Source organism: Homalodisca vitripennis, chromosome 5 (assembly GCF_021130785.1).
Source record: "Homalodisca vitripennis isolate AUS2020 chromosome 5, UT_GWSS_2.1, whole genome shotgun sequence".
Classification (NCBI taxonomy): domain Eukaryota; kingdom Metazoa; phylum Arthropoda; class Insecta; order Hemiptera; family Cicadellidae; genus Homalodisca; species Homalodisca vitripennis.
Genome location: NC_060211.1, coordinates 72,770,755 through 72,914,933, shown reverse-complemented (window position 1 = coordinate 72,914,933; position 144,179 = coordinate 72,770,755). Strand labels below are relative to the sequence as shown.

Here is a 144,179-nt window from a genome sequence, read left to right as displayed (position 1 = left end):
CAATAAGGGCGTGCCACTCCCTGCCTGCTTTGACTGGAGAGGCTGGTTCAGAGCTGGCCTCCCCTTCTTCTGGAGGGCATGACTGAGATTAGAGCCCTAATTCTTCCTCATGGATCTCGACCCCCTAACCCTTACCCTTTCTAAATATACTGTCACTCCGGAAGTAGCCTTAAGGTTCTTATAGGACTAAGAGCAATGTATAAGCTTCTTTTCCTAAGAAATAAAAGGTTTTGCAAGTGACTTTTTGACCACTTCCACAATCTAGCTGACTTGTCCAATTTAATTTAAAATACTTTGCTTAGCTTCTACAATTAATTTATCTTGGAGTTATTACATAAATTTGAGGAGTCAATAATTTGGAGACCGAACTAAGGGAGCAAATATTAATTCTAATTTTGAAATGTGCTCAAGAAAATTGAACCTCGTTGTCAAAAATTCTAAACACTTCTCATCAATATTCCAGGTATTATCACGGTAGGGAACGACATCAGCCAGCTGTTTGTGTCAGTGGCTCTTAGCTACTATGCTGGGAAAGGACATCGGCCCCGCTGGATCGCTCTGGGAGTGTACACAGTCGTGGCATTCTGCCTCATGAACGCCTTGCCTCATTTTCTGTATGGTCCTGGGGTCGATGCCCTCTCACTCACTGTGGAGTATGGTGGTCACTTCGATGGCAACGTCACAGCATCTCTAATAGGTAAGGTGATCTTTAAGATATCCCTGCAAGATTAATACAGTTTTATTTCGAGAATAATACACTATATAAGGACCTTTTTTAGAAATGCTGTGAATTCGATTAAAACCTTCTTTTCATTGACTAACTGTTAATGCGCTTTTTTAATTTCTAGAGAAACAAAACCGTAAGATTCTGTGCCAGACTGCCGGATCTGCCGGATGCGAAGCAGCAGATGCCAATATGGCACCTCAAATCATATTGTTTTTCGCCCAGCTGATATCGGGAGTAGGTGGATCTCTTTATTACACTCTTGGAGTCTCGTATATGGATGATAACATCAAGAAATCCAAGACTCCAGCTCTAGTCAGTAAGTTACATGAGTTATAAGTTGATCACAATAACAATCCATGTTTCATCTGCTACTACCATTCAGTATCGCTGGAAAATATTATGTTTGGAATATACCTTAGAATGTCAAATACAGATAACATTTCTTTTTTCCAGGTTTTTCCTACTTCCTGAGAATGTTGGGTCCTGCCATAGGATACGCTTTAGCATCATTTTGCCTCAAACTCTACATCTCTCCTTCATTGACACCAACTATTGGGATGGGAGATCCAAGGTGGCTGGGAGCTTGGTGGCTTGGTAATGTTCAAATTTCTTTTGCCTAAAAATATTTTATTCTTATAATTTGTGTGAACTTACAAATTAAAAGGAATGTCATAAAATAACGATGGTTTGTGTATATAAAACAATACTTATTTATGGGGTTACAATATTATTTAATGTCTTATTAGCAGATAATTATGAAGTTAACAATTTATTAAACATTCTATTTTTTAACCAATGGTGGTGATTCTAGGATGGTTAGTGCTGGCTGCCCTACTCTTTATGTTCGCATCTCTGTTGGCATTGTTCCCAAAGACACTGCCGCGCGCAGCCGCCAGGAAGAAGTTAGCCACTGAAAAGAAAAATTGCGAAGATTTTGAGATTAAACCAGCTGATCCTGAAATGCCAGCATCTTTCCAAGGTAATAACTTAAGAATATTGGTAAACATAAGATTTTAGAAATGTTAAAATAGAGCTTTATCAGAAATTATACTAGAATTAGAGATGTCTTGAGGAAAAACAAATAGCATATCTCAAATTTGTCGACGGTATTTTAAGAAAGATTGATTACATATAATAATAAATAACGTATCCGTTAGTATTTGCACAAATTCTACATTTACATTTTTTATATTCATTAATATTTCTGAAGGAAAGCGTAAGATATGATATATTTTAATCTCTGATGATTAATAAGATCTGTTATGATCTTCATCCAAAGAGAAGTAACAAAGAAGATTAAACTGAGAATAAGGTATTTTTTCCAAGTTCAATATTACATTTGATTGTTACATCAACCAATATGTGCATAAAAATAAAGCATCTTTTTCTCATCAATAGTGAACTGAAAATGCATATCTTTGAATCAGATATGATGAAAACCTTCAAGAGGCTGATGACCAACCCCACTCTGATGTGCAACAACTTTGCTGCTATTTTCTACTTCATGGGCTACATGCCATATTGGATATTCATGCCAAAGTATATAGAAACTATGTACAAACAATCAGCCTCGGCGTCGAGCTTCATTACAGGTGAGTCATATCGATATGGGGTTACATACGTGTTTGTTAAATAACCCCTCTTTGCTTCTTCACAATAGCTTTTGCACTGAAAAAAGAAAGGACTTATACCCATATAGACATTTATAAATACCTATTTATTTACAAACCTTATTAGATTTACAAACCTATTCCGAGTATCTTTGGGTGAATTGCCTGAACACATCTCTAAACCGAAGTTTTATGGAATTCTCAACCTCATGTTTTCGTAACAAGTCTTGAAGACCTATGGTAACCCAAATTTGATTTTTGAGTATTCTGCAATTTATCGACAATGCTTTCGGGTAAAGCTGGCGAACGGACATTTCGGAACATAATTTTCTTACAATTTATTGGGAAGAGTTATTTAATTCGTTCAAACATTAATTAATCAGATGTAATGTTAGATGTTTACACAGAATATTTTTCATGAGATTGTTGGATGTGCTACATAGCCTGCCCAGCCTCATTAGTTAAAATGATCAATCGTTCATTCACTTATGGACTTTCTCAAAGAATCTGCTAGAGATGAACAAAATCAGTCAACATGAACCGGTTTATAAAATCTCACTTTCACTTAAGTTAAATAACACATTACTTTTAGATTACGTTAGGATTACCGTTCAATGTTACTGCACACTTATAAATCGGTCTAATAGCCGATATTTTATGCTTATAATTGTTTTTGTATGTCTTTGATATATTTACATCATCATAACATGTATACAGTCAATCTTTATATAGCTCTAATACCTATTCCAAATAGCAAGTTCGAACGTTTTAAGACTTTTCTAGATAAGTTCTGAAAGTATTATTTAAGACAGTACTTATTATACTCATTGATACTTATTTCAGGTACGGTCGGGCTGGTGTTCTCTGCCTTCGGCATCCTACTCTCTGGACTCGTGATCTCCAAATACAAGCCCCGAGCCCGGTACCTGGCCGCTTGGAACGTGGTGGTTGGTGCCATCTCCGTTATCGGCATGATCTCCTATGCCTTCCTCGGTTGTCCCGTCAACGACACCCAGGGTGCCATCCTTGCAACTGGAGAGTAAGTGCGTATCTTATCTTCGGCTTTCTCATCATGTATCTGTAGAATCAATATATACTCGTTTGGTTCTATACAAAAAGACTATTTGATTCACTGTCCACATGATTAACCCTTCACACTCCATAGCCTACTTGTCTGCATCACATTGGGACTGTAAGGGTTAAGTAGACTTTTGTTGTAATTGACAAGATTTGTATTTAAGGTATTTGTTCTTGTGAATTATAAAACCCTCCGGTCCAAGTGACCCACCAACAACACTCATGAGACCTTAAAGGTCACACAGCTATGGCTCTTTCTAAGTTTTAAGTCTGCGGTAACAAGGACTGTGTGTCCTCTAATAGGTCTTCAATATGTAAGACCTTTTATTTACTTTGTGTATTAGATTGGGGTTCATGTCCTGAAAATATGCCACTCTGTATTAACAGCTGGGTCATAAAATAGTAATGCCATTTGTTCTAAGTCGATAAGATGCCTAATATAGTTTTATGGAAAATTAGGCCTTGTGTAATGTAAACAGTTTTGGCTAAAAGGCTCAGCTCCCTTGACTCAAAAGGTAGTCGAGAACTTTTTCTCTATATATTATATCAAGTAAATAGCGTCTTTGCAAACTTTTTAAAATTCTTGTAGCACTCAATTTTCTAAAATAGTTTGCCATATCCCCTTTTTGTGTGATTAGACTCAAAAATTAATTTAAATTTCTTATTAGTTTTATAGCCTACATACATGTTCACTTTAATTAGGATTTCTTAATAATAGCGAACTTAAACGAGTACAGTATTGATAACACATCTCTATTTCATGTTGGTACATAGATCAGATTTTTTTAGACAAACATGGCATTACTAGAAATCCACCTAAAAGTAGACGCTTCCAGGTTGGCTTAGAATTTTGGTCAAGTTTCACTAGGATAGCCAGAGATTTTAATCTTTTCTTCAGAACATAAACTATTTCACTGAATTTAAGACAGTTTAAAACATGACGAACCAATCTCGCCATTTCAATCTTTCCAGTACACGCTATGTTTCTGAGTCAAGAACTTAAACTTTTTTAAAAAGGCTAGCATTTTAGTGGGTGTGGGGTGGGCCCCCTAGGTTAAGTGTTAGAGAGGGCTTCTTAGCCCTAACTTCGCCTGGTAAAATAAGGCATCTTTACTTTACTTTACTTACTTTATTATTCGTCTAGACAGGCGTTAAACATTTATTGATACAAATATTAATATTTATTCTATATTATTATTTTTATTAATACGTACAAAACCAAAACAGAGTAATCTAAAGAAATTGCTTCTTGATTTGTTTTTAAAGTTATTTTGAAGATCCATATCCTAAACCTTTGCCACAGCAACTTAAATATTCATACCACTGATGATACACTTTTGCCTTACATAACACTTGGCACACGGTGGACTGCTATTTATCATCAAAAATACTTGAAAAAATACTTGAACTGTTCAAGATTTTATATTCTAACTTAATCCATGGTTTCTGCATGTTACAGGCTGCAGACCACGGCCCCCTGTAACGTGGACTGCTACTGCGACTACGTCAAGTACTCCCCGGTCTGCACCCCTGACGGCCGCACCTTCATCTCCCCTTGCCACGCCGCCTGCAGGAATTACTTGGCTCTGACCAACGGGTCCAAGGTACCAACTGAAAATTCTCGTCACTATAGTATTAGCGAATAGTGAATACAGCTGATTCTAGGTAGATTCAAACACACACGCAGACCCCATACTCACCAGTGCAGGGGATTCGGACATGGCCACATTTCCACCCTGTTATTCACCTAGTGCACCCTCTTCAAACCTAGCCTTTTATTATTTGTAATATTATCGTAAATTAATTAGTATATATAGAAAGAAAACATCACAACAAGAAAATTGTACCAAACTACGTATAATACATAAAAATTCTCACATATTAACGCTTACTCATAGGTCTAAGATGTTACTAAATAACTCGGGATGGCAACCCACAGCTGTTCGGCTGATCCTAAACCGCTGTGATTGTGAGTGTGGGGATGCGTGTGTGTGGGAAGTACCTGGCTGAATAGCCGTAATCCTTATCTGATAATACTATAGTTTTCCTGAATAATTAACGTGGTCGGGTGTTAGTTTTAACGTACTTTTCTTTGAAGGAGAGGCGAAAAATGCTTTATCCACACAGGTGGCCAGTCTTTAGTGTGAAACTCCTCTGAACGGTGAAACAAAACCTTACAGGTTACCTACTGAGACCCTTCTCTACTCTCTAGGGTCTAACCTGGGGTTGTTTTTCACATTACTTCAGGCTAGTTCTACACCCATAGAACTCCCTGAATTTTAACATGTGTGATAATTTTGTCTAGTCACTTTTCTGTCTGTATCAGTCCTCTTTAATCGGAAGACACCCTGAACAAATTTTGTAAAACAATCCCAGTTGCTCTTCACCATCTTTTCGCACACCGTGTCCATCGAGAATGTACGGAGTGAACAAGTGGCCTCAATGTAGAGCCTTTCCCAAAGCGGACAGCGGAAAAAGTGTGTTCCGCGTCATAAAGAATGCCCAGTAAATATATAAAGTCCGAGAAACCAACTTCGCGTAACCAATGCAACTACGACCTGAAGTACCAGCGACCTGCGAGGAACTGGGTAGAGTTTCCACCTCACCGTGCCACGTGTCCACCCATGATTGGCCTTGTCTGATAATTCTCACAGTCCAAAGTCCCTACATCTCTCTATCTACAGCTATATTGCTACTGGTGGTAAGTTCGCGAATGCTCTTCTGATCTAGCAGCGCTCTTGCCGATATCGCCTTGTCTCAGATAAATTACCACCTCTCCCCCGCCAAGAGCTTGACAGGGATGGGAGCTGTGACGTCATTGGCATACCCAACAAGGACAGTCTCCTCAGACATTCTGGATCGCAGGTGATTGTCATAAGTGACATTCCAGAGTACTGGGCCGAGTATTGAGCACTGCACTGCATCGGAGATTATATTAAACGGCCACATTCCGTTTTTTGTTTCGTATACCAACCGTCTAGAACTCAAAACATTTCTGACGATCCACACAAGATACAGTGGTATGCATAAGGTGTTTTGCAGCTCATCCAACAAATCAATCCATCTTACCGAGTTAAAAGAATTCTTTACATCAAGTGTAAAAAGAAGTATCACTCGACGGGAGAAGTGGTTGTTTGCTCTCAGCTCTTACTACGGCTTGTTGCACTACAGTGATAACGTCGATTGTTGACCACCCCGTTTTGAATCTGTACTGATGAGGGCACAAGTCCCCAGCAGCTTCCAAGGCAGTAATCAGGTGGATACCGATGAACTTCTCGAAATGTTTACCCTTAGTATCCAACATTTAGAGAGAATTGGAGAGTCACGGCAGATCAGGATCGCATTTTCCTTTGCTGATGAGCATAAGCCTATGCCATCAGATGTTGGGTTGAGAGGGTACTAGCCATAATTTAGATACACTAATTCCCCAAAATAATATATACGAGTAAGTCACATAGATACTCCGATAGATAGTTTGATTTAAAGTTATCACAAGACTTAAAAAGATCTGTTCCGAAAAGTGCATAGCTGGAATAAAAGGAATAGGTGTGTTTTTAAGGGATGATGTATGGTATTAAAAATCATAGGCTATGGTGATTTTTTCTGATGAACGAGTGTTATATTCTCTGGATTCTCTAAAATAAAAGATCTATTTTGTTTGATGAAAGAGTTTTATGTATGTTATACGTGTAATTTAAAGAATAAAAAATTGTGTAATTTGACAAAGTTGAATTTTACGAGCAGGTAATATGTATGATTATTATAAGATAATATATTATTCTTAAAATAAGAAGCTCGGATACCCGTACGGGAATAGAGGCGTACAAGAAATTGAAAAAATCGTTACTTAATTTGAAAGATTAATCCCACTCTACAAATTCAAACAACGAAATATTATGAAGACAAGACAAGACAGACAAAATTATCTTTATTGACATGGACATAAAGTACAGTCATATGGCGTCAAGAGTTTTTTAGCTTGAGGTACATGGTCATTCAATGAGAAGGTCTCCCCATCTGCAGGCATTCTTCAACAGAGTAGAACTCCCTCTCCATTAGCCACTCAAGAAGAGCTCCTTTAAAATTCTTGTTGCTTCTTTGTGATTTCAGCTTTGATGGAAGGATGTTGAATAGCCTTGCCCCGATATAGGAAGGCTTTTTTTCATAGGCAGTCAGGTGGTGTGCAGGGAGTCTATAGTTAACTCTGTTCCTGGTATTATAGGAATGGGTCTCCAAGAATTGGTCAAGTCCTTTGTGAACTGCATATATTATTACTTCGCTGATATACAGGTTGGCCGCTGTCTGCAGCTTCAGTCTCTTAAACACCCCTCTGCAGGAATCTCGAAAGCCCAATTCAGCTATTATTCTGATGGCCTTTTTTTGCAAGAGCAGTACCCTTTGTAGATTTCTTTGAGATGAAAACCCCCATATAGTCAGTCCATAGCGCATTAACGACTCAAATAGCGCAAAGTAAGCTGTTCTTGAGGTTTCTGTGTCGCTGATGTGTTTGAGTCGCTTAATGATGTATAGGGCAGTGCTAAGTTTTTTGCACAATTGGTCTACATGAGCTTTCCAATTGAGATCACTGTCTAGGGTTATTCCAAGGTATTTGGCCTCATTAGATGTTGAGACATTGGGTAGCTCGAGAGCACTCCTTCTTTGTGGGCCAAAAAAAAGCTGTTGCGTTTTTTCTTCATTCAGTACAAGATCATTTTCCTGACTGTACTGTTTTACTATACTTGCAGCAATGTAGGCATTAATTTCCAGATCTTTAACATTCTTGTGTGAAACCATGAGGGCAGTGTCATCAGCATAGAGGAATACTTCACAGTGGTCCTGTAGCGTCGAAATGATGTCATTTGTGTATAAAATAAATAGTACAGGGCCAAGCACAGACCCCTGCGGAACTCCTCTCATTATCTGTGTTTGTGTGGATCTAAATTTATGAGATGTCTTGTTGAACACTTGAGTTATTTCAGTCATTTGTGTCCTTCCGCTGAGATAGCTCTGGAGCCACTGATGCGCTGCATCTCTTATTCCTAGTGTGTGTAGTTTATCTAGAAGGTGTTTGTGGCTCAGGCTATCAAAAGCTTTACTAAAATCAAGTAAGATTCCTGTTGTTGTGGCCCCCTCTTCAGCTGCATCAATGATAGTCTCGACTAGTTCAGTTATGGCTGTGGTGGTGGACTTGCCTTTTCTAAACCCATGTTGCCGGCTGGTTAAAAGATTGTTGTTTTCTAGATGAGTAAGTAATCTTGTGAGTACTATTTTCTCAAAAATTTTTGATAGAGTGCAGATGAGAGATATAGGTCTGTAGTTGCTGGCCAGGGAAGTGGGTCCTTTCTTGTACTTTGGATAAATTAACGAGTTTTTTAGGAGAGAGGGGAAGACGCCTTGTTGGAAAAATTTGTTTATTACATCAGCTATAGGAGTTAGCACTTCATTTTTGCAATGTTTTAAGACTGTTGATGGGAGCTCATCTGTTCCAGAAGACAGTTTTGATTTCAAGTATGTTATTGTTTTGTGTACTTCTATTCTACTTGTTGGTCTAAAGCCCTCTTCAAAAGACCTGAATTCACTCTCATGGATTGTTGGCAGTTTTTTTAAAAGTGCCTGCTGGGAGTTTGACAGAGCTTGTTCTGCAGTATTAGCAAAGAAGTGATTCAGGTATTCAGCTATTTGTTGAGGGTCTGTTATTGTTAAGTCTTCTGTGTTAATGGATGTTATATAATTTTTTTGAGATTTGTTGCTGAAACGGTTATTATTTATTACTTGCCAGACAGACTGCTCTGGTCTGGTTCTCTGCATTTGCAATGTAGTGTATTGCTGCTTCCTTTTTAAAATATTTCAGTCGGAGATCATATTCTTTTTTTCTTTCATTGGCTTGTTTTTTATTTTCCTCAGTGCTCATCAAGATTGATTTATTAAGAGCTGCAGTATATGCTCCTTTCAGTCTCATCAGTTCACGTTCCTGTTCTTGGTTTGTGTTGACTTTTTTTTTTAGATCTTGACTGTACGGTGGGACATGCTATGTCCAATGCTTCTCTCATAATCTTGTTGAATTCTGTGTATGCCTGGTCTGCATCTCGTGTATTTAAGACAGTTTCCCAAGTTTCACGCACTAGAATATTTTTGAGGTTTTCCAGGTTACGTGCATTGAAAAACCTTCGAGATGTTCTTGTCATTACAGCCTTATCAAGTTCCAGGTTTATTTTGCATATCTGACCGGTGTGGTCTGATAGGCTTGTGTGAAGCACTGTAGTTTCAACTTCTGATAGCATCAGGTTTGTTGCAATTATGTCTATTGATGTTGCTGAATAAGCAGTGATCCTTGTTGGTGGTAGAGGGATCCTGATGATACCATGACTCATAAGAACTTCATTCAGAAGTTTATTGTAATCTCCGTCAGCCAGGCAGTCCACATTTATGTCTCCAGTTATGATAATTGGATTTTTCCAGGTAGGGATGTCGTCAAGTATGTTATACAAGTTATCAAGGGCCTTTTCGAGATAATGGTGAGCGGGAGGCCTATATATACCCAGGATGTATAGTTCAGAGTTTTTTATTTTGATTTTTATTAGCTGCGTTTCACAGACAAGTTCTATTTGTTTCCCTGTGATGTCAATACAGGAAATTTCGTTGCCTAAGTTTTTTTTGGCATAAATTGCAACTCCACCTTTCCTATGTTCAAGTCTTGAGAACCCCCCTACATACTCGTAATTATCAAGCCGGGTGTTTATTAGTTTGTCCTTAGAAAGACCATGCTCTGTGAGTACAACCATGGTTGGGTTGGCGAGTTTGAGTTCGTGGTTTAGTCTGTCAATTTTACTCCCGAGGCCATTAATATTTTGGTGGAAAATTGTGAACTTGGCTGGTTGCGGCAAGGGCATTTTCTTAGGTTTGGCTATGTTGTTGCTAGTCGCTTGGTTGTTGGCACTAAAAAAGAAGTTTGGCTGGCATTTGTAATTTTTTCAGTTGAGAGTTTCATATCCCTTTGATAAACCTCTTTTAAGGGTTTATTTGGGTGAAGTCTGGTTCTAGGGATATTTAGATTTTTAGATAGGGATGATTCACTTAGTACTTGTTTAATGCTTCTGTCATAGAACGTTTGTAATGATTCAGAGGGGTCTCGCCTGACTGCTGTGATTGGGGGAGATATTGTGACTTTAAACTTATTTTTATGTAGTGTAGGTCTGGTTTCAAGCAGGAGTGATTGCTCTCTCTGTTGCTGTGGTTGACTATCTGTTATTTCGCATTCCTCTCTGTATTTTCGTGCCTGCAATGAGATGCTGAAGTAGTTTTTCCCATGTTTAACCTGTCTGTGTTTGTTTTCAGGTGTTAAAGAGGAGGCAGTATAGGGTTTTAAGACAGATTTATTAAGCTTTTTCATTTTTGGTTTGGGGGTATCAGAGGAATGAGCTTGATCTTTCATGTCTTTAATCAAGCTTTCTATTTGACCTTGCCTTATTTTTATTTGGGCTATGTCCCAAATTACAGTGGAGTTTGATAGCTGTATGATATTTTCTATATTGTCTTGTCCTGATTTCAGTTTGGCTAGTTCTGTCAGTAAGAATTTATTTGAGGCCAATTGCAGTGCATTTTGGGCCGAGTCAGCCGGTGACTCTGAGTTATAAGTTTGCGTTTCTGTGTTCTTGACATTTTTTTGGCTGTCTAATTTATCTGTTACCATATACTTGTTTGTCTTAAGTTGTGTCATTTCCTCTTGCAGATGCTTTATTTTTTTCTTCATATTTATGAATTATTTCTCCATTTTTCTTGTCATGATCTTCAAAAGTCCTTGTTAGTTCTTCTCGCAGTTTAAACTCTTTTTCCAGTTGTCGGTCAGTTTCGTTCACGGTTTCAAGAAGACTCAGGTTTCGTTGCAGTATAGTTTCCTTCTCGGAACTTGGAGCATCGGAAATGTTTTCCATTAATACCACTAGTGAATTATAAAACAGCTGTCAATATTAATTTAATTTGTGTCGGAAAAATAAATTAATATTGGAAAATGTGTTGTAATTCACAATGGTATTAAATTAAATGTTAGCCGTACAATTAACATTAATCTAAGAAAAATAATAAACCGTCCTTGATAAATAAAAGTACAAAGATGTGAACAGAAAGATGCCTATTGCTTAAGATGGTAACTTCAATTTGTTTCTACAAAATATATCAATTATTGAAGGCCAAGAATATTCGTTCTCGATCAGGTGATTGTATTTTAAGAAATACGTATGTATTTTAAACTAAAAACTAATTTAGAAAAAGTGATTTCTACGTATTTTAAATATTTCTTTAACTTTCAAATGTTAGGTGTATACGGACTGCGCATGCGCCCCCCGACCTGCCTCCCCACCACCACCCACAGCAGAAATGCCACCTCTGGCCGAAGAAGGGTTGTTGGCAGGTGACACTGATGACTTCCCCTGGTACATCACAGCTGGACCTTGCCCAGTCGACTGCACCACCAAGTTCTACATGTTCCTTGCTGTCGTTTGTATGCTTAAGTTCAGTGGCGCCACCGGTAGAGCCTCCAACTTCCTCGTGTCTGTAAGGTTAGTCAGAATGGAAATTATCTCAATTTTTAAATCATTATTTGGAAAAATACATGATGAAACAAATCAACTCAAAATGTTTGATAAAAATAATTCCCTAACAATGTTTTATGTACTGCACTTTCGTATTTAGGCATACATCATAAGTTATGGACTAATATATCCCTATAATATGGGTTTATGTTCCCATTATTGTTATTAATATACATACATTGATTGCGAAATGTTATCAGATCTGGTTCAGATCAAAATCTTAAGAGTTATTAGGTTATTTCAATTCCAAATGTACTGAATCTAGTACAAACTCCTGTTTCTTGGAATTTCTTACGTCTATATGTGAGGAGAGAGGCTTGAAATATTTGTATCTGGCTCAACTGATCCAAAATCAACTGTTCTCTATATAGATGCATAATTAAAAATAAATGTATGGATGGAAGTATTACAACAGGTGCATTATAGATTATTAAATGTTTACAAGCATTTGACAATTAGACTTGCATCTAGACACGTAAAACGCTATTAAATTAGCTCTCGTATTTTGTCTTAAAGAACTTCCGGCCTCTGGAAACTATCAGCCTTAGTTAAGGCTGGATTCATTGTTCCTGAAAGGCACTGAATTCTGGAAGCTTATAGCTTGTATGAACTGTCGTCCTACGCTATTCTTCATATATTCCATTTCCTTCATTATTAATATACTAATTCTTTATTATTCCGAGTTACTAAAGGCTTCCGCCCTGGGAGCTTCGGGTCTTCTCCGAAAAAATCTCATCCTACGGCACCTCACAATTTCTTAAGACTATCAATATCTAAGTTTTCAATCTCTTGCAGCTTTAAACTTATGTGAACTTCCGGTTTTTTAAAATCACCAGCCTTTGGATGATCACGGCTTCTGGAAGCTTCTTATTGCTAACAGTCTCTAGCGATTATAATCTTTGAACTTAATGAATTTCCCAGCCTCTAAAAATTCCTGGCCACAAAATGCCCACGATCGCTGAGTTTCCGGATACAGGGAACTTCCAGTCTCCGAAAATCTCAACTCGTTCGGCTCCTGGGAACTCACGGTCTTTTGAAGAACCCCGTCTCTCTCAGCATCAAGAAACCTTTGGCCTACGGTAACTTTCAGACTAGAAGAACATCATGGATATAAATATATATATATATATATATATATATATATATATATATATATATAGCCTCCCAAAGATGCTTTTTGCCAATAAAAAGACTTTTTAGCATCTAAAAGTTCTTGATGTGTATAACTTCCAACCTCGAATTATATAGCAATTGAAATCTTTCGATCTTCGAACATTTAGGTCTTCAAGTCCTCTCGGTCCCTGGTAGGTCACGATATCTGGATCTTCAGGCCTAAGGGGCTATAAAAACTCCCACACTCTGGAAGCTCCTCTTCATGCTTTCGGTTTCAGAAACCTCCCAGCCTAGTTAACTTCCTGACCTATAGAAACGTTTCGTCTATAGAAGGTTCTGGTCTCTAATGCAAAAAATATATTATTTATTGTAAATAGAAAACCCAAATGAACCTATTTAAAAAAAAACTTAAATAAAACTATTCCTATTCATACAAATAAGTAGTTTAAGGAGATTTTTAGCGACCGAAGTTAATAAATTGTAGCACTTTATTTAATTTACTACAGTTATTATTATTATTTTACGACATCCAACTTGTCTTAAATAGTACGATTTGTTATAATTTCAATGATGGTTTAAAAATATTTATATTCAACAACTTAAACACAACAACTCTATTCTAAGGCAGAACGGCTTCTATCTCTTAGGCTGATAGTTCTGGGTTAAATACATTAAGTTGTTCAAAATGATAAATTTATTTATTGATTCTCCACAGGTGTGTCGAAGAGAAAGATAAGCCAATCGCTATGGGATTTGGGCTCATGCTGATGAGCATGTTTGCTTTCATACCCTCGCCTATTCTCTTTGGCTATTTCATTGGTAAGTACAATCATATGCAGTACAGATACTTTGGGTAGATCTGAAAAAGTTCAAGATTACATAATGTAACTGTGATTCACAGACAAGACGTGCCTGGTGTGGGGCAAGACGTGTTCAGGGACTGGGAACTGTTGGCTTTACAACGCCGAGTCCCTGAGGTTCCTGCTTAACTTCACAGCCACAGGTATTTATGTCATATTCCTCATTTTTATAAACACCAAACAGTCCTCAAACGTTTAAATCTTGTCTTTTTCTCTTTCGAGAAGCTTTATAGATATAAATATATATTAACGTCCAATGTAAGGTATAAATTGAGAATCTTTTCTTCTGAAATTCCCACAAACTACCTGCTTCTTAGATTATATAAGTATATCTTTGAGTCTTTTAACGTCATATTTCTGCTTTCATCTTCTCAAATTCCTATGCCCTTTATTTTTTTTATAATTTTTCAAACATTTATACTCTACCTCTTCTTATTCTATCATGTTGCGATCATTTTAGCTTTAATTTACTCATTCCATATTCTCTTACTCACCTCGACTATAAATTCTAGTTCTCAGGAATCCATTAGCACCTACCTGTATTTTACCCTTTTCGCCAACTTCTTTAATCTTTGTATCTACTTAATTTATTACACTTAATAACTACTATTTATGGTTACTACTGTTAAGGGTAGTATAACGGTTTTTGCAGGATGTTGCTAATGTTTTAAACCACTATAATAGGTTTTTAATCGATCCAAGCCTAAAAGTGATAATTTACTACAGCAAAAAGCGGCTAAAATAATGTTTGTGTTTGTGCGGCATAATTAACACTTTATGTCCTCAAAGTCAAGTTTCACAATAATATAAAACTCTTGATGAGTTGAGGAAGTTTCTGGGAGTTTAATATAAATTTAATTCACTCCTTTCATCCTGACTAAGTCAAAACTGACTAAAATGGATTATGGATTGTAGAGGTTTCAAATATATGTGTAATTACCATAAAACATAAGTTGCACAGCTTTTAGGAATAACGAAATTAAATATTTCTTTATTTAAGGCGAAATTAGGGCCTCATGGCCCTTTCTTACATTTAACCTAATAGGAATAAGTAGATATAAGAATCTTTAAGAGTTAAATTGAAAAATACGTAATGGTTGGCGTTTTTAATATCCGAGCTCTGTGAAACCTGCAAAATTGTGATGGCTGCTGAGGAACTAGGCAAGAAGACGTCGCGTGATCTCTTTCCTCAAACATACGCAAAAATGTCATTAATTTAGTTTCTGAAAACGTGTTGTCTGTTGCTACCAGTTCTTCATGGTAGGTACTAGAGCTATGGGTTCAGTAGCTGGATGAGTTCCCTCATAAACCCACTTCTTTTTTAAGAGAGCAAATCGATAGTATTACCACTAAAACCTTTGAGTAAGATTAGTTCAAAGAGCTTCCGAAAAACATTCCACCCGGAGAGCATCTTTTATCTAGACTATCGAAATCCACAGCATTTCCTTATTACATTAGAATTCATAAAAGCACTAAACAACCAATAGGCTTTTTCTCAAACAGCCACATATCGGTGAGTTTTAACTCTGTCACTTTAAGCCATTCCTTAGGACACCGTCACGACATGTTCATTGCGGAACTCACTAGCACTGCAGAAAGAAAGACCTCAAAATCTATGAACATTTATAAATACCTTGCTTGTGTTTCCTGCTTTTTAGATCGATAGCAAGGAATTCGTTCTTCTATTTATGGGAGAGGAATTTTTTTTTGCCCAGCTAATGACAATAACTGAGCTTGGAAACTCCTAGAGCTGTTATTGATATCCTCCGCTAACATCTCTCATTTGAAATACTCGTTACAGTCTTGCCTCACGGCCAAAACTCTGTCACAGTCCCAGAGATGATGTTTACCTCAACCGGCCATGGAGCATACCACTACTGAGAATAAGTACCTGATCCCTAATGCAGTAGACTGATTTTCTCCGAGCACCAAACGGACTGGAGGACTATTGTACCTCGAAAATTCTGTTTATGGAATAACACATTTTTTTGTAAATATTGTCCATATCACACTAAATCCACATTTTTGTTGGACTCATAAATTTCATTTTCACTATATAATATGGTCTCGTCACATCAAAACTTGCTGTAGCACATCAATATATCATGCAACTCTCGTTCGTAGTATTCGAGTTTCTCTGGATGAAAAGTTGCATCATATACGTATGGTTATGCTATTGGTTTATACAAACTTAAAAATTGTAATTAAAACAATAAATAAATGTTAAGCCTTTAAAATGTTTCTCATTACATGCATGAAAATGTAATGATATACTAAATTACAAAATTCAAAAAACTTCAAAAATGTGTAATGATTCAATTAATTGCAACAAATTACAATGTAATATTAAATAATTTTACAATACACAGTAATTTGAATTTAATCAAATCCTATTGAATTAAATGAGAATGGTTGAAATTGAAAATAAAATGAAAGTCACATAACATGAATTTATATATTTATTTATTATGTCCAGACATTTTATAATTCAAAGAATAGTTTAAACACGTTTTACACTTCACCTTATAATGAAAATAAAATGCACTCACACACAAGAAACTAAATAAAGAATCATAAAAAATTAACATTTCATTTTGTAATAAATTCTAATAAAAGTTATTTAACAAAGAATTCTCAATCTTCTTTACAAATCTTGTACAAAAACTGTACAAATATCTAATTCTACTTTTAAAAGGTTGAATATTAAATTTAAAATTTCTTGAAATTAAAATTAAATACTTAATAAAACTAAAAAATATTGAAAATATCAAAAATATGATATTTTTCCAAAATACCCAAATTTTAAAACGTAAAAAATTCAAAAAGTTGAAAATTAAGTTATAAAGTCCAAACGAGTCCCACTTCTTATGATCTGTGTATATTCCATATTCCTTCACTGGTCTATCGTACAGTGAGGTAGTTCAAAGTTTGGGCCAGGAGCGATGATGTGGCGGGGGGTAGGAAGGGAAGGTAAAGTAAAGATTATGTAACACAGAAACATCAGGTCCGCAAGGATGGGCCGCGATTCAGACCCAGCCAAAAGCTGCTCACATACATGATACAAGACGTTTCCTGAATCCAATAAAGAATTTAGTCATGGGTAAATTGTTGCTAAAATTCTTACTCTAAGGTAGAACATTTCAAAGCAACATTAAATACTATTCTTAAAATTATAGTTTTTGTTTTATTAAAATATTAATTATAGGCTTTATGGAGTTTCTAACAAACACACTAAGTAGTATTTTACACTTTACTTATTCAGATATCAGAACTTTAGAGCACTTTACTCTCAGAACTCTTGCTCAGAGTATTTACAAAATAATATTTATTCTTTGCCTGCTACTATTTCTACAGTCAAAGATGTCGATAAAACCTATATTATATAACCTAAGACAACTGAAGGTAGGCATAATTTATCATGCTTAGTTTGTGATGGCAGTGATAATATTATTTCTGTCTATGTTTTTTAATACAGCCATTTGTGGTTTTCAGGTTTCGTCACAATAGGAACAGTTTTCGACGCTGGGGTTTGGTATTATGTCAAAGATTTGAAAATCTTTGACGAAGAGGTCGAAATGGAAGTAATACCACAAAGGACGAAGATCCCAAGAAAATAGTGAATTCTGTGTTAAAGCAACAGTTCCTTCAAAAAAAGTACTTAAAAGACCTCTTGGAAAATGTCAAAATACATAAAAATTATCTCATATGTACATACCATAAGCAGTGTATAAAGTGACTTAGTTGTATATTATTCATTATTTAAACGATTCGGTACCCATCGACAACAGGTAATTATGTAAAAGAGTGATCATATTTTCTATAAATCAGTTAAACAAGAAATATTACATCTACACAATGACATTATCTCTTTAGATAAAGTTAATATTATTTACCTTATGCATCTTTTCATATTTATTAGGCAAATAATTATTTTTAAGTGTAATAAATAGCATTTTTACCATTTGTACATTGTGTAATAAATATTTATTAATTAAATAATAGTATTTTAGAATAGAACTAAATCTATTTTATGTGGAATACAATTTTCATTAACTCATGTGTGATTACCATTTCATTCATGTTTGTGACTAAATAATTATCACCCCTAGCATTTGTACAAGTGATAAATTTTGAGCTAATTAAATTTTTGACACGTAAATACGAAGTTTTTTATTCCAGCTTAAATAGAGCTAAGTATTTGAAAAATCACCATTCAAGGCTCTACCAGCCGGACTTTGTATATAACTAAAGAAAAATATTTGTGCAGAGTTAGGGAAATATACGGGATTAGATTATAATATGAGATTACTACGACAATTTCGGAACCAGTCAAAATTCAAGTGTAAATACTGTCTAAAATACCATAAACAGATCTACAATATCGTATAGAAAATGCTCTTACGACTTTTTTGGTATCATAAAAAAATGAATGAAATATATATAATCAAAAATGAATCTTAAAAAAACAACAGCAAAAGTTTCAGAACCATTAAAAAAATGTATAAAATTTATTGTTAAAATACAAAAAATAAATCTTAAAACATTAACTAAAATTTTAAACTTCTTTAGATATTTTGAAGAAAAATTATAACCTACATTGCAACTCTAAGAAACAACAATTAATTTAATTATGTTCGAAATTGGACAAAACCTTTTTATCATGAAAAACAAGTCCAAAAAAATTTATTTATAAAACTTTTTAAATTTAAATTTATTTATTTATTAGAAAATTTATTTAAAGAATTATTTTAAAGAAAATAAGAAGATCTAAGACTTTGAAATATTGAAAATTACAAGATAAGCTAAAAAGTGATTTATTATAAATATGTATGGTTTATCGCGGGAAACTTTGATAGAACATATTAAAAAGTTCAAAAACACCCACAGCGTCATAGTTTAAGAAATGCCAGAGTTAAGATTTGGCATTTGAGAATGGTTTAACGATGTATACAAATTTGGAACAGAATCGATTAATAAATTATTTTAAATTAGATCTCTGCCGTTGTTTGAAATTGATGGCAAGAACATTTTTCAAGCTACACAAGAATTAATACTAAACTTCTGGATCAATAATAATAATTTCCTTATTAAAAATATAACTTGCTTTTTACAAAATCAACAGGTAAATAAATTGTTTCATTGTTACCTGGTCTTTAATAATACTAAGTTCATAAAAAATAATACTTACCACACGTTAGCTTGAATACAAATAAATTATTAAATGTTTGCGATGCGTAACAAAGGCTGTATATTGGATTTTAAAAATAAGGGTACTTTTTCACTGTCGATGTAAGTGTAATTTCTTATTTCATCATTCAAAAATTGGATATAACATTTATTAACGGACAATACAACCACCGCAAAATTAAAATCATTATAAAACTTGTTATTAGGGTGACTATCATTATAGTCAGACCACTGATTTTTTTAAGCATGTCGTATCATTTGAGTGATGCATGATAAAAACAATAACATTAATGAGCAACATTAACAAAGCGAATGAGCAGTTTGATATAATTGCTTGTAATTATGGTGCCAAAAAATATAAAAATAGTGAGTTTTTATCATCTTGTTGAATTTAATAAAGATAATCTTTGTTTCTACAAGCCTGATATGGTTCTATACTAACTATCAGCTAAAGTTAAAATTCAACAACTTATTATAATTGGACTAGAATAAAGCCTTATATTTATAAAGATTAGATATTCACCAATTTGTTTGATAAATTTAGTGGCAGAACTTAATAAAAATAGTTCCAGAAGAACTATATGATATATGGTAAAAGTTCCTGTATCCATGAGTTTAGTATTCTATCAGCTATCAATATTTTTAATTCAGTCCTCCTATTTTCTTCATAGTGATACAATCTTGGGAGCTTAACATTTTTAAATTTGTTTGAACACAAAGTTTTCTTCCCCCAAGCATTATAATAAAACTCTTTCCTAGCAAACTAATCAAAATCTTTATTTGACAAAATCAAACAACTTATTAACACAATAATAGCTTCCAACGCTCTTTAATCACAACTTGCTTTAAGCAAACATTTCAAGTATTTATCAGATATACAAAAAAATACATAATCTAACCAATATATTTCTTGGCAATTGCCAACTTTCAGATTAGAAAGAGACATTTATTTAACAAAGGTAACTTAATGCTTATACTATATACTAACTTCTTGCAACACTGAAACTCTTATCAGTCTTTTAATGAATAGGAAACTAATTCCAATACAGTACTAGTGTACTGTGTTAATAAAATAGGAAACAAGAAGAGATAAATACAAGACATGGCCTGTATTTTTTCATAAATTAAGTGTTTTTCACAACATATCTAAGTAGAGTTTGTTTAAACTGACAGTATGTCAAAATTCGCAAACTGTGATGATAAGATAAGAGACATATCTTTTTGCAGCCCATGTTTCTTTAACACGCCGAAATACTAAGGTAAACATCAATGATAGTGCGACAACAAGGATTTTAGCTTTTGAGCATTTGAGCCAGTTGTGGGTAGAAAGTTGGTAACGTCATTGAACTAATAGCTCAAAAAGCAAAACAAAATCCTTGTGTGACCGATTTATTTCGTCCTTGAAAATGTCAACACAAGATGGAAGGGCGGAAGACACACAAAATCAATCATGTAAAGTTCCTGAAGAAGAGAATCTGCTATCAAAAACCTCAGAGCTGTTCCCCAAAGCATATGCTGACACCCCAAAACTCCAGGATCTTACAGAAGACACGACTTGCGGAATTTGGTGCATCAAAGGAGAGTTCTTGCAGAGGTTTGCCAACAGAAACGCTTTCACGTTCTTTTACGGAATCCTGGGATGTGTCGCCGCTTCGAGCTACTCGTATTTGAATGGAATAATCACAACTTTGGAGAAGAGGTTCAAAATACCCTCCACCAACACGGGTAAGTGCTCCAACAACATTTTTCACTTTAGTAGTAATTAGTAGCAGAAATATTACACCAATTAAGAATATCGAGTGTGGTACAATTGTAATTATCGACCAATTTCCCAGAGATAATACAAATATAAAAGATAAATAAAAATATAATAATCTTTTAAAAAAAGTAGGGGTCGTTCTTCACGTTGGGTTTCCTGAAGTTAAGCTACTCACGCCAGGCGAATTTCAGAAAATATATCAGTGTTTCCATGTGTTGATGAAGGTCTGCTTCAAATTAATTATATGCACGGAGCCATCATAGTTGAGTTTTCTTTTGCCTTCATAAAAAATTATACACCTGTCTGAGATACATACTTCGTCTAAAAAGCGTCTACTTTCGGCCCTTTTAATCTACCTTCGGTGCAATCAATAGAGTGAAAAATCCAAATCGGAGTGCGCTTATTATACAATAAAGGAAGTTTAGCAATCAATTTCTCCACTTTATGTCATTCCAATCTTGAGACACGTAGGAAGAAACCCACTCTTGCACTTACCATTCCCATATTTTCATACCAGACCAACCCAGTTTTTTTGTCAATTAGTGATATTATATTACTTAAATGTGTGTTTAATAGGTTGAATTCAATTTTTTTTTAATGTGTGGTGAACGTATAGACAAAGCTAGAACTATATAATCATAAGATAAAAAAAACGTTATGCTACGAGAAAAAGAAGAATGAATGAATGCCCCTGATTAAATATTAATTTTATCACTTACCATATTTGTACAATTTTATTTGATTTGTCGAGACACTTTTGATAGGGAGAGTGAAACAGTTCATCTTGAGTTATAATATACTGTTGCTACGGTCTTGAACCTTGGTTCTAGGTATTATCATGACCGGCAGTGACGTCACCATCCTCACCGTGGGCGTGCTACTGAATTACTACGGAGGCAGAGGACACAGGCCTCGGTGGATAGCCTTCGGCATTTTCACCTCTGTGGGTTTCTGCCTCATGAACGCTCTGTGCCACTTTCTGTACGGCCCGGGCGAGGATGCTCTCCTTCTCACTAAGGAGTTTGGTGGAGATTACAATTCTAACAATACAGATTTACTGATTGGTATGCATTGTTTTAATTATGTTTTCCGTAAATAGTCAAATAACGTGCATGAAACTGGATATTTTCCATCGTTTCGTTATACAAAAAATCAGTAGTAACATTACGTTTCGAGATCTACAATGTGATCTCTTCTTCAGGTGAATAACTTACCTAACACAACCAACAATCTAGTTGAAAACAAACAAATCATACCTGAGCAATGTGACACGCATGAGTCAGGAATCACGACAACATGTTATATGTCAGTTCCATGCACACTAACTCTAACACACGCACTTGATGAAATCAAAGCACTAATTTTTGAAACTGAACTACTGAATACAGGTCACAATATTTCTACACTCACCAGACAATCACATAGGAATGACCAGAGATCAATAGCAAACACCCAATAGCCAATAGTAGTATAGGTTTTGTGTATTACTGAAATAAATCCATTCACATAGCTAATAATGGTGAGTATCGTATGCAATGATAACTTATATCAATTCATTTTATAAATGACAGAATAATTAATTAACAGTAATAATGCAATATTTCTAACTTATGTGCCAGTTTTGATAAATATAAAAAATAAAACACACTGTTTTTTAATTACTGCTTTTCTCCTCCATACTGCTCAAGATTCAAAATTCTAATCCTAAAATTGCAACTCGAGCCTACGCACATGCCATTAAGGCCCATGTAGGCTCTTTTCCCACGTTATTTTTACTTATACAGAAATAAGGTAGGAAATTAACTGAATCATAAATGCTGTTTTCACTAGTTACACACACTCACACACACACACACACACACACACACACACACACACACACACACACACACACACACACACACACACACACACACACACACACACACACACACACACACACACACACACACACACACACACACACACACATGTATTCAAAAAAATTCAAATTTATTACTAGAAATTAAAATTAATATATATTAATTTTAATTTCTCTCTTTATTTCAATATGTGGATTTATTTCTTAGTCATATATGACTTTTAAATATAATTAGAGTTTGAATTGTAGTTCTTGAATATTATTGTATATTTTATTACCATTACATATCCAAATGCTAATGCTACATTTGTTTTCTTATTCAATATAAAATATTTACTTCTGTTTTTTTATTATTTTTTGGAAATAAATGTGATTTGATTTGGCATTTAAACATGTATTAATACAAAATATGTTTGTATTATTACACATTTCTAGATGCCGAGAACCGCAAGCTGTTGTGCCAGAGGGACAGGATCAACGAGGACTGTGAAGCCGGTGTTGGTAATCTCGCCCCCCAGATCATTCTGTTCATGGCCCATTTTATTAGTGGTATCGGCGGCTCTCTGTACTACACTCTTGGTGTCTCTTACATGGACGATAACACTTCCAGGAGCAAATCACCCATTCTAGTCAGTAAGTTACGTGTTGCCTGTGCGGATGTCCCAAAAAAGCTCTTAATACAAACTGTCTGCTATTGTAATCTATTGAACATGATTGAATATTAGGTAGCAATAATATGCGAAATTTCTCATCAATTACTCTCCATGGAGATACTAGGATCTTGAATGTAAGATGAAGAATTCATGAAGTATTTAAAATAGCAAGAGATAAAACATACTATGTGTAGGTTTTCTTCAAAAATGATTTTGAACCCATTGTCACAAAAATCATATATTTCAAAAAGGATCTCAAAATCTAATTTGTTTTCTTTTTTTGTTGTTGTTGGTATTAAGTTCCTTTTGATAAACAGCAATGAAGTAATATTCTTTAATGGCTGAGCTTATCAATACCTGTCACTCGTGAGGCTAGAAAAACTCCATTTCTGTCTGTTTTTCTGTCTGCAAGAAGTGAAGTATAGATTTTAAATTGTACTTGGTCAGAAATATAGAAATTTGGACTTCATTTTTACATGAGGAACACTGAGTTCGATTACAGCGCATGTCACTCCATTGGATTTGGCTGAGAGTTAAAGAATATTGTTACTTTGGTTCATGGGTAACACTTATGGCAACGGAAAATAGAGGAATAGATAAATTTGAAAACAAACTCAATACATCCATAAGAAAATAAAACGTGAGATGTATTAACACATGTAACCTAACTGTCATAACCCATACATCATCGCCTTATAGTGACTTGGTGTGTAGACTTCTTTCATTTAAACACCTATACGAACACGAATTTAATGAAAAAATGTGACTGTATTCTGCAGGAAGATATGTCGAGCAATATTTTATATGTTTCCTAAAACAATGATTTATGGTGTAAAACATACTAAAAATGGCGCGTCGTTTTTGTGTCCAGTTCTTTTCTGTATTAATTGACTGCTTATCTATCTGTCTGCAGGACATCTCAAAAATGAAATGAGAATGAATTTGTTAGTGGAGTATGAGTCAGGATTACCAACATTCCGAATAATGGAATACAAATTTCCCTTAAAAAAACTAGATAAAAGACGGGTTTTTACGAATTAGTTAACCAAACCAACAAGTTATTTTTGAAAGTACAATGTAATCTCTTTTAATTTTGAAAAGACAGGGTTATTGCATCTATAAACTTTGATTCGCAACCTACACCTGATGTCTGAAATCTTGAAAATTTGTCATTATAATATTTTATAAACTAGAATAAATTATATGCAGATTGCATGTTAATAAGAGAGCTGCGGCAGCTTGAAAATATTGATCAAATAAGCGCAGTGAATTAACCAATTGACTTGCTGGTCTACTTATTAAGCACAACCTTGTCAGTTTAATATTTCCTGTGTTTATAAGTATCATGTGTCTAATTTCCATGATCCATTCACTGTTCATAAACTTTGGAACATCCGGTATATGGAAACCAGCTCAAACGAGGCCAGCTAGTTTTGACACTGAAGTGACATTTGAGTTAAAATTGTGTTATGCTTATTTTACAGGTATTTCGTATTTTATGCGCATGCTGGGACCTGTGATTGGATACGCTATGGCCTCGGTGTGTCTCAACATGTTCATCTCTCCCACCTTAACGCCAACCATAAACAAACGAGATCCCCGATGGTTGGGTGCATGGTGGATTGGTTAGTAGATAGCATAAATATTATTACTATCTTATCATAAACCACCTACTTACTCTACGATCTATTTTTTGTTCACTATTTCGATGTTTCATGTAATGAAGATTTTTAGAGTAAAGGTTACATTTGTCTTTACAGGATGGTTGGTGTTAGCTGCGGTTTTGTCAATTTTCGCATGTATAATAGCTCTCTTCCCCAAGTCGCTGCCACAGCCTCCTACACAACGAATGGTTACCGAGGAGAACGTAGAGGCTGTTAAAAAAATACCAGACGTGAAAAAAGCAGAAATGCCAACATCAATTAAAGGTACATTGTGTAATCGTCTAAAGAACTGGTGACTTTTATAATGATCATTCATGATGGTGAAATCATTCATCACACATTTTTCAGACATGTTGACGGCATTCAGACGGCTGTTAAAGAATCGAATTCTTATGTGCAACAACGCAGCGTCTATATTCTTCCTGATGGGTTTCATGCCTTTCTGGATCTTCATGCCGAAATACTTCGAAGTGGTCTTTAGGCAGTCTGCCTCTCGTTCTAGTTTTATTACTGGTAAGTAATGAATAAATTATACCTTAAGGTCAAAGCAATATTCGTAATTGTTTCGCTAAACAATTACTAACTATAATCTTTAAAATCAAACTGCAATTTGAACATTTCTAACTCTGAGTCAATACTTTGGACATGTAATTTCATAAGCCACCATTCAAATGTTTAATTTTTACAAAGCGCAAACCACCTAGGCTGCTTAGGAAAGTTTTCTTCGGCAGTATGGCAGCTTACGCGTTCAAACGAGCAGGTGCCAACCATGGTAAATTGACAGAATCTTCTCAATTAAATTGGTGTTAAACTTTAGGAGCTAAATAACGACACAAACGCCGACTTTTTTAAACCACCCGGTCAAGAATAAAAGTGAAGATGGTAATTTGATAACAATTTTTTACACAATTCTAAAATGTTATAATAAAACCCCGGAACACTTGTAACTTATCTTGTACTAAAATGTAGTCTTAATTGGATCACAATGTTTCAGGGTGATGATTTTTCAATGTTGTTTAATTTTAATGTACAATACATTATTGGAAAACACATTTATGAGTTTCTCTCGACATCTGTTTTATTAACATGCCTTTCCTTTCAGTATAAAGTTATTTATATGACTGTCAGAAATTTGTTACATTGCCATATTGGGATTTGCCTCTTTTTACGTAAAAATTGAAACTCGATAATACATTTTGATTTAAATGTATTCCACACCTCTGTGCTAAGAGGAAAGGGCTTATTTTGAAATCAATAAAAAACACTTTCTGATGATTGCTAAACCCCCCTCAAAAAGTTTTTATTCAGACCCCACCAACTTTTGAATTGTCAATTTATTTTTGGCCATTTGCGCCTCTGTGATAATATTAATCATTGTTGTATATATTTATCTTGTCTAAAACCACTGATCATGTGTGTCCTATAGGTGTGATAACCCTGGCTTGTGGTGGTGTCGGCATTCTTGGCTCAGGATTTCTAATCTCCAAGATCAAACCCAGCGCAAGAGCCTTGGCGGCCTGGAACATAGTCATTGGTCTCATCTCCGTAGGGAGCATCACCACATACGCTTTCTTGGGGTGTTCTCTGAGCGATAACCAGGCAGCTATGATCAATTCTAGACAGTAAGCAAGTTAGAGATATACAGAAGGATGCTATTAACTAATAATCTCAATCGTCAGTCGTTAATCCCGAATGTACAGTAAAAATTGACTAGAAGTCCAAATTGACTTTAAATCACAGACCATGAAGTTTTTAACCGATTAAAGTTAAACTTATTATGAAAATACTAATAATAGTTACTAATAAGTTCACCCAGCCTCGTTCAATAAACAATTCCCAGCTACAGTTAGCTTTTGGGTAACGATCCTATTCTGGTTGTTACACAAACAGATAAAAAATAGACTTGTTTTAAATTCCACGATTTAACATTAGAGCCTTTCAAAGTATTCTGACCGATTATTATTTGTCAACTATAACACATCGTGAAACAAACATAAAGATCTGAATTCACAAATAATTCAAAACACACTTACAAAAGTGCGTTTTGAATTTATTATTTATTTATTTTTCACTTCCACCGGCAAATCCATTATACAATTTCAATATCTTAATATAAATAACTTAAACATACAAATAATAAATATACAAACTTACCAGGCTACAATTTACAATAAAAAAATAAATACATTGATATTAATATACATTGATTTGACACTCTATGCGCAAAAATGATCGCTGCTTCAATAGACAACTCCGGTTCTGACAAAATGCTCAAGCATATAATTAACTGGTCATAATAGACCAATAATATATTCAATAACATATAAGTTTTGTCTCAACCAATCAGTTAATATACAATTTATTTAAATAAATAAAATATTTATTTAATATTTATTTATTTATTTATAAATAGAATATAGAATAGATATAAATAGAAACAATTCTATTTATATCTCACGCGGTTTCAAGATAGCGCGCGCACAAAGGTTCAATAAAATGTGCATTTACATTATAGCAATAGGATTGAATAATTTCATCAATATAATTTAACATATTTATACTAAGCCAGGTATGATGGATTAGAGGGGAATTCTACCCACTCAACTGAAAGTTTTAGAATATGTGCTGTAGGCCTATATATTTAATTTACGTTAGTCTTAAATATATATTATTATTTTTAAATGCCTACTGTGCTAAACTTTTAATGTAGACAACAGTTTTACCTATGTGTTTCTCATATAGGGCAAATGTTAATTATTACAAAATATAAAACTTGTATACTTATAAATATTTAAATCTTAAGGTACTACGACGGTAAAGATTCTAAATTTGTAAAAACGGTATATTGATAGGCAAAATTTTAAAGACTATACATTCTTAAGGTATTGAGAAACTTAATATTTAGTTTTATATTAACAGCCTCACACATGTAACCAATCTGTAACCACCAATGCCGGAAAGAATATGTAGAAATGCTGTTTGTAGGTTTTCAAATATTTGAAAGTATTATACCGTCGTGACATAGGTGGTAATTGAAAATAAATTAAAGTTCAAAAAGGTTTATTCAGCTTCAATTATTTCATTGTCTAACCACAACACTCTCTCTAACATTGTCTTTGTAAAATAAAATTTAATTACAATGAAAATAGTCCTAGTAAATATCAAATTAAAATGCTGGGCATGACTTACCCTTATACTCAGTAAACGTGTGCATTTAAACATATTAAAAAGTCCTTACTTACAGTTCTACTGATTCCTAGTGACTCTTTCGGGGGTATATTGCATAATTAAAATTTACACATAAGCTCTTTCCTCCTTCGTCTTCACGCCGGAAGTAACACTTGCCACCAACCAAGAATTTGGTTTTCGTCCAATTTAATCGTCTCTGTAAATCTCCAAAAGGACTAAACCGAGTTCAAACAATATACGTGACTCCGACATGAGCCGACATAAAAGTCAACAAACATCCAAAATCAACACTTGTACTACTACTATACTTAAACACGCCAATGATTCGCACCATCAGATGTCTAAGGTGAGTAATAAATAAATAAGTAAATAGATATAATTACTCGAAGTGTCCTTTATTCTTTGTTTATATTTTGTTATTGGCGATTGAAGGTTTAAAAGGATAACAGAATTTCGGACATTTGCAATCGTTATACAGGGTGTCAATTAAGTCTGGAACCTCTTTTTTAATTTTTAAACCACAATTTAAAAAAATACCAAAGTTGACACGTGCTTACTGGTGATAGTAATGCACATATCTGCCAATTACCGACCAGATAATCCCTTTGGGGGACGGTCTACAAGGAGTCAGACAAAATTCTTAAATAGCAGCATAGGTCAAGTTTGGTATCAAATTAAAGGTCTCACTTAGCAGAGTACAATGCCGCAAACCGGACTTCAAAAGGTGGATTCATTCAATAGTTATAGCTATTTGAATTTTAAAACAATTGAACAATGTAAATTATCAAGTATTACAAGTAAACACCAATTTTTAAGTACCTGTGATCAAAGTAAGTGTTCAAAATGTTCCCCTACCATCGTCTGGCAATGTCCTAGGCGGTTGTAAAAGCCATCCACTGCATTTTGAAGGTAGTCACGAGGAATATCTTGAGCTTCTTGGACTATGAGATTTTTTAGGTGCGCCAAATCTCGAGGCTTAGTACGATAAACTTTATCTTTCAGGTATCCCCAAAGAAAAAATCCAGCGGAGATAAATCAGGGGAACGAGCAGGCCACTCTACTGCACCACGTCTTCCAATCCATCTGTGAGTGAATATTGTACCCCAGTAGTCTCTAACATGAGAGCAAAGTGTGGTGGCGCGTTATCTTGTTGGAAATAAATTCTTTGAAATTGTCGACCACGAGCAGCTTGTAGTGCAGGAATTATCTCATTTTGGAGCATTGCTAGATACGAGTCACCATTTAAATTACCATTGATAAATAATGGGCCCATAATTTGATTTCCTATAATACCTGCGAAACGTTAAGTTTCTGTGGATGCTGTGTATGACTCTATCTGCCACTTTCACATTCTAACAGTAGTTGTGTTATTGGTAGTAATTATTGATTCCTGGCTTCGATTACTACATTGTCAGATGATGGGAGGGGAACATTTTGAACACTTACTTTGATCACAGGTACTTAAAAATTGGTGTTTACTTGTAATACTTAATAATTTACATTGTTCAATTGTTTAAAATTCAAATAGCTATAACTACTGAATGAATCCACCTTTTGAAGTCCGGTTTGCGGCATTGTACTTTGCTAAGTGAGACCTTTAATTTGATACCAAACTTGACCTATGCTGCTATTTAAGAATTTTGTCTGACTCCTTGTGGACCGTCCCCCAAAGGGATTTTCCGGTCGGTAATTGGGCAGATGTGTGCGTTACTATCACCAGTAAGCACGTGTGAACTTTGGTATTTCTTTCTATTATGGTTCAAAAATTAAAAAAGAGGTTCCAGACTTAATTGACACCCTGTATGTTACTAAAGGTATAACACAGCGTTTCGAGGATTAGAATATATCCTCTTTTTCAACAGTTCTTTATTTTTGTATGTATTAATACCTCCCTCACATTACTAAGATGACAAATTCCAATCCTCGAAACGTTGTGTTATACCTTTTGTAACCTATAACAATGGCAAATATCCGAACTCCTGTTGTCCTTTATTATTAAGCATATTACTGTAGGTGAGTCATAAGACGACCTCTAGCCCAGTACACGGTGCAGCTGTGTATTGTAGTGGTATCACCTTATTTTGCAGGCACTTAATTCAGTAATTACGTTTGCAACATCAGTGCACACGATTATAGTTAAGAGTCTCAAGATAGGTGATTAGCGCCTTAATTTTTTGTTATATGCAAAGAAACCAGGGATCTTCTCGTGACTCATCAACAGTAGTCGTGGTTGCGCAACCGGGCCTAGTTGCGACTTCACTGCCAGGTTGCGCCACCATTAAAGTAACCTTTACCATTTATAAGATTTTCCCCTTTATTCAAAATTATTCTTAATTTAAGGTATATAATATCCACAGAACCAATTGACTTCCTCGACTTTGTTCCTTATTACAGGATGGAGACCACGCCCTGTAATCAGGACTGCCACTGCAATTTTGTCAAGTACTCCCCCGTCTGCTCCCCGGACGGCCGCACCTTCATCTCACCCTGTCATGCTGGATGCAACGATTATCGGACACTTACCAACGGCAGTAAAGTACATAGACTACACTCATCTTAAACGATATCTTCTTAACATTTATTTCTGTTCATAATAATTTTATCCTCTATAAAAAGGTGAAAGAAAATGAAAAAATATATCTGTCACTTAGGTGTACAGCGATTGCTCCTGTGTACCCAGGCCGTTATTCAACCTTACTCACGAGGATGTGCCAGACCTGCAGGACCCCGACGACTCCTGGGTCATCAGAGAAGGACTCTGTCCTGTGGACTGCGGAAACCAATTGTTAATTTTCTTGACAGTTATGAGTTTCAGTCATCTGGCCGGATCTACCGGCCGAACTTCTAACTTCCTCCTCACTCTTAGGTGTGTCATCTGGAAAATTGTCATTTTATTATTAAATTAACAAAACTCTCAGCATACAAAGCGAGGCAATCATCACGAAGTTATTACAGAAATTAGCAATGATTTCTTTGTGTTGATTGAATTATGGATTGTTTAAATCTGTGGTCACCACATGAAGTGGAGAACTAGAGCTTATACGTAAGTCAGTAATCGAAATGAATGTAGTGTTTAGCTAATAATTCCTCTTTCATATTTTCCAAGAAAGTTTTAAAACAAGTAGTAAAAGAAACTCAACCAGGAGGACTACATATTTTGAAATTTCCTAAATTTACACATGCTGTACCATTTTGGTATGTTTAAAAATTAAACGTAGTTTTGTATTTAATATTGTGCATAAAGATCATAAATACCTATTTACTACAAATGTTGTCTTTCAGTCACTACGGTATTTTCAGGTTCAAGTATCTTTACAATCCTAAAATAACTTTACAATCATTACAGTTTTCTTATTCACGGATAATCTAAACATGTTAAAATGAAACTGGCTGAGCCATACGCTTAGAAAGGTGAATGGAGGGATTAGTTTAACGCTATTGGCTTGAACTCAGACAATCAGCTATCAATATTGCAGGCTGCCAGGTATTTTATTATTTGATAATGTCTTACTATTCAAGGTTTTCTTTTTGTTATTATTTCTAAGATTTATCTCATTATTTTAGAACGATAGAATGGTTTTTTTGCAAGTTCTTTGGTTTCCTAACTGCTGTGCGGAAAATTTTAATGGCCAAATGTATGTCAACAGATGTGTGGACGACTCGGACAAAACCATAGCCATGGCTCTGGGTCTGATGCTTGTCACTGTGTTCGCATTCATACCATCTCCGATTCTCTTTGGTCACATAATCGGTGGGTAATAATGCTATTTTAATCCACATTGAATATTTTTTTTAAATGGTATTCATCCTTTTTCCTTTTTAACCTTAATTTGCTTAAACCTTGGGCAAGAAACTTGAGGAACCTAGTAATGGTAAAATTAAATCAGGATAACCCAATTACTGGAAGTTTTCTGCTTGGAACAATTAGAGACAAGACCTTCTGCAAATTAGAGCCAAACTTTATTAGAGGAGTATTTCCTTAAAACCCCATTTTCTCTCCTCGTACCTCTTTGAACATGCATTTTGCCATTTTTTGGAGCAACTGTCTAATTCCACAACTATCAGACTTATTATTACTTCATGTGTAATTTTGCGTGTAATTTCATATGTAATTCAATTTATCCATTGCGTTATTAAAGGTCCAGTAGCACCGGTTGGTTCAGACGCTCTTTTCGTTAGTTCTGTGACCAAAGTACAGCATCCACATTAAACATGTATGGAAAACTAAAAAAAACTATAAACTAAATTTTATTGGAGGTTTTGGTCGAACTTTTACAAAACAGTTTTTGAAAACTCAGTGAAATAATAATACAAATTTGACGTGTTGTTATAGTAATACTAAACTATAACATATAGCGAAAGACACTACTATATTTTTTGTGGCACATGCATTATGAAACTAATTCTCATAATATGAAAGCATATATGTATTCTATTGAATTGACCCTGATTAGCAGTAATAAATTATAAAAATTTTATGAAATCTGACATCATTCGATTACATAATGCAATCATTTCCACCATAATGTTCATGTACTTTTCCATGGCGTCTACTTGATCTATTTTCTGCACTTTTAGAAATTTTCTTTAAATCTGAGATTTTAAATTGAAAAATGCTAATTAAAAACTTATTGCCCACCTGGAATATTAACCGTTGTCTTTATCTAATTACAGAATATACACATGTTTCATATAAGGGACATTTTGTATGAATCCAGTTTGATTTATTACTTCACTAATATTACTTTTTTTTGCATGTACCGCAACGTATTTTATTAGATGGTATTGGTTCTTTTAGTGTTTTATATTATTTTCTACTTTAATAAGGTTTTAAGGTTTTTCTAGTATTGATATAAAAATATTTATATCATGTGAGCTAAAACATTGAACTATGTTATATTATATTTTATACTATTAGTTAAATGTAAATCTGGAAAAAACTTTGGAATATATTTATGTTAACCAATATATATTAACCGTTAAGATCTTTCCACAGACACGACTTGCCTAGTATGGGGAAAGACTTGCACTGGAACTGGGAACTGCTGGATCTATGACGCGGAAAAATTCAGATATTATGTGAACTTCACAGCACTCGGTCAGTAGTCAAACTGAACTGGTTTATCCAGTAAAGCAAACTTTAGTTGTTTAGTTCTAACCATCAACAATCCTTTATCTCTGGCAGAAAACACTTGCCACTAATGTAAATTTAGTATAGTTCAAAGTGTGTACTGCCAAGATAGTCAGGCGTTAGGACGTTACATAATAGTGAGTAGGCAAGAAACATGACTTATCTGCTATCTAAATGTATACTTGTATTTGACTTTTTTTTTATCCGCCAACTTTTCTTTTTCAGGTTTTATCTCTATGGGTTGCGTTTTCGACGTGGGACTTTGGTATTACGTGAAGGGCTTAAAGATTTTTGAAGATGAAGACGAATCTGAAAAGCCAACTAAGGAAATAACATCTTGATGGAAATTTGTAATAAAAAGCAGTAATATAAATTTGTTGTGCGTATTTTTCTTCAAATTATCGCTTTTATTAGAAGTTGTATTTACCTTTATGAGTTTTACTTACGTAATTACATACTTGGTATTTTCATATGAAACGATGGAAAAGTATAAATCGTGTATGATGTAGACATATAGTGAATGACATTATCTTTAGTAATACAAAAATAAGATTTGGTGTATAAAAATCACGAATAATGAAATTTAAAATTTAAATAGCAGTTATGAAAACAGTGAATGTGATAAAACATTGTGAATTTAAGAAATTTAACACTCTTAATTTGTAAATACCAAAAGTAATCCACAATTTTAAAATAAACAAGCTTTAAAATAAATTGAGTCATCCATAATTTGTATACAGTGTTTATTGAATGTCGTAATAGATTTAATTGATTTGCTCCACAAATTGGACTATCTAAAGCTCAAAATTAGACAACAAAGTCTATTTTGTAGAGTACATATCGATAAATTTATCTCAGTGCAACGTCCAACACTTGGTTGTCCACACTTGACAGGGAGAACCAGCTGGAGTACGCGTTCATTTCATGTGGAACATGATTGAATTCCCCGTTCTTTTTTATTCTCAAAAGTGACTAAACGTATTTTATAGCGGTCCGAAAAGTGTTATACTTTTTATATACTATGAAAACTTAGTAGCAAATAAGATTGATTTTGTGTTTGTGTAGTCTAACAAGTGTTTCTTGTGTTTTGAACTGTTCAGTGCTTAATGTGTCTTGTGTAGGATTTTATTCAACCGTGTGGTTGTTCAAATCGTTTATACATACTTTATAAGTTATATTGAAATCATTACATGGACAAATAGTTGTTCTATTTTATTGTTATATAACTTACAATAGTATTTAGGAAGGTCAAAATCAGACTTAATATCTGATAAGTATATACACATTTGTCTGGAATAAAGCTCTGCATCCTGTCAGTTTTCTGCTGCAGACCGGGACTTCGTAGGTAATGCCTATATAACTACCGCAGATTGTTATTCAACACCGAAAATTTGTTTTTATAGTCTTGTTATTAAAATAGAGATGGGTATCATAACTATTTTAAATATCTACAAAACTGTAAGAATGCCCAAAATTTGGATTTCTTTAAAATCCTATAAATTGCTTAAATATTTTAAAATTTATTTTTCTAACTTATTTTTTACTTTGACATTTAACAATATTTACAATTTAACCTCGGATAACAAATCAAAGTATTCTCGTTTTTAAGTACAATTGTAACACAAAATAAATAACAGCTATTATTTTAGTTACAATCAAATTACTATGATTTCGTTTTCAATTAACTGATGTGAAATAGAACATGATATTGTGAAGTTTAGTGTTGACTCTCCAATTATTTTTAATCATTACATGGGTACTATACGTCCACGGATTACTAATTTCAAGTAATTGATTGTTAGTGTTTTGACCATTAACCTCGTGCCAGCTGATATAGCTTCCAAGTACTGGCAACTCAGAATAAGAATAAGACTACATTGTCATTGTTTAATGAGCTTAATGAGTTTTCTTATATGTCATTCAAACATTACCCATTATTCGTCTAATTGACACTGATTGGCAGTAATGAATCAAAACAAGTTTATAAATCTGATATCATTCGTTTACATAATGGAATCATTCCCACCATAATGTTCGTTTACTTTTCCTCCTGTAACTATATATATATATATATATATATATATATATATATATATATATATATATATATACATTATTTTCATTTATATATAATACGGCTTTTGGAAATTACAACTATTCAAAAATCCAAAACTAGTTTAAATTTGGTTTAAAATCTTACAAATGTCTCGGCTAAGTTCGTTTCCCATCTTCGTACGCCATTTCGTTTAATGATAGCGGCTGTCCAAGCTTAAAAAATAAACAATTCCGTTATTTATGTACCTAGAGAGAAATAAGTGTTCTGGAAAGATTATAAAATTTCCTAAACTTTTTTAATTGGCACATTTTTCCACTCGAGCAGTGTTCGAGAAATTGAGTATATGTAAATTCCATGAGAATAAGCTTATAGTATTTCAGTTGTCACAAAATCTACTTATACATTTACATCTTGGCTTAAATTTAAAAGTTTACTCAAGCAGATTTTCGTGGAAAGTATATCTGAGGGATGACTACGCTGAAAATGCTGGCGCAAGTACCAAGTTAGTAGTACTATAATAGTAACGAGTTGAATGGTTATTCACTTATCGTAATTACTCAGTAATCAGTAGCAGAGTTCAAATATGAGCAATTTATAGAACTGTGTACCAACTAAACATCTGCTGAAACAAGCAAAATAATTACGAGTATATATTTTTATGATTTTATTTATATACACATTGCTAACATATAATTGAGGTTCAACTTTTGTATAGTTTTTATAGTAAACATTAACGATTGAGTTTTGTAACGTGAAACGGTGATTTAGTTAAGGAAGTCCATGTATTGCGATAGGCAGATTCTCTGGAAAGGCAATATAGGAAGCATATGTAAATAATTGACACAACCAGTGAGTGAAACTATAATGAAAAATTATAATTCACAAATAACGTGTTTGTTATTATTAACGAATAATACATTTAAATTACATATTTCATGAGGTTTCAAAAACTTGTTCTATTACAATTAATATGTTTAATATATTTCAAGATTCTAAGACACATGTATTGTACTATATTCAAACTTACATCAAGCATGCAATTAAACTAAAATAAAATATAGAACTAAATTTATTTTTTAATATATCGGATTTTCATAAATTTAATGAAACACCTGATATCTTCAAATAAATTAAATATATTTTCCTATTTTAGTTTTGACCAAAATCATACACAAAGTTTTACAAACGGATTGCTTGGTTTTTGTTTCAAAATTAAATTCAATTATTCAAGAAGCTAAAAATAAAACTTATCTGGTTCTATAAAACTGTTAATAATTTGAATATGAAACTAAATATCTAAAATTGTCCGAAAAATCTGAAAACTGTGCGCACCTTTGAATAAAATAAATGGAATTCATTTTACGTATTTTGTTTATAAATACAATCGTTACTCACCCATCGAACTCACATTACCACTAAAACCTTGTTATATTTGTATGGTCTTATAGTACATATTTTACCGTACGATTAATATTACGAACTATTAAAATCACTTTCATGAAACTTCTTTAGAATGATACTGAAGGCATTCAAAATTGAATACCCCTGTATATTATATTAACTCCGTTTGTATGAAATAATAAAATATATTTTACATTTACTCAAAGTCATGTATTAAAATTATCAATTAAAAATCCAATGGGCAGGCATGCTGTTGTAATGTAAGCGTATATATTCCAAAAATATTTGTCCTGCTGTTTTTATAATTCTTATTCTTTTTTACAAAGCGACGTTCCTTTTTTATAAATACCAATTTTTAGATATGATTGAATGACCTATGTTTTTTACGCACTACACACTCGTTCTGCTGCTTGCATCACTGGTAATAATGCCAGCTCCATACTTGTATTGTTGACGCATCTTCACAGTTTTCACGTTCAATTCCCCTATATAAAACTGGCACTATTTTCTTCAAGAAACGTGAAAATATTCTTCATGGTTTGATCATATTTTGAGTAATTGTTAAGCAAAAATGTGTAACTTCAAGAGAGAATCTAGACGATCTGTTTGTTTCACGGTTATTTGATATTTTCGAACACTTATTTTTTTTGTAATTGTATTCAAATGGAAATATTCTACCTTTGCGTTCAGGCCATTTTTGCTCACGTGCAGGCACATTTTAAAATTTCTAATACATTTCTCGGGTTTCAGCGTTTACTAAAACTACAACTGTGTAAGAATTCTTTAACAATAAAACACGTTCTTCCATTTTCTATCTCCAATCGTCCCCTCGTTCCCTAAAAATCGTATCTGTTTGCCCTGGTAGTGTACCATTTAATTAGTTCTTCCAAAATTTAGCTTTAATTTAAAAGTTAAAATTTTAAGTTTTTGTATGACTTTGATTTTGACTTTGACTTTTTTGATTTAATAACTTGTTTATCATTTATGAAACATGTATTTTTTTAATAAAATTATAACTCACCTGATCAGGTTACTCTGGGGACAGCAGAAGCAGTTTTCTCATCACGACGTAAAGAAGCCAAAATTAAATTATCATCTTGTAAGGTTTTTCATCGGATGTGTTCATTGTAATTTCTTCAAATGGTAAATAACAGCCATAATGTAAGCAACTGTAATATTGAGGCCTATTTCATTTGGCAGTAGACACAAAAAGAGTTGAAATCCCTCTCTTTTTTTTAACAACTGAATTTTATTTTCTTCAGTCAAACGCTTTTCGCAAACGAAACACCTCTGAGAGTCACGCTAAGCCGACTCACAGAAACACAGATAATTTGAAAACACATTAAATTCCAGTACGTATATTCAGGAAGGAACAAAACAAAGCTGAATTTCGTACTACCTTTCGGTCGCTGGGGATTCATTTAATTTGGTACGGGGGAGAGGAGGCCTACAGGGTCGGAGTGGAGTAAAAAGTAAGGTATATACAAGATATACACAGATATGTCAAAAAAATAGGATGTTAGGGGCCAAAAATCCCATTTTATTGAACTTTTACATTTTTAAAAATTTTAGTAGCTTAATAAGTTTGCACTATGGTACATAATAGGCTAAAAAAATATGTTAGACAAGTGGATTTGAAAGAAATTTAATATTTTTTACTTTTGCCAGATACATTTTTCCACAAGGATACTTAAGTGAGCACCTCGTATACTCCTTATATATCCCCAAACTACACCCCAAATTTAATTTACTTTTGATATTGTGTTCAGACCCCCCTGTCCATTTTACCTGACTGCTGGACTAAATGTGACAAATAGTGTTTCAACAATGTGCCGACATCTGAATCAAATGTATAAATAGTTGTAATTTCTCTTTATATATATATCGTATGGGGGACAAAGGCAGCTATCCATAAATAAATAAATTGAAAGGAGAGCAAAAACCTCTACAGCCTTTATAGACCTTACTGCAGCTTACGACACTGTCTGGAGAAAAGGCCTTTTAGTAAAGCTCTATAATCTAATTCCTTGCCCTTTCCTTCTGCGGCTTCTTAATTCAATGATTAGCGACAGGCTTATAAAAGTATGCCTTGGCCGTGAGGAAAGTTCTTTCAGGCAACTTAAAAACGGCCTTCCACAGGGCTCAGTACTTGCTCCTTTGTTGTTCAACGTGTACTCTGCCGACATCCCAACAACGTTATCCAGAAAGTTTATTTATGCGGATGATATTGCCTTAGCATACCAACATAATGACATAAAGAAAACAGAACAGGCACTCACTGATGATCTTTCAGTCCTCGCAGATTATTTTAGAGCCTGGAAGCTAAATCCAAATCCTAATAAAACTGAAGTAATTTCTCTTTTACACGAATTAACGGAACCGAACATCCATAGCATCACTTTAAAGTCATAAAATGTCAACCGCCATATATGATCTCAAGTTACCTACGATCATAACACTCTATTAATTTTTACACAATTTTTTCTCGGTTTTGGGAGAATATTTTAGAAAAAACTTTATAATAACTTTGAATTCTCATAACTTCATATAAATCAATCAAACTGTGTCCCAAAAACTGCTATTATGATAACCGCCAACATGTATTTTCCCGAGGATTTTGTAGGACTTCGGTTACATAATGTTTGCGAGATATACATATTCTTAAGAACTTAAAAGTATCTTAATGAATGGTTTAAAACCAATTTTAATGCATTTTAGAATACAGGCTAAATACATATTATAATTAAGTTAAAATTTACACCTTTTTGTATATATGTTTTTCTGTCTGCATGACATCTTAAGAACAAACAAAGCATGCATATAGACATGACATTTTGCACAGACTCGTTTATACATAGTCAACATCGAGTGATATAAGTATAAATAATCTGTATAAAATATTTTATAGCAAACGGTCTATTACTTAAATATGCGAATGCATGCTTTCTTAATGAAGTTCACTGAATTTCTACAGTTGGTGGAGGCTCCCCTGGGATGTCGGATGTTTTTTTTTTCTTGGATTGAAAACCATATCACATATTGTAATTGCGATCAATACCGACTTTATTTATTAGTTTCGAAAAAGATATAGACTGCTTATTTTAAACGGAGATAATTGTTTAGTGTGGATTAATGTTTACATCCCATTTTACCAACACACTAATGTACTATTTGTTTGAAGCTGATTTAAATGAGCAATCCTTATATACATGTTATCTATAGCTATAAATTAAATAGTAATTATTCTTAGCGGGACCTAAATTATTGTGCAATGTATGGAAATAAAACAATTCATTCAATTACATGTCATGAGGCTTAGCTAAGCGTGAGTGATCATTTTTCTTCATGACTGTTATGACAATTATGGCAACGAAAGGCGCAGAATAAATCCATATGTTTAAACAAACTGAGAACAATTATTTGGCATGTTACATGTAGTAAAACATGTATTATAAACTTGAAATGTGCATGCAACTTCAGAGAGGCCTGTTACGCAATACCTGGTGCCGCCTTCTCCTATCTTGTGTAGCTATGCATGTATTTTATATTTTACATTTACATTGCAAAATATACGTGACTATGGTTTTAATTTTGTAACGTTATATACTCATGCAAAAAGACGAACATAGCGTCTATTCGTGTTATCCCAAAACTTCAGAATAATATATATATATATATATATATATATATATATATATATATATATATATATATATATATATATATATATATATGCCTTATTTAATTTCAATAAACATTGAATCGCAAAAAGTACATTACATAATACTTTTTGCGATTCAATGTTTATTGAAATTAAATAAGGCAATTGCCATTTATACAATTTAATGTAAATAAAAGTCGTTTGACAGGTATTTGGTCTTCCGAGCATATGTTAGTTTGCTTATTTAAACGCATATGTGACAGATACGGCCAAATACAAAGTAATTGAATCGGAAAAAGTAAGCGCTCTGTGGTGTAATGGTAGCACATTCACCCGGCAAGTGAGAGATCCGGGTTCGACTCCCGGCGGAGCAAGTACTTTTTGCGATTCAATGTTTATTGAAATTAAATAAGGCAATTGCCATTTATACAATTTAATGTAAATCAAAAGTCGTTTGACAGGTATTTGGTCTTCCGAGCATATGTTAGTTTGCTTATTTAAACGCATATGAGACAGATACGGCCAAATAAAAAGTAATTGAATCGGAAAAAGTAAGCGCTCTGTGGTGTAATGGTAGCACATTCACCCGGCAAGTGAGAGATCCGGGTTCGACTTCCGGCGGAGCAAGTACTTTTTGCGATTCAATGTTTATTGAAATTAAATAAGGCAATTGCCATTTATACAATTTAATGTATATATATACAGTAACATATATATATATATATAATATATATATATATATATATAATATATATATATATATATATATATATATATATATATATTACTTATGAATGAGTAGAAGTTCATTGATACTCTCTACTTATGAATGAGTAGAGAGTATCAATGAACTTCCATTTCATCTAGGAAGATAAGAAATTCTACACTAAGAATCGAACTCTACAATAACTATTTGATTTTATAAATAAAATAATGAAAAAGGTAAATAAATATATTCATATATGAGTATTAATATGAAATCAAATCCAGTATTGTTTTAATATTAAACTTTTGGATTTTACTTGATGAAGCATTCCAAATATATATAAAACGTCAGCAAAGGTTTACGCAACAGACTTGCCCTCAGAAATCAGGAAATAATAAAACGGCCATGGAATAGATAACCTTACGACGCGATACCGATTATCATTGTGCGTTCTGTGTGGAATGTAGAGTGTAACCGTAATTTTCTTTAGACGTCAGTAAGGTTTTCTAATTCTTGTTTAGCATAGTATTCTGGTTTACCTAAAATTATGCCATGTAATTATTTCTGTCCACTTATAGTGCTTATAGCATTTAAATTGTGTTATATAAAGGCCCAGTATAAGTACATGACATTTGCAACTGTCTTGATAAGATAAAGAAGATGAATCCTCAAGCATCTTTCATCTCAGGGAGATCCTAGAGCAAACATTTACGATAAGCGACAGTAAAACTAAGGATTATAAATTTTTGCATCATTGTGTGAAAAATTAATAGGTTTTGTGACACTCTTCCGCAACCATAGCTGAACTGGTCCAATTTACAAAGTCTCCTCATTGAATCAAAATTTAAACCGTCGAGAATGGTTCATCAACTTGAGAACCCTGAGAAGGTTGCGGATGATGGATACATCAAGGGTCCAGAGGAAGAAACTCTCCTTCCGGACACGAAAGATGGTTTGAGTGATTTACCAGATGACGCGAATTCAGACACAGAATCTTCCAAGAAGATCTCGAAAGTTCTGTCAAAAGACGTTGCTCTCCAATTGCCTTCAGAGGATACAACTTGCGGCATAGGATTCATCAGAGGCAAATTCCTCCAGAAGTTGGCGACCAAGAATTCCTACGCCGTCGTATACGGTATCCTGGGCTTTGTGTTCGCTTCAACCTACTCTTACATGAATGGCATCATAACAACTCTGGAAAAGAGGTTCAAGATCCCGTCAACTAATACAGGTAAAATTAGTATTGAAAAGCTTTCTCCTATCCGTATTTTTGTTAGGTTTTAAATTTACATTATTCTCAAACGTATAATAAAATTAGCTGCATAACAACCAATGTTAATGTTTTTAGTATATTTGTGCCATTATTATGTCATTTTCCATATCTTAAAACAAACATTTTTTATAGTTTATGTATATAACCCAATTTAAAAAAGAAGCCACCCTATTTTTAGCTTAATTCTACCCGTCCTCGCGAACAACTAGTCTGTACGAGGATCTTATCAATCAGAATAAGAAAGATTATTGGTAAGTAAAAGTTTGACAGTGCTTCAGCCATAGACAGGATTTGAACCTGCGATCCTCTAACTCAAATTTAAAGTTCGACGTCTTAGGCCGTGTGGAAATTTTTATGACATTGAAGACACAACTAGCATGTAGTTACAAAACATCCACCGAGCATTGCATTCACAAGATTACTGCGAAAATTTGAAATAATATTATTAAAACTCGTTATTCCAAAAACCCTTTTATAGTCAGTTCTTATATTGCAATTCTTCGTTCTTGTCACCTTATGTGAAATTTAAAAAGTATTACGTAGCTTTTATTTTTAAAGTTCTGCCTATTGCAGTACAATTAAAGTAATACGTACTGCAACAACTAAATCAAAGCAAGTTTAAAAATAAATGTTGTCATCTTTAACTCTTTTGTTGTTTAGTATTTTCGACACTGTGAATTAACTAGTTATAAAAATTATATAATCTACGTTAGAGAAATATTTGTTTTTTCGAAAAGAATTTATTTAATGAAGATTTTAAAAAAAGATTTAAAAAAAACACAATTTTATATAAAATGCTAACGTTATATGGAAACACATACATGTGCCCTCTATGCCTAATCTAATCTAACTTATTCACATAGTTTCTTTAATGGTTTATATTGAATTTTTATCTAAATTTATTTCTTGAGCTGAAGAGTTTAGTGTTCGAGTGATACAGTTTTAGCTAGTTTTTAAACTTTATAAAGGATTAAACATTTTTAAGTGTAAATTTTTTACCGACTAAAAACCATATGGTGGAAATAAAAATAGTGACTTCAGTATTTGGAGGGGCATAGGTCATAAATAGTTATACATTTCTTTCTTATCACTCACGTCCTTTATAACTTTCAGGAATCATCATGGTAGGTTCGGACATCACCACGCTCGCGGCGGGACTGCTTCTCAATTATTACGGAGGAAGAGGACACCGGCCACGGTGGATAGGCTTCGGTACCCTCACCGTGGTAGTCTACTGCCTCATGAACGCTCTCTGTCACTTCATTTACGGCCCGGGGGAGGATGCTTTAGACCTGACCAAGGAGTTTGGTGGCCACTTCAACGCCAGTGTCACTGCTATTCTTATAGGTGAGACAACACAATGGATTTTGAAAATGTTAATCACAATTTTATTTCTGCATTCTTTAGTAATGATTTTCATGTTTCAACTTCCAGACGATGCCATTCGTGAACAATGTGAGAAAAGTATGGAGGGAAAATAGAGTACAAACCTTACTACTACCAATTCATTCCACTTAAAGGTCATATTTTTACAACAGATAATCCTAGTCACTTTATACATTATGTTTTTACATAGGTAAACATAACTAAAGTAAACATATAATCAATTTACAATATTTTTATTTAAAATTGATTAATTTGGTTTGCTGAGTTATTTTTAACGTTTCTTTTGCCTTTGCCACACATGCAAGAGAAGAAATAGTGAGGATATACGTAGAGATTCGTTACAAAATTGTTGTCAACGTTTGTTAGTGGCACACCTAAACAAACTTACACCATATGTTTCACTAATTATAGCTTTCTTTGTTAAATGGCCATTTTGGTTAAGCTAGCGGCACCCATTGTGTGTTCCCCATTTATGCCAAAGTGTATGAAGGCTTCCCCTGTGATTTAAAATGCTTTGGAAGCCTTACAAAAGCCTTTAAAAAGATAAAACTAAATTAAAAGGTGCAATCAAGTATAAAGAATACATAAAGATTGTTGTATCACTGTACAGCGATTTAGTGTTGCCATTTATAGATTTTTGAAAATAGACATAGCGTTTTTATTTTTTCTGTAAAACTGACGTATCCGAGAACCGTATGAGAGCAAAAAGCATTTCCTTATCATTAAGATTCGATAAGGTGTTTTTTTAATCGTGATCGTTGTCAGTCTTTCCGTTTGCGCGATAGCTCTCGATGAAACGACCCTAGAGACTTGACTAAAAGTGATAAGGGTCAAAGGACAGTTCGTGACACCAAAGCACAGTGTCTGGCTTTCTGTGCTATTAACCTTTACACAGACTTAAAATTTGGTATATGAGTTTACCGTCCACTAGGAAATAGGAAATCTATTGATTTTGAGGTCAAAAGACAAATGTATGTCCGTCTGTCTGTCCGTACCATAACCCTTTGAAACACCATTGTATCGGTTAATTTATTTATTCAAATTCGACCGAACCAAAAAAGTAGAGACTATCGGATTTTGGCTCTACATAATTCCAATCTATTAAATGTTATAGTTGCAATACCACTCTAACTACATTAACTACCCTTCATAATACTATCAGTATGTCTATCTGAATACAACTAAAACTTTTTCAGATGCAGAAAACCGGAAGTCCCTGTGCCAGAGGGAGGAAGTGACGGAAGACTGCAGTACAGAAGTAGGAAACTTTGCTCCGCAAGTGATCCTATTCTGTGCTAACCTTATCGCGGGTATAGGTGGCTCTCTTTACTATACTTTGGGGGTATCGTACATGGACGACAACATTCCAAGATCCAAGTCTCCTTTATTTGTCAGTAAGTATTAGTTTTTATATTCCCTCATCAAATACAGTCTACGTTGCTTCATGTCTGAAGAATACAGTTTTACATTGAAGTAAATGTTGTAACTTGTACCTACTGAAATAGGGTTTCTCTTATTTTAATATGGAACACTCAAATGATTTCAATTAACACTAGGAATGTTCTAAAAAAACTTAACATTCAAACCATATGATTTTCAATAAAGTTATTATAACATCAAATATCAGCAAGAAAATGTTATAATTAACTAGCAGTTACCCGCAACTTTCCACGAGATTTCCTATTGAATAACAGCTGTTATACGAATATCCTTTATAATCGCATTAAAAACACTCCTGAAAATAATAATTGTCACTAGAAGATGTTCCAATCTCCTGATAATTAATCTTTTTGTTTTATGACGCTTTCAAGCTGTAGATCGAAACAATGTCTATGAATACCAATGGAATACATGAATTTCTCTGCAAAATTTCAGAATATCTTATTGAATAGCTCCACAAATTTCAGTAACACTTGAAATATTTAAGGCCAGAGTGGAGGAATCCTCAGTAGTATTAATTATAATAGAAGTGCATATGATTGAGACCTATAATAGTTTTGAATCGGAAATAGACATTTATCGGTACGTATTATTTCAGGATTCATTGGTAAGAAGTTCTAACTCAGATTACCACAGGTCCTTTATTTCGGGGGAGCAAAATGCCCATCTCCGTAATGTTAACTCATTGTAATTTTTCTAGCTAGTATTACACCTACTGACCTAATTTTGTAGGGTATATTTAATTAAAATCTGCCTGTTTATTACTAAACAACTTTTAAATCATTAAACAGGGATATAATATTATTTTTACTTGATGGTTTTTGTATGTGTTAAAACTATGACAAATTAATATTTAGATATTTTAAGAAAGTTAAATATTTAGAAAATAGTTAAACAGTATTCTATATGTTATCATAAAAACACAATAACAATTTGCTAGGGTAGCTGTTATAGGAGCTGACAAATATAACATCAAAGTTTAAAAAAACACAACTTACGGGAAATCATGATTGAAAAAAGGTTGTAGTCTGCAAGTGAATATAGTGCAGCATCAGTAATTCCCTGCACTGTATGCTGGGTTGTCTGCTTCCTGATGTTCAAAGTGCCATTCATTATTTTTTCAAGATCACTTGCAGCTTACTCTGCTTTCCCCAATCACAATTTTACGTTATTTTTCATTGCGGTAACCAGATGCTTTCCAAGTGATAGCCCTATTTCCTCCAGTTACTTTGACTCTGACAATCAGACCATTATTACATGTGCAAATTACCAAATAACCCCATTTATGAGTATAAATGACCAAATTTCATATTTTTTATATAATAGTCAAAATTACAATATTGAGTAACCCATTAAGGTTTTTAGTTTTCCCTTACACACTTTTTCAGAAGCTGTATGTCCACCTAAATATTGACTTTATTTCAAGGATCATTTTCTTGAGCAAATGAAAATGTTGGTTGTGAATATACAATTTCTTGTAACAAACCTTGGTTGTAATTACTCCAAGTTTCGTCTTCTTTTGAACAAAACTTAGACGCAATGCTCATAAGTTATATTCAGATTTATTTTTGTAATGTAATATGTAATAAATTAACCTAATATAATAACAATTACACCATTCAGTAGTTAAAATGATAGCAGGGCTATTCGGGCTAGGAGCTTGCTTGAGTGACCTTTTCGATGGGTAAGGATTAGTAATCCTGCAGGGGTTATTGTCTCTTTAACAGTAACCTTTTGATTCTAATAAGGTACATATCAAAGCTATCACACATAATATGAATATATATGATAGTTTTAACTTGTTCTCGTATCAAACCTCGATTTTTCGTTAACTATTCTATAAAGTCTCGCCAAAATGTATGATGGTGTCTTAAATCACTAGAGCTAAAAATTATGGCATTTATTTTTTTCTTAACCAATAATTGGAATATTTCAGGTATCTCGTTCTTTTTACGCATGATCGGTCCCGTGATTGGGTACACCTTAGCGTCAGTGTGTCTCACCATATTCATCTCCCCCACCCTTACGCCGACAATCACCAAGAAGGACCCTCGATGGATCGGTGCTTGGTGGATGGGTAAGTAATTCTTGTAATGCGGATATACTCTTGGCATATCACAAAACGTAAAACTAACTCATCTTTAGTTTTATAACAGAGCTTTGAACACATACATTTTGGACCGTCATTAACAGAAAGTTGTCTCAAACTAACTAACTTGTGTCTTTGGTGTTATGTTAACAAATCAGACTGTCACTATTTACTTTCCTCACTTAATTAATAGAAACTGATAATCTATTTATGTGTTAGGTTGGCTGTTTATTGCTGCTTTATTGGCAATCTTCGGGCTTATGTTATCGCTGTTTCCAAAGACCCTACCAAAGGCTGCATTAAGGCAAGCTGTTGCAGAAGAGAATCGCAAGGCTGCTGGAAAGGACGTCAAAGAAAAGAAAGAAGAGATTCCTACATCATTGAAAGGTAATCCAACTCTTTCTCTAGATAACATTCCTTAACTGTGCCTTTTAATGAACAAAGTGAAAATAACTTGAGCTAATTTAATATTATATTGCCATAGATATGATGATAACTATGAAAAGGCTGATGAAGAATAAGGCACTAACATGCAACAACTTCGCATCTGTCTTCTTCATAATGGGTTACATGCCTTACTGGATCTTCATGCCAAAATACATAGAGGTTATCTTCAGACAGTCCGCATCCTTCTCTAGCTTTATCACAGGTATATCTTTCCTCTATAAATTGGACCTGTTATCGTTTTTTACATGAAAATGTTCATCCTATTAAGCTATCTGAATATTTTAATATTGTAATATATTACATAATAATATCGTTGTTTCGTCTCTATGAAAATAATAACGACTTATATTTATGTATATCAAACGCCTAAATAATGATAATATTAGTTTAGGAATTGTTGTTTGGTAATAAAAACAAATGTTTTAACGTTATAAAACCTTACACTTAGCTCGATAGACTTAATAGCCGACTTTGTAATTCGTCGTAGGTGTGGTGTCGTTGGTGTGCGCCGGAATCGGTATTCTAAGCTCAGGAGTGTACATCTCCAAGGCCAAGCCCAGTGCGCGGTCCTTAGCTGCTTGGAACGTGTTTATCGGCCTCACCAACGCTCTGGGAATCTTCTCTTACACCTTAATCGGGTGTCCAATAAACGATAGTCAGGCAGCTATGATCACATCTGGACAGTGAGTGCACCAAGAATACTAGTAGTATGCTTTACTTTAAAAACACTTCCAAACATCTGTTTTACTATTATTAAATACCGTGACTTGCAGGATGGAGACCACTCTTTGTAATCAAAACTGTCATTGTGATTTCGTCAAGTACTCCCCCGTCTGCTCACCGGACGGACGCACCTTCATCTCTCCCTGTCACGCTGGCTGTAGTGATTACAGTGAACTCGCCAACGGCACAAAAGTATGTCAAATATTTGTATTTATTTGTTATTATTCAGTGCCTTCTGGAATCTTGTTTTTCCATTAGAGCTTCGATTTATTCTATATCCAAGAATCTGAATGCAGATTGGGTTGATCCATTCTGGTTAGAAATATGACAATGCAGATTCTATGGCATGCTTCATATTTAAACAAGTTGAAACCCTCCATTGTAGTCCAACTACCAACCATTTGATGAGGAAAAACTAAATTGGTACATTGGTATTATCCGTGGGCAACTATTTTTGGAACAGTTTCTCTTACCACGGACATAAAAAACTACATTATTAGAAATTACTGAATTTATTTGTCATATTATGTCATTATAACGATCATTCTTGTTTTCTGCCTCTCGAAAGGAAGCAATGTCGGCGAGATGTAGGCCACAAGTAGATAGCTACTTCTTGTTATTACGTGATATAAGTAGGTTCAGATTAGGTTATCGTAAATATGTTACTATTAGTGCCAAAGTTAAAGATAACCTTTACGATTGCTCACGTGATCTGAGATTGAATTTGGGTAATATATCGAGTGAAGTTTTTTTCGCCAGAAATGCGGAATAGCGCTGAAAGCCCCATATATTAGTGACACTAACTCGCACTTCAAGCGATAAAGTTAACGTCTACATCTGTTGACGTTAACTTTTTCCATTTATAATACGTACATATGGTTTAATAACAAATAGTAGATATGGACAGAGTGGCATATCTACTTCTCGCCGACATCGCTTCCATTCGGGAGGCAGAAAACAAGGACGATAATTATAATGACATGTTATTTAAACAGTAAATCAGATAAAGTCTGTTCTTTTTAATAATGTAGTATTTTATTTTCGCGATAAGAGAAATTGTTCCAAAACTAGCACCACTAATTCTTTTTATTGTACTTGCAAAACAATATTTTTAATGTTTTTGTAGATAAAAGTTGTGAAATCATATTACTTGTCTAAATCCTATTGATTCAACAAATTCCTAACAATGTTTCATGATGCTTGTTTAACTAATGCGTAGGACATTTATATTAGTCCTTTTTGCCTTATCTATCTTGTTTCCTGGTCACAGCTTCTCCTTAGTCTTTTCCCTTTTCTCCTACTTTTTGGTTTTCATTTAAAAATGTCTGCATTAAATCCTTATTTTCACCATATTTTAATTGAAGGGCATAAACTGCCTGTTGCTAATTTCTATTTCTGGAGGTGTAGCGAGCTGTTTTAAAGGCAAGAAATATTTCTCAAAAGTGTTTTTGTTCGTTTTTTTCACAACCACCGTCCTGTTTCAAACTTAGGTGTACTCCAACTGCTCCTGTGTGCCCCAACTACCATCCAACCTTTCCGAGGTCGATACACAAGACTTGCTGAAGGATCCTGATAACGCCTGGGTCCTCACAGAGGGAATTTGTCCTGTGGATTGCAGTAACAAACTGATCATATTTATGGCAGTTTTTAGCATTGTCAAACTCGCAGCGTCCTCTGGAAGAACCACAAACTTCCTTCTCTCATTAAGGTAAGATTTGCATGGCTGCCTCTTACTTGCACTTGCAATTAAGGTAAGATTTGAAATGGATGTCTCTTTCTTGCACTTGCAATTACGGTAAGATTTGCAATGGATACCTCTTACTTTCACTTGTAATTACGGTAAGATTTGCAATGGATGTCTCTTACTTGCACTTGCAATTACGGTAAGATTTGCAATGGATGTCTCTTACTTGCACTTGCAATTACGGTAAGATTTGCAATGGCTCCCTCTTACTTGCACTTGAACTTAGGAAACCTTTGATAAAAAGACCATGCATAAAATATTGTTATCGGTATTAACCAACGTAACAATTTCAATGTACAGACATGAAACTCATTTTAGAGTGCTTAAAATTAATTTGTTATGGTACCTTCGACTAATGTCGTCAAGAGGACGTGCGAAGTTACTGGAAATTAAAATTACAAGCTTAAGATATATGTTACACATATTTTTATCAAATTACTATAAAATAAATTACATAAAAATAAAAAAACTAACATGTTTAATAAAATTAAGTTACAGTAAAAGGAGAAATAACTTTTTACAAGCAGGTCTTTCAATTTTTTTAAATATTACATCCAAATACATATAAAAACGTTTTTCGGACCTACACGTGGGATAATCGTTAACTAGTAAGAATAATATAACAGGCTACTATTGAAACTTTTAAATTAATTTTTAATTTGTAGCATGCAGATTTCGATCTCAAAGGGACTACCATCAGGTACAGAGGTTAGACCCTATCTGATGATGGCCAGTCATTGAACCTGATGATTGCCATCTTCGGCAACTGATAGTAGACTCTTAAATGTGCACAGTACATATTGAAATTAATTTTTTAAAGTTTTAATGGTATTATACTAGCTTTATTGGTTTCATTTAGATTTAATATTACTAATATATGTCTACTCTCATATTAAAAATTAAAATATAAACCCGTGTAGAATTATATTAAAAAGTTGTTAAATGAAATTATCATCTTTACTTTTATTCTTGACTGGGATGTTCCAAAATTCTACACTGGATCGTATGGAGCTTTTAAGTCTTTATATTAAGAGCGTAATTTTGTTAACCTCTATTTAAAATGTTAAATTTTTATAGATATAACATTGGTTGCATTTAGTTTTAGCTCCTCTTGGTCTATTGTACAATATCGCAAAGTCTGTGTAAAGATTTCTGTTGCACGTAGTATATCTTGTTGTTTATGTACGCAGGTGTGTGGACGACGCGGACAAGACCATCGGCATGGCGATAGGTGTCGTGCTTATGAGTATCTTCGCTTTCGTACCGTCACCAATTCTCTTCGGCCATATAATCGGTGAGTTTGTTCTCATTAATTTAATAATGAGTGATATTTTTAACGAACATTTATTACTGTCACGGCTTTGATGTCTACGCTATTTGTTATTTATTTATATACGCTTCATCACGGTTATAACGTTTTAGGCTTTATTTTATATCTGGATAAGTTTCTAAATGTAGATTTCCGGTCTTTGTAACATATGAGAATGTATATTTTCCAAAATCCTACTATCCTGTTTCATATAGTTGTAAAGCCTACATCGCCGATTCATCTCGTCCACCTCTCGTAAAGTTATGGTTTCTTAGGACCAAAAAGTCAACTTCATGCTATACATTTAACCGGATATCGCTCGGTGCATCTATTTCTAACAATATGAGTGGTCATGGAATTAGAGAATTCAGGTAGTCCAGCATGTCGTCCACCGAAAATACTTCTTAATTTACTTAAATATAATTATGAACAATTAACGAATAATACGAACAACATATGTTATGTCATTCTGAATTTTACAGTTATGAGTGTCACCCTCGGAATGACCTCAAACCTTCCCAGGGGTATCATATTTTGCACTTATCTTTACCAGATTACGAATAGTGGCAACAATAAAAGGTTTTATTATTTCTGGGTAGCGTTGTAGTTATCCATACTTAACAATATCCATTCTTTCTGTTGGTTCCTCTCTTCTTGAATGGATTGTGGCAGACTCTGTTGAGTTGCTGTGTTATTAGTGAAGATTCCCTGTTGGCTCGGGACATTGACAATGGATGGCTCGTTACACCTTGTAGTTTTTACAACCTGACGATATTTGGATTTATTATGTTACGGAATGTCCTTAGTCTGTCAAAACAGTCCTTTAATTAACCCAACTAGATGTGGACCCCAACAGGCTGTCATAGCTTTGGATAATAACTCCTGACTGCTGATGATAAAATCTGTTTGCAAGTACGTTTGGTGATAAGGGACCTCTCTAATCCCACTTTTGCATACTAAACCATACTATTTCCATCTGCCTTACATTTTAGCCTTAAATGTTAAAAAATGCTACTGATTGTTGACAAGTTGGATATTTAATTTTCTATCCGATGGCTACATAGAACCAGAATATATAAATTCCAAAATTGGTGCTGTCCGTATCAAGATTCTATGCATTATAAAGTTCATATGCATAACACCCAACTCACAAAAGAACAGGTCATGTTTGGACGTTACGGAGTCACTGATGGTAATAATATTCAACAGAAGAAGAAGACACAACGGTAGTCAGCTGATTTTACTCATAGCAGTGTTTATTCTTAAATACATCAATGTCGGTTGATTATTTAATTAATCAACAAAGACTCACTTGAATTAAAATGTTCAAAAATTAAATATCAATTAACTAATTTGGAAAGTTTACGTACTACAAATTTTAGTGGTTTTTATTTACTTCTCTTATTTATTTTTGTCTTTATAACCCGTTTAAGACTATAGATACTGTTATTAGAGCGATAAATAGTTTATGTTTCTATAACCGGTCGAGTTTAGGAGAGCTGATAGTATCACATTCTAAGATGTGATAATTGACTTGATGTGATGATTAACTTTGGATCTAAGTTTTGACATAGCGCAGGTTCAAATCTTTGTTCTTTATCAACTCTTCTCATTATTATGTTTGATACGATCTTCGCACAGGCCAGTGGCCCACGAGCATGGGCAGAATTACGCGCATGGGCGCCCACTGCGACCGGACCAGTTCGGCCTTTTTGTGAAGTACACGCAATCCGCTAGGGAATTTGCCCTGCAAAAATTAAAAGAGTAATAATGCAGATCAGCTTCAGTTTATCACCGAAGGTTATTATACGCATTATTTATATTACTTCTGCCTGTCCACAGACACGACTTGCCTGGTTTGGGGAAAAACTTGTTCCGGATCCGGTAACTGTTGGCTGTATGATGCAGACAAGCTAAGGCATCGATTTAATCTCACAGCTTCTGGTAAATAATTGCAACTTTCATTACATGGTAATGTTTATAAAGTGTAGCCCCAACAAATTGTTGGGTTTTGAAATTGTAGAATTATTTTAATGCGTCTGTGTTGTTTTGAATCAATTCATTTTTATTCGTTAAAACAATATAGAAAGTTATGAACGCGTCATGTTTAAGTCACGTTTATCTCATATAGAAGAAGATAAATTGTTTCCCCAATTTTTTAGAAATTTGATTTTCTATAGTATACCTAAGGTAGTGAATTAAAATTTTAATTTATTCCAACAATGAGTAGTTGATTTAAAAAATATACAATATTTTGGATAATTTACTCCTTTGCAAGCTTCTTATACTATATTACTCTTTCAGTTCCTGCTACAAGACTATTACACCTTATTTCTTTCAGTTTTAGAGTTATAAAACTGATCCATTGATTACATATGTTTTAATAAGTTATTAATATTTTATTGATTATCACATAGTGTGTTCATTATATTACGTTTTTACATTTAATTTGTGATGATGCAGAGGTATGCATTTGGAGCAAAATTTGGGAGCATCTTATATTGAGATCCAAAGTAAAACATTTAAAAATAAAAAATATATTTATTATATACGTGTGTGAAAAATAACGAACAAAGTAATATACTTTTATGTTTTAATATTTAATTTAATTCAGAAAAACGTCATTATAATGTGTAATTTATTTTAATAATATTTAATTAATAACTAGGTACATAATTTCTCTATGTTATAATTGAATTATAATGATGCCACTCCTGGATGGCATATCTCATGTACACGTTCTGATTGCAAATTTGCCTAAATTTTCTGTAAAACGTCTGTAATTTCTCACGAGCCAATCAAAAAAATACTTTTCCACTTTTCTGTCCTCAGGGAAATTATCTTTAAGTATTATCATTTTAAAACTAAACTTCGACTACACCACATTACATTAGTCCATCTTCAAGAAATGTTTTTGAATTAGCATTGTTTGTCCTCTCAATTTTATATTCCAGGATGCTTCCATGGAATCAAATTTCGACTAAGTTTGAAGAGATATACTCTACTAATTATTTAACACTTAATCACATAATAATAGCTCACAAAAACTGAAGTCATACTTGTTACCTAACAATTTTGGTTTTCAGTATTCATCTGTATTGGCTGTATGTTTGATATTGCACTTTGGTACTTCGTAAAAGGTCTGAAGATTTTTGAAGAAGAAGAAGACATGGAATTCAATGTACCCCCGCATAGGACAAAAACAGAAAGGAGATAAATTCTGTTTTAAATTAAATAAAATATTTGTTACAAATTTGTGTTTATTGTTATTTTTAACCCGATTGCGTTTATTGATTATAAATCACACATATTAGACAAAGTTACAAGGATAGGAATTCTTACTAATAGTAGGAATTTATTGTATTTTATTATTAATCTATTATTTTACAGTGTAAGTATCCATTCATCTTTATTATTTAACTCACTGTTGTTACTAATAAGACAAAACGACTAATTGTGAATCAAAACTTATACGAGTAAATTAAGTGAATTATTCCAAATTTATTAATTTATTATTGGACTGTACCGTTTGTTTTTTGTTATATTTTACTATAAGGTCAGTTATTTAATGTAATTCTAAAGCCCACAACTGTGTAAAGCTCAGACACATAATAGTACAAAAATTTAAACAAAACTAAAAATTATAGTAAGAAATATTTTGTATTATAATAGTAAACATTTACGTTTCTCAGAATATTTAATAATTCTGGAATATAACTATAATATTTACGACTCGTAATCCAAAGTTAACTCACCCTAAACAGCTGTGAACACTTGCAGCTGAAATTCACCAAAAAGGCAGAAACATTAGTTTACACTTAACCCTCCAACTGGCGGTCATTTTTTTCCTGTAGTGGCGGCATGTTTTCGAGCCTCGTGCAAGGGTTTTTTAAAAAATTTATTAAAAATATAAATTAAAAGTAATATATATAGAAGTATATATTTTTGTGTTCAGAATTAAACATATAATAATATTAGTATTTAAATTTGGCCTTAAAAAAATGTTTACTAAAATTTTGTTTCCATGAAATACAAAATTTACATTTTCTTTTTTTTTTAATTTGGGGGGGACCATACCTAGCAAACCAAGTTATAGTAAGAAAACTATAAAAGTGAGATTACCATTTTGTGTCAAATTTATTCTAGTTTCAGAAACACATAAGCATTATACAAATTTATGAAACTATAATAACACTATGTAACAAAAAGCAGCGATGCGCATAAATTGTGAAAATAGGGTGTATATGTAAGAGTTTGCTAATAAAAGTTTTATTAATACAGTTTTAATTCAATACATGTTATATTGCATATTTAAAACTATAGTATTCCTTAGGCTTTTTTTTCCCCGAATCCAATGGTGCATGAATCGAATCGATACGTTGCCGGAATATACTGTAATGAGTGATTATGCAAAGGAATGTTTGTTTATCAAAACTTTGACGAACAACAATCCACATTGGGTTATGTTTATCAAAATTTTGATGAACAACAGTTGGAGGGTTAAATTTTTAAAAATGTTGAATAATGTGATTTTTTTTTTTTTTTTTTTTTTGCCAAGTATGGGGAATTTGCACTCAGATACCCTGGAGGTTAATCTTCTTGCCTTCACTCCAGGTTATGCGGGGTTGACTACGTTATAAAGATCGCCGACCCGCTAAACTCCACCCTTTTCCTTCCTGCCCACCTAGCTGGAACCGCTTCATAGCATTTCTTCAGCTGAGTGCCTTGTGCTACCACCTTACTGCCTCATTGTTTCGTCTTCCATTTTTCGACGAATTATGGAAAAGGCCATCCTGCTGATTTCAGCCCACTTGACTTCAGACTCCAACATACAGACGATTAGGGTCTCAGGTATCAGGTGTCCTGTAGTACCAAAGCAGTTTCTTCGTGCCTCTGTCCAATTCTCACAGTGGAAGAAGGTGTGTTCTGCGGTGTCTTCCTCCTTGCAGTAACGACAAGTGCTTGATTCGCTTTTTCCAATCTTTTCAAGGTAGTACCGGAAGCATCCATGACCAGACAGAATCTGTGTCAAATGGAAATGTACCTCTCCGTGCCTTCGTTCTGCCCATCTTCTTACGTCTGGGATGAGCCTTCTTGTCCAGGCGCCTTTAGCTGAAACCTCCCATTCCCGCTGCCAGCTGTCATACAGTCTTTCCTGTAACATCGTCCTGTCCCTCTTTTGATCAGAAGTGTTATGCAGATTGCAAAAACAAAGTTACTGTCTAATTTTTATATTAGATTGCACAGTGGTGAATAAACCATTTATTGCATTGAAAATATTTAAACGGTGTTCTAAAATCCCATCTTAATGAATAAAGCTGTGAATACTTAGCACTTAAGGTTAAAAAAAGCATAGGGATGGCAGGCACACTGTTTCCCTTATATATTAGTAGCAGAATAAAAGCGACAGGAGTATATGCGTTTGAATCAAAGTATTTTTTTTTTTTTTTTTTAAGCTTACGTCTACACACATTTTCTAGATCGGGGTAAAGTATTACTTATAGCACTAGAAACATCTCAGACCTCAAATAAACTATTTTAAATTTAAGTTGGGTTCTAACAACCACATATCTGTTTATTTTCTTGGCCAGTGCATCAAAATTAACTCAACAGTGGAACCGTACGAGTATATAAATGAGAGTGGAAATTAATTTAATCGGTTGTATCTCACTCTTTTTGACCGCAGTAACGTTTCAGATGTACGTACGTTATATATTTTCTTTATCGGGAAAAAGCAAACTATCACTATGGCACTTAAAAAACGTTTGGCACAAAGCAAATTGAAAGAGTCGAAAGTAAACTCTTCTTAATAGAAATTGGCTTTTTGATGGTACATATTTTTTTGATCGGGGCATAAGTCAAACTCAGCGATAGCAATTGAAATACATTATAAAAAAATAATTTAAGACAGAAGTTTACTCTTTTTGGTCAAATTAAGTTTTTGAGACTTATATGTTTATAATTATTCATACAATAAAACTAATAATAGATTAATTTAATATTTTGTTTACGTTTGAATCTCTCGACCACGGATACTGATATGATAATACCTGATATGTCTACTTATGTTCAAGAAAATTTTAGAGCTCCGTCATAATACATCATAAATGTTTTCACTAAGAAACCTGTGGCCTTAGGTTTTTAAAATAGCATGTAAAGTCACGGGTAATTGCTTGTTTGTACATAATTTTTCAAGACGTCTTGAAATCTAAATTTGTCCAATAAAATTGTATACCTTGGCTGACAGATAGAACCATGAGATTCCTTTAAGTTTGCATAGTTACATTTTGTTCATTTTGAACCCGTTAAAATTTCGAAATAGCCGTCACGACAGTTTGTACCTTTGATAAGGAAATGTTTAAACAGCAGTTTTGGGATTTTTACAGCTAAAATTAAATGTTATATAAAGAGTCGGATATATATATATATATATATATATATATATATATATATATATAAAGAGTTGAATACACATGAAATCTACATTTTTTGTCGGGGCGAATATTAATTTAAAATTTGTAATGGCTTCATAATAGGCATAGAGTAAAAATTATAGACAACTTGTCTATGTGTTAACGGAAATCGTGGATTGACTACGTTGCGGTTGGTTAGGATGTGAGAATGCTCATTGTTTGTAGCAGTTGGCGGAGGAAACTGGTGCAATCCAAACTGTAACAAACAGCTCGTACTTGACTACATGTGTGACTACACCCATCATTTGTGGCAGCTGCACGTTTGTTTGGTTAGTGCGTGTTTTGAAATACCGAGCAGATATTACGATGAGGTCATGGTAAGTGTGCTTCTGTACCTACTAACTCTCACTCATGTCTTAGTCGAACTCGTAAGAGATTTGAAGGGTTGTGCAGATATTCACGCATTCACTACGATTGTAGTAATGGGCACATCTTTTAGACAATAACTGTGTAACTTTAAAACTAATCAGTCAATAAAATGTCATAATAAGACTTTTTTTAACATAAGAACACAAAAATTCGTTGATCGACCAAAATACGATTTTTTAGCGATCATACTAAAAACGTCTCTAACAAACACGACCGACCACCAACACGAAGTCATCAGGTCACGTGACTTACAGCGAAAAGATCTAGTAATAATAGTTATTATTATTATTTTATTGCTTTCGAACATGTACTTGTTATAGCAATTGTCAAGCAAAAAAATAGGCTAAAATTTTGGATTCATACATGACATCTATGTTACTGTCATACACACAATTTGTTCCACCTATCCTACTGCTGATTCATTCGGATTTCCCACTCTAGCACCAGCGTCAGTCAGCCAATCATGTGGTCACCCAAACATGTGCCATGAACTCGTCTGTACTGTAAAAGGCTTCACAGGACAAGTCTTTTTACATTTATTAGATGTATAATAACATTTATCTATCAATTCAAAAAACAAATCCAAATATTTACGTACAAGTTTTACTTGAACGCAATCAGGTTATATGTAAAAATTTAGTAGGTAGGATATACAAAATTGTTTACGCGCATTCCTTGAAAATATCATTAATACCCGGATCATAAACAATGTTGACACGATTACTAATTATAAACAGTATGTTAAACTGGATAATTTCAATGCGATTGAAGCAAAATAGTTGAAGTTCTTTATAACAAAACATCGAGTGGCTGACATGATGGTTCAAACGAAGGCCGCACGATTTTTGGTTACAGCAAAGAAGAAATGCCTCATAGCCAACAACTCAGGTCTAAATTTTATATAATGTATGTTAATATTGTACACAATTTATCAACTTTCTAACGTGTGAACTTAATATTCTAACGTTGAATAAGACAAAAGTCTTATTTTTCAAACCCTCTCTGGTTTACGGCGTTTACATAGAGGTTGTAGCTGCTCTACTTGTATAGTAAAGGGTCTTAATTCTTCATAGTTATAAGGACTCTTGACCCTTATATATACTATTGACCCCTAGAATTATTAAGCCTCCTTACACTTCAATTTAGCAAGCTCTATCTTATCCAATTCTTAAATGGAAATCCATCGATTTCCTTAGCATTTATTGCACATTCTTACTATTGGAACTTATTCCACAGGCAATTAAGGTTTATAGGAATTTTATGTCCTTGTAGACTCCAAAGGGCTTTAGAGCTTCTGAATCTCAAGTACTACAGTTTTGTTTTTAATCATGAACGTCTGCTTTCTGAACGTCAAGATCTTTCCTCTTATCTTATTTTCTCAGTAGTTTACTTCAAAATTTCCCTATTTTGAGGATTCAGTAAACATGGGCATGATTCCTGAAAATCTTTTTAGGCTTGATTCACCCTACTCACGTCTCTAAAAATCCATAATTTGGTTTACACTTTTAAATATTGTTAGAGACACTCTCCTTGCTCTTTGGTTAAATAAATTATTATCCTTGGTTAGTATAGAAACCGTAAGATGGCTTCCTAATGGGAAATATTTATGTGGAGCGTTGGAACAAAAGTACGGTAATTATATAAGACAACTGAAAAACAAAACCATCTCTTCAAGACTTCCACTATTCACGTTAGACATTATAAATAGTTTTCATTTGATGTAAGAAAATGTTGTCACAGTACAATACAACAGTGACGGCATTAAAAGTTGTACTGCCCCGTGCAATTGTTAAAACTCTATTGGTCAACGTTGAGACTTCATTGGTCACTGTGGCATTTGTTTGCGCGTAATTAGAACAATAATTGCATGCGTTCATTTTAATTACATCCGTATAATTGTGTCATTCATAGTTATAGACCAACCATTCAGTTTGTGTTCTTGCACACGGCGTTTCTTTCTTACATATTTTGGTGAGTATTTTTCCCTATTATCGATATTTAATAACACTACAACCCTACTAAAGGACTAATTAATGTATTTTTCCCGTTTATCTAGCTATTTAATTTCACCAAAACAAATGTCAAATGAATGTGAAGTGTAAGTCAGCTAGATAATTATTTATTGCTAAGAGTTGGAATAAAACGTTCGATTAAAACAATTTAACATATTTTATATTCATATAAGTTTAAATATAACGAAACCTCGCAATGCCAAATTTAATGTGATATAATTTCTTACAGAAAAGATGTTGAAGAATACAAACATCTTGTAATTAAACGATAATGAAATATTATTCGATCTCCGTTAAAATATTGGTAGCTAAATATTTATTTTGGAAGGATGGAAATTCTTATATGCATACAAATGTCGAATAGTTTTCTAAATTGTCCGCTACATTGATAAAAATCTTTTCAAAATTGATACATGTATAAAGATTATTTAAATCACACACTTATCATTTATTGTTTCATATACTTCATATACGTGTTTGAAAAGTAGACCTATATAGATTATATGTTTTAGAAGGGTTTTATATTTTATTTAAAATCATTCCTTTTAGGGGTTTTTTCATTTTAAACCAAATATTATTAAGAACAGTTTAAAACAACCGAATTTCACAGCATGAACATCATTTCTTACCCTTCGAAATTTGTACTGACCTTTTCTGGAATCTTTAACAATGAATAAAGTTGATTACAAAATAATGGGGTTGTGTACCAGTACGAAGTATGGACAGAGTAAATTAGAATTTTGAAAGTATAACATATAAATACAACAATTCTATGATCAATTTGGATATAGAAAACATACAATCTGACACTTTATTGATCTTTTTACGTTCAGAAAGACATAAATGATACACCATTAGAATTAAACAAATGTTGTTTTGATTACATTATGAAATAATAAAAATACCATTTCAAAGAGAAAACTCGCTATACATTATTTATAGATAAATGATTATATATAGATATAGACTAGTTATAGATTATTTAATCTTTATAGATTAAAATTGCTATTCTCGCGTATTTAATCATTACATGAAATCAAATTGAAAAACACTCTCAGAAGGTGCTCCGTAATATCAGAGTAGTTATGAGTACCGTAAAGACAAAGAGGACAAGGAGGGTTTACTGCTGACCGGTCTCTGCCTGCTAGTTGAACCTACACATATAAGTAACACTGTTGTGTCACTTGAATTTTATCGTCCCAATGGATGTCCAGAAATGAAAATCACTAACCACAAAATGCCAAGAGATTGGTGTGAAAATGGTACTATTTTACTTCGGAGTATGGAATTGGAGTGGGAATTACCTTAATGCTAAAGACTTTTAAAAGCCTTAGGTAGCAATAGGTAGCATGAGTGAGTATGTCTTCCTTTGTCGCTCTTTCTGGAAAAGGCTGGAACACAGGTAGCATCCCCATCTTCTGAGGTGATATTAAAGAAGATGAGATGTGTTAATTATACCTTGTGTTAATTATATATGTGTTAAACAGGAGAAGAACACTACCCTAATCTTAGCCATCCACAGCACCTCGATATCCTGTCCCTACAGAAACATCGCAGAGGTCCTTTTAGGACTAAAAGGGGCTTCCTCATCTTCTTGCTCTAAGGAAAAAAAGCAATGTATTAGGCTTAAGAACACGACTCTACATTTTCTATTCTTAGGATAAAATTCATCATGGAATCTTTAAAAATACATCCAACACATTTCAATTTTGATATCATATTTATCTTGCCTTAATATTTCAATATGCATTCTGCACCATATCACTTTTACATTTGAAACGTATTAATTATTATAAAATCTTAAATAATGAAGTGTGTAGTTTTGTAAACGATTTTATAGAAACATTACAGACTTTACTTGAAATCCTTATATATTTTCAAATTTGCTTTTTAAAACTACTTATTCCAAGGTATTATTAATATCTTTCCTTCAAACAATCACGTTGCTGCTATATTCAAACATTTTCAAGAAAATAGCTTCTTATCACTGTAAGAGTAAACAAACAAAACTGCTAAACCAATAGTAATAAACCTAGGGTAAGGCTGATTTCGGGGCGAGAGATAAGATAAAATACGCATCCATTATGTTGCCAGTCTTAACTTCAGTTTCCTCTATAACATCATGATACTATTGGTAGATTTTCTCGTGATTCAGTTATATTGCTTTTGAGTATAATGAAACCGAATTAACTAATCCATATTGATGCTTTAATCCAACTTTCTTTACGTTATTACTCTTACGTGTATTGTCAAAAATGGCTAACAATCCAGAAACTACCGTTAAGATTCCAGAGGAGGAGAAACTAATGACGGAACATTCCGAGGAACCTCCAAGAGTTCTCAGTGGACACCAGACTTCTGAAGACGAGAAGGGAGAGCCTGAGGAAGCAGGGATGAAGATGAGGAGGTTGACGGACATCGCCTTGCAACTACAGAACTCGCCTGGAGAGACGAGTTGCGGCCTTGGGTGTGTTCAAGGGAAGCTACTGCAGAAGTTCGCCAACAAGAAGGCCTTTGTCATTATGTACGGAGTCCTGGGAATTGTGACAGGCTCTACCAATGCGTACTTCAACGGCACCATAACAACGCTGGAGAAGAGGTTCAAAATTCCGAGCACTAATACGGGTAAGGGAGTTTCGTACTTTTATCGCAGATTTTTTTTCTGTTTCAGTCCAACAGTTGGGAGACAGATAAGTGTGTGACCTTTCCAAATCATCCACTTCAAGAATAGTCTTCTAACATCAGTTGGGCCATTTTATAGAACCCTTACAGTAACACACCATTTTCGGAGTACTGTGCAAGTTAAAAATGCCTAGGGGACTTTTAGAGGTGCTATCCAAAAATGCTGAACCATTTTTAACAGTTCACGTACAGTAATAAAAACATCATAACTTTTTTACTTATTGGAAAATTTTATAAATAGTTTTTTTATTCTGCAAGAATTTGTATAGTAAGTAACACTTTATATATTCAAAACTTTATTAACATACAAGGAAAATAAAAAATGCAACCTAAATCTTACTTTTTTTAATTTACACGGTCAACGTTCACAGAAGTAGTAAAGAATTCCTACATTCAGTGAAACAAGCCACACTAAGAGAACACTTAATTTTTATTTTATCTAAAAATATCCTTAAAAAATAAAATATAGGAACGTTTTTTGTTTAAAAAAAGTGACGTCCTGCCATATTAACTACAGACTGCCGGCACTTTTACTGATCGATTTACCAACTGTGCTTATGTAGTATATCACGTGCTTAAAAACGTTTTTTTAATCTGAATTAATTTAAAATATTTATTGAAATATACAATTTAACATTTTTAGAATAATTTTTCGAAACGTCCGGTTACCCAAACTTAGGTACTCAAAGGTTTGTGATGAGTCATGTAAAACTAATAATTTAATGCTATTATAAAAACAAATATTTTGATCAGATTATATTGAGCACATATTAGGCTGTTTATAGTTTTCTCTTAATATACTATGTAGGTGAATGAGACGCAACCACGTTTCTGAAAGAGTCAATATATTTAAAATAATTCACACAGTATTTCAACACTAGCAGCTCTTGTTATATTGACTTTTTCACGTTCCTCTGCATTTTCAGGTATAATCATTGTTGGAGGAGAGATAAGTCAGCTGTTCCTGGGCCTGCTACTCAACTACTACGGCGGCAAGGGGCACCGCCCCCGCTGGATAGCCTTCGGGGTCTACACTGTTGTGGCCTACTGCCTGATGAACGCCCTCTGTCATCTCCTGTACGGCCCGGGCCAGGACGCGCTCTTCCTCACCGAGGAGTTCGGCGGTCACCTGGACCTGAACACCACTGCCAGGCTAATAGGTAGCTCTGGAAATTATATCATGTATAACAATATCTTGTGAGTTATATAAATATTTCATCATGGCTGACATTTGTTATGAATAAATGAAGTTTATTCCACAGTAATTCAAATTTACGACACATGGCAATAATGGAATATTACTGACCACTGTTACTAGTAATTGTGGCTAGTTAACAAATTTACAATAAATATTAAATATAATAGATTTGAGTTCAGTTCAGTATATCGTTAAGGTTGACGTGCCTATTATAGGCAGTAAATTGCATGTGAAGCTGTGACAAAGCGCCAGTATGAGATACTGTTCAACTTTGTTAAATAAAGAATTCAAGATTATTTAGTTAACCCAATTAGCATTTAAATTTACCCTTAACTGTCTGGAAAAAACAATTGTTAACAAGCTCAAAACGGTCTTAATCACAAACAGATTTAACTTATTTTATTATTTAGATTTTCTATAAATATCTGGACTTTTTCCTCCTAGATGCGCAGAATCGAAAGGGCCTTTGCCAGAAGGATGGGGTGGTCAGTGAGGATTGCAGTATGGACAGCGGAAGTCTCGCCCCTCAAGTGATCCTGTTCCTGGCACATGTGATGAGTGGGATCGGGGGTTCCCTCTACTACACCTTGGGGGTCTGCTATATGGATGACAACATACAGAAGTCCAAGTCTCCAGCTCTGGTTGGTCAGTTCAGTTCTAGGGTTTTGTGGTTGGTTTATGTGAAACGCCTGCAATAAAAGTGATGCATTTCTCCAACACTGCAATGTACGGAGTTAGTTTCAAGTAATTGAAGGAGCCCGTTATGACTTTTCATTATCCTTGTAATATACCCGTCCTTATTTTCTTGAAATATATAGTTAATATTATCTCATAGGGATTAGATTTTCATTTTCTCAAATTATATGTGATCATAATCATAATCCGATGTACTGTATAAAATACACAGTATTTTTAATTCAATACATAGTTGAATTATATATTATATGAAGATAGTACTAATAACAGTCTAGTTCAATAAAAAGTTATAACAAATACCCCTGAAATATGCCGATGTATGTTTTTATTTATGGCTAATTTATATAATGTATATTTGCAAATATTCTTTAGTGAAATAAAAGTTTTTTTTAGAAATAGTTCTAATGAGTATTTTTAGTTTTGAATAAATCCTGTTCAAAATATATGTGTAGATTAATGTAACAGTTATCAAAATTGTATTATAAATAATTTTGTTTTACTAATTTGTAAAGTCAATTTCATGAGTTTTCTTAAAAGTATAATTTCTTCAAACTTGAAACTAATTATATTACTTTCAAATAATTAAAATGTTTGTTAGAAGTACCAGGGTTACCAACATATGCTTTGGAAATAAGAGATTTGTTTAAGTATTTTTTGCCACATCTTTATGTTTATAATTTAATCACAATTATGTCATTTAGTTTCCGAATGTCAGACATTCTTGTAATAAAAAAATCTGTCGATCTCTCTTAAAGAAAATCCACTCAAAACTGGTTAGGGTAATAATTTTTAATTTTAGGGCGCAGAAATAGTTTTTTTTGTGCTATTTGCTATCATTACGCTTCAAACAAGAAATATTTTGTATAGAGTTTACCTGGTTGTCATTCTGTAACATGTTTGTATTAACTCAGGATTATCCTTCTTCATGAGGATGCTAGGTCCTGCCTTCGGCTACACTATGGCCTCCCTCTGCCTCTCCATATTTATCTCGCCCTCGCTCACTCCCACCATCACCAAGCAGGATCCGCGATGGCTCGGGGCCTGGTGGATCGGTAAGTTTATTAAAGAACGTTTTATTCAATATACTATTCAAAAATCTTTCATTGTTTTGTCATCAGTTGAAACGAATAGCAACACTGAATCTTCCGTTATGAAGAATTTGAGAGCTTGACGGTTTCTGTGGTACTCCCAAAGCAATTTTGTATAGGCTGGCTGGTGATAGCAGTCTTCCAAGCGGCCTTCGGAGCATTGATAGGATTGTTTCCCAAGACACTCCCAAGAGCCGCTGCTCGTCAAATTCTGGCCAACGAACGTCGGAAAGCTGCAGAGGTCAAGACGGGGTTAACAGAAGAAATGGTCAATGAAATGCCGGCATCGTTGAGAGGTAAAATATTCAATACTTTTCGCTGTTGTAAAGTTAATCACGTCTCATCTTTTTAGACTATTATAAAAGGTCAAGCATGTGTATCTTCTTAATAAAGTATGGTCAAATGGTGCAGTTCTACTTTTACTGTACTCCCAGATTACTTATAACATTCTAAATGTTCCTATTTTTGTGAAGGCCTACTGCACTAGTACTTTTGACTGTATTAGTTAAAATAGAAGATAAATCATTCATATGGACGAGGTGTGCTGAGGTCTACGAGTTTTTTCAGTTAGTCCTGAGGTATGACGCTAGGGCAGCGCCACATAACTTTGATTGTTTCCGTTACAATATTTACTACCTGAGCCTCCTACTCCACAGAGAGCAGTCCTAGCGCTCACTTTTCCTTCCCTCAATTCATAACAGTGTAGGGGGGCATTGTTTGAGGAGTCTACCTTAATGGAGTGAGGTTCTGAGGTTTTTACGAAGATATAACATTTAAAAAGTAATGCAACTCCGTCAAACCTAGTCGTTCATAAACCAAAGACTTCAATAAACGTAATTATCAACATTTATTCTATACAGCTTCGAAACACAACACACATTCCAAAAGATTGCAAACGCAAGAACTGCCAACATACGCTCAGCTGTCCAACAATGATCATCTGTTTTTAAATATATTTCGATTCTGCCAACATTCGCTCAGCTGACTAACAATGATCAGCTGTTGTATATATATATATATATATATATATATATATATATATATATATATATATACAATCATACGATTACACATTAAACGTCTAAGTTTGGGATTTTATCCAAATAGTAACATACCTACATCTACCTTTACAAAGAGATATTTTGTCCTTCTAAAAACATATTTATCATTCCAGATATGGCGACAACATGCAAAAAGCTGATGAGAAACAAAATACTGATGTACAACATATTCGCCTCTGTATTCTATATAGCGGGTTTTTTGCCGTTTTGGACGTTCATGCCTAAATACATAGAGACCATCTACAGACAATCAGCTGCCTTCGCCAGTTTTATCACAGGTATGTTCAGATGAAGCATAGCTTAATTTGTTATATTAGCTTAAATAGCTTATATTAATTACTTTAGTTGTAATTTTAATTTAAATATGATTTTTAAGTTGTTTGATTTATTCCTTTAAGTAAATCATCAATACGATGCTGATATATATTGCCAGATTTGATCTTCCAGGTACTGTGGGTCTAATATTCTCCGGGATCGGAATCCTCGGCTCCAGTCTGCTCATATCCAAAATAAAACCCCGAGCACGGTCACTCGCAGCTTGGAATGTGGCAGTGGGAATTTTTGGAACCTTGGGGTTCATCAGTTACGTCTTCCTCGGGTGTCCACTAAATGAACGTCTGTCTGTTTCTCTTGCTACTGGAGTGTAAGTCTGAATCTAAAACTATTCGTTTTCCTCTTCTCAAAACCCCAAATCAATATCAATAAATCACTAGAAAATTTAAAAATATGTTATAATGATGCACTGTTGTTTGCTCCGCGTTTAGTTGTTGGTATAGGTAGAGAAATAAATATAACCTTTTTACTTTTAAAAGTCGAAATTTATCAGCATCACAGTCATGTAATTTCATGTTGAAACCCATGAAACGAATTTTCGAAACACATTTTCGAACATAAAGCAAATTGTACGCTCCTTGTATTGTACAAATGGTATGTTTGGTCAGATATAAAAGTATACGATATCCAATAATAATAATGACCTATTCTCCAAGATCGAATTGCTAGCTACACACAAACAGTACTAAATAGAAAGGAATGTGACAGAACATTGTTAATAATTAAGATGCAGATATCCACATTAGACACCCCTTTATCAATTCAACAACTAGGGCTGGTGGATTATTTGCCTATCTGAAATTTGGTAATCATATTTCTTGTCAATTTGAGTAAATACCATACGAGTTCATTCCATGTACTTAAGGAATGTAAGTTTTGGTTGACCAAATAAAACTGAGATGCGAGAATTGGTTTCACTAAAGCTCTGCCTTCAGAGAAAACAATGTTTTACTTAAAGTGTTGTCCACAAAAATACGACATCGTACGAATTAAATGTACCTTTTATTTGTTAACTTTTTCCTCCAACTTGCCGATGTTTCAGATCCGAGGCCACGATCTGTAATCAGGACTGTCAATGTAGTTTCGTCAAGTACTCCCCCGTCTGCTCTCCTGAAGGTCGCACCTTCGTCTCGGCCTGTCACGCTGGCTGCAGCGACTATCGCACACTCGCCAACGGTAGTAAAGTAAGTGAACACACTACCGTGTCTTAAGCATCATTCACACTAGTAGGCTGTCTGCTGACTGCCGGCACAGTTTTTGGAATAAGGATACTACTTGTTTTGCGTGCAAATTAATCAATCAGTGTATACCGAAATGGTGACTAAAGAAGATGTGGCTTTAACGTTATCAAAATGTATTGAATAAATTACGTACTATTGTCGAAATTCCTCAAATATATCTGAGCTCAGATATATCCGAATTCAAAGGTATCCGACCTCAGATATATCCGACTTCAGATATATTCGACCTCAGGTCGATCCGATCTCAAATATATTGTACAGATTTCAGAAGAATTACCCGTACATACAAACTTTAAAAATGTACTAAGTTTTGTTGGGTCAAAAATAACAAATAAATTTATACGATACAGAGCTTCCATTTCAACCACAATTAGAATTGTTACTTTCATGTACTGGGCAAGATGTATTTATTATACCTGTTAGCAATACACACTCAACATTTCCCGACTGAGTCCCGACTTCTAATTGCCAGGAAAATTAAGGGTTGCATTCAAACATCATGGGTGCAGGTATTAAAAAATGTTTTCGGATAAAGTCTTTATTTGTGGAGGATGCTGTAAATCCATGTGCACACCTTCTGTTATTTTCTTACGTAACCCACTTTTGTTTTCACCCTGTAGGTTTACACTGATTGTTCTTGTGTGCCCAAAACACAACCGGCCGCTACAAACCTGTCCCTGGAAAGTGTCCTGCACACAACCGCCCCTGAAGACTCTTGGTTTCTCACTGAGGGCGCTTGTCGTGTTGACTGTGGCAGCCGATTTTACATCTACCTGGCAATCGTGTGTTTTGTAAAGTTCATCGGGGCGTCTGGGAGAACGTCCAACTTCCTCGTTTCTCTCAGGTTTACATTTTTATATATTTTGCACTCCCACAACAATATTTAGATTGCATTCCGATAAAAATTTTAATGGTCTCATAGTATATTTCCTTAAGAAAATAACTCGCTTTCATATTTTAAGGAACAAAAGTACGTAAAAGAAAATGTTTTACCTATTTTAGGTAAATAGATTAGCTCTGAAGGAAATTGCTGCTGTTATTCGATTATTGATTTCGTAGTCTAAGATGACGAATTTTGAGTTAATGCTAGTATACGTTCAAATCTTATCTTCATACTCATCTTTTATCAGTAATATAAAGTTAAATCTGTATCGAATATTTCCATTGTACTACTTCATAAGATCCTAGCTTAGGCAAGTGAGCCGATGAGGATGGGCTTAGTACAGCTATAAAGAAGACCGAAAATCGCTTTAAATTTTTAGTTTAAGTTTAAGGAGCTAAATAAAATATGTTCGTCAGTTTAAGTAATTCATTTATTGAAGTTGGTACAGCTTTATATTAGAAAATGTTCGATAAAACCGAGAAAGTAATATATAATTTTTTATCAAAATTACTATTGGTTTTGGTTTATTCAGAATTCATTTTAAATGATTTTCTTAATGCTACGTGTATTTACTTTTTAAATTGTACTTTGATAACATATTAATTTTACTTGTCCCAATATAATTTGTTATAAACACAATTAACCACTTACATCTTCACTATTTCAATACAAATTTCCTTGTTTTGTTTTTTCCCTTCCGCAATTTGGATTATAAAATCATTAAATATTATTTTTCTTATAATGTTTTTTAATCAGATAATTCATATTCCCTTTATGGATATCAAAGAACATATTTTTCAATTATTGCTTACTTAATACTTATTTTTAGATTCCTAAAAATCTTGTCATATACAGAGAATTTTCCATGAATCATTTTTAGTTTTTTTTTTTTATTTTGGACTATAACCAAACTACTGATATTTCCATGTGCATTAGAAGTGGTGCACTTTCTGTTTTAAACAATTTTGTTACATCGCATAAAGAGAAGTCATTTTGAAGGAAGTAACTTCTTTTTAGACAGAATAAGCTTCTATACAGGAACACTGATAATTTAACTCTACAAAGCAAACGATAATTAAACCTTTATTATACCAGAACATCTTTGGTTTATCTAGGTGTGTTGATCAAAAGGACAAAACTGTATCGATGGCGCTGAACGTGTTGCTGATGACATTATTCGCCTTCATCCCAGCTCCCATCCTTTTTGGCCATTTCATAGGTACGTCAGTGTATTTTAGATTTTAATGAGTCATTGTCAAAATTGTAGTGTTTGCAAGATGTTTATTCAAAGTACTAGTATATACCGTATAGTATTCCTTTATGTTCTGTTTCTATCATTCCAGCTGATGACGTCTCATTCAGCTTTAATAATTATCATGTTTCCTTTATTAATTTTCTACACAAATAGATAAAAATAGTTCTAGTTTGTATATAAATATATAATATAATAAAATATAGTAAATTATCTAAGGAATAAAACTCAAATATTTCTTTTTAAAGCCAAAATTAAATACTAAAAGTGTTAATACATTTACGCACTCTAATACCTTCCATATTCTAAGTGATCTATTTTCTGATAGAGCGATTACTAAACAAAAACTAGTACTATACAAAATGGCGGCTGTTAAAAGGTTCAATATTGATTTTCTTTGAACAGCCACCTGTTCATAATGAATGAAGCTTATGCAGCGCGGATTGCGCCAACATGTTCTGAAAATAAATACCTTTAAAATGATTTGCATATTGATCTTGACTTGTATTTAATATTTGCAAGGCACTCCTACGGACCGTACGTCCAATGCAAACGTGTGATACTTCTTGCATAATACGGTAGGTAAGGTATCTGTACATCTTTGTGCGAGTTTGTACATTTTATCGGCTATGGTTTAGAAAAAATTAAGGTGCTGCTATAAATTTTACACACCCTGTATATACAAATGTAAACAATAAAATATTATATAATTTTAAGAATAAGTTCTAATGCTTTACGTTGTTTGGGGGAATACGATTATTCTACTAAATGCCTATGTTTTAATTTTTATGTATATTCTCGAGCCCATATTATATATATATATATATATATATAATATGGGCTCGAGAATATACATAAAAATTAAATATATATTAGGATTTGGAATTTATATAATTCTTAGACCTACTTGTGAGTAAAAGTCGTAAAAATATCAACTTTGTTGTTTTGGAACATTGTTAAACTACATTAATATCATGCATCATCATCATCATCATTAGTGGTGTAGCTCCAATGCACCCACCCGCCAGAAAATTCTATGATGTGTCATGTTTGTTACACTTCCCTTGTATACCTTAATTGGATAACGAACATAAACGATCCTCCTAAGTTTCACTTTCATACAAGATTTTGTAGTAAAATAGAGACATTGTGATTTGAAGATAACAGACAGCATTGGAACTTTAATTCTCGCGCATTTGTAGCTCTATAGAGTCGGCTTCTGCAATAAACATAACTGAATAAAACTGAAGCTCTTAATCTTTAACCCACATGTAACTAGAAATTATAAAATCCAGCTGACAGGTTTAATTTCCATTTTCACGGTATAGACAGTTGGAAGTTATTTATTGACCTTCCATTTACTGGCTGGGCATTAGCGAAACCTATAACTCGAGGGGATTTAAAAACGTAATTTCTGTCTATCTGTTCGCATTATATCTCAACAATGAACTGGTCTATAGACATTACACTTTGCGTTAACCTTCATGTATAAATAGGCAACCTAATGGTTTCATGCTGAAGCATGCCACTCCTTAGGATTTGGCTTAGCGTTAGCAAACATTTTAAAATTTGTCTTGGTAACTACTATGACAACAAAAAGTTTCAGAATAAATAAAATTATAAACAAATTGAGTCTAATCATATGATATTTTAATGCGTAACCTAACTATAAGAACTCAATGAGGTATCGACTTGAAATGTTGCATACAAGCTCAGTGAAGTGTGTTACGCGACACGTGGCGTGGCGTACTTAAATCTCCTTTGTAAAGCGATAAATTAGTCAGATGACACCCCAATAAGGTAAAGAACTGTCTGAAAAATGTGTTTCTTTTCTTTTAATTCTGGCGTATGATCCGGGATACAAAAACAACACTTATTTGTTAACAATAATGTATGCATTTTACAATTTACGATTACAGTCTTTTTAAATCTTTTTCATTCAATTAAATACAAATCAACAAAGTTTTTTATCCTTTATCTACATGTTTGCTGTCTTCTTCTGTATTATATTTTATTTATACATTTATTTCACTGGTATATCAATGCTACATAATTAAGAAAAATGCAAATAACTAGAAAATCTTATTAAGAGAAAACTAAAACATAAAAGCTAGAAGAATAAATAAAATGTTCTATTAGAAATATAATTATATAAAAGTTAATATTTAAAGAAGCATTATTAAAAAAATCTTTGGAGAATACAGGAACTGCATTACTAGCACTAGACTCAACATAAGTAAACTATGTAAAACTATCAAGAGAACAATACCCAGTTCTGGAATAGATACAACATATTCTATTGCATGAAGTAAACTGGGGGGATAAGGTTGTAACTGACATGGTAATACAGGTATTATAGTATACCTTTCTTCTGCTATAGCTATTCATCTTCTTTGCGTTGTTCTTTATCATAATATTTTTTTCTCTTACCTCCCTCCTTATGAATCTGTTTCTTACACCTGTGTATCCTTATTTTTATAGCAATTTCCTTCATCGCCCCTTTAGTTTTCTTTATGTTCATCTCGACCTGCACTTTTACGATTATACTAATTGTTATTGTAGACTTACTTTTCTGTTTCTAATCTGATTCTTGTCCTGCTTGCAGACTCGACCTGCTTGATCTGGGGAAAGACGTGCACAAGGAGAGGTAACTGTTGGCTGTACGACGCAGACAAGCTCAAATACCTCACCAACCTCACCTCCGCTGGTAAACTACGAGTAAACACCCATATGTTAGCGCTCATAAGCAGGCTAACTTTTTATAATAGAAGTGTATAGCTAGCTATTAACCGGTGTAAAATACTTCGTCAGTAGGTTAGGATTTTTATCCAAAAGAAAACTAGGTCTACAAGAACATATATCTTATCTATTCACAAAGATGTATGCATTTTACCAAAACTTACAATTATAGTTTATAAAAGTATTTTTCATTCATTTTACTTACATTCAACAAAGTTTTCTATCCTTATCTACACGTTTGCTGTCTTCTTCTTTATTACATATTACTTATAAATGTATTTTATACTAAATTACTGTTCTAGGTATATATAATTAATTTGTATTGTATTTTATTCTTTTTAAGAATTATGGTATTTAAACCAAAGTGGATTAACCCGTCTCTAAATTATTTTACTTTAAAAAAGAAGTACCGCAAGCATTTTATGCCAATAAACTGCCACTAATGCCCGCGCATATTTCTACGTCAGTTTTGTAATTTGAGAATACCAGCACACTACTGAATTAGAACCAGAGTTAAATTAATCTTTATCCAATAATTATATATTACAAATAGTACGAGTAGTTCGTCGTTTCCACTCATAACCAGTGAGTCCTGTAATTTCCAGGTACTAACGTTGTTTGGAACCAATTGTGTTAACAAGTTAAAATTTTATAAAAATTGTTTGTACTTTACTAATATTTTTAACCACATAATGAGTTAAGACATTTTTAAGTTTAATAAAAATATTAGGATTATTTACATGTGATAAGGCCATCTGAGATGGAAGAAAATAAATCGAGTTTGATATTATAACCCAGGTCTCAGCAACCTCCAACAAAACAGTTCAGGCTAGAGTCCTCTTAATATGGGTTCCAGGTTGGTGACAACAACTCTGATTGTCTTATGTGTTTTTGACTAAAACAATCTTTCTTAAAAGTGTAGTATGAAACTCTGTTTTAGCATAGACTTCCACATAACTTTGCAATGCTGAAGATAGGAACGAGCATGGTTACCCAGAACTGATTCTTGTAGCCAGCTCGAACAAAAAATATTGATAGTATAACTCAAATAAATATACGATAGTATTATTGATTTTCTAGGAAGTTTTAATCAGAACTTTAATTTTTTAGCATTCATCGGCATTGGTACTTTATTCGACGTCGGAGTATGGTACTCTGTGAAGGACATGAAGGTATTTGACGAGGAAGTGGAAGGTGAAGGAGCTTCTGACAATGACAAGACTCAAGAGAGGAAAACATAGTCCATCAAACAGTAGTATTCATTGTAAATAATGTATATAAATTTAAAAAGAAGAAAATACTCAACAGTTCACAGCTTGTTATGAGACTTTTTTAACCATGGTGTTATAATGTCAATCTGTCTAAAATAATTAGTAAATGGTTAGGTAATTTTAAATGCAGTATGTACGCTTAAGATTAGGACTGAGAGTAAACTATTCAGTTTTTCAACCTCCTTTTCAATCGTGCTGTGCCATGGCAAAACATATTATGTAAAAAATTATCTTTTCGTATTGTTTCCGTTAAAGATGTGTGTTTTAGAGATAAGTTCTATTTTTTTATTACTCTTTTACAACCTAATCGTAATGAAATGAGTCTTCAATCAATAAATCTCAATTGTTTTAAATATTATTCTTTAAAAATTAATGATTTCTTAAAAGTACACTGCATTTATGGATATAGTTGTCATATATTGAGTGGTTTGAAATTATAATGTATAAGAGATGCATATTTAAGAGTATAAAAAATGTCTAAGTGTACAACTCTCTCTCAAATGCTATAAAATTTTAGAAACAAAATGTTCCATTACATACAAAACTCTATAAAGATTTTGTAAAGGTTTCTCAGATGCTGATGATCTCTTAAAGGATGTATGAACGAACCTATAACATTTATATTAACCGTTTTTCACTCAAATTGTGTGACATTCATTCCAAGTTATAAATAACAATAGTAATTATTTTTCAAAAAACATTGTATTATTTCTCAAAGAAAATGACATTGCGCTTGGTTGTCTAAAGATGATGTTGTTTCCTGTTCTCACCTCTTACAGGAAAACATTAAAATGTTTGTCTGTCCAACAATTATTCTAATAGTAATTAGTGGCACATAAAACATAATTATGCTGAAAAATATAATTTCTCTCGTAAAAAAATAAACTTCGTTATATAATAATGATTGATATATTATTATGAAATCAATTCACTTTTATTCAAGAAGGCGAAGAATATGTTTTAACTACTGCATTAAAATTATGATTCCAAACAACAAAAATACATTAAGAATATTCTTTTCTAAAAAATATAAAACATTAGGGCTGAATAACCTTTTATAATTTAATTTCTGTATAATCCAGTTACAATTACAAAATGCTACGTAATTTAGATAAAAATACAATATGTTTATTGTTTTAATTACATAGTTACGTAAGTTACTAAGAATCTGACGAGGAAGGTTTTTGAACAATCGAATAACATTTGCTAATCAATCAGAACATTTAAAAGGAACATTATTTGAAACATTCTCCACAACGAGGTGAAATGTCAAGCATTTTTTAAAGTCCAAATACAAAATAAGTTCACCAATGCAAACATAAAATTTTTATAACAAGTTACTGATAAAACTTGCAAATTAATGAACGTTGCGTAAATTTTAATGTGATGTTTGAAGTATGTGGAATTGTGATGAGGTTATAAGGAAATCGTCGTGTTTGTGTTGGGAAAGAGCACAATGCGCACAGAGTAATAAGCACTTTGTAATAATTACTCTATGGCATTGAGGATTGTGAAACGTGATTTTCAGCGATGTCGTTTAAAATTGCCTGCATGTAAAATAGAAATAATATTTTATTAGGTTAATATCCTATGTCTTTGTATATGATATTATTTATGCGTATAATTTGTGCAGACATTGAAAAAACATTTGATAATGTTTATATTATGAGGGGAAAAGTACAGTCCATCATCCTACAGAAATGACATTCAGAATACATGTATGTAGTAAGTGCAGTTATAAGCTTATACGAGCGTATGGACGTTACCATAGACAACGCTAATAGAACAAATAATATCGTTACAACAAACAAAAGTATACGCCATGTACACTGTGTCTCGCCAACCCTATAAATATATACAATGATGAAATGGGCCAAAAATAGAAAACAACGTATAGCAGCGATAAATATCACTTTTAATTCTATATTGTGAACTGGCAACCTTACTCTCGTAGGGGAAAGTTTTAAGACGATCTCCAGACTAGGTATATATAAAGGAAACAAAAGTAATGACTTTTAAAGTGAAAGAAAGGATAAGAACTAAAATAATAATAAACCAGACAACATTATAACAAATAAAATCTTTTCAATTTCTAGGAAGTGACAGGAGAATACAGCAGAGATAATAAATATAAATTGAATATATTTAATTGAATATTTACCAAAATATGTGGTACAATCAGCAACAATATAAAAACAAAAAGAAGAAACTAAATTAAAACTTTATAACTCACCAAGGCTTAAATATGGAAGTTAATTTTTGACAAAAACGTAAAAATAATAAAGCAGAATACAAGCACGAGAAATTCAATTTGAAAGAGGAGCGAAGGGCTGCACAATACAAGATACACTTGGAAATGAAGATATCAGAGAAGAGTTGTAAATCATAATAGGAGGAAAGGGAAGGAACATCTAAACTTAATGAACAATGAAAGATTACCTCTTAAGTCATAACGCTAGAAGTGCATAGGAAGGCAGTATAAGTTGTCCGAGGAGGAGATGGGGGTACTACGACTGACAGATGATACTAAATACTTAAAACACAAAATAAAGCTCCAGCTTAACTAGGATTTACGTATTTTCCCCCTAGCAAAATAACTAAATGCTCGTAAGCACCGATCAGCGTTTTCAATATACAACGACTAACTTTTGCAACAATTCGTATCGCGTGGTCGGAATAAAGAAAAACATTATATAATAAAGAGAAAATTAAAAAAAATTCTTGTTTGTTTTTAATACAAATGACATAATAAAAATCACTTTTTATGATAAAATCTGAGAATATTCTGAATAGTCCAGGAATTCCCCAAACTTTTAAATTGCTCTTTTAATTTTCTATACGGATGAGGCAATACAATTCTGTGGCAGCAGTTTTTGTCTTCACCACACCACTTCCATCAAGTATACAACGCAGAATATGAAAGGCAAAACCGTATAGAGCTTTTTACGCTGTACGCGCTTTTTGCGCGATTGAACTTTTATTCCCAAACAACAACGATTCTTTTTGGAGGAACCTGTTAAATACTCGATGCTTTCTTTGTTAAATCTTTTTATTTTTTTTTTGGGTTTGATTCAGGATTACATTGTGAAATAACGGTGTTTTTGCTAAGCTATCGGAGATACAGCGTCTGAAACACAAATTTAAACGCTACCGGTGTTCAATGACGTCAATAACAGTACTCGGTGTGGCAGTTATCGCAAAGCTGGTGAACTGGACGAAGCAGAATGAACTGAGGACAACGTGTCACTAATGGGTGTACGGGTTGGTGTAGTCTAACACTGATATTGAAGTCACCGTACATTACAAAAGTGAATTATGTAAGATTTGAAAAGATTAAACATTTTTTCTTGGACTTACGCTACATCTATTTGAAAATATTTATGAACGTAAATATAACCATTTTTCTGCAGAAGTGACTTTTAATCCTTCCTCCTTCCATTACAAAGTCAAATCACAATTTATTGTAGTCCACTTATAAAGGGTAGGATACGAGTCTCTTCTTGATCAAATAAACTGTTCCTTTCTACGCGGTAGGCCCTTGAGGAACGGTTTCGTATGTGCACTCTATTTTCTGTTTAGTGATGGTTAAAACCTTTAGTTGAAGATTTTCCTCTGTTTGAGCATCAGTGTTTGTGCATAGTAGAACATTTTTAAGTGCTTTTTGAAGTTAAATATTTTGGTTTTTGGATTTTCAAGGCGTTCTGGGAGGTGAAATAATGTTTTTTTTTTCGACGGCGAAATCCATCATTAAATCAAATTGACGTAATGGTTATGGGATTTACATATAAAAAGCCTACTTCACCGAATAATGGTGCATTCATGAAATAACCACGAGGACAGGAAGACAATTCACAATGATAGAGGACATGCCAACATGCCATCCTGTGTTATTACACTTGGAACACATAACTACAGTGTCCTCGAGGCTTCCTGTCAACTCAGAGCCACAGTGGGTTGTGCGACTGCACAGTTCTTCACTCTGATACCAGTAATTTGAAACATGGCGTAGGCCTACACTTTTCAGTTTTAAGCTGGTCGTTCAAAGCAGAACAATTAATATTACACTTTCAACCAGTCTAAAAACAAGATTGTCTGGAATTTGATAATAAGAGTACAGTAACGTCGACTTTAAATAGTTCACATTCTTAAGGAACAACATAATTTAAATGTATCCTTAAAATGCATTTCACATTTAATGCCTATATTTTTGGTATTTTGGATGGTGAGATCCTAGAATTATTTGAACTAGGATACCAAACAAGAATTTAATTGTTTAATAATTTCTTACGGAACGTAAACATTTACACGTGGTCTATGTTTGTGTGAAATTCTTTCGTAAGTCACCTTGGATTCTTTTGTTAGGATGCTTTATTGGATTCTTTTATTTTCTTAACTTAGGGATCTCGTATTCATTCTTAGGGTACAGAGCTCTTTAGGAAACTTGTTTTTTATATATTTCTAAAGATTGTATATACCACAGGAAGATCCACTAGGTGAGTAGGATCCTCCTTAAATAAATTTGTGTCAATCGTTGAAAATGTTCACCATCCTTTGCCATATCTTATGCTGGATTAGGAAATAAATATGCTGTGGAAAACAATTATTAATCTTTTGGTTTGCTTAGTACCCCATACAACACTGTGTTAGTGTTAGCTGTTATCTTGCAACAGTATAAATTCGAAGTGATTGAAGGATTCAAGGCCATTTCTTAGCACATTTACGTTAATTTTAATAACATTTATTTATCTTGAGCTTCAGATACTTGTTTTATATTAATGACTATCCGTTACCCGTGACTTCGCACGCAATTATCTATTGAATAATGACGTCATAGGTATATTCTTTACAAATGGCATTACAAGCACTCTTGAGTTAATGGAAGATATTCCAACCCAGACCGGATTAATGACTTCTTCTCTACCCTCAGTTAGTGATCCTTGGCACTCACATAATCAATATTGCAACTCCGTCAGTATAAAACTCCTCTTTGAAGATTTTTTAAGCCCTATAAAAATTACACTTTGTGTTTAGTACATTGTTTTCTGATACTATTTGCAATAGTCATGGGTTGGCTGCGTAACCTGTTCCTCAATTTCAGTCACGGAGCAAATAGCTCATTGAGTCTTGTTAGAACCTCGTTCCTCTGATTTCCTCCAACTACTGTAAAAAATTTTCGCCTCAAGCGACGCAAACTCCGAGTATCTGACACATCCACAAATGTGTCCATTAAATTATATAGTAAATGTGTATTATCAATTGTATAGTATTTTGGAGACACTAAATTATGTAAATTCGAAACTGCCGCCATCTATACTAAACTTTAAATTTGGAGTACACTACTACCTCACAAAACGCGTGGAATTTCTCGTTTTCGGAGTCTTTTTCGAAAATCTATATATTTTCAAATTTAAAAAATTTCTCTTTTCATGTGAAACCACCGTGAATTATTGAACACTTTTTTTTAATATCCAGCCGTTTCCAAGTGATATGATTGTCAACAAACAGCGCTTCACGAAACCAATATTTCGAGAGGCTGAAATTTTTCATTTCTGTCTATCTGTCTGTCCGCATGATATCTCGTAAATTAAATCATACATTAAAATTATTGCATGGCACTTCATTTCTATATAGTTAACATGGGTTCGATGATAATGAATGTGACTCAATAAAATTTGGGCAATTTTTACATTGGTCTTATACTTATGGCAACAAGAAAATAGGAGGATAAGTTAATTTGTAACCAAACTGAGAACAATCATATGAGGCAATCATTTGTGTAGACTTTTACTTATAGAGTAAAAAGAAAAACAATATAGAAGAATATCAATGTTACATGTCGATGAAATGATTAGATTTCAGCGCACTCTTGCGTTGTAATATCCTCCTTACCTCACTGAAACTTTTATTTGTAAAAAACTGCTATAAAACTTAACTTGATAAACAAAGAGATGAGGTATTTTATGGCAAGATGGAGACTTTAAATTGTGCATTAATTTCCATTTCTACACGGATAATAATAATTGCTATAATGGTGCATGTCCTACCATGGAATTGATATCAACGTTAATGAACCTATCACTTTGGGTGATGCAATTTCTTTTTTGTGTGCCTGGGAGATGTAATAATTTATTTTTCTGTATAATTGTCTACGTTTTTATCTGTCCGGTGTACAAAAAAACGGGTCGCTAAAAAAATCCGATTACAATTTTTTTTATTTTGATCTTAATTTGTTTTTCATATTTTTAACTTTTATTAGATACCAAAAATATAGAATTTTCGTTAACTATTTACAGAGTTATTAAACATTTTATAAAAGTATGTCAAGTTACCTTCTTACATTAGTCATGTTACATATTATATATATTTTCCTATGTCTGTCCGTATTTTATTTTGTCTGTTGGTAAACCCAACTCACTAAAGTTTGACGACAAAAAACAATAGGGAGAAATCTTTTTTGTGCTATTAGAAAATACGAAGAAGGCAGTACTGGTCACATTTTCACCTCTGTGCAAGAAATGAAAACCTTTGTCATCAACGCTCCTGTCCAAAAGGCTCCGGAGAGTTGGCGCAAGTTGCAAAAGTCATTCGTTATTAAAGATCCTTATGATAACGCCAAACACACACACACACACCGTGGTTGATACGGATAAGATAAAACCAACATTTCACTAATTATCAAATCCACAACAATTTATTAGGTGTCTTCACAAAGGATCACAGAACTCTCAACAAAATAATATGGTGTCGGTTGCTAAAATCTTCCTTTGTTATGAGGGAAACTTGAAATAGAAGTTTATGACACAGTGGCTACTTACAACAAGTATAATATGGCAAGATTGGAAATATTAGAACAATTTATTAGGCATGACACCTAATCAACAATGTATTACTGCTATTAAGAAATTTAATGAAATCTGAGTCCAAAAAGCCGAGAAAAACCAGTTCAAGAATGAGAAGAAATGTAGAAAACAACTTTCAATAGCAAAGAAGAAACTAGATCATTATGGTGAGTTAGAAGATCCATACATAAGCTTATGAAGCAGGAATGTACTAAGGTAACATTTCTCATACATATTTTTAGTATTTTAAATTAAAACCCGTTCCTTAAAACCTGGAAGCCTAATTTTCATCTACTTAGGTAGTTCTTGAAGAACCAAAAGAGATATCTATATAATTTTTATTTTATTTTATAGTTGATTTAATTCTTAATAAAATTAATAGAAAAATGTTCTTTATCGTTTAAATATAAAATTAAATTATGCTTTTAATTTTATAACATATTATAATAATAAATATTTTTACATGACTTGCAAAATAGATTCTTATAATAAATGAATCCCACTCATTCGATAGACAAGGCCATCTACTTTAAGAAGAAAAAAACCATTAACCTATGTCTTTTAGCTTCTGAGAAACGTGTAACAGAACTATGAAAATACTACCGCAGAGATAGGGCGTTAGACCCCTCTTGTGAGTTATAGCTTTCAAATTTTGAATGCAACCTCAATGAAGCCTTTTATGCGACACGTGGTATGGTGTACTACACTGTATTAATATTATTCATAATAACTATCTTGTATTAATATGAAAAAGTTAAAGCGGTTTCTACAAGTAAAAAAGTAAATTATAGAGAAATTCTTTCGTATTTATTGAGCTTCTAACCCAGATTTTTTTATGAACTTTTTTTCCCGACATTGCAAAATATTGAGTAAGATTTATAGTAACCAAGACATAACTTTAGCTATTGATTATAATGTGGCGCAATAGATTTTTTTGAGTTTCATTGTTTAAAACAAAGTCACTACCTTTTAGGATAACTTCTTTACACAAATAAAATTAAAAAGGCGTGTTGACCGCTCCGCATTAGCATGTAATTTTGGGCAATTTTGTAGACAGTCGCACAAAAAAGACGCCAAAGAAAAATATGCATTTTTACTGTAGATATTTGGCATATTATATAACTTATCGGTAATTAATAGTTACCGAATTAAAATATTTCAATATTCTTTAAAATAGTTGTAAATGGACTTAAAATTGATAATTGTATTGTATATTACATTAATTATTTTAACAATAACCAAACCAACTTTTACAAACGCGCAAATATGAAAATTAAGTTTGATATTCCATAGTAAAACAAATTACACCAATAACTACGTGTTTCGCAATAAGTATTTTAATATAAAAAATAACACTAGCTATCAATATAACTAGATCACAAACATTCCAAACGCCTCAGTCACTGTTTTCAATGCGGCCATCTCTGACCACTTCGCTCAGGAGACCACTATCAGTAACTTTCAGCCAGAAATGGAACACCCGTCATCCAAAATCAAAAGAGACACTAGCTCGGAAAACATTGCCCTTTTGAATACGTTTTTAAAAAATGAGTCCTGGTCGTTTTTAGACAATCTTGAAAGCGTAGATGAAGCTTACACCGCGTTTCATAATATTTTTGTTTATTACTTAAATGTAACTTGTCCTTTCAAAACTTTTAAAGAGCGCAAACAAGCAAAACAAAATTCTTGGGTGACGAAGGAAATTTTAGAATTACGTGAACGGCTCAAATTTTATCATTCGATTTACATTAGCACCGAAAATGAACAATTTTAAAACTTTTTTTAGAAATTTCAAGAGCAAATATCGGAAAACAATAAAATCTGCAAAAGCACGTGAAATTGAAACAAAATTGAAAAATTGCGAAAACTTTTCCAAAAACTGCTTGGGGCATTATTAAAAATGTAACAACAAAGCCAAATTGCCCAAAAACCTTCCAAATTCCAAAGCTTAAAATCCAGGACGAAATTATTTCAGATCCCTCTAAAGTGGCAAGTGAATTCAACTCATTTTTTTCATCTGTTGCATCACTTGACCCATCATTCAAAGGCCTCAGTTGCAGCGAAGTGTCATCGATGGGACCGGTCTCATCCATGGCACTGTCTCCAGTGAGTGAGGAAGAGGTGGCCCGCGTGATACAGGGATTGAAACCAAAAAAAATCATGTGACATCAACGGCATGTCTGAGTGGCTGCTCAAACGTTGCTCTAAGCATATTTTGGCTCCACTCACAAATTTGATCAACTTGTCTTTCGCCCAAGGCATTTTCCCCTCCCTTTTGAAATCTGCGAAAAGTCACACCCATTTTCAAAAAAGACGATCCTTGCCTTGCAAGCAACTATCGTCCAATTTCAATCCTCCCAGTTATGAGCAAAGTTTTTGAAAAGATTTTTCTTGTCAGATTTGAAAATTTTCTTGATCGTTTTTGAAATCCTCTGTTCCGAACAATTTGGTTTCAGAAAAAACAAATCAACAATCGATGCGGTCACAGACCTAATCGATACAGTTGTCGATGGCCTGGAGAGAAGAGAACATGTGTTAAGCATATTTCTAGACCTCTCTAAAGCATTCGACTGTGTACATCACGAAACACTGTTGTACCAGTTGACGACATGTGGTGTTCGAGGTCTGCCGCACAAATGGATCTCGTCTTACCTCAGGGATAGAAGCCAGTGTGTGCAGATTGCGAATACCCTGTCAGGAAAGGTTTAAAATGACTTATGGTGTCCCACAGGGATCTATCCTTGGACCTGTCCTTTTCCTTGTGTACGTCAACAGATTGAACTCATCGATCCTTACGGGGAGGATGGTTTCAGTATGCTGACGACGATACAACTCTCTGCATCAGAGCAAAAACAAAAGATGAATTAGAAATCAACTCATTTTTAGAACTGAATTCATGTATTCAGTATTTTTCAACACTAAATCTGAGGGCCAACAGTTCAAAATCAAGCGTCGTCAATTTTTTTTCTCCGGCAGCAAGAACCTGACAAACTTCGCTGCCGTGATGGCGGATGATGTTCTAATAGAAGAAACTGATTCCACCAAGTTCCTCGGAATGCACCTAGATCGAGGGGCTGACTTGGGACGATCACATTGACGGCATTTGTTCAAAGGTTTCCTCAGGCATTTATGCCTTACGGAACCTTGCAAAATTCTGCTCTTTGGATATTACTAAGAACGGCCTACTTTGGCTTGGTATATCCACATCTGACATACGGTTTGAGACTGTGGGGCAGCTGTTTCTAAATACAAATTCGAAACGTGTATTTAGAAGTCAAAAGAAAGCTGTCCGAATCATTTCAAAATTGAACTTCAGAGATTCATGCAAAAACACCTTCGGGGAGCTTGGATTGCTGACTTTGCCCTGTCTCTATATCCTGGAGGTTGTCCTGTACTGCCGTTCTAAGTGTAACTTGGTTTCAAGGCGGGGACGTTCACCAGTACGGGACTAGAGGCAGGGACAACTTCCGCGTTCAACAACCCAGAACTGCAGCATTCGAACGTTTGCCGTCTGAGGTTGGTGTCAAGCTAATCAATAAGCTCCCTGAAGAGATCAAACAATTGAATGACCAAAAAAAATTTAAAACTCGACTAAGACATCTTTTGCTGTCGGGGGTGTTTTTACTCGGTTGACGAGTTTATGGAGAGCCGCTGGGACGAAATTCAAAACTAACACCATCAATCCTCTGGTTCTGGTGTGGCAGTGGCAGGATTGTCTGGTGAGAATGAAGATGAGAGTGAATGAGAGAACCATGTGACTGTGTGCGTGAGTGAATGAAGTTTAGGCCTACCTTTTTACTATTTAAATATTTATTTATGACGTTTGTATGCAATTTTATAATTGTTACCGCAATAAAAATATTATTATTATTATAAGATTGTAATACGAGTCGATACAGTGTCTATATACAAAATACAAAACAGTGTTTTAACTATACTCCATATCAGGGCAGTACTAGAGAGTACATTTAATTATCATTTATAACTATAATAATTCACATAACAATGGCAGTTAATAGCAAGAAAAAATTAAGAATTCGTTAAATCTTTTAAATGCAATCCATAATTTGCATCAAATACGAGGGCCACTCTGAAAGTTCTCATATGCCGGCAGGCAGTGAGTGCTTACTGCAATAATCTTGTCATTCTTATCTGATTGTCCAAGGGCCTATCAGTACCTGAGAGCGAGTTGTGTCAATCAGTGTACTTGTGTCATCTGACAGAAAATATAAATTTCGTCATAGTGTTTTTAGAGTATTTTCGAGCTATGTTTTTATATTATCTTGTCTCAAGAGTAATGCGTAGAGGGTCTCAAAATTGTATTTGGTTTTGAAGCACCACCCCGCGCTACTGTTTTAGGTGGTATCCGAAATTTCGAAAGGGCTGTAATTCGCTTCAAGACGACGAACGCTCATGAAGGTCGCTCAAGAAAATCATGTGCACGCTATGATCTCAGAGGACAGATAATACGCTTATGTAGTGACTAAAGCTTCCCTGGGGATTCGATCCGTAGCATTGAGAATAATATTGCACGATTTTTTTAGGTCAGAAAAACGTTTTTTTATGGTTACCTCTCGACTTGACATATGAGCAAAAAACTGAGCGTAAGAGAATCAGCCAGCAGAAGAACCTCACACTTCTTAGGGATGGTAATCATCACACTATTTCCAAAACATTCTATAATTTACAAATTTAATAAGGTGTACTTACTCGTATATTACTTTTTAAAGTAAAAACCTCCAAGTATTGCTCAGCCCTTTGAGCACTCAATGAAATATTTACAGTATTCATCAGTTAAAGCATTATTAATTTTAACAAAAAAATGTATTACATTTCACCCTAATAATGTACAGTGGATTATGTTATAGTATTCCTAATTTAATAAGTATAGCATAGTATAAAATATATCTATAATATGAAAATGTTAAGGATTATGATAAGCTCAGAAACATAAAGAAGATAACAACGAATAGTTGCCAAAATGCAACGATATGCAGTGTTCAACAATAAACTAGATCAAAAAATAATTATATATAAGCATTCTCAATAATTCAATAATTTTCATGGGATTATTACAAAATTTTATACCATGATAATTTGTTTATGTTTATTTTGAAACAATGATAATATTTAGAAATCTTTTTATAAGTGACCGTATTGAAAATAATGGATGACGAATACATTTATTTATTGTTAAGATGGAATATTATTAAAAGTTTTTTTGTACTTTAAATTTTTTGTAAAATTCCAATCAAAATATTACAACAACGGCACTTCCGTAAATATTTCCACCGGTGATGATGACCTCTAGACCCCTATATCACCCTCTGCTGGATGGTACTTACCAGATCGTGCCAAACAGTACCACTGTAAACAAAATTATCTCCAAGGTCATTAACCTGATCGAGCCAAACGTTGGGTAGACTAATGTTTGTTCTCGTTTACGTCTTCGTTTATTAGTAGCACAATTAACATTGTTACATGAGGCGGCCGTTTTCATCGATAAAAACTTCACATAATGATCTCAAGTAATTTAATTGGTGATTATACTCCTGTTGTATTTTATTGCCATCTCGGCTAAGCCACCGTGTCTTATCTGCATCTCTAATGACATAACAACAAGTATTAAAGGCATGAATCATTGTACCTGGTACAATTAAAACTGTCATGCAATAATAGGTCACTACTTGGTACACGAGAGGAAGGAGAATTCTTTAAATACACAAATATAATAGTACTTCAAATTGTTTTTAATCGTTTTGTTTTTTAAAACTGTTTGAAAATCATATTCCAAGCAAGTATGATTTGCGTCAGCTATCTATGAAGATATGAAGCCAACGTATCTATCTTCAACGTATTATTTTCAAAATAAAATAATATTTTACGAGATTTCTTACGACTAGATAAAAGTTTCGAAATGGTGGTCAATAAAATCAAAAACGTTTAGTGCTCGTATTATAATTCTGGATACACTTGAAAGTATCTTTAAACTCCATTGTTAAATACAAATATTTACTGCTGGAAAACTAAATATCATACAAAGATGCATTAAGTGGAAAAGACACATAAAGTTTGTATAGTTTCAATGTTTAGGTTGTCATATCTCCGCAACTAATTACTGATTCGGGTGGCTGAGTGGTTAAAGTGTCAGATTATTAGCCCTTTGACCCGGGTTCGAATCCCGGTTCGGGCATAGTATTTTTGTCTGAAAACAAATCATTATTAGGTACTAGACTGATGATAATTTCAGGTGTACCATTAATTAGACAACGATAATACCACTTCACCTAGACTGTACTACTTTTTGTAGTCTGGGTGTCTCTGATGTCGAAACAATGCAGGGATTTCGTTTTGAGCTTCTTCGTTCTTCGTCACCGACTATTCTTTGGATCCCTTCAGACGAACATGACTCCAGATTTCAGGAGTGAAGTCTTCAACTACATCGGATTTCCCTCTATAGTTGCCTCAAATGCCACGTTTAATTACAGTAAGCAAATATGAGTAAACTACTACCCCTGTGCACCAATTTAAGATTTAACTTCAAATTCCCCGATCTATTTAAGCTAGACGGATGCTTGTTTCTGAATTTGAGGGAAATTTCAAACCTTTAGCTCATATAGTCTAAACAATCCCAAAAACGGTAGGTTTATTATAAGCAAATATGATAAAAACTCTCTTCTTATCGTTGGATTCAGTGAGTATAGAACTCATCAGAGATAAGACTATTCACACAGAAAGGAAATTTTTTGGAGAAAATATTTTCCTCAGTGAATAACGAGAACAATTTTTTTAAATAAAAAACTGGGGTCAAAAGTAATTTTCTTCTTATTTTACTTGTATATTACAATGCGATTTCTGTTTTCTTTTGGGGGATTCACTAGTATTAACAGAAATAAACATGTCTCTGCTAGAAAATTCCAATGTCCTGCAATGCAATTTCAGTTTAGTGGTCCTTACTATAACTCATTACAAACCTTAACTTAATTCGTGGAAAATTTCAATCCTAAACCCTGATATTTCTAAATAACGGAATTATTGTATTGTGTTTAGGATGCCCACGTGTCAATGACTTGATATTTGTATTGTACTACGTCATTTTACGAGAAGTAATTCACTCTATCTTAGTTATACGAGTATAATCTTACGTGTTTGTTTTGTAGATTATACACAACATAATGTTCTTTCCCTGAATAATTACGTTCTTAATATAATACGTGCTACCCTATTGTTCTGCAATTGGAGCATTGAAGGTACTTCTAAATCTTTGTTTTAAAAAATCGCAAGTAAAGAAGAAGCATTTCATCGTTATTTTAGTAACATACACATATGTCCAAAATATTACTCCTGGTATGCGATAACTCGTTTGATAAAATTGAATACAATAAAATATCATGTTTTTGCTGTTTAAATAAAGACAAATTATATTTTCCAAAATTCCTTAAATCTATTTCCCATTAATTTGTTATCCAACTTTTATAAATAATGTACCAAATGTTACATCTTACACTTGATATGTATTTGTGATTTTGTATTTTTCGTTTCTAGAGAAGTTTAATATGTCAGTTTTAAAATAGACTAGAAGAAAATATATTTTATAATTTTTTTTATAAGACAAAATAGATAGTGGGGTCAACTAAAAATACTGTGGTCATCAGATAAAGGACGAACTCAGCTTACTTAATCTTTTATGTGAATCTGTTTTTTAATTATTCTTCAACAGGAAAAGTCGTCTTTATATTCCAAAAAATAAGCAGGAAAATTACATTGAAAATTATAAACCCATTGTCTTTTATCATAAACTCCATGAAAGCGATATCAGTCAATTTTCTACAGTGAAATGTTTAACTACACAAAGAACATTATCTCGACTTACGATGAAAAAGTATATACGATCCATGCTTCAACGCTGCTTTATGTCAAATTGATTTAAGTTTTAATGCTAACAAATGTGTAGTAGTAAGATAGTACTTACCCGTTATTCTATTGCTTATGTTAATTAAAGAAAATATAACAAATTTAACCAAGATATTGGTACAATTTGTACATATTGATGTATTTAGATATTCATTAGATATTTGTCTGTTTTCACGTAAAATAAAATGAAATAAGGATATATTACAACACGTTTGTATATTTGGGTTAAGCTTTAAATTTATACAATATTTTACACCACTACCATGGTACTTGGATAGTAATTAATACATATACCATGTCTTGAGAAAAGTCTTTACTTGGGTCGAGAAAAGATTCGTTAGTAAACAACAAACACTAGATAAACATTTGAAGATAAGTAATCTGCGACTGGAGTTGTTCTACTATCTTTGGAGGAAAACTTGACGTTCTATTGTTTATTTTTTGTAAAACAAAAATTTTATGCCATGTTTTGGAAAAACCAGAACGTTAAGAATTAGTTAAAACTATATTTGTAAGCAAAGTTTACACAGTTTATGAAAATTATCAATACACGTTTATTAAATATTACATTCGCCCACAGAAAACATCGCCGTGAGTGTTGTGTGATCAAAGCAAAGCGAGCAAAATTATAATATATCTTTGATGTACATATGTATGTCTATATAATAATATATTATCTTTGATGATGAAGATGTACTCTGGAATGAACAAAGTATAAGTGTGTGAAAAAGGCAAAACTAATCTATTTAATGACTCAGATCGAACAGTCTAAACTTAAACTATATGATTTACCAACAATACGAGTACGATAAATGTTAAACTGAAATAATAGGTTTTTAGCAATATACTCATGTACCAAACCTACTTGCCCCACGTATAGACCATAAACTACTGTGCCAGCATTCAATAACTGCTGAACTACAGAATACAGGTCACAGTATGTCTGCATTCGTTGACCACCCAGTCGTCAGACGTAGTGCATGTTTTATAGAGTTAGTGAAGTTGACAAACAACATGGTGATTGTGATTCCTGACCTAGGCGTGCCACAACGCTTTGGTAAGATTTGTTTATTTTAACCTAGTTTGTAATTATGTATTAGGTTAGTTCTTTACCTGAAGAAGAGATCAGATTGCAGATCTCGAAACGTAGTGTACTGATTTCTTGTTTCACTGAACGATGGCAAATGTCCGGAAAAATCCTGTTTCCTTCACAATCCTTCCATCGTCATAAATAACCTTCAAACAAAGAACAGTGTATAGTATTAACAGAAAACTAGTATCCGGCCTGGAGACAAATAGTACGAAGTAAATGGCGGAATTGATGTCGATTCCTTAGAGATGTCAGGTATCACTTCACATATCGGAACTTACATATGAACAAATATTAAAATATCTGTTTTAAAACTGGGAAATGCTCTTTAATTTCTTCCGCTCAATCTAAAACATAAATTATATGCAAAAAATAAGCGAATTCCATCACTTGTCTTAAAATCAAAATATCGAAAGTACATTTACTACTTGAACTAATAATTCATTATCAACAATTAAAACAATATTCATGTTTGTGGTAAAAATAAGAGAAATTAAATAAAAAAGCCAACCAAACTCCTTTCAGATGTATATTAAAATACAAAACCATTGCCTATTGATTATTTTACTGTGTTTGTTTTTTATTTAAATGATCCTAATTTTGGAATGTCAGTACAGTTGTGAAAGGTGAAAGGCGAGAAAATTATTTCACTAACTAAAACGAGAAACATGCCCGTTTTCAAAAGAGAAAGTTCAATTTCATTAATATAGCAATTTGATACATGTTAATCGTGGAGTTTAGAGACCAATATCGTATATTTTAATATTATACAAATGAAAATTAATTCTTAAATTAATCCGCAGTCAATTCATCAAACAAATCTATATGGCTATATATTTCATAACCACAGTATGTTAGGCACAATATAGCACAATTACCAAGCATTGATCCGTGGAACTATAGAGTTTTCATACCAATATACGAACAAATTTAAAAATCCTGTCAAAGCTACAGAGATTACATTGTATAATTTTTTGAACAAAGTAAATTTTGAGTATCTAAAAAATCTGTATATATTGATTTTTAACATCTTGTATGGCCTATATTCTTTAAACTTATATACCAATTAACACATACAAAAACAATGAAATGGCTTGAAATAACAAAACAATAATAGCCTATTTGTTTTAGTTTGTTGTGTTTTGTATACATAGTAATACTATCGATTTTTAAATGCCAAAGTGACTTTTTGTTTCTGTATACATATAGTACTAATTATACTATAAAATGCCAAAGTGACTTTGTTTGTTTTGTATACATAGTAATACTAATTATACTATAAAAGCCAAAGTGAATTGGTTTGTTTTGTATACATAGTTAATACTAATTTACTTAAAATAGTTTTTTTGTGTTTTGTATGCATCCTCAATACTAATAATACTATAAATGCCAAAAGAGACTTTGTTTGTTTTGATTTCACGAGTGCTCTATTCAACCGGTTGTACTGAAATGTGACATGGACATTCTTAGGGTCCCTTGTACACTTATAGGCTATACTTATTTTTTAAAATCCCTCCAGATTACGACCCACTGGTCTCTAAAATAGCGAAAAATCCCATTTTGGCCACTAAAAGTTACCACTATTAAAGTTAAATAATGAACTGTTCTGTGGTAAACATTGATTATGGCAGTAAAACCATAATTTAATAAACTTAACCAATATTTTCAATTTGTTCACATTTACAGCGTGAAAGCATATAGTAAGCTGGATAGTAACAACACTTCGTATTTCAAACATTTCAGCAACCGCTGTTGAGCACAGAGTAAGAAATATCCAGATAGGAAAACGTTTGAGTAAATATATACTTTAAACTGTACATTTTTAGTATTAGATATAAAATTTTAGGTTACTAACTTTTATTATAAATTTAAAGACTGTTCTAAAACCCATACTCTTAGTTGTCTTTTGACAGGAGTAGGCTTCTCAGACATGTGTATGTATGTGTATGTGTTTTTTTTCATATTATTTATATATATATATATATATATATATATATATATATAAAACCTTTTACCTTCATTTTATATATATATATATATATATATATATATATCTTTATCGTGGTAAAAGGTAAACTCAAAATTGGCGTTGGAAATATAATTCATTCGAACCAGAAGTGATCATACAGGTGCAAAAGCTTCAAAATTGTGGGAGAAGGCGTGGTTAACTTCTAGCATCTAATTTTGAGCGTAAAATTTAAATTAGTTAAAGAGTTAAATTACAAAAATATTAAACAAAATTATTATTATTAAAATTATTTTCCTGTTTGTCTGCTCCTTGTCTATGAAAAACAAAGATATAATTTGCAATAGAGTCTAGACCTACTATATTATATAAGTAAGTAGTGCTCCACACAGTTTTTCACCAAGATAAACAATAAACAGGCAGGCAAATAACGACACGATATTAAGAAAGACTTCTCGAGCAACTGTGACAAATACTGGACTTCTGAAGGTGTCCCTAAATTTTGAACAGGCTGCGTATATTTTCCGCTCGTACAATCCCATTATGCGTATCATAAAAGGTCAAAAAAACGTGTCCTTGGTTGTTTACTTGGGATCTAAAACCGCTGGTTTTTACGATGAAACGAGGTTTTCTCGAGGAACTCCACTCTTTGATGGCACTGCCGAGGCAGGAGGTCCTGGACGCGGAGGACCAGTCAAGAAGTGGAGGGGAGTGGAGCTGTGGAGCCGGTAGAGTGGTGCAGTCAGTCACAAGCTAGTGTCAGTGAAGTGATGAGTGTGTAGTGAAGTTACAGCATCAACATCAGGGCCGATTAACAGGTAAGCGATTCCCGTTATTTATTTATTTGTTGAATTCATACAATGCTTCAAACATAATTAAGTATGTATCCAGTATTCGAAATGTAAAATATATTGTACTATTGTAAATATTACTTTAGGATGATTATGATATACATGTTGCCTTTTCGTTAATAATAGTAATGCAAGTGTAATTAATTAACTGGTGCAGAGTTTAACGTTCAGAATAAGCTAATTTTATCGAACTGTTTAAATTGGAAGTATACCTCAAGAGTTCGATTCAGATTAAGGAAATATACACTGTTACAATTAGATGTTTTGTCGATGTAAACACGGGTGGCATAAAGGCCGGTAACTGTTTTGTTAACTAAAACATCATTTATTTACTTTTATTTCTTGTGCTTTTCAATTCAAAATTATCTATTTGGTGCAAAATCAAGGTGAATGCAACTGATTTTTTTGTTGAAAGGGTAACAGGATTTCAGACATTTACCATCGTTATATGTTACAAAAGGTATAACACAACGTTTCGAGGATCGGAATTCATCCTCTTAGTCAGGTGGGGGGAGGTGTTAATGTCTGCTTTTTGTGCTTTTTATTGTCTTTTGTCTTCAATTCATAATCAATTATGGAGACTAACTGAAATGACCTGTATGTAAGTTAACCCTAACAGTGTCTTCAAATTGTGCATATGGAAACATTTTCATAGAACCACTACTGGTATTAGAACCGGTACATCTTAAACCTAAGGCAATAATGGCTGCACCTGCTAGATCGTGGCCATAGTGACGTAATCACGAAAGGGCAATGGAGAGGCAATGACCCTCCCGAAATGTTTATCCTTAAAATTAATACATGTTGTAAATATCCAGCTTAGTCTTGATAAAATGCGGTGGCAGTCCAGAATTTTAACCGGAAAAATCTGTATTTAGACCGAACTAAACAAAGGTTAGCAATTTTATTATATAACAATTATATACTATATATCTTCTCTTTTCCTTCCGCAACCGTTAATAAAGTGTTTATATATATATATATATAAAAGTCTAATCTACTTCCATAAACATTTTGTAGTGTAGTGTTACTTGTTACAATACCAAATTGGTATATGAAAGGAATCGTAAACAACATTTAACAGAATACAAAACCTTTACCGATATCAGTACATTATGCTAGCTACATACGAGGACTTAAAGACCAGCGAAGATTTAAATTTTTAACCTGGACTTCCTTAAAAGTAGAGGATAGGTTAAGAATGATTTGACCATGTAGTGAAAGTATTAATCGTTTAGCCGGCTCGGTACGCGCTCAACGATGGTGTATTAGGTTCTGTTCCGACGTTCCCCTGGTCGCACAAGCGGGTCAGCAGGAACGGCAGTAACGGTTCTGTCAGCTGTGTAGCGGCGGTTAATTATCAGCTGATAGCTGTTATCTGTTCCTGGAACGGCTGATCTGGAGCGAGGAACAGCCTTGATGGCATATAAACTCGGCTGTCGCTTCGCGTCTTCTTCATTTTATGTACAAAACTGAGATGAAGGATAACAATTTATTAGTTGGGTTTTAGATAAATCTAAGACTTTTCATATTTCACCACGTAATCTCTTGCTGCAATGATACATGTTTTACAGGAATTAAAATAAGAGCTACAGAATATACTTGTTGTGAATCTTCATTTTCACTAAGATATTGATATTTTTCAATTCATGTTTACAGAAGGACTTCAAATCTTTTTGGGAAAATTTCATCCATATCAGTGTAGGACTGTTTACCTTGAAACGTAAATTTTCAGTTTGTTAGAGGTAATATGGTTAGAGGTTTCGACAATTTTCTATTTTTCTCATTTAGATGAAGAAAAATTAATGATCTATTAATCATGGTTGTGATACCTGATATTTTGATTTAACAATACTCCAATGATTTCCAAGCACAGCTACTGATGAGAAATTAAATCTAAAAGATTATTATGATTTTTAATAAGACGTACTAAATATAAATATAGTATTTGTTTAGTAATATTATAGTACACTCACAATGTTTAGGAGTATTTAATGTTTTTACTCTTTGAACATATTCACGCCAAATTCGTTTAAAAATATGGCGTATCAATAACGTGAAAATGCTATAAATCATTAGCTAAATCTCTTCACCAATCGAACTGCAAAATGATGTAGATGAGACTCACTGGACTTTGCTTTGCTAGTTCGTAAGATAATATTTAGTATCCGCATACCCAAGTTCATTGGAGTACTTACTTATCAATACAAGTCCACTCTCTAAAATTGCAGCTACAATGGTAGGAGTGTTTTAAAACACCGTTTCTTCTGCCAGTCTCCAGAGGCTGAACGAATTCCTCGCGGCAACAGCGAACTCAACCAGTTTGCAACACTACGTACTAATTAACATTCGCCCAGGCCAATGACTCTGCCCAGGGGTTCTGTAATGGGTGTGATAGGTCATTGTGGCCCCTTGATGGATCGCTGTTGATGGTTTTGTTCCGCTGGATTAAAGCTTGATTGATAAAAACTTACGGAGGTGTGGTAGATTTCAATTACCTTTTTAAACAGGGGTCTCAAACTACGTGATCCGTTAGAGTTTTTGAACGATTGTTTGAATGTTACTATCATTCCAACAAGGAGTCCCTAAAATCTAAATCTATAAGAATCGTCTATGCAACTTTTTGTAGAATTTGATGAAAACGTTTTCATCGCGTATTCATGAAAGGATTAGTGCTCAGTTTTAAACCGTTTATAATTTCCGTTACAATCTGAGTCTTCCAAGAAATACAGAGTAAATTCCTGACGTGGCGATAAAACGCTAGCTTCAGTAGCCTAGTGTTATCATAGTAAGGCAATTTTGTTTACTTTTTGCTCTGCAGATAACTTCTTCACTCTTCCACGAAAAATTAATACACTTTTTGTATATTTTTTCTTCTTAACTCTTTCATTGCTTTTTATGGTTACAAAACTATGTTTTTACAAAACTGTCACATATTTGTTAGTGAACAACCTTGCTAAACAGTTCTTATGATTCTTTCAGAACGTTTTATAGTAACCTGTGTAATCTTATAACATGAAACATGAATCGTTACTAATCCTACATGAGCAGCTAAGTCAACATCGTCAAGGCCATTTTAAAGCTTGTAAAGTATTATATCCTACAAGCGTCGCATACAAGTGACACACATCATTCGGTGAGATAATTCTAAGCAGAATGGCGCGGCGAGTAGTTACTTCTTTACTTATTGTTATTTATAAAAAATAATTCCTATTTTTTCCTGAACTCTTGTTTATTCCGTGTTTTTAATTTTGTAGATGATGAAAATTTTATAAAACCCACTATAAGCTTTTCAATGTTGTTTTCTAGCAAAAAGCAGCTTTTGCGTTTAGTAATAAATTAAATGGTTTAAATGTAAAGATATGTTTACATAACCCATATGGTGAATTTTGCAAACAATAAAACAATCCAAATAACAGCTAAATATATTTTAATCACATCCAATCCAAAATTAAAATTGTATTTTCTCTTACTTTTGAATAGATATTTGCTCCATTTGTGAAGCATCTTAGTAAGTATTGAAGATTTTTAGGAAGATTTTCTAGGAGGACTTAATTTATTTTGTTAATAACTTGGTTTAATCTAAACATTAATTGTAAATGTTAATAAATTTAAAACTCCCATATTTATTTATAACTCCCACATTATTTATAAGCTAAATCCACTTGCCAGTCCTTAAATAATTGTTAGTTGTCACGTTTGAGGCTTACATGTAAAATAACGGGTATTGATTGATAACATAAGTTTCAAAATACATAATTGTATTGAATGCTACAATTAAACGCTCGTACCATCTTAATAATGGTGAAAGTACGAATACAATATGACTCGTGAATTATACTTCAATTGAGTACTAGTAGACATGTAAAGTTAGTTTTATATTTTGCATTGAGTAAAAGCACAATTTGATGAACTATTTCCTCTACCATTTGTTTGTTTTAAGAGGCCCTTAACATTTTTTGGAATATTTTTCACGGCTTGCAAATTTTGCACGGCAATGGTCTAGTGAATGCGGGTAGTACCAAACAAATGAACGGATGGTTGTATCGTCGTAACCAATTTTGTCATTGGGGCTCAAATTGGCGGCCATCAACGCCGTATCCGCCTACTGCTGGGATCTCTATCAAGCCCGTTCTGTGTGTCTGTCTGTCTGTCCGTCTGTCGTGACTGACGATGTTTCAGCTGATAACTATAGTTTCCGCTTTTCCGACTTTCTAATGTCAATTACTGTCATTGTATTCACGCCTATCAACAATGCTCCCTAGACATACAAATTTTGAAAACGATAAATGACCAACTAAAACTTAATAGTAAATTCCAATTTATATTTGGGAGTTCTAGTAAAATCAGTAAACATTTTAAATGGTATGTCTGCAGTGTTCGGTCGGGATATAAAAATGGTAGAACGTACGTTTGTTACATTTGATTTGCCACTCCGTACACACAAACAAGTATGACTCTAAATTTCGAATATAAAAGGTCGAGATTGTAAAAAAAAAACACAAAAATTAGTATTTTCGTCAATCAGTCTTAAGTTTTAAACATATTTTAATAAGAAATTACATATTTTACAGTAGAGAAGGCCAAGTAATTAGACCAAATGAAGAATCCAAATATTTGCCTTTCAATCGATTTTGAACTTTTCATAGTGTATAGTACAAAGTCAAGTAGTAGTCCGGTAGACGAAATCATTGTAACAGAACACATACTATTTTTTCATGGAACCAAGAGGATTATCCTTTAAAAAGTACATCATGTCTGTCATGTTATTTTTGACTTGGGTCGAGTTGGGAACCATTTTGGTCTCTTTATCTCGGTGGCTGAAGCCTGTTACAGATGCGTGTTGACGTAAACAATTAAGACATAAGTCATTCCTTGAAGCTACGAGAATACTCAGGTATATACTGTAAAAATCTACATTTTCTGTCTTGAGGGACTACAGTTATAACTTTAAAATAAAAATATATTCCAACCAAAAACTGTAACCCTCACCGATCTTAAGTGTGAGTAATAAATGAAAATTATTTGCGAAAAAAATATCAATCTCCTTCGGTCCATTCTACAATCCTCCATTGCTAGCAGTCCTCAACAAAAACAATCTCCAGTGATTGGCAATACATTTCTTCCGTTGAGGAAATTCCTTAATAGATTTCACGAAAAATTAGGCTGAGTTCTTGTGCAATGGAAATTGGTTCTCTAAAAGATAAAAGTAACGTTCAAATAACACGTTTTACGGGAAAAAAACTCGGAGAATTGCTAAAGGATGTTGTTATATTTCTTCGGCACAAGTGGACCATTCTCAAAATTACGAAGGAGCGATATTCCTTAATGTTAATCGTTAAGCGGTTGCATAAATGTGTATGAAACTACAAAACATAGACGTTCGATCGTTGATGCTATTGCATTGGCTCTTATCAGTTAATAAGTTCACTAATTTTGGCATATATTGAGGAACGAATTTCGTGGTTTTGCTGGCCTTTGCAAGCAGTGGAATATCCAGGATATGAGTATTGAAGGGCCGAACCCATCAACTCTTAGTTCTTAAGAAGAATGGGTTAAATCAATCTTCGTAATTGGTAAATGGGCTTAATTCTAGCACATGGTGAACTATCGAACATATTTAATTTTCCTAATTTTAGTTTGTATGGTCGTCTCAGCTACGATATAATTACTCGTAGTTTAGATGTTAAGGACCAGTTACGATTTGGATACAAAATCGGTTCATAAGTGTTATACAAACTTGTTGTTACAAACGACTAATTGTGTTGTTCAATTACGGAACAGAAATATGTAAACAAAAAAGTGCTCATTTGCATTATCAAATGCGAAAGGTTGCTACAAAGCTGCCGACATTAGATAGTATAGGTCATGCTGATGTTGATTTTTCTTTAATTCCAAGAATAGTTATCAATTTTTAAATAAAATTTAGTGGTTCAATTCAGCTTATAACGATTATAGTATTTCGATTGTTATTATAACGTGTGAATATAGAATAGTACATATAAATTTAATTATTACAGAGATCTAAATTTATAAAATTAATATATTATTACAGAGATAATAATAATAAAATTTAATGGTAGCAATATTTTAAGTTTCCACATTACTTTATATTAGTTCATAATGACATCAAATGATTACGTTACTGGCCCTATTGTATGACAATAAACTCGGCTGGTGACACTATAACTACGGATAGCCTACTACAGATGTTTACATTCCATAGTGTGTTTAGCCTGCGCTTCACATACGCACAATGAGCGATAAGAGATATATATCTGGTTTATGATAGCATTTATTGTAACATAACTGAGCCTATCTGTGTATAAACTTAATAACTTCCTGTACTGTATCTTTATTTGTGTGCGTTTTCTTTTACAGTACTTAATTTCGAAATAAACGAAAGGGAATAAAATTTTCAGTGTTCCGAGGGTATTTCAGAGAATAAGCGAGATATGTTTCGTAACAAATAGAACACTCAGTGGTGTAGCAAAGGGGGGGGGCGCACCGGGTGTCACCTTTTGGGATGACACCCACACGGTCTCTCAACTTTAAGAACAATGTACAAACAAAACAAAAACAAAATTTATTTTTCGGGGATTCCTCCACTAGCACTAGCTCAGCTCTATCTATAATTCGGGGATTCCCGCAAAAGAGCCTGGCGCTGTCATGAGGGATTCCCCGTCCCATACTCGCAATCTTTGACGTTTCAGTTGCAACATTTCTCATTTGTTTCGTAAAGTGTGTTGTGTTTGGTTGGCATGAATTATTAAACGTGTACTACTCTAGAGTGATAGAAGATTGGGTGTCTCTAGATTTTTTAAAGTTCATTGTAGAATGGGATTTTAAGAATCTCTTCCAAATCTTATGATTGCTCTGAAATTGTTCATGACGGTTTGCGTATCCGTAACTTCATTTGAGAGGTATTTCAGTAAATTGAAAACTATTTGCGGGCAACAATGACAAAATCGCGGCTCTAGCAATCTTGGTATATTAGCCATCTAACACGAGGCAATATAAATGATAAATTTCGATGAAGTTATTGCTGAGTTTGCAGCTTTCAAATCTAGACAGAGGAAATTTTAATTGTATAACAATTCCTTTTCTGTCTTAGTCATTAATTTTTTGCTATTTCGTCAATATTATAAATAATAAATTATCCATGATCTTTATCATATAACATTTATTGCTTTTTACTTTCGTGTCACCCACCCCCAACTTCCGCACCGGGTGCCACCCCAAGATAGCTACGCCACTGAGAACACTCGTTTGGAAAAGACAACAGCGCTACTTTGAAGTCGTCCACATCTGTGGCTTCTCATCTAATCTCGGATATCTTCGACTCTTTTCAGGATTCAAATGCACAAACACTGAATTATCTTACTATTCCATTGGTTATAATTTTACATAAAGCATAATATTAAGCTGATGAAAAATATATTAGCCAACAAAATATAGATATGAATACTGGTGTGCAAATAAGTAAGTTTAATATATCTATGTAGAACCTTGAAAAGACTGAATGAGATCTTGAACTACAACTACAACACGCAATCTCATACAATGCGAAATATGGTGTGCCTCAAGTGTTTGTAATCGGCCTTGTGCTCTTTCTAATAATGATAATCACCTGGGACCCCATGAAGGTGTATTGCTATTTACTGATGACAATGCAACTTTTCTCTATTGGGAACACACTTGGCATAGTCGGATGCAATGCCGATCTTTGATAGGACCAAGCAGTGGCATACACCTACCACCAACCTATGCTTAAAAGAGGCCAAGGCTCAGAAGATGACTCTATCCTTTGTAATACTGAAGGTATTACTTACTACAAAGGATAATATGAGTAGTAAGGTACTACTTACTACTCATATTTACAGGAGTTTAAGCTATTGTATTTACTTTATATCCTAAATGTTATATACAGTAGCCACAATAACAGCGTTTATACGAAACTGGCTGGAGTAGAAGTTGTTCTACTATTTGTAGTATGGTTTTACAAAGGTCGTATTTTATCGTCAATTATGAAAAAGTATATACTATTTAAAGTTGTACGAATCGATTTCGTGTAAAATTTCTAACTTCATCGTGTAATATGCAGACACATAATTAGAAACTTTGCGTTATTTCGTCTGTGTAACCATGTTGTAACACATTCAACATGTCCGCCAATATAGCAAGACTTTAAATAGCACAAAAATACATATGTTTAAGAATTTTCACTGTGGTATCAATAGATATAACTGAAATAGCTTCAAAATCTCCTAAACCAACGGTACCGTGTAGTTTTGAATAGTTAGTGGATTAATAATTGCTTATTTAATTATTAGATTATTTTATCAGATCATCGATTTTAGATAAGGGGACACAAAACGGAAAAAACAAATATGTCATGAACTCTTCCGTCATTAGTTTTTAGTAAACATGTAATTTACCTTTAGCACATTACATCTCTATCTAATTGGGATTGAGATTAACGTGTATGAACGTAAGGTATTTGAGTTACGTAAGGTATTTTAAATCGAAATTATGTAAATCAAGTAATATATTTTCTTGATTTTTGCAATTCAAATTTTGCATGACATTATACACATGGATGTAAATCTACTGCTACAAAGCTGTTCTATCGTATATAACCATCGATCGCACAAACAGCTCATTCACATTTTCAGGCGGATAAGATAGCAATAATACTACCGTGCCGTACAATTGTGTCCCATCACAATTCCTCGTTCTTTCCTTGGAACAATTCAGTGTTGGTTGTAATCTGGCAATCTCTCAGGTTCTAATAAAGTAACCTGTGAAAGTTAGGCAAAAAACATATATCTTAAATTCAAAGAGAAAATTATGATGAACTCAGTAGCCACCTTCTTCATATAACTCGCGTCCCGTTGATCTGATAATCACCAAATACATATTCGCATGAGCTACGGATGATTATTGATGAAAAGTATATTCGAAGTTGCTCTCACTCCTTATATTCCTCTGGAATGTTTGGAATGTTGGAAATCACTCCTATTTGTTCAATAGGCAGTCAGTGAAGCCACATCGTTTGCCTTACTCATGGATTTTGCCTGGGAAAGTTAACTTTGTGACAACAGTGAATGACTGCCCAAACAGATGTGATAAAATGATCGTTCAGCCCGGACCGAGCGCCACTGACCGGATATCCGGGGAGTTGCCATGATTAACTGGCACAAAGCTAGACCATTCCGGTAAATTAAAGAGGTGACACAAAGGTATAACCTTACGACAAGAAAGATTACCGAAGATTACTCAAAAACCATCAATCTAAGTGTTGAAAACACCTTTGAATTTAAATTCCTCCAGCAATCACTTTTAATTTAAGAGATCTTTTCAAAAAAGTAATATTAAAAATTGTATCAATTTCTATTTGCTAGAGTTTCTTGGAAAATGTCTTCATGATATAATAGTAAAAGTGGTTTTTTCACAAACAGATAGTAAGGGTTGAAAAAATAAACTTATAAGGGATATATGTGTGAATATTCCAACTTAAAATAATTGAATTTCTCCAACAGGCTAACTGTAATGGAATCAGTCAGCACTGATGATAAAATTTAGCTGTATTGGACATATAGAAACATATAAAGTGCAATATATTTTTAAAAATTGTTGTGGTCACTATTGCGTAGTTTTATTATATTATAGGATTCTTAATAATTGCTATTATTTAGTTTCCACTAAGGTAACCAAATTATTGATAACTTTACAGATATACTGAAATGTCGTATATAAACATACGATTATCCGTATGTTTTAAAAACTAGTATGGGAAGTGTTACAGCGGTGTTGAGTCGTTTTCATGCTACAAAAATAGCCTCTCATGAGATGATAACCCTTATCTTATTATATCATCATTTCAAAAATCACTGAGGATAGATCTGTCTTAACAATACAGTGTCCAGCCCAGAAGCATCATCTTCCCATCGTGCACGATAGTTTTTGTATGACTTAAGAAAATTGCCATTGAAGATATGATGTATTAACTCTTATCATCTCATCATTTCAAACCTTATTGAGGTAGAATCTGCCTCAAGAATAGAGTGTTCAAGCAAGTATCATCGTCATCTCGTCGTGCAAGATAGTTTTTTTATGATCCAATCACCCCAGAAATTAGAGTTTCCGTGCGTTTATCCATTCCTCTCGATGACTTACAGGACTCATGATTACTGGTTTCTGATGTAGCCTATTACTTTAGATAGAACATGGTAACCAATAGAGCTAATGAACTGGATAGGTTTATCTATTTCGTTCATCCAACGTGTAGAGGTCAATAGAGTTTTTTACAGCATTTTTACTAAAAATAAAAACTATATTGAATTATAAAGAATATATTGCACCGATGATATTGCAGATGTTTTGTCGGAACGAGTATATCACATAAACTGGACAGTAAGGTAAGTACTACACTCTAGATACATGATATAATAATCGGGAATAGCGAGAGATTCGACGAAAATGCGGGATGAATTTGTTCCTTTGACCGCTGTCATCAGCTCAAGAACTCGGTCAAATCGAATTTCTCGGTAATAATATCTGAATTCCTGAAAACCGACATCCAAGTATCTTTGTGTATATATTATTATCTTGTGTATCTATGTGTATAATAGCTGAATGTGGCCTGGAAATATCGCTCAGAAAGATAGGTCACGGTTTGGAATTACAGTAGATCTGTTGTGCGGGCAGCTCGCGGAAGTGTTCAACTCGATTGTGGCTTTCAATTCTCAAGTGGGCACTTAGTTATGTGATGCCATCAGTCCTCAATTGCTGTAGCCTGTTGATACTGCGGGTTATTCAACTGCCGCTGTAACACTGAAGGCACAAGAACATTCATTCCTCATGACTTTTTAGGAAAATGAGTAGTTAATTTTTGTTGGACATAATCTCGTTCTCATGGCTTTTGCAAGGATTTATGAAACAGAATAAAAAAACATAGATGTATAAGATGTGTATATTACCAAAATAAAGAACCGGTTCAAAACGCATCAAAAATAGCTTCCACAATGAAAATCTTGGAATATTTCGCCTTCATCGTGGAAAAACATCTTCAGTCAACAAAAGTTCCACCAAAAGTTTCAGGTTCAATGGATCTCCACAGCGAGGTTGAAAAATTTAACATTTGAATTGTGTTTGCAATTTTCGACGCAGTTTAACCAGCAAACTTTGATAGCAGTCATGACATGAACCGCCTAGCGTGGCCATTCAGTGTAAAACACTGATAATTGATTTGGCCAAGGGCAGGATTTGAACTTTCGCTATCACTAACCCAAGATAGTTAATGGACCTCGCAATGACCGGTTCGGCCAGTAACAGATATTATTTGGGTCATTGCAAATCTCGATTGGTAGACAAAGAAGTAGGCATTCAAGTGTAACTAAGTAGCCAAGCTCAGTGTTAGCTGGTGCAATTCTTTTATGCTGTGATTTGTTTTAATTTTATAGTCACAGCCTTTTAAAAACCCATTCCTGGAAACAAGACACATTTTGTTAGTATCACTCCATGAGTAATTGGAAACATTTCAAGTGCATAGTTTTGTGCAGTTTACATATTGACATATTTGTGCACACCACTAACATATTGACTGGAGATAAGTTAATAACGTTTACAGTATGTATATGAGTTATAACATTGGCGTGACTGTTATTAATAAATTAGTATGATTGAAACAAATGACATTTCTAGATGGTATTTAACTTACAAATGGCATTTTGATAAGGCACTACCTGTTTTATTCAGGTCATTCTCTCAAGTCATATTTCATAAACATACTGAAGAAATGCACATATTTACTTTCGCTTTTTTCTTTGGGGTTGATTTTCGATAAGGCCCAAGTTATTATTTAAAATACTTATAAAGGTATCTTACAAAGGACTAAAACTAAAGTTGTTTAAGATATTTTTTGTAATTAACTCATTATACTGAGCACTAGGTCAGGTTCATGTCCAGACCAGGGCTTAGCAACCTGTTGAGCTTCATACAGAGAATGGTTGAACAAGAAAACTGAGAGTATTCAAACAGAAAATACTCGAAAGGTATTACTTCTGACCGTGATGGCTGGAATGAGGAAGAAGATAATCCAAGGATATGCTTACCGTTTCTAATCACATTAAATAAGTATCGTGCTGGAAAACTGTTTTACAGCTCATAAAATACCCTCGAGGGTAATAAAACATTTACTATTCACTTTCTGCACTTTGACTGACTCAAATTACAAAATTATATGTTAAGAACTATATTTTTACTGTCAGTAACAAAGCCAAGAATATGAAAACGTGCAATTTGACATAACGGCCAACTCAATAAAACGTATAACAATTATTCATCAAATTATGCAATAAATATATCTTTGACCTTCGGTGTTGATAAACAAACGAAAGTGTTAGCAATAATGCAAGTTAATAACCGAATCAAATAAAAGCGCATTAAAATTTACGGAATGTGTTTAGCAATAGCAGATACTAATATAATTAACATCATAATCTATGAAAATAACTCATATAGTTTGCATGTTTCTAACGAGGGTGTAGAAAAGTACAACCTAGACAGTATAATTTAAACATTTGTTAAGGTTTTAAATTATTTGTATAACATTAATGGTTTTTAGTTTTTAGTATCATATATTACATATAATTGTTTCAAAATAAGTGTTTAATATACAAATAAACATCAATTTTATTACATTAATAATATAAACAACATGTCGCGAGGCAGACTTCACCTAGGTACATGCAAAATGCCAGTCTATTTCATTCATGAGATTACAGACAGATAATTATCATACAGAAAAGAAATTTTTATATACCCCTGGCTGACAAAAGAGAAATTTTGCCAATCTGCTGAGTGACAGGCTTCAATAACGCTCAGCCAAATCCCATGGACATACATGCAACATCAGTAAAAACTCTTATAAGAGAATAATTATATATTAATTTATTTTTTATATATATAATTAATTATATTAAAGTTTCACGGAACATTTAAAATCGCAGACAGCATTATTCACAAAATACGAGTATCTTACGGATAGTTATGTGTGTTAATATTTAAAATGTATGATCGTATTCGGTTGTTTGCAAACTCCGGCTTTCTATTTTCAATCGGGGTTACCTATAAGAAATTTAAATTGAAAGAGGAGACAACATCGTCTCCATCTGACTACATATGTACAAATTCCAAATATTTCAACTGGTTTGAAAAATAGAAGGCTTTCAAATTTGGGTTTTAAATTTCACAGAATCTTACTGATGCTGGTAATATTGAAAATGATTTTGAGGAACATAAAATGTAGTTCATACTGTTTAATAAGACTTGTACTACATTAATGAAAATTTAAGAAAATATGTTTACTTTAGATTAAGGTTAATTTATATTTATTGTTTGTATAGTAATTAATCCAATGTATTTGGTATTCGGGGTTATTCACTTCTTAAGATTCCGGACGTCAAGCCTTTGGAGAATATGAGATAAATGTGTAGAGTGAGTGAGTGTGACCTGTATAGTCTTGATACACAATTCGAATAGTCCTTAAAAATGATCAAAGATCAAGAAATTAAAGGAATATATAGCTTAAAGTAGACTCATAACACTTAAGCATTCGTCTGGCTGATTGCCACTTATAATCCTCACGTTTGCTGATGAGGTCTGATTGTCATCCTGTTGTCACTCTGACAAGAAAAGCATTCTTTTTCTTGTCATACACTGTAATACGTACTGTATATTCTTAGTCACGTTTCATGTCATTCCATACGATGGCGAATGTGTTGTTACGGTTTTGTCAATTTTTAAGAACAATACAGTAATTCACATGTCCATATTATGCATTTTGCTTGAAATTTCCAATATTAGACCAATTTTCAACGGGACGGGATTACATTTTCTATTGAATCAGTCCTCCCTCTTATCCTCTTGTTGTAAGAACAGTCTCATAAAATGGAAATATTATTAGATTCTTATCGGTTTGTGAGTCGTGTAATTTTGAATAATAATATCTAGTCTGAATTGAAACCTAGGGACTAACTAGGTTTAAGAAAAAGATTAATGAATGTGCACAGAGTGTATCATGTAATTTAGATTTAAAGCTAAAATATGAACACGTACAAAGCTATAAAAACTATTTCAAGTACTTTAAAATTGGTTATTGAGAGTAACATTGACAGACCTATTGCCCATTTTTATCTAATTGAGCAAACTTTTTGTTTGTCGTAAACCAACACATGAAAGTTCGAGGTATTACCCTGGTAGAGATGCTAACCTTCGAGGCTAAACTGAAAGTAGTTTGTTGCAGACAACCCACAGCGTATTATGGAAATACTTTTAGCCCTCTACGAATTCATCTGCTGGTCTTTGTAAATAGCCACGATATGTATTAATTCAATTGTCATCCTTGATCAAAACTTTAGCGATGTATCCATTGCTTCTACTTTTGTTCCAAGCAGTTCGAACCCTGTAGCTGTAAGGGAAGCATATAAGAAGTATCGTGTTAAAGTACTACAAAAAAAACGAACACTTTGAGGTCCGGTGACCTTGGAGTCCAATAAATGATATTCATGATGTATAATTATGTCTTAGAACAAATGCTTGCTATTATGAATTTCTGTGATCGAGATTTGGCCTTGAAACTTCAAGTCATCTTCAACTCATCAATAGCTACGTGTGAAGGCCAGTCTCCTATAGCTACTAATCAAAAATGCGTTATCTCAGCATTCATCTCGGGTGAACCAATTTAGAATGGGATGCGATTCAGAATTATAAATAAATTTAATTTACTATTTCCAAATATAATTAAAACATCGTATGGCACTTGTATTCGTTATTTCTTACTATCCACAATTTATAGCTAAAGAGGAGGAGTTTTATGTAGGTAACAAATTTTATTCATAAAAAAAAGAAAATTGGACCAAAGAACTGTTAAGTCGATTCCAATCTTCATTATAGGCTATGTCCGAATATTAGTCTTGGCTTCTAAAATAACCTATCAAAACAACTTTTTAAACTTAAAATATAAGAAGCATATAAGTACTAACTACTGCAAAAAGTGGATTGAATTGAAAATATTACCTAAATTGCTAAGCTAAAATGCAATATGACTAGCAAAAACGCATTCACTTTGATCTATACTGAGGGAAATTCAGTACTCTTAACCACCCAACACATACTAGGGTCTGTCGCACTTAACTTGTTAAACTCACATTTGGATTGAGTATTTGAAATTATTTGAAAATTCCAGATTTTTTGAATATCCATTAATTCTTTAGGGTAATTGTAATAAATAGTTTCGCAAATTCACCTGATTAGAATTCATATTGATTATACTTGTAGTATAATTATACTAATTAGGAGAGTGAACATTACTACTTCTCAGTACACTTTGTGTTAGCACACAAACACTCCTTCGTCCTATCGTGGACCTTAAAATTCTCTGTTTATTAAACAGATTTATTTATAAAGCAAAATCTGTTGGACTTCATAATTTTGTGTTTACATTTCTTTTCCATAGTTGAATTGTTTGAAGATCTTTGCCTAATCATACAATAAAGAATTACAATGTTATCTACCACTAAATCATAGAACAAGATTGAGTGTAAAGGGGATGCAAAAATGTGGTAACCAAGCACTATTGTGTTGAGCTTGGGGATCTCTGGCTTCTTGCATTTACTTATAATAGCCAAATTTATCCTATTTATCTTCAGGCAGAATGTTTTTTTATTATTCTATAGACTTCAGTTCCTAAACATTTAACTCCAATCGTTTTTGGTTCAATTTCGACAATTAACATACAAATTTAAATCATAATAATAAGATAAATGAACTGACTTAATCTATTTTCGTCAAAATCAATATGAAGATTTTGTGGTGCTAACAAAAGTTCAATAACAATAATTGTAAAGAACGCAAGTAATACATACTAATAATTCAAAATTATAATTCATTTTGGTCATGTTACAATTGAAAAGTCTCTTGGCCATTCAACAACAAAGAACTTTACTTAGATTACAAAATAATTCGTACATTAGCCTATAAATCCATAGCTGAAGAAAGAAAAATGTTGGCACGGTCACCACATATGAGTTAACTGGGGTAGAAATGCAATATGCTACCATTAAACCTCAGTATCAAATGTAGTGATTGATTGTATATTCCATGAAGTGTCTTTTATCAATTATTTGAAAACGCTCAAATGTATGATCTTGTCTTACTACTCCGACGATCAAGTCATATTTTTGGTGTACTATAACTTCTTGATTGTTTTTATTCTGTTTATCAATTAAACAAAGAACTCAAAGAATTATTATACTTCTGGCTCTAATCTCCCAGACAAGTTTCTTCGTCAATTTCCAGTGCGTCAGTCTCCCTGATGAAGACCGTTGGTACAAGCGTTGTTTTCTCTAGCCTCGTCTGACCTCACAAGAGATTACAAGGTTATCTCTCAGCACGTTTCGGTGCCACGCACATTCCATGTAATTTCGTATCGTGCTGCTACTACGGGCGCTTCGTCTGACCTCACAAGAGATTACAAGGTTATCTCTCAGCACGTTTCGGTGTCACGCACATTCCATGTAATTTCATATCGTGCTGCTACTACGGGCGCTTCGTCTGACCTCACAAGAGATTACAAGGTTATCTCTCAGCACGTTTCGGTGTCACGCACATTCCATGTAATTTCATATCGTGCTGCTACTACGGGCGCTTCGTCTGACCTCACAAGAGATTACAAGGTTATCTCTCAGCACGTTTCGGTGTCACGCACATTCCATGTAATTTTCATATCGTGCTGCTACTACGGGCGCTTCGTCTGACCTCACAAGAGATTACAAGGTTATCTCTCAGCACGTTTCGGTGTCACGCACATTCCATGTAATTTCATATCGTGCTGCTACTACGGGCGCTTCGTCTGACCTCACAAGAGATTACAAGGTTATCTCTCAGCACGTTTCGGTGTCACGCACACATTCCATGTAATTTCATATCGTGCTGCTACTACGGGCGCTTCGTCTTGGCCGAAACAAACTCCCTAAGTAAGCCCTACCATTTGGAGCATTTTTTCAAGGGCAATAAACAACAAGAGGCTCAAATGACAACAGGTTCAAGGACTTCAGTGCTACAAAACATCACCGTAGAATAACCAGTTTGAAGCAGATAGTGTCTTTTTCTTTTTACGTACTTTCCTTCTCTCTCATACAAAATTAGATAATTTTAGCACGAGCTTTACAATCATTGTTCATCATTTGTTCAAGCATGGACTTGAACAGCTACCATAAATGTCATAATTCTCTACATTCCTCTACAAAATACAAATTTCTCCTAAGGTACACATACGTCTTCTTTAAGAACTGCATAAATTATTGTTTTTCCAGAACATGAATTATAGTCCTCCAAATGCATATCACATTTGAAGACAATAGCTAAATATGAAGAAATTAAGCTGCGGGAATACTGTTGACATATTTGTTAACCTTTGACCCAAGTGTTCCGCGTTGTCAAACAAAAATTCATTGGTTCCGTTAGTTCATTCATTCTATCTTGCGATAAAGCTGTTTATTAAACCCCCAAAATTACATCATCCACTGATAATTCAATTTGTCCACTGTTATCGAACATTAACCTGTTTTAACTGTAAACAGCACTCAATGAAGTCAGCTGGCTACGACAACAACAACAAAACACAACAAGAAAACAATGCATAAATTATCAACATTTATTTTTATAAACTTACAAGTAAGTCATGGAAAATATTAATGTCTTGATCATTTAAACTGTATTACTTGTTTCTATCTTCGTAATTCTAAGTAATTGGTGAAACACATTTCAAATATCCTTGAGTAACTTTACGTATATTCTATACATTTTCTATAAAATAAAATAAATGTGGTAGACAATGTTATGAATTTTGTTCCATTTAAACTGTATACTTGCTCCTTTATTCTAAATAGTCTATGGATTTTAAATTTCCAGAACTACTTAGGTTACGTGAATGGGGGTTTTTAAATCAATTGAAAAGGGTATGGATTTAGAACAACTTTGACATATTACAAGGAATACAGAAACCTGCACACAGTCACAGTTAACAAAATAACAAATTAGAAGGAAATTATCTTAAAATGCAAAACAAAAACACGATACAAAACTGAGGCATAGCACAATAACATCCTTAACTGATAATTTATGGTCAGAGATCCTCTCCTTGTTTGTTCCTTTCAAATTAAAGAGTTTCAGAGATTATGGACACCTAAAACCATATAAAAAAGATATCGTTGAAAATCCATAATTGAGCAACCTTTGTGATTACCTTTTCCCAAACATGGATTGTTTAGGAAACACTATTTGTAACACTATAAATTCATTATGTTCAACTGGACAAGATTCTACCTAAACACTTCTTGGTGTAGATAAATCTACCTCTTCAAACTCTTCAACATTACGCTCTAAAGTCCACAAGTCGTACGGACGAGCCAATATTGTTCTAGTAAGTGTGATACTGACAGTCTCGGGATGCTGTGAGAATACCAATGGATGGCAAAACGACCCAGAAACTGAAGGTTAACCCACTTTCGTGCTACGAGCATCTATCTGCACGACTCGCCGGCGGCAACACCACCTGCTGTGTCTTCTCGGCTCGTCGGAGACATTATCGTAATTATGTGGTTTAAGACGATATCCCTGGAGAGAACATCTCATTTGGCTGATTTCACTAAGCTTACCGCCGAGATGCTGACAGCGACATCTGACTACCAATCGACACAATTTCTCATGTTGACTCCAATTCTTGACAATTTCATCACTGTTGAGTGCTACTTTTAGTGATGATGTGATATTTTAAAACACCCGGTATTTGTTAGTAATTTTGCTATATCACTGATTTATCACAGCGTTTTTGTCTGTAAAAACAAACTTGACATTATAGATAACTGGCATAAAAAGTAGGACAAGAATTGTTTGCCCTAGTTCTCTTATCTGTTGAGCTAATAACGTTTCGGTTCCTTGTAAATATGTAATGTGTAAATAAAGCTCCTAAATTTCGTATTTAACCTAGAAACAAGCAAAAACTGCGAGCAAGAGCATTGTATATCTCTCAAGACTTTCCTTTCTATTAGTACTATTGTAAATTTTCAGTGATAAGATTTTTTAATGTCATATTTGTTGATCCTACATGATATATTAGTACGATTGTGTTACTGCTATTTTATCATATAAAAACTTAGTTGAGTCCTCCACCAAATCTATAAAGTTTCTATCATGGGCAAGCTATGTCGAAGATTAGTTGCTGGAATCAGTATTCTATGATCACCTGAAGAGATCTAAGAAGATGGAAAACATGAGCATCATTATCCTTGTGCGGACTCAACGGTGTGGGATAATGGATGGGCCAAGTCTCTGTCACACGGAGCCGTGAGAATCGCACGGAGTAGAACACGCTCTAACCGTACTTGTCACGTGATCGTTCACCTGCACTTTGGTCTCCGCAGAGTACACCTCTCTAACTGAGGAACGGGTCGGACCCAAACAGTGTCGTTTCCTGAAGAGACGAGTAGTCTCATGGTCTCATCTGACGTACAATTGAACGCGCTCAAGTTTAAACGTTCATTAGTACAACGGCACACTTGTGTTGATACCCACGACAATGTGCCTAGTAGAAACATCGTTTCCTGATAATGGTAAGCGCCGTATCTCTGTCAGAATAAAGATAAGTCCATATGATTGTGTTATATTAATATAATTACATATTCCGTAAATTTATTTTAGATCTGTATAGTATTTAGAAGTTAGAAGTATGAGATTTAATGCAAAATTTCAAACGTAGCTCGTTTCATTAATGACAGATATGACGACAGACATTGATACGGTAAAGTAATGATATCTTCAGATTGTTTATCATTAAATTAGGTTACATATCAGTGCTTAAATAATAAAAGTGTATACCACAAGTTACCATTCAATTATGTGGATGTGTTGGGATAGTGGCTACATATGTTAATTAGTCACATGTAAAAGTTTCTTATTAGTATACTGAGATTTATCTGCTATGTTCTCGTTGTCATCATGGTTACTCATAAGGCCAATGTAAATATATTCGCTAACGCTCAACCAAATCCCGTGGTTGAGTATATGGTACATGTACCACAAACGATCTCAGTGTTTCTCATATCGAAATGAAGCTTCATGCACAATTTCAAGTAGATAAGTCAGTACATACTCGAGATATATTTGAATCCTAAAAAGTAAGGACTTTGTAGTGTATTGGTAGCACACTCACCTGACAAGTAAGAGATTCGGGTTCGAGTCCTAGCGGAGCAAATATTTGTTGTGATATACATATACAAATGCTCTAGTATTTTGTAAATATAATACAATATTCGTACTCTGGATACAGTATTAATATAAGAGTACAAATAATTACCTATCACGATATAAAAGAATATGTCCACAATGTTGACTAACAAATATTCGTATGTCCTGAGCATATTGACATTTGTGCGTGGAGAGATACATCCATACAACCATGATGAATCAATTTTCGACGCTTCTGTAATAATAGCTCACAAGGTCATTGCCCTTGAGACGTCATAATCACCCTTGCAACTACTCCCATTTGTCTTACAGTGGAATGTTTTTGGATGTTCGCTTAAGGACGGGAGATCAATAACTGGCACACATTCTTACAAAATATATTCCGCTTCTTTATATCTGAAGGAACATTCTGAAGTTCCAACCACAACTCCAAGACTTGTCAGCTGTTTCACACAATTACATCATGTCCTCTCCAGAACAACCCATCAATTAGCGTGAAGGGACTCCCAGTCACGACACAGTGGTTTTCTCAGAATAAACCTACCTGCAAGACTACATCAAAGGTTTCTTCCTACGTGTCCTATTATTAAATCACCTTTCTCAAGGTTTTGTTTATTTTAATTTATTCCCCTCGGCCTTTAAAAAGTTATTAAACTGTATAGTTTTTCTGACCAAATAAACACTAATTTTTAAAGAGACTCTGGAATAAATCCAGTTGAATAATCTAATATAGGCGATCATTTATCAATCGTTTGCATACAAATTTCTATTTTTATGGAAGAACAGTAACAACTGCCAAGACTGTTCCATGTACAGAGATAAATGGCCATTGTTACAGATTATCCTTAAACATAGGCAATCTATTTATGTAAAATGTATAGAGATCAAATTGACTAATATTAATACCAGTATATAACTTAAACGACGATTATATAAATTTCCAGCCTGTCCTTGACTGCAATACTGATATACGTTATCGTTCATAGCAATTCAAAATTTGTTGTTACTGTTAATCCATGGTAGATTTCTAAATGGGTAGTTTTATTTATTAACATTTTTCAATCCAATACAAACATCGCAGTTGTATTGTTGTTTATTTATTTTGTGTCTGTACAAAAGGGATAGTTATGGAAAGAATATATATAGGTTGTACCAATTTAGTTGGATGTTTTCCTTGAACACGGAAATATTTATCGTTGTTACTTAACGATTAATAATATATAACAGTAGGTTGATAAAAAAAGAAAAGGAAATAGTTAAATTCTAAGAATGGACTGTGAGAGTGGTTGAGAGACCGTTATCAGTAACTCCGCTCAGCTTTGACTTCTTATCCCAAAACAGCTGATCCCTCTTCCAACTGTAGTCTCTAGAGGTCGTTGACTTGGAACGTTCAACTCTCTCTTTCTACAATGTAGGTCTAGAGGAGAGTTTTGGAGGTGTTTGTTTAGTTGCCGCCTCCACCTCTGCCATTCTCTTGTACATTACCATTTTCGGTCTCTACAGGGCCGGATGGACAAAGGTGGACACTTTCTATTGAATTTTTGAGACCTACTCTGAATTCTGAGTGGATTATCGATGATTCAACTTCTATTGCATAGCTTACTTTATTTATACTATACTTTTATATTTATCAGTACATCTATAAAGTAAAAATGAAATATTTGTTGACTTTTCATTAAATTAATTGAAATACAATTTTGAATTCGTTATTTTCTCATCTTTTCTCCTTATCAATATATTCGTTTAATTAATCTTGGGAATAGAATATTTGCCAAATGTGCATTTATTTTTGCCTTACTTCTTGTAATTTCAACAGTAGTTATCAAACCATGATTGTTTATCTTAGACCTGTAAATCGGCATACATTATTTTAGAATTGATAAATCTCGAATTCCGCTTGTTTTAAAAACCAGCCTGAACATTTTCTGCCTTTGTGTCAGTCTGACCGTTTGACATCTCAAAGCTAGTGTGTAACAATATGATAATTTGTTTCCTACAGATAGATTTTCAGTGATTTGAGTACTAACTATATACCACCTAACGAGTAATTTCACAAGGTTTTATGAAAATCTTCAAAATTGTACACCAAAGCATGAGTAACATTTTATATAAATTTGATGATTTTGATGAGAAAAAATTTGTTTGATCAATATAACATTTGGATGACCCATAACCGTAGGAAAATGGTATCTACTTAGTGTGTGTGTGTGTGTGTATAATGTTTTTATTTATAGTAACAGTTACCGGCGGTTTCGCACGCAATGTCCATGTATAAACACTTAGTTAATTTTATTTCCGACGCCAATTTTGAGTTTTTCTTGTTGCCAAGAAAATATCTCCAAAAGTGTATATTTTTGGGCATTGTAATTTACTCCTATTTTAACAAGCCTGAGAAGTCTAATTAAGGCAATAAAGTGTCTAACTTTGTAATTTATTAGCAATTTAAGATATTAAACTCAAGTTTTATATATTGGCGTATTCCTTACATTTCATTCTAGTATCCTTGGCATCTTACACCATTATTATACTAAAACGCGCCATAAATCATCGAGCAAAAAAGCAGAAAATAACATTATTGTAGCCCATTCATAAAATAACAATGTTTTAAGTAAGTAAATAATAATACATGCTATCAAAAGATTTTTTGTAATAAATTCAACGTAATTTTTATCATAGGACCGCTAAAACTAAAAATGCTACTACAGCATCTTCATAGAACTTCACGTTCAAAATTTCTATAAGGTTCAAAGTCTAATTTAAAATACAAGTTTAGTTAAACAATAACAGAGACCAAAAATATAGTACGATTTCTGTAATTTCAAGATTTAGGTTTGTTTTAAAACATAATTAATAAATAAGAAAAAAGCTATATTTTCTTAGTTACTGTAATGTTGCAGATTTCCTTATCCATAAAATTTGTTTTAAACAAATAAGTTGTATTTACTAAAAACATTTTATATTCCAAAAAGCTTTTACATCTCATTACCTTACTTAAACATGTAGAAAGTAAGCAGACCAATCACGGAAGAAAAATATTGTTAAATTACAACATTTTAAATGCGCATTTTGAATTCCATAAGACATTAAATCCGTGTATTGAAACTTGATGTATTGAACCACGTGACTGGTTAACACTTCGACGAGTTAAAGTTATTAGATCAATAGTTGAAGGGTCGAAGATAACCTATTGGAAGTTTATGCTTTAATTAGAAGTCTAATTAAAAAGATTAAAGTGTGTACCACGTTCTTACATTTTCTGTACGATATAGTTCAGCGAAAATTGCGACAGTAAATACATGTCTTCAAGCGAACAAGAAAGGCGCATAGGTAAGTAAAGTAGGAATAATTCAGCAAAATGCATCACAAAGCTCCCTTGAAAGCTCCGTAATTCGAATTATAGTGTTACTTTCAAAGGGTTATCTTAAGAGGGAGGTTCCTCTAGAAAAATTTGATTTCCGGTCTTTTGATCAGATCATATTGTGGAGTTACTCCTCTTTAACACGCTTCCCTTTCCGCTTACCTTCCCCTGTTGAATGTTTATTGGTTTATTGAAAACTTTGAAATTGTCATTGATAAACGCATTGTAAAAATAACAATATAAAGTTAGATAAATACAAGATTACTGTATAAAATTGATATTTTTGCAATGTACCTTTCAGAAAATGTTACTAAATTATTATAATCTTAACAATTCTTATTATCTAAATTTTTAATAGTTTATTTTTGGGAAATTTCTAATTAAAATTTGAAAAAGCATATAAAATTATTTGTTTTTAGGTCTGGGTTTGAAACAATCGGAGAACAATTTTCTCAAGTCTCGAGGAAAAGTGTTTAACATTCTTATACCTAAAAAAGATATAAATTGAATGCTTTACTTAGACCATTTATGTCCAATAAAATTAGGCCTACTGATTATTTCTCATCCCGTAGTTGTGTACAACAACATTGATAAAGAACCCTCAGAATCCTTTTCGCCTAAGATAATATGTACGATGATATGCGATGATACGCACGCGGTAACATTCATAAGTGTGTAAACAAATGTCTACGCAATGAACTTTGAAAGTAAAACCGAATATAATTCGCACGTACTTTAAACAACGGCACCTGGTGCAGCTATAATGTCCGTCAATTTATGTTTGAGTTCCAAACTGGCTATTATAAAGTCGCCAAGCTCAATAGATTCGGAGTTTGAGGCATTTTTTGTGAGACTAAGGTTCAGCACCTTTAGGAACATTCATCCACTGCAAAGTATTCTCCACTTTTTAAAAATTCGCTTTAAAAAGGTTCATCACTGTTCCAGTATCAGAAAAGATCAAAGTCTTAACTAACACACTTTAATAAAGATCGTTATCAGGAACTGAGAATAGAACAGGGTCCAGAACAGATCCCTGGGACACTCCATTAACAAGTAGTAGGCCTATAGGCTAAACTGCCTATTTCAGCAAACAATATGATTGCGATTGATTAATTAAGATGCAATCATTCTAAGAGTACCATCCCCTTGTTCACATTTCTATTAGCTATTAGGATTGCGTGCGAATCTCAATCAAATGACAAATACGCGTAACGTAATGTGACACTGAACCATCACATAATAGAACCATCGATGTATAATAGAATGTTCTATTATACAGTACATCGATGCACTGAACATAACCTCACGGGGTAGTGTTCAGAAGTGACTCAACGGTTGGTGTAACTCTGGAACAACAAGCAATAAAGTCGCGCAAGCTATATCAACACGACTGTACTTGAGATAAGGCACGTAAGGAATGCAACCACATCGACTTGATAAGTACTGTATTTCTACCTGGCAGTACATCGCATTGCCAGAAGCATGAACAGAATTTCAATTAAGGATTGCATTTAACCCGTAGTTGGTGTTGCCCTGTGAGTCGAGGCCGCCCCAGATAAAAATATAATAATTTTTATGTGAGCATTTATTTAATATCGATATATTATTTCTTGGGATGAATACGTTATTGCGCAAAACCCTTGCCCTAATATATTTTCTACGTGTATGTCACAGAGAAAGTGATACAATTTTAAATTTTGGAGTAAGAGGCACCAAAACTTAATATGACATTTATATGAACTGATATACGAATTTCATATAACATACGTATTGTATTTCCTAACCTGGTTTTTTTTGGTTTAGCGTTAGATCAGTAATTATTGATAACCTTATAAACCCATTTACTTGATACCTTCCTAAAGAATATATAAATCATGTGATACATCGCATTCTTTCCACAAAATACAGAAACACACTTTTGGCTTTATGTGTTGGGAGATACATTTTTGGATTTATTTATAGAGATGAATTTACAGTGATGTTAAATGGGTTCAGATTGGGTAAATCTGTGTCTCTCATCTCGGTGACCTGTCTCAGGGTTTTTCTTAAGTTGTAACTCTAGATATGGAACAGTGGCTTTCACATTTCTGGCAATATCAGTTAGTCATTGAACTTAAGTACGATTATTTTGGAACTAGCATACTAGCAGTCTAATTACCACTTATTTTCTTTATCTGTATCCTTTTTCCATCTGGTTCCGTTATCTTGATAACTATGTAAAACCCCCTGTAAGATCCAATGCAAGATTTTCTCTATTATGTTGGCAATATAAGATATTTATTATCTACTGCATACCACCACACTACACTATAAGGCATCTATCCTGTAACCAATGAACCATTGTAGTAGACTGTCCTTGAACAATCACGAAAGTGAGATGTGGCTGAAGAAGATATTTTGCCAGTCACTGCATCAATTTCGAAGAAGGTCATATGGAACACATACATCAGAGGGAAGATGAAGCACAGATAGGCTGAGCTACCATAAGTAAGCTACCATAAATAAATATTATTCATATAGTTTTTAGTGTTAATTATCTAATTTGTTTATTACAAACTACTTACTTGGTACCGAAACCAGGGAAATCACGATCTACAGCAAATAAGAATAGATCTCTTCCATCGTCTGATACTTTATCATATGAAAATGTAAAACCAACTACATGTATCAAGGTTGATGAATCGTGGATTGAAGTGAGATGTAAAAAGTGGAATTGGTATTTTATACCATCTGGACTTCAAGAAACATCGCGTCTTTAATGTGTGCATTATGTCTATACGACATTGATATCTACAATGGGTTTTTATATTTCAAGATTATAACGATTTATAACTTCAAGAAGTGATCTAAAAATTTGACAAATTAAAAAACCAACGAAATTTTACAAACTGATGCAATCTTTAATGAATTTCTGACTCAATTGAAAAATAGTTTTGAAATTCTTAGAGACAGGCCTTATCAGATATCGTGTCGTGATTGTTGGTTTATAAAAGTTGCAATAGAAAAAATACAGCGATAACTAAGCATTGAGGATGGTTTTAGGTTCATTGGGATTAGTGCCTAGAACCAGGCACGAGAATTTGCTTGTGGTGCGCTATGTCCCGCCAATGGTAGTAACTAAGCCTGGCCGTTGGATGGCGGTATGGCCATTTTCCAGTGAGACTTCTGTGTTATGGCTTTTCAGTTTGAGATTTAACAGTTTGTCCTCCTTATCCATGCTTGGAATCTGATAAAATTAAAGAGATCATCTCTGTACTTTCCTTTTCACTTCTTTGTGTTGTTGACAATGAGTAGGCTATATTGTTTCAACGCATTTAAATATGGGTAACACTTGTAATTTAATGAACAAATTACTCGATACAGGCCTCTTTAGTTATATAAAATCAACTTCAGGAAATGATCAAAGTTAACTGGTCGTTCTAAAGGCCAAATGAGAAGGCGGTCGTAACGACCTGAGTAATGGTCGCCGGCTTCCTAGAACAGTTACAAGCAAACCGTGGAGATTGACAATTACTGCACAATAAATCAGTCGTAATAAATCGTAATCTTGATGTAGGTATATCATTAGGTGCAAGACATTTAGTGGATGCACGTGTGGTATGACAGGTGCACACTATTTGTTATGTTACTTATATTTTAATATTTCATCTTGAAAAGTTAGAACTAGTTAAAACACGATTGCAATACAAGAACCGTTGACCCTTAACCACAATCATTTGTGTAATTTAAATGTTGTAGTATAGAATGATACGCCATCAAAACCGATGATAGAAACGAAAAGCAAATTATTGTTCTGCTAAATATCAACGTAGTGGCAGGTTTTTTCTAACACGGCAATTACGAAACAAGATATCATGCGGTTGATGAAACGATTATGAGTGCGTAGAGCAAATAAGAACTACATACAAATTTGAAGTCTCTCAATTGACTAGAACCCGGGAATTCTCTTGACCTACCCCATTTCAACCCTTGTTGGAAGGATTTTGGTTCTGTCTTTACGCATAACGTTTTTTATCCGCTTGTTGTCACGCCTGTGTCATACTGACTTCAGCTATTTGGAGACTTTGGAGTGTTTAAGGCGATTTGATCCATAGTACTCTCGTATTGTCTAGGTCGAGGCACTTAAATTATGGTCTCTGTCATTTCTGACATATCACAAGAATCAAAAATATCTGCCAGTTGGGATCTCGTTGAGTGTGAAAGTTATGTGGTCTTTTCAACGGTCAGGCCAGTACGGAGTTCCAATTCGATTCAACGACCATGATTTTTCAAATTTATTTAATTAACGGTTTGATCACCAAATTACTGTTAATGTAATAACGCAGTTTGAATTACAATGTAATTATTCTAACAATCTGATACATTGAATAATTTTTAACCTTCCAAATCATCATTCGGCCTAGCTGCCGGTTTCAAAGTGGTGAGTTAAACGGGGTATATTATTGACTTTACTGAATTCAAAATAGACCTTATAAGTTTAGTGATAAAAATCCAAAAATACGTAGCGCTGAAAAAGTATTTTATCTCGTTGTCAAAAGGACCACATTAAAAATAATTCAATTATATGTAGTCATATGATATTAAAAACTTAACATTCTTAATCAAATAAAAATATTGTTAAACACTCGATTAGGGCAGCAAATAATAATGTTGATTGGAACATCTTAAATAGGCACGGCGTCTGTTCACACACACGTTGATGGCACGGGTGACAATCACTATTCCGATTTTAATATTTTTTAATAATTTAAAGATGGGATTCTTATTACATTTACTGGAAAGCAGTCATTCTTAGGTAACAGAATCCCTGAATAGGAAATCAATCCAAACCTATAAGTTATGGTGTTATTTCTTATGGTAAAAAATCTCGCACTCAGACTAGTTTTGTCAACACTAATAAAGAAAATGACATCCTTTCCAATCTTCAACCTTCTCTGCTCTCTCCTTCTCTAGCGCCCTGATCTCATTTTTCTGTACATTTCTGAACATATCGCACAGTTACACATGGGAAATCTTTAAAAAGTGTGGTTTTTTAACCTGGATAAATTGGTATCCACCATTACCTTTATAAATGAATTTGACCCCCGATCTGTAACAATGTCATAAAGTGAATTCTGAAATAGAACTGATTATCAGGTGTATAAAAATACTACACTGTAGGCCTATTCCAGTTTTGTCTAAAGGCTTACTGGCTGAAAAAACTAGAATTTTACAAATGCAGTGAAGTGACGGATTTGAAAAAAATGGTAGCGACCGATCAGTAAAGACGATAGAAACATATTTCTGGTGGAGTGGCAACTAAAGACTCTAATCGGTATCCCTGCAGTGTTGCCAAGTAGTGCAGTCACCAATGGTAAAGTCAGAACAGCTCTAGTATAGAAGTACTCAGCAGAGTAGGATAATTCGTGATACCTCTGTTATGATGCTCAGAAATTGTCAAGTTGACAACAGTCTGCTATATTTTCAAACGTAATTTTAAATGTATTTTCTCCATTATATTCTTCACTCGCCCAAAAGCTCTACACTGTTGCTAGAATCTGTGTGACACCGCGTTCCTCTACTAATGCCGAGTCACCCTTCTCAAATTTTCTTTTCATTTGATTGAATTAAAAATAAAAGTTTTCTTAAACAAATCCAAACACCATCTCTACTTTATTACCTTTTCGTAATTATACCAAACATGGCGTTTTGTCTTGATTGACAATGAACATGCCAGTACTGGAACTGAATGACGAACCAAGAGATACAAGGACCGCCTACTGAATAGTAACACACTACATCGTTAACAAAGACGTGATAGTAATACGATAAGCTAACTACCGAATCCTTACGTCATGGGCGTCTAGCTGTCTATGATAAGAGAAGCAAAATGACTGGCAAGTTTGACAGCATAGGTCGTCCTCTCCAAACTACCATTCTGATGCCATCCATAATCACCATAATCTCATGAAGAATTTGATTTTTACAGTCTTAAGAATATTTTAATTTCCTTCTGGTGGGAAAAGACTACAATTTTTTTACGCAATTTTAAAATCACATGTGTTTTATGTGTTATTATATCAAACATTTTTGTATGGCATTATAAACTTGTAGCATACCAAAATCCGCCCCCAATATGTCTTACTCTAACAAAATAGGGCATTTGAATCAAAACGGTATAAAAAAGAATAAAGGAATTTTAACCATAAGGTGTTGATCAACCTAGCTCAATTTATACAGACATTTTACCAAATGTTCTGTTTGCGTAAATTGGCTAAAATTAATTAATATACTGTTTGGCTGAGTGTAATCAAACCCTACTTCTGATTGATATGTTCATATCCTACTTGTATTTGAGGGAAGTGTGCTAAGAGAGCTGGAGCCCGAAGAGGTCGCGCATTGGTGATCAGCTGATGAACAGAGGCAGTATGTAATTAAGATTTGGTCTATGATCTTGAATGCAGTGGATATTTAGGAAGAGAAACCGACCCCCCCCCCCCAAACAGTTTGTGAAATTACGTTAATGTTTTTTAAAATTTAAATCAAAACGATAATACTAGTATAGGAGTACAGTATATACATTAGCTACTTTCACCCACTATACTGTGTATTGAATATCAATATTACAGTAATTAAATAAAGAGCTAACTCATTTATTTGTCTTTTACCCTTTGCCCTACGCAGGATGAAGGAGGACGTTGGTATGTGTGGCCTGGGACCATGGCGCCCCCTGTGGCTCCAGAGATTCAACTCCACCAAGGGGTTCCTGGTGGTATATGGCCTACTAGGCACCATCCAGGCTATGTCCTACATTTACTTCATAGCCACCCTCACCACACTGGAGAAGAGATTCAAGATTGACAGCAGGACTACAGGTAAGGATCAGAAGGATGGTTCGTTATCAGCTTCTGGTCACACTGTCATATTGTAACAATTGATACAGAATTAGGAAAAAAATATAAATACGTGGTACCAACTGATAATGAATGTAAATGGTAAGAAAAATTTGTTACAAAGAAAACAACTGGTAAAAAATGTGTTGATTAAGGTGATCAATAGATAGATTATGCTAAATTCAAATGGTTTTTGATATTCATTCTTAATAAAATAATTGTTGTTAAATAAAACATAACTTGTATATTACAGTATCGAATCAACACCAAATTGTACTTTTTTTAAGTTTCATGAATAAGTTTTTAATCTGTACAGTTACTTAATCTTTGCAATAAATAGTAATCTCTTATCTTCAAATCATAAAAGATGATTATTCCAACTTTCTACCACCTTCTTTTTCACCTATTGACAACCTGTTTTACAATAATTGTGGTTATAAACTATTTATCCACTGTTACAGGAAAAAAATTATCATTACTTATCTAACTTTTACAAAAATAAAATCATAGATTTCATTTTATTAGCCAAAAAAGACATTTATTTATTTTTTAATGAACAATGATTGTGTTTCTTATGCAATTGCTGTTGTGTGGGTTTTAGGAAAATGCTTTTTGTTTTGATATACAACTCATCCATTGTTAAGTTCGATTGTGGTGTGTTCACAGACAAGTTTCTTGATCTGTTAACTTTAGCAGGCAGTTAACTCAAAATAGAACATTCTTCATTAATTATGAAGTCCTTTGTACCTGCATTGTGTCCTAATAGGAGTTTTATAGAGCTTTCAAAGCTTAAAAACCTATTCTCTCTCTATGGTTGGACTTTGGGTCTGAGTTAACATCTGATAGCACAGGTTCAAACCCTATCTTTGACAGTTGCACTTTTTATTAGTACTGTTACCTTGTACTGAACCTACTCTGCCTCGTATTCTGTTTAAAAAAATCCTCACGCAGACCAGTAGGCCACGAGGAGCACAAATATGAATCAAAAGAGAATTGGCCTCTCCTTAACTGTCCAAAAATATAAAAACATTTTATACAACCACAAATTGGAATGTACGGGTTTTAAATTATTACTACTAATAGATCTAATTCATTTTCTTCATATTTAAAACATATATTCATGTTTCATATACTTCATATTTTGTAGGTAATTTTTTTGAATTTAGTTTTCCATACTACAGTTTGTAGCATTTACATCTACATTCTAATGCTACAATGATAAAGATCAGCCAAAATACCTAAATATACCTAAGATGTGTTTTTAGCTGTTTAACACATTCTACAAGTTTCAAGAAATAAATAAAAACAAAGTATTTCACTCATTTTTTATTTGAACAGAAAACAATTTATTTATGTCAAATAACAAATGCTGTATACAAATTTACGTTACATTATTTTATATTTGCAAATGCATGTTAAAGATTTTTTATTTTGAATTTTTAGTTTTTTGGTTTAGGACATTTTAAGTTTATATTTCTGTTACTTAAATAAAACTGAACTAAAACTGAACAAGAAATAGCATGCCATAAGTAATCAAGATTCGGTTTCTGATAACAGTACCATCTATATTAATTATCAAGATGTGACAAATCACATGTTGATAGTTGAAGAGTAAACAATGTGTGTTGTGTAACTATTGTTAATTTATCAGATGCTTAAATTGGATGAGTTTAAAAATATATTGCTTGAATTAATATTAATTGTATTTGATAATAACATTCTAATAGTAGTGTGCTTGGGGTGTGAGTCAGCTCTGTCTGATAGTGGCAGAGTCAGCAATTATTTCCTCCCATGAGGTTAAAGCAGTTCAAGTTGAAGGAGTAACAAAAGTTTTTCCATCATACTGAAACAAAAGCAAGAGTTTTTGGTTCAATGACTCTTTGGGAACCATACATAGTTTTTTCCAGATTTTTTTATTCTAAAGTTTCAAAAATGGTGATAGTTTTTTTATGTACTAATATTCATTATACTTAAGTATGGTTCTGAAATATGAAATACTCTCATCAAAATAGTCCCAAATAATACACTTCTTTGACAATACTATACATGTTGAGATAAATAATAACACATAAAACACATAACACATCAAAAAATATAAGTAAAAACAGTAAATATTTGACTATCTTGGTGTTTTAAGGTCCACCAATCAAAATAGCTTCCATACACGATTTAAGTTTAATAATCCTGAGCAGATGAAGGTCCTGGGTTTTGGGATAAGGATCCTGGGTTTTGGGTTGTCAAACACAAAATAAGCTCTAAAGTATGCTATGAAACAGTGACTATACTGTGTAAATTCAGCTTTATTGTTATCCACAAGCAAGAAGTACAACTGTTTTTTTTATATTTTTTTTATTTTGATGTTTTCCTTTTTGTTTTCCTCCAGAACTGTCCACACTATGTCTTATTAGGCATAGATTGCCTAATAAGAGACACATTTACCTTATTTTTTATATAATTTGTTCTCAATACTTCTGCTAAAACCTGTTATTTCTATCGCAGCTAAGCTTGCCAATGTATCTTTTCAATGAATTTCTGATAAAAAAAATCTTCTCATCAATCTTAAATTTCATGAATTAATATTATGTCTTCTCTATGCCTTCTCTAAAAATCTGAACTATAACTCTCACGTTTGCTCTGTACAGGTCTCATGATGAGTGGTAACGAGATCAGTCAAGTGCTACTCTCTCTCGTGTTATCCTACTATGGAGGCCAACGTAACCGCCCTCTGTGGATTGCCTGGGGAGTAGCCTTCTCAGCAGCCTCCTGTTTCATCCTGGCAATGCCCCACTTCCTGTATGGTCCAGGCGAAGCGGCCCTGGCTCTTACCAAGGAGTACACTCACGCCTTCAACTCTTCTGTCATATCTAGTATGTCTAGCTGTTAGTTTATTAAAGATAAAACTACTACAGTAAATATCAAAATTTCTCTTGAAAAAATTAATTACTCTATGATTGGATTTTAGAGCAAGATAAATTACTAATAACTGCCATCAGTTGTGCCTATTTTGTCTGGATAATATTACTTCCTCATTATCATTAATTAAATGCACAGTAATTAGACCAATGACAATCAGGAAAGCACTAGAGTTAAAGTGCTTTGGATTTTTATTACATAGCTATTTTACTACAATCAGTGTCCAATAAAATTCCATCAAGTCCAAATGGTAAATTGTCAACAGGATTGATGACAGAACCCGGTAATGACATCAGGTGACAGGTAACTGTAGTCTCAGTAATCCTACTAGCCTCAATATAACCTAGCCTCAATTCCTCCTGCTAGCAGTAATATAACTCAGCCTCAATACCTCCTACTAGCTTAAATACAACCTAGCCTCAATACCTCCTATTAGCTCCAACAAAAAATAGGATCAATACCTATTGCTAGCTTCAATAAAACCTAACCTCAATACACCTTCCTAGTCTAAATACACCATACAAGCCTAACTAAACCTCAATATATCCTTCTAGACTCAATTCATCATAACATCAATTCAACTGGCATAACCTCAATTCACCCTTATCTCAAACCAATCTCAAAATTTCACTCAACACAGTAAACTAAAAAGTCATAGTTGAATACGAAAAACTGCAAATTGAGTGTTATTTTTAACTAAAAATTATGAATATTGGCATCAGTGATTATATTTGATACCAAATGAACTTGTACAATAAGTTATTAAGTTTGAAATCATTTAAAAATAATTTCACTTAATTATTTAATTCAAACACAGCTAAAAGTTTATTGATCATAAATAAGTTATATTAAAGTTTCACAGTTTATTTTCAATACATACAAGATTTTGGAACAGAATTTATATAAATCAAATACTTATTTTAAACATGTTGTAATCACTGCAAATCTAAGAATTATACATTGTAAGTAGATATTTACAAGGGCAAATGAATTGTATGAGTGAATAAAATTTATTTTGTAAAATGAGAAATTTCATCTCAGATACAAGCTGTTTAGAAAAATCAAAACACTTTCAACATTTTGTGTGTATCAAACAATGTGATCCTTTACTTTTGCATGTATTATAAGGCGCTTTTATCGTAGAGATTGGTTAAATCTGTGAGTAAGAGAATAGAGCCAGTTGTAAGAGTCAAGGATTAAGTTTGAACATGAGTTGAGTTTTTCAATATGACAAGAGAGCGAGTGAGACGGACGATGGCAAGTAGAAGCAGCTTACACGCGGAAGGCAGGATATGCAGCAAAGTTACCACTGTAAGAAGTACCACGCTTAGCCCCATTAAAAGTTGGTAATCATTAAAGCTTCTTATTGTCTGCAAACAGTGGATGGTAAATATGAAATAAGCACTGTCCAGTTGGGTACTTTTGGAAGCAGATAAAAAGAAAGATTTAGAATGCAAATTCAGTTTTATTTCTCTCTAATAAAGTGTATTAAAGTGTTCAAGTGTATATTTCCTCTAATATTTTTTAGGCAAATAACAAATATTTTTCAGGTGGTATCAAGTTTAAAATAATACAATGTAGTTAGAAATAAACCATCAATCAAAGTTCTACTAAAGTGAAATTAGGGTTATTAAAGTATGTTTCCAAACTGTACACATATAATTATCAAATAATTACTTTTTTGAAGTATATAACTAAAAAAAAGTTAAAACATCAAAAAATAAATTAAAGTCTCACTTTGCATTTTTTTTGAGAAACAAATTTGTATGTTTTAGATTTATATTTATTTGTGACTATTAAAAAGTATTTTTTCTGAAAACCAATTATTATTCAGAAAGCAATCAATTGTAAGATTACTTGGTAAAGAAGAATCATCTTAAAACACCATATTTTTCTTAATAAAATAAATTGTGTTCTTTATTTTATATATGTATTATGTGTTATTAATCATCTTACAATTTCTTTAATCCAAATACCAAGCTCTTAGGGTATTTGTATTTAAATACTAGTTTATGTTATTATTATGTTGCACTCATGCAATAAATTATTAACTTCACAGAACCTACATACATATACATATTTTTAAGTTGTGTTTTTAATCTCATTATTATTGTATTTCATAACATTGTTATTTTTTACAAAATAGCTGTTTTTAGAGTTACTTTCTGAAGTAATTAAATACATATGATAATATTTTACAACATGAAATTTAAAGTAATACAAAAATGTAAAACTAATTCCAAAATATTACATCAGCTATTTAAGGTTTTTTTATCACTAAATAAAGTGTTGTATCAAAATCTTTTTATTTTGTCCTCTTGGTATTCGGAACAACTTTCCAAATTCAAACTATTCTATATAAATCTAGTGTTGACTTTGTATATACTTTTAGAGGTCAATGAATTTCATTTATTTAAGTACATTTATCAGGAAATAAATGTGCACAACATACAGTATATGCTCTGAATTTGGCACTATAAAAAAATATTTTCCACCTTATAATAAAAAAATATATATATTCACCTACATAATATTACTAAACTACGGATCAAAGGAATTTTGAACACAAAAATTATTAATTTTATGATACAGAATGTACATATTGTCAGCAGAAAAACCGTGCTGCAGACCTCAATACTGCATGAACATCTTACTGTATCAGAATTGAAGAAACTTAAAAACAGAAATAAGGTCTTGTAGTAATACGATATACTCAGCTATGTAATCAGACATTCTTGACAACATAGCAACATATATCAAGGAGGGATTTCCAAGAAGTGACATAGAACCATCAGTTATCGCAAGATTGCTAATGTTTGGCTGAGAGCTAGCAGCTGACCAATAATCACATTTTAATGACACAGGCACACAGCAACTTGTTCAGGTTTTGCAAGCTCTGATGATGAACTCTGAATAGCCAACCCTCAAGGTCCATTTTACCATAATAATGGACCAAGTCAAAGCCAGTGGTGGAGCACAATACAATACATTCACATAAATAGCTACCTCATTGTTTGAAGAACAATAATCCTGATTAGGTTTATGCTTACATTATCATAAATTACGTATCAGCACACTAAATTACAAACTAAAATCTGATCTGTTATTGGTCTACCAGGGGGATTGAAAAGCTCTTGTTACTTTAGTAATGATGAGCAAAGTCATACTTAGAAATAAAACATCGAGCATAGTCGAACAATACCTTTAAAACTGTTATCAACAAAGTTAAAAAAATATTATAGTTCAGTTTTATTTTAATATTATAGATATACTTTCTGGTACTGTATATAATTTTGGTTTGAGAATAATTTTAAGTATTTTAAACATTTAATATTGGCCTAAGTGGTTAAAAAACTAAATAATTAGTATAGTATAGGTAGTATAGGTATTTCAATCTTGGAAAAAGAATATTTATATTTTGTATATATTCCCTTATTGGTAATAATTGAGCAAATTAAAGAAAATAGTTACAATTCTTAGTTTATTTAGGATAATGTATTTATTTGATTTTTTATATCTCATAAGGTTTTGAAGTTGAAACAAGTATTCAATGTTAAAAATGTTAAATAAATCATCATTTTAAGAACTAAGTTTTGCAATAAATTATAATAATCAAAAAATGAAGTTTTTTAATACTTTATTATAAATATTGTTTATTTTGTCGAGAAATGCTTTCCACAAATGATATGACTCATTCTCTCTTTTTGTACTGTTAGTTTATTGTTTTTTTTAATAAGATTATATCCTTTTAAACACTTATCGAATTGTAAGATTATTAGTTTATATACTTATGACTTTCACTGCATTCTGTCTTAATAAATCCACTTCTAAGGTATTTATCAATTATATTTAAATACCCATTACCTCGCTTCATAATGTGGCACAACAGTATCTCAAAGTTTCTGTAAAAGGTAAGGCTTAAGAAAGTGTATTGCCTGTTTTGTTGCAAGAGGAGCAGACTGCCCTGTGTCTCCGTGGGGAAGAGACCAGCTCCAAGTGTGAACAAGGAGGCGGCGAGTTCACTCACATCCCTGCACTCCTTGTGTTCCTCTCACAGTTTGTCTTGGGGATAGGCACCACTCTCTACTATGCTCTGGGCCAGACATACATGGATGACAACACCAAGAAGTCAAAAACTCCTCTTTTACTCAGTGAGTTCATAGCTACAAGACCAAGTCTTATTTACAACTTTGATCTGATACTTCAAAAACATATTTTTCATAAACAAACTGTAGAAAATATTAATTTTATACAAACTTATTTCTTCAGGTTTGACACTGTCTTTGAGAACAATTGGACCAGCCATAGGCTTCATTGTCGGCTACGGGTGTCTGCGACTCTACATCGCTCCCACCCTCACACCCATGATCACAAACAAAGACCCTAGATGGTTAGGAGCTTGGTGGCTAGGTCAGTATATCTTTAACACTCTCACTACCAACATTCAATGTTGGACATTAGTAAGTACACTTAAAATCCCAGCATGAATGTAAAACAATTAATTAAAAGCATTCATATGCATATTACCAATTGTTATATTTGAGACCATTGTGTTCAGAATTAACACTATCTTGTAAAATAATATTCCATTATTACCTGTTTTCTGTTATCTGGTATAGTGTTGTAACTTACGCTGATTTTGTAGTAAATTGCACGTATTTAATAAATCATATAATTTAATTCTTACAATATTAATATGAAATTTTTTAATTGGGTTCAAAACAGTATTACGATTTAATTAAAAGAAACTTTACAAGTATAGAATACATAATACTTATTAATACTTGATTGAAAACATGCAATGATACATTTTTTGTATTTAAATACTTAACATTTGTTGAGAATAAAGTGCCCAATTGTTATCTTTATATGAACATAAATAATTAAGTTATAATTCTGTTAGAACTGAAAGTAATATAATTGTCTGGCTCTTCGAGCACATGTCCACTGAATAGTCTGACACTGGTAGCACGGGTTATTATCATAATATTTGCCATCAAAGGGTTAAGGTTGATTGGTTTTTATAATTTGGTGGATCTCTTTCAGTAAACTGGTAGTTTCTACATGAAAGTTCAAAAAATTGGTTGTTACAGGTTGGCTTATACTAGGCACAGCAATGTTACTGTTTGCGTTGCTGATGGCCATGTTTCCCAAGAAGCTGCCTTCTAACAAGAACAAGATCAGCGCAGCGAAGAATGGTGATATCTTAACCCTTAGAGACTGTAAAACAGACAGAAAAGCCTTTGGAGTTCACAAATGGAATATCTAGAGAAAAACTGGTGGAAGTAGAAGAAAATCTTCCAACAATGAAAGGTAATATAAAATAAATATACAAGTTTATTTATCCATATGATTTTATAAATAACAATAGCGGAGTAATACTGGTAAAACAGAACCAGGAACATGATGTAAAACATGCTAGAGATGATAGCGGTGGAATTGCATGACTTGGAAAGTAGGAAATCCATGATGTTATAGTACAAGCTCAGGCACTTAGTCTACTTTCAATTTACAATCCTCTTAAAACTTGTGCAACTGATTTTCAGAATTTTAAATATTTCGGATATATTAACATGTAAAATGTTAAAGAACTTATTATGAGTTACATAAGCATATGGTTTAATAATTGTTGCATGTTTTGGTATAATTATGTTGAGAAAAGGATGTTTCTAGAGTTTTGGCCTCTCCTTACTAGGATGGTCAAACATCATTAGTTTTGGCTGTCGTGGGCCTCTAGTGGCACATATTTCTAACCTAAACTATGCTTCTAATTTAGGTATGTTCAGGTATAAACAATTCCTCCTTATGTTTAGTTATGTAACGAAAATCTTTGTTACATCACTGTTAGTATTATTTACATCTTTTTCCAAGTAAGTTATTGTACAAGATCCTTTTAACAAAACAAATAAAACAATATAGAAATATGAAGTGTTCATGGGCCATTAGGAATTCAACAAATTACTACCCATGGGTCACCAACGGCCCACACTGGCTGGCCACTTGTAAAGATGCTATGGATCATTGTTAGTGGCCTATGTTGTTGGAAATAATGTTAATCAAACTCTTTGGCCAATGTTTCTAAATATATCTAAGATGAAAATTACCACAATATTGCCTTAGCTGGTCGAGGTGATGTAATTTTTGTCAGATAATAAATGACTTGATCATGTTTTCTTCAGAGTTCCCCTCAGCGTTGTCTCGACTACTGAAGAATAAGCTGCTGATGGCCAACATCCTTTCTGGTGTCTTCTACATCCTCGGGGGCTCAGCTTACATTACTTACATCACGAAATACCTGGAGATACAATTCCATCAGACAGCAGCAGGCGCCAGCGTCATCATTGGTATGGTACTAAAAGCATTTTCACATCTTAAACTATGTTTCCAAGTTGATTTTCCTTCTATATAGAATCTGTATATATTTTAAAATCACTTACAACCAAATAGTCATTCAACATTTGTAAACTGCAGCACTTTTTCAACAACCGTTATTGTAGAAGGAGTTTTTAAATGTAGATATCTTCAACAATTTTTTAAACACATTATCTTTACATTGGAAACATCGACTTTTTGTTAAAAACGTGACAATTTTATTACAAAAATTTATCTACATTGTCACAAACACACAAAAATTAGATTAAAACTAGAATAGTCAAAATTTCCATTTTTATTTACTCAACTCTCACATTGAAGATAGGTGGCCAGACTAACTGAATCTGCATGTACAGCCTCCGCAGCTTTGATAATCATTTTGATCCCTCTATTGAAGTTCACATGGCTAGATCACAGAAAACTAGTTGTCATTCCACTAAACAGGAACAATGTGAAACTGAAAGTTAGATTAAGAACTAATCGGGGACAATAAATTTGATTCCACGTAAAATAATCTGCATGATTAAAATAGTGTTGTTGGCACTACAGATGTATTTTTACATCTGTATTTTTGTCAGAGCCAGCCTAAATGAATAGTAATGGTGTCCTGATAAATAACAATTTCAGATGGTTATGGTATCCTGATACTTGATGTCATAAGTACCTCATCCCCTCACTGTACTATTAGTATGTATGATTTCTAATGCATATGTCATCCCCCAAATATAATAATCACCTCAAATACTGTAAAGCAGTGTCAGACAAAGCTATGTGCTGAGCATCATGATGTCAAAACAACTAACTGCCCATGAATTTTATGGAGGATTCCTATTATAAATACAAGACTGTCTTCCTGTTATTTTGCATTTCCTTTTGGAATACAATAATGAATTTAACACATTCCCTGCAGTAACAGATACATTATTACAGAATCTAAATAGATATCACAAATCAGTGTAGAGCCAGTAGCCTCAAGGTCAAGGTGTTGGACTTTGGATCTGGGACAGAGATAGTACAGGTTCAAATCCTGTCTTTGATCATTGCACCTTTTATCAATACCATTGACCTTGTACACTACTAGCTCTCATTATGTTTGATAAAATCCACCCACATGTTACAGGCCCATGAGGAAGGGCAGAATAAAGTTAATAGGCCTCTCCTTTAAGAGAATTCTTATATGTAGTTAATAGTTAAGGATGTCCGAGACGGAACCTGGGATTTAAGAACTGAGCCAGTTTTATGAGTCATACTGCTCACCTCACACTCTTCCCATTGGCATGCTCTACTCAACCAGATAACAAAGAAAGCTTCAGGTGCAGCTTTGATTACTCTTCCAATGAAAGAATGTCATTAAAAAAAAACATTCCTAAATACCAGACAAAAAACAATTCTCGTATTTCAGATAATTGTGCTCACACTTCCATGGCAATCCTCTTGCACCTTCTTCAATTACAAACAATTATACAAAAAAGCCTCACTTCCTCATTCTAAGCATCTACTTCATTCATTTACTTGAGTATTGGCTGGAAATATTATACTCCTATAGGACAGTTAGTTCAACTGTAGTGGTAAGCACCTGTTTGGTGATAACTGAATAAAGTGGTATTTCTGGATATAAAATGTTAGCTAGAGCTCAGTTAAGAAAACAGTAAAAATCATTCATGTCCATGATTTTTCAATATTTTGCTCCTGAGAAGTAAGAGGGCATCACAGCAGTCTGTCTTATTTTCAATCGCACAACTGCCTTCCCAAAGAAATTGGGAGTAATGCACCGAACTTTTCTTAATTTTATTAACTTTTTTTTAAACCGAGGTTCACGGCCCCCTCAGCAGAAAAAGGACATTATCTTGACAAAACACTCTTTCCTTCAAATTTGAAACATGTATCATTTAAACATGACTTTAAATCATTTGAACATTTTTACCTATTGCATGTCTTTACATTTAAAATTTGTAAAAGGATTATTAAATTTAGTTTGGTTGATAAAATTATACACATTATATTTTGTTGTGTTATTAAAATCATATTAATGGTGTTTTTACTATGTGCATAGTTTAAACCAATTACACTAATTACAAAATTGACTGTTTCACTCAAATTTGTTTCAGGTCCAACTGCCATTCTATCAATGACTTCTGGTTTCCTGATCTCTGGAGCTGTGATATCCAAGTTCAAGCCTAGACCATTGTATCTCCTCAGCTGGAATGTGATAGTGGGCATCTCATTCATAATCGGAGAGATCTCCTTCATCTTCTTGAGCTGTGAGGACAGCAACATGGTCGGCTTTAGAAGGGGAGATCAGGGGTAGGTATGGGTACATTCTTCCCAAAAAATTATAAAAATCTTAGGGATAGTGGATGAAATCAGGCATTTTAATTCTTCACAGAGATCTCTCTAGAACAGAGTTGTACACAAAAATATTTGGATACCTATTGTGTCCAGTTTATATAAACCAGCAATTTATATAAACCAAAATTGTTCTTCTACGACTGATTCATAATGTTCCAGTTGAACTAATCAGAGAGTAGCAAAAACCAATCTTTCAAATTACAGCTTGGAAATATTTTGTAAATTAGTAGCAACAAGAATAGATAAAGGGAAAAATTAATAATATAGTATGAAATGAATGATAGGAGAATTAAAAAATATTGACTTCTTTTCATATCAGTTGGGCAAGACCCCTAACTCAGCAAACCTCCAAGAAAAATTAATCTAGCTTCCTGAAGAAACAATAGTGGAGACTCCCCTAAGCAAGCTAAGCATGAGACCAAACTTATTTACTCAATCTCTGAAACATCTAAATTCCGTGCTGTGATTGTACACGATGAAATGATTATGTTATTAGCATCAGTATTGTACGTAATAAATATCTACCCAGGAGTGATATAGGTGAACATAGCTAGTTTATATGTAATCTTGGAATAAGCAATATATACTCAATCACTATGTTTACTGCAGAAAATAATGGTCAGATTATCATATTTTATTTTATTTATCCCATTAAGCATTTGTAGGAAAACAGCATTACGTAACAATTATGTCATTTTTTCTAACTTTTTTGTTAGTTTTTTTACTATTTGTTAAATTTATTTTGCATTCCCTTTGCCAAAGTGCTTGAAAAAGTCTAAATATAAACACTATTCTTTAGTTAATAATACTATATACACATAAAATAATCAAACCTGCTTCAATAATCAAGTTTAATTGCTACAAAATTAAATCATGTTTTTTGGACACTCCAAACTAGGAAAAAACTGTGATTGTGAGTGTTAGATTATTGTTCTCAGCAATTTCCTCTTTACAGTTATATTTAACACTAAGAATACAAATGTTTTTATGATAAAAATTCATTAAACGTATTACATGTTATGTACATTTTAGAGCACAATTGTGTAGTAAATACAATAAAGCCTTTGTTTCTAAAAAAATATATCATGACTACAACACAACCATCACTTTCATTTACCAGAGGCTATTTATCATGTTGCTTGTGAAACCCATTTTTAATCAGCTATTCAATCCTTAACGCCTAAACAAATTTTGAAAGGAATACCCCTGAATACTAATAAATCCTTAAATAGTTTGATCTGGTTATGATTTTTGGAAAAAAATTTCATTCTTGCCAACACTAAAGTTTGGTATATCAGAAGCAGTCCGTTCTATTAATAATGGTTGTATAACAAAAATACAAATAATAGAATACATGGGATTTAAAGCTACAAAAACATCCTTAAAGCTATGGAGATCCTTGTTTGAAAAGGATGTAAGAGGCAGGAAGACTGTGTAACTGATGAAAAAAGGTACAGCTTAAGAAAACATTTTTTTAAGATAAGGTTGTGTATGAAGCTGAAGAAAACCCAGACAACTCCACAAAAAATAAGACAAGAGAAGTTTCAAGTGTTTTTGTATAGGAGTACATAAACATTTTTGGTATTAAATTACATTTTGCTTGATCTCCGAAAATCTACTTTTTAAATTCTTTATGAGACACATATTGAAAAACGTTTGAGATAAGCTGACGAAAACTTTTACATGTACATTGCACCAATATTTAGATTCTAAAACAGAAATTATCTGATGTTTTAAATAATAAAAAGTAAACACGAGATAAAAAAGTCAAAAGAACTACTTTTTAAAATAAGTTCTTTCTAAAAACATTACATTTACTAGATTTTTGGATATTTATAAAACGATGCGTATTGAACTTGAAAATTATAAACAGTTATAGTTAATTAAGTATAGTTTAAAAACAAAAAGCCACATGGCCTAGCTTATATATAACTTGTGTAATATGCCCTAGAGTTAACATTATGTTTAAATGCAATTCTGAATGCCCTTAAATATTTTAAATCTCCGATAATATTACAAAGGCAATAAAACAGTCAAATGGTAAAACAAATGTAAACTTATGTTGCCTGTTTAAAAAACGTAACATCAAGAACTCTCTGACTAAAATATTTTACAAATACGATTGTACCATCTTATGAGTTCATACCAGGCAACATGTTATAAATCCAAGCTAAGGAATCTTACATAAACAATTGCAAGAAAGTCTCTGAAATGTGAAAGTGGACTGACAGAAGTGTAGGTTTGCTAACACTGAAAATGTATTGTTGTAAGCTGTGAAATGTTTTTTTCCAAGCTAGGTATCTACTTTTTTTAGATACCATGCAGATCTAAAGAAAAGTGGATGACAAACCACACAAGGTATCATGGTTCACTGCCAGAGTTTTTAAAATTATAAAACTGGCAAAGCAAGGAATTATGTAAACTATAGCGGACTTTAAATATTATAAATAATTTTATACCTCTGCATATTTACTTCATGGTTAACAAGCGAAGATCAGATGATGCTACAAGTAATTTTATAGTTTCCAAAAATGTTGTCACTATGGATACATTTTCTAATCAACAGGTTGAACGTCATAGACGAGTGTAATAGAGACTGCGGTTGTGGCAGCCTCAACTTTAACCCTGTGTGCCTGGAATCAGCAGAACTCACGTTTTACACAGCTTGTCATGCAGGATGTCAACAGGGTGATTATACCAACACACCCATAGTAAGTTTCATGTTTCATACTGGTTCAGCATCATGTCTAAATATGGAGTATGACTACTGTAGAGGAGTTACATTCTTCAGATGATTGCAATATCTATAGTAAATATGAATGTGTATATTTTAGTTTTATGTTCCTTAAAAGTTATGGTGACTCATTTCCTAAATTACACACTAGATTTTCATTGCTGATGATCAGTACAGAGTTTTTTCCAAGTAAAGTTTATAGCTTAAAAGTTCAAAATAATGCTGGTGACTAAATAAATCATTGTTTCATATTTTTAAATCTTTATAATCAATGTTGGAACAATTCAAAGACCAGCTAGTACTTGTAGTCTGTTTATTTGAACATTTAATAAACAAATTCTTGTGAATTAATAAACACTTTTTTTAATGCACATTTAGTAAGTCCTTGTGATGAGAAAACAGGGAATCCACTCTTTTAGTAGTGTTCATTTGCTCATTAATGATTTTCCCAATTTTCTTGTGTAAATCCCACAGTGGTTGTATTAAAATTAACCAATCACAAATAAGTAGCTAAACATATCATTGTATTTTAAAATAAATTCAACCATTTTTAAATGCCCGATATGAGCATGCTTCATATTACAGCCACACATTTTCTTAATCCTCCATGTGGTCCTAGATACCTAGCCCCCCAATACTCAACAACACTTAAAATTCATGCCTATTGATTGTTGTTGTGAATATTACAGAAAATATTTACCCTGTTTAAGGGATTAATGATTACGGAATAAAAGTTTAGTAAAGAGAGAAGCTTAGTTAGCTTATCGCTTCTTAAATGCAGTAATGCATGTTTTTATCGCTTACATTTAATTATTTTACATTATTTATGTTTTTTTAATTAGGTGAGCATAGGCAAATGCTTTTTAGGTGATAGAATTAATCTTATCTTTATTTACATCTTTTTTACTCATACAACATTTAAAGTTTTTTAGTCAAATTTTTCAAACTGAAATGCAATGCAATAACCTGCTTGTAGATGTACTGTTTTCAATAATTTATGTCCTTTTATTTAACCCTTTGCGATCGGTCGTCGACTATAGGTCGACCGCGGCAGTTTCGCTGAACGCTCGCATGTCGACAATAGGTCGACCGGATATTAACTAACAGAAATTAAATACGACCTGAGGACTGTCGAAGCAATTTTTATTGAGACCTCAAAGGGTTAAACAAAATTTTTACACCTATAATGATTTTGATTAAATGCTTACGAACATGGAATGTATACTAATCAGTATACTCTGTTTCTTCTTGTTTGCAGACATACACAAACTGTTCTTGTATACCAGAAGATATTGCTGCAATCGCATTCACCAAGTCGGGGCTTAAGAAGGATGAACTGGTCCTAAGGACAGGAGCTTGTCGCACCAACTGCTTCTACAACTTTATCGTCTTCATGGCGATCACCATGATAATGCACACACTCGGGTGCTCTGGCAAGATCGGCAATGTCCTTGTCAACTATAGGTGATTAAATGATCTCTTACTGAGGCAAGTGTGGAAACTAAAGATGGAGATGAGATGAAGGAGATTTCTCTTTTGTCACTACTAATTATGGGAAGTTAGTAATCTAAAAAAGTTTGCTATCAGTTCTCACCTAACCTGTCAAAGTGTTAACTACAAGTACTATATCTAAAGATACTGGATTTTAATACATTAGCTGTGGTAGCTATAAGAAATTATTAATAAACTGTCTCCCATGTACAACATAAAGTATGTACTTAACATTTTACCTATGTTCCAGGGCTGTGGACAGAGTGGACAAGTCTTTCGCTCAGGGCCTGGGGCTACTAATGGTCAGCCTATTTGCATTTATACCTGGACCAATACTGTTTGGTGCAATGATAGGTGATTAATCAATACTTTTATACGCTCTGTGCCATTAATGTTTCTATTATTATTATTATTATTGAGATTTTATGTAATATAAAAAACTTGTGTGCAAATCAAACACAAATGTATTTTCTATATTTTATGTAATGGTAGACACACAAAGATCAATCATATTTAAGCCTTTAAGTGCCATAGCTATTTTTCTATGTTAGCCTGTTAATTGCCAGCCTTATTTTTGTATATTTGCAAGCTTTTCGGAAACAAATTGTTCAGCAACCACCAGAAAGATTTTCATAATTTTGTTTTGTTGGCAATAAAATGAAGAATATAATAAATGTTTTATAAGGGGACATGGTCCCCTCTGTGATTTTGAAAAAGATGTTTTAGAACAGAAAAAGTTAATCACTCTTGTATGTAATCATAAAAAATAAAATTTACACAATTTTTCAATCTAAACTTTGCATCTAAACTTTGAGTCTGAAAAGAAATTTGTTTCTAGACATTTGATTGTTTTGTTTTATTTAAATGCAGAATTGTCCGGTACAGTAATGATAATGGTGAACGAAACTCAGGTGCCCTTCTTCAAAAATCAGGACTGGATCTGTCTTTGAGCCAATTGGGTATTAAACTAGATTGTAGGAGTTGGATTTAAAAGAACTTACTGCATGAAATGTAATTTTTAAGTCTAACTCTCTATAAAGGTCTACTAAGGCTAAAATAGGTTTCTGTGTCCCAACACACTGTTTGCCAACATTATCCAACCCTAAAAAACGTATTACGTTATATTATAATGGTTTAAGGTTTTATTTTGTAACGATGGTGAAAATGCTGGTTTAGGGTTAACCTAGATGTTATTTGTTACAGACTCAACGTGCTTGGTGTGGGACGAGACTTGTGGTAGAAGGGGAAATTGCTGGCTTTACAACAAGGACAACCTGAGATTAATACTCAATGTCACAGCAGCATGTAAGTTTCTGTTTGTATATAAGAGTATATCATTGTTACCAACATAGAAAAACTACCATAAAAGATGGCAATAATGGTCTGTGTATACTGCTGTTCCTACATGCAAGGAGCCTTACCTGTGCTCACTGACGTTAAAACACAGGCTAATACTTTTTCAGAATTGTCGGCGCGCTCAATCTGTTCCCAATGTCACATGATTAACTCAAACTATCTTTGAAAAGGTTTTCGTTATTTCATACGAATTCAAGTCCTCTAATAGACATTTAAAAATTTTAACTTGAAAAATTAATTATATAAAGTATTACTGGAAATAACTGGAAGGGAAATCATCATCAATGTCTACACAACCATCTTTAAAATGTTACTAAGAAACCAGTTACTTATTCTGTACCCAATTAAAATTTTAATAACAGTTGTATGATGTAAATAATATGTTACTCATGATAATGAACATAATTTTCAATTTCCTACAAACACTAGCTTTCTGGAAATACAAATTAAGTTTAAATCAAACAATAAATTCAGGAAATACACAAAATATACCAGAGTAAGGATGAAAATTTGTTACTGAAACAAATCAATTAAGATGTGGCATGTGGACTCAATTACCCGTGATAGAATGGTGGTACTAAACCTTTCAAACGTCTGTATTAAAATTATAAACATATATCACTGTACTACATTATAAAGACAGCTGTTGTTTTTCCATAAATTTCTCACTCAGATATTATTTTGAAGGTTTAGAATTTTTGACACACACATCACAATACAAACCATTTTTATTTTTCAATCAGCATTAATAATAAATTAAGTGAGCTGGGCAAACGAAGCTCCTATAGATTGGAGTACAAAGTGGAGGAGTGGGAGGTAGTAGGACCTGACAAAACAAATTTCTTCTGTATTCAGTTCATTGATTGTCTGCATCGAAATCAGCCTGGTTATTTTCTAACCACATCTAAGACGAGTCTTTTTCACTCAATTAAGGCCAATGAACATAACTAACTGGTTAAATAATTTACTAGTTAATTACATTCGTGTTCCTTTGTATGTGAATTTCATTCTGTCATATCAAACTTTTAGAAATATTTTAGTTTTTCATTACAAACATGTCACTGTTTCAGTAATTCTCCTTATATATAGTACAATGTATTTTTCAGGTTTGACATTGATAGGAGTACTGTTTGACGCACTTGTCTGCTACTTGGGGAAGGATCTGACCCTGTACGAGGACGACGATGATGAAGACTCTAACAAAAACTCAGTGAACCCTTCGACCAATGGAAAGAGCGACATGAGGCCGATGCCAGAGAAAACAGAGAAGTCTGAGACGTGATATATTACTTGTTAGAGATATGTGATATGCCTAGATAGTCATGGTTGTAAACATGAATCTTCTGTACCTGGATTTAAGTTTGAGCGTTGAAGAACCTTTTATAACAAATGTTAGTTTCTCTTAACAAAACCGTTTACTACTGGTTGTTAACACATTTAAAAAATACAATTATTCCTCATTATGTTTGTAACAAAATTCAGTATTCAAAATTTTATGTGAGTTTTTAAAATAACTTTTTTTTTAATAGTGGATGATTGACTGAGATAATCTTGAAAACCATTGCTTTCATTATCCTCTTTAATATAAAACTAATATCCAACTATAATCTAAACCACTCTATAATATTGAAATTAACTTACTTTAGTACTAAAATCCTACACACAAATATATTTGTATTTTAAATTTAATTGTTGTCAGCTGGATAGTAGACTCAACAAAGCCAATAGCCACTACCCTATTAGACTAATGAACAGATTATAACACCCATTTTAGACAACTGTAGATATTCTTTACTACATAAAAATAAGTTCCCAGCAACTCTGTAATATGTAAGCCCTAAGTTTTTGACAGATTTGTATGTGATTTTTAGTGCAGACCAATGATATTAGTACTTAAATTGTAAGTGATGATGTGTACATATATGTAAATAATGTTCATAGTTTAGTTAGAGATACTTCGTAGCTATTGTTATACATTTTTATTATTAACAAATTTTATTTTTACTCATTATAAAATAGTTTAAGGTTATAAGTTAGTAAAATTTTATCACTATGAGCTTGATTGTTGATTTTGATTTAATTCTTGATTAATAAATGTTTTAGAGAAAAATTTTGTTATGAAATCATTTTATTAGTATTAAAATTTGATTTTATATTAACGTATAAATTTATTTCCCTGACCACACTAATCATCCAAATTTAACAGTGTGTAAATAATTGTAAATAAATAACTTTTTCAAAGGTTAATAAATATATTTTAAATGATTATACTTTAATCTATAAATTCAACAGGAAAAACCAGATCAATATACTTATACTAAATTATTAAATTCTTAAAATATTTAAGCTTCAATATAGAGAGCCTTTTTCTGTTAGTTTCTGTTTAACATCTGTTCTGTAAATGTCTCTCCATGGTGAAGCCAAAATATTTAAAGAATTTTATTATGAACGTAATGTTTGACGCAAAATGAAGCGGAAAACTTATTAAGCATGTTATTTACAGCACTGGCTTTGCAAGTCTAAGAAGATTGCGGTAAGCATTTAATGTTAGAAAAATAAATTCACAAATATTTTACTAAAATAATTTGAATATATCTTGGTGACTACTATTATAAGCTAGGTGAACTATTTTTTAGTTTGGTTTTATTCAAATCCACACCAAGATTGTTTAATACCCCTCAGTGGTCATGTTGCACAAGAAAGTAAAATTAATATTCTTTTGGAGCTTTTAGTTAGTTACAAAAATGTTTACCTACAAAGTACTCGAAAGTAAAACAAATACAAACAAAAGAAAAGTGCTTCGAACAACTGA

At 33.2% G+C, this 144,179-nt stretch overlaps 5 protein-coding genes across 6 annotated transcripts in view; all 5 read left to right on the top strand.

The window, feature by feature from the left end:
- The window catches only part of LOC124362359 (solute carrier organic anion transporter family member 74D-like), a 24,413-nt gene extending 6,279 nt beyond the window's left edge, over window positions 1–18,134 (top strand). For both annotated transcript variants that reach the window (XM_046816793.1, XM_046816794.1), the window contains exons 3-13: window positions 464–697; window positions 849–1,043; window positions 1,181–1,321; window positions 1,539–1,706; window positions 2,155–2,319; window positions 3,181–3,376; window positions 4,874–5,018; window positions 11,728–11,969; window positions 13,831–13,934; window positions 14,017–14,118; window positions 17,468–18,134. In XM_046816793.1, the coding sequence (XP_046672749.1) occupies window positions 464–697; window positions 849–1,043; window positions 1,181–1,321; window positions 1,539–1,706; window positions 2,155–2,319; window positions 3,181–3,376; window positions 4,874–5,018; window positions 11,728–11,969; window positions 13,831–13,934; window positions 14,017–14,118; window positions 17,468–17,592 (1,817 nt within the window). In that variant the 3' untranslated portion in view covers window positions 17,593–18,134. The remainder of the gene's footprint in view (window positions 1–463; window positions 698–848; window positions 1,044–1,180; window positions 1,322–1,538; window positions 1,707–2,154; window positions 2,320–3,180; window positions 3,377–4,873; window positions 5,019–11,727; window positions 11,970–13,830; window positions 13,935–14,016; window positions 14,119–17,467) is intronic.
- Window positions 18,135–20,398: 2,264 nt separating this feature from the next.
- Window positions 20,399–33,795, top strand: LOC124362358 (solute carrier organic anion transporter family member 74D-like). Its single transcript, XM_046816792.1, has 12 exons — window positions 20,399–20,887; window positions 21,752–21,985; window positions 23,218–23,415; window positions 24,920–25,060; window positions 25,196–25,363; window positions 25,448–25,612; window positions 26,526–26,721; window positions 30,683–30,824; window positions 30,940–31,154; window positions 31,936–32,039; window positions 33,285–33,386; window positions 33,645–33,795. Exons 1-12 carry the CDS (start codon window positions 20,569–20,571, stop codon window positions 33,758–33,760), a joined length of 2,100 nt encoding a protein of 699 aa, XP_046672748.1. The 5' UTR covers window positions 20,399–20,568; the 3' UTR covers window positions 33,761–33,795.
- An 8,179-nt stretch (window positions 33,796–41,974) lies between these two features.
- Window positions 41,975–54,907, top strand: LOC124362357 (solute carrier organic anion transporter family member 74D-like). The gene is made up of 12 exons (XM_046816791.1): window positions 41,975–42,474; window positions 43,630–43,863; window positions 45,099–45,296; window positions 47,279–47,419; window positions 47,651–47,818; window positions 47,916–48,080; window positions 48,366–48,561; window positions 48,652–48,793; window positions 50,092–50,309; window positions 51,536–51,639; window positions 53,497–53,598; window positions 54,741–54,907. The coding sequence occupies exons 1-12, from the start codon at window positions 42,102–42,104 to the stop codon at window positions 54,869–54,871; spliced, it is 2,172 nt and encodes a 723-aa protein (XP_046672747.1). The 5' UTR covers window positions 41,975–42,101; the 3' UTR covers window positions 54,872–54,907.
- A 7,681-nt stretch (window positions 54,908–62,588) lies between these two features.
- On the top strand, window positions 62,589–74,993 carry LOC124362356 (solute carrier organic anion transporter family member 74D-like). The gene is made up of 12 exons (XM_046816790.1): window positions 62,589–63,133; window positions 64,117–64,350; window positions 64,833–65,033; window positions 65,996–66,136; window positions 66,292–66,468; window positions 67,347–67,511; window positions 67,681–67,876; window positions 68,609–68,750; window positions 69,428–69,651; window positions 70,806–70,909; window positions 73,548–73,649; window positions 74,792–74,993. Exons 1-12 carry the CDS (start codon window positions 62,764–62,766, stop codon window positions 74,920–74,922), a joined length of 2,187 nt encoding a protein of 728 aa, XP_046672746.1. The 5' UTR covers window positions 62,589–62,763; the 3' UTR covers window positions 74,923–74,993.
- Window positions 74,994–93,448: 18,455 nt separating this feature from the next.
- LOC124363513 (solute carrier organic anion transporter family member 74D) lies at window positions 93,449–143,522 on the top strand. Its single transcript, XM_046818761.1, has 13 exons — window positions 93,449–93,579; window positions 123,944–124,134; window positions 126,795–127,019; window positions 131,016–131,216; window positions 131,335–131,475; window positions 132,159–132,329; window positions 133,245–133,409; window positions 135,546–135,741; window positions 138,353–138,497; window positions 139,779–139,984; window positions 140,262–140,365; window positions 141,215–141,316; window positions 142,474–143,522. Exons 2-13 carry the CDS (start codon window positions 123,945–123,947, stop codon window positions 142,647–142,649), a joined length of 2,022 nt encoding a protein of 673 aa, XP_046674717.1. The 5' UTR covers window positions 93,449–93,579; window position 123,944; the 3' UTR covers window positions 142,650–143,522.
- Window positions 143,523–144,179: the final 657 nt, after the last annotated feature.

Coding starts and splice junctions, on each gene's coding strand:
- LOC124362358 (XM_046816792.1), top strand. CDS start 20,569: ATGTCAACACAAGATGGAAGGGCGGAAGACACACAAAATCAATCATGT. Junction 20,888..21,751: donor AATACCCTCCACCAACACGG/GTAAGTGCTCCA, acceptor CCTTGGTTCTAG/GTATTATCATGACCGGCAGT. Junction 32,040..33,284: donor TCTCTTTGGTCACATAATCG/GTGGGTAATAAT, acceptor ATCTTTCCACAG/ACACGACTTGCCTAGTATGG.
- LOC124362357 (XM_046816791.1), top strand. CDS start 42,102: ATGGTTCATCAACTTGAGAACCCTGAGAAGGTTGCGGATGATGGATAC. Junction 42,475..43,629: donor GATCCCGTCAACTAATACAG/GTAAAATTAGTA, acceptor TATAACTTTCAG/GAATCATCATGGTAGGTTCG. Junction 47,420..47,650: donor GATCGGTGCTTGGTGGATGG/GTAAGTAATTCT, acceptor TTTATGTGTTAG/GTTGGCTGTTTATTGCTGCT.
- LOC124362356 (XM_046816790.1), top strand. CDS start 62,764: ATGGCTAACAATCCAGAAACTACCGTTAAGATTCCAGAGGAGGAGAAA. Junction 69,652..70,805: donor AACTTCCTCGTTTCTCTCAG/GTTTACATTTTT, acceptor TGGTTTATCTAG/GTGTGTTGATCAAAAGGACA. Junction 70,910..73,547: donor CCTTTTTGGCCATTTCATAG/GTACGTCAGTGT, acceptor TCCTGCTTGCAG/ACTCGACCTGCTTGATCTGG.
- LOC124363513 (XM_046818761.1), top strand. CDS start 123,945: ATGAAGGAGGACGTTGGTATGTGTGGCCTGGGACCATGGCGCCCCCTG. Junction 127,020..131,015: donor CAACTCTTCTGTCATATCTA/GTATGTCTAGCT, acceptor TTTTGTTGCAAG/AGGAGCAGACTGCCCTGTGT. Junction 131,476..132,158: donor GTTAGGAGCTTGGTGGCTAG/GTCAGTATATCT, acceptor TGGTTGTTACAG/GTTGGCTTATACTAGGCACA.